The following is a 144,179-nucleotide window of genomic DNA, read 5'->3' as shown; positions in this document are numbered from 1 at the left end:
CGGAGACCTGGATATCAAGCAGTGATTAGAGGGCGAAAAATAAATAGCTTGTGAGATGCTTTTGAATAATAGAGAAGGACGCTGCCCACTCACGGGCTGCTTCAAGCAGAGGGAGCAGGGAGCATTGCCAAGGTCTCCCACTGCCTGTGTGCGACATCCAGCACTTCTCTGGGTGCTGCTAGATGTTTTTGTCAGCTCACGGAGAAGCCATGGTGGCTGCTCAGACCTTGCATCAGGGCTCAAATTTTTGGTCACTGCCAACTCCCACGTGGCACCTGAACAAAATCCCTCGGGCTACAGGTCCTGCAGGTCCCTGTCCTCTCCCCCGAACCCTTCACACCCTTCACACCATGGCTCCGAGTCTTCAGCAGACATTTGGCCAGGGAGGTCAGTGTCTCCTTGCTGTGCTCACCACAAACAGCCAGGTCAGCTCTCCACTCGTGTGTCAGCTTAATACTTTCCACATCAACCTCCACAGCCCCGGAGAGGTCAGGGCTCAGCGTGAGTCACACGGTGCTGGCTGGTGCCATCGCTTCAGGTTGGAAATGGTGTTTAGTTTCTTGAGCTGAGACACGAATATTTCGGTCGCAGAATATGCAAGATGCAGGGGTTGTTTCCCGGCTCACCACTCGGGCTGGAGCACACCTCACCATGCCTTCACCCCAGGCTTTCCCTCCTCTAGGATAACCCAGAGCCTTGGTGTGCTACCCCAATCCTACCTGTCACATCTGTGAGGCTACAGAGAGCTTAGATCCTTTGTCTTGCCTTCATCTTCTATTTCTTAAACCATCTCCACACCCATCTTTTTTCCTAGACGCTCTCTGGTGCTGCTGGGTACCTCTGAGGCTGCCCTCTCCCCTTCCATATTCTTCCTCGAGTCCTCCTCAGGCCAGAAGCTCACCAAAAGCCTCAGCAGCGGTTTGGCAGCTGCTGTGCTGCCCAGATACCCAGGCTTGTTTCCACGTGGTCTTCCCAGAGAGCTTTCTGAGATGCTTTGCCTCCAGCCCAGCTGGTCCTGCTGGCAAGAAGATGTGGCAAAAAAAAAAAAAAAAAAAATCTGAAAACCCATTTTGATTTCATTTTGAAAAAAAAAACAAACACACACCACAAAAGCATTCAGAGCATTTCACTTGACATTTCAAACACGGCATGTTCCTTTTTTCCTGTTTTAGATTCAGGCTGACTCCTCATTTCAAAATGTTCTGGAGTTTGGTTATTGCAGAGTCCAGCGGGAAACATTTGTGTCCAGCGCCAAGCTGCCTCTTTTTAACTTCGAAAATCTCTGACAAACAAAATTACTCATTCATGTTTACAGAATTGTCAGCAAACGGAAAACTCATTTGCTCCTGTGCTCCCTTGCCTGGCCTGTCCGTGCTCACTCACTCCTTTCGCTGGCAGCTCTCAGTGCTCTTGGAGCAGACGCACCACCGAGTGCCACGGAGCCTCTCTCATTACTGCGGCCCTTTGGGCACTGCTGCCTTACAATAACAATATTAAAGGGCTTGATCCACTTCCCTCTGAAGTCAGTGGACACTCAGTGTAGGGTTTATCTCTCTTTCAGGTCTCCAAAATCCTCTTTTCCGGGGCTTTATCCACCTGTGCTACGCGGCGGGGCAGCGGACAGCTTGTTAGCAGCCACCAGCAGAGATGGATGCTGACCGTGGAAAAGGCTGAGCGCCAACCTGTCAGATGGAAATGGTTTCCAATAATTCTCCGGAGGGCATTTTCTGGGAGCATGCAGTCATTTACCTGGTGGTACAGTCATTTCAGCCCAGATCTGGAACAGTACATTACCCTACCAAATCTTGCTACTGGCTCCTCTGCGCCGAGGGGAATTTCTTCTTTAGCACTTACTAAAGAGCGAATCTAGCAAGCTGGAGCTCTGAAGCTGAGTGAAAAAGAAAACAAGAAGCTTTCCTAGAGCCAGGGTAGCAGAAATGATCCCTTTCCACCACAAAGCACTGTTCCCCCAGCTCGGTTTTGCTGTGACTGTGCAGGCCGGGTGGGATGGGAACACGGCACCGTGCCGTCTGCTGAGGGCACGTTGCTCATGGTAGGGGAAGCATTTTCCTTCTCCCTCTCTGAATGTTCTCCCCCAGCAGCAACCAGCCCCTCACGAGTGATTTTTATGTGAAAACACAGGGGATGTGTTTATTCGCCTGCAGAGTTACAAATCTGCGACTTAATCAGGCTTCGGTTTCTTTCATTGCCCAAGGAAAGCTGCAAGCCGTAAATAGCTTTTCTGGCCTTGCTCCTTACATTCTGGAGGGGATTTTTGCAAATCTCTGCTTTGGTGGGCAGGTCGGTTCGGGCTGCAGTATTGCCAGCTATTGCTGCTATGGTGAAGGATCAATAGCATTTTCCACTGTGAACTATTCCCCTTTTCCTTCCCTGCTCCTCCATCCTTTTGGCTTTGGGGGCTTTGGCTGCAAGGCAGACACTTTGCCTGGGGAAGCAGAGTCTTCTCCCACATAGGAAATTAGTTTAGCCTGGGATTTTCAGTGCAGTCTATAGGTGCACAAATTAATTGATATGAATCCTAAAAACAGCTTTGAAAAATCTCTGTCAGTGTTCCTTTTATTAGTGCAAAAGCAAAATAATTTGGGGATGACTTCAGATGCCTCATTGAATATCTAGAATAATGTAGTTCCTTGTTATTTATTTATTTATTTACTTATTTATTTATTTATTTAATTATTTGAAATGTATTTTGGTGGGCTGGATAGATGTCTCAGTAACAACTGGGTTAACCGCTTGCTCTGCCAAGATGGTGCCAACAGGATTCAGCCTTGGGTTGGTGTTCAGAGCACAGCCCGAGGAGTTGGTGGCACTGAAGCTGAAACAGCCGCCTGGGGCTGAAAAGCAAAGCTGGGGAGAGCAGGCAGGGTATCACCTGCTTCTCCTTTGCATCGCCGTGCCTGCAGATGGGCAGGAGTCGTGTCAGAGGCTGGCACTGCCCTGCTGTGGCTGCACACAGCCTGGGGCAGCTCAGAGCTCCGCCAGGGCACATCGGGGCTCCCGTGGGCCGGGTCGGATGCAGAGGTGCAAAGCCACAGGAGATGTTCAAGGCAAGGGCTGAGGCATAGAAGCTTATTATGTGGGTACGGCCAGATAGAGGCAAGGACGAGCTTTACAGCTTCTGACAAGGGTGTTTTGACAGCTGTGGGAGTTGGGAACTGGCAGAGCAGGTAGAACTGTGCCGGAGCTCGGGGCCACAGCGCTGGTACTGCGCAGGGCTGAGCCAGCTCCTGCTGCCGGGAGCTCTGCCCAAAGCCACCTCCTGCCCAAACCTCCTGGCCTCACCCCATGCCTTCCACCTTCTCGTCCATAAATGCTGCATGCAAAGGGCAGGGGTGCAAGGGCATAGTTGGTGGGAGGCTCCGGAGCAGGAGCGGTCTGGATTGTATTGAACAGGTAACGCTGGTGGTGGTGTGGCACAAAGAGGTTTGCTACAGGCAAGTCACAAGGTGATGTGTGTTCGGGTTAGATTTCTCAGCGTGGAAAAAGAGGAAAAGCTAAAATTGAACATAAAGCATAAGAAATGACAAGCATGGATGTAATGTTGAGTCAAAGACTGAGTCAAGGAGGAAGGCATGGCTAGGACTGGTAGAGAAGGGGGTTCAATATTTTCTGAAAAAAAAATATATGAGAAGAGAAAGTTTGGGGTAAGAGATGAACATCCATGGCTGTATGGCATCAGAGGACAGCTGTCCTCTGCTTTGTGTGCTCCCCAGCAAGGAGCCCTGCTCTGCCTGGGAAAATCTGCCACTATCAGTCCCACAGGGCCCAGGCTTTTGGAGCAGCTCAGAAAGTTATTGAGGAGCCAGTGTTTCCCAAGGGACTCTCACAACACTCTCGCACTCACCAAATTCTCCCACACACAACACCAGGTGAGGAGTGCACATAGTGATATATTTTTCAGAAGGCAACTGAGGAAAGGTGAGTTGTTCCAGTGGGGATTTGCCGTCTTTCACCCGGTTCTACAGCAACAACAGGAACTGAATCAGTCCCATCCTGCTTTCAAAGATGGGCCCTGGGAACGGGAACAGGGACAATTCCAGACTAGAAATCATTACAGTTCCAGGTTGCATGCGTATGGTTTTAAGAAGGCATTCAGGTCAGCCTCCACCCTGCAGGGAACCAAGCACACGCTGTACTGGGAAGGGAAAAGTCTGAGCCAACTATGTAATCATTCTCCACCTTAGCATTGCCCCAACATGACTAATGAGCTAGGGACAGTCTGGAGGGAATGAGGCACATGGAAGCAGCGGGGAAAAAAAAAAAAAAGGGAAAAAAAAGTAGGTGTTTGCAACACCTCTTGTTCTGAACAAGTGCACTGGAATAATGCAGCAGTCCTGCCTGCAAAGCAGAGGGAATAGCTCTGGGTTAAGCTCTAGCTCATTTTTTAATTTCTCCCCCAAAATGAACAGTTTTCTTCCAGTCTTTCGGTTGAGGTGGGGAGTAGAGGAGCTGTTATTTTATGTTTCATTTTTGATCTGATCTTCCTGTCTCGTGCCTTCATTTCAGTTTTTGTGGCAGACCCCAGAAGTCAGAATGAACTCCATTTTATAAGCACAGCTGCTGGTTACATGCATCATGTGCTTAATACATACCCATGGCCCAGATGCTTAGTGCCTTGAAGACCAGGTCTGAACGAGGTAGATTTGTGTGAGCAGTCTGCAAGCCGGGGACGTGCTCTGCCTGCCAGGCATCAGTGCTCCTTCAGCGCTCCTCGTCTTTCTTCTCAAGTGGTGGATCCCACAGGTCAGGGGTGAAGATCCTCCTCGCCGGTTATTTATAAAGTGCCTATTGACAGAGCCGGGAGGGAGGGAGAGCTGGGCTGTATTGTCAGTGACCAGAGCGAAAAAAGCCCTTGCTTTCAGGAACACTAAATTAACTGCAAAATAAATAAATAAAATGAAGAGCTCTCTCTTGTTATTGTGCTGCAGGCATCATTTATTAGATGCTGCTCTACTGCGGAGTCCTTATCTCTCCCTCCAGATAAAGTAAATCAGAACTCCCGTAGCTGACACCCTGGGAGTGTTCTCATCTGTCAGAGATTTAGCTGCCCTTTTCTTGTATGTTTTCCCAGAGAGTGATTTTTTATTTTTACTTTAACCCTCAGCATACTCATCATTCATGGCTTACACACTCAGGAAATAAAGGGCCAAGGAGGGATGCTCCAAGGTCTTTTGTTGCCGTTGATGAACGTTTCTTTCCATCCTCAGTGAGAGGATCTCTGTCAAAGGCGGATGCTTTTGCCATGCTAAATATGCGGTGCCTTGTGCAGCTCAGCCAGGGCTGCCAGGCTGCCTGCCTTCTCCCTTCTCTTCCCCATCCACCTGCAGCAGCCAGGCTTCACCCTCTGCACTCTGCCTTAGATTTGATTCGTTTAACAGGCTTAATGATTTTTTGTGCTTCTGAAACATGAATCAGATATACAAATTTCTCTTGGAGGTACTCAGGAAAAGCTGTCAGTTTTTAACTTCTGTGACTTCTCGTGAGAATCGCGGGTACCTTGGCTAGAGACGAGGAACACACCCCATGTAGAGGGGTTATCCACCTCAGCCAGCAGTAGGTTTAGTGATTCATCACCTAGTTTAAATACGTTTTCCATTATCCCTGATGACTTACTGTGGAGATTGGGCCAGAAAAATCTACTTCAAATTAGTCAGTAGCACTCAGACTAGAGTCGGACACTAGGAAATTGGTTTTCCTCTCTGCCCAGTGGATGCCTCCCTGACAGTAAGGGACTTTGTGCAAAAACGGCCCTTATGGAAAGCATGGACTTCATGGAGTAACTCTGCTTTTTGGTAATAGTACTTAAATACTTCGATGACCTTTCCCATCCTCCTTCCCTTGTGACTCTCTTATCTGTGCTCCTCTTGGCCTTATTGAAATCGATGTCTTTCTCCAAAGCTGCTCCCTTACCCATCGTGCTTATGTCTTTCACAGCCTCTCTGTGAAAAGTGGCATGGAAATAGTTGAGTTTGTGAAAAAAAAAAAAAAAGAAAAAAACAAGAAAAAAAAAAAAAGTGCCTTGTTATACATAGAGTTACTTTTGTGAGTAGAAAAAAAAACATATTTTGGTTGCCATGATAACCTGGTTTTAGCCTGATTCTTTCTTTCAGCCAAGGTTTTGAGTAAACCAAATAGTTGTGTCTATTTTTACCCATTTTTTAAATCTGTTTGTGAAATGGGGATGTCCCCAGGTTCTTATGCTTAATCAGAAGACTGGAAAGATCTCAAACAAAAATGCACAAAGATCTCAAGCAAATTAAATTAATGTAATGTGTCGAGAAACAATCTGAGTTCTGGTATAGACATTTAAAAGTGTAAATTAATGATATGTGTTTGGGTTGGTGATCAAGGACTAAGAAAAATTAAATGGTGCCTAGCTCTACAACAAGTGTTATGACAGCTAAATGACATACATGAATGCAAAAAGAAGGTTTGTTTGTATACACTGTGTATACATTTATATATACACACATATCACTTTAAATATGAGTAGCAGTGTGTATTTCGTGTATGCGCTCTGGACTGAGATATTCTGCTCCAATTTTAGTGCAACTGAACAGTGTCAAAAAGGCTGGTTTTCATTCCGGAATCGTTCAGAGACAGAGACTGCTGTTTTGTGCCCAGAAAATATTAGTCTCAGGAAATGGAGAGTCACAAAATCCAACTCCCTTTTATGGTGATTTTGATGCAGCTGTATTTAGCTTTCAGAGTTCCTTAACAATCCAAACAAAGCACCCATCACTTCAGGAGAACTTCAGAAAGCAGCTCCGAAGCCTCCTAGCAACAACCGCTCAATTATCTCTGCAGGTCGGTGTTCTCGTTTCAAGCACGGGTAAAACAATCTGTCACCAGCCTGATCGCTCCGTGCTGCAACTCCTGGGGCAGGAGCTGACTGCTGCAACCCGTTTGGAAACAGAGAGCAGCCTGGCTTGAAGGTCTACAGAACCTGGGTTGTATTTCAGCCCACAGCCTACGGCACTAGATGACTCTGGGGCAAGCCACATACACCTCAGGAACGCTGCCAGAATTAAGTCAAGGCTGCACAAGAAGTAAGCCAGTGGGTTTTTAACTGACCTGAGAGGTCAAATCTACCATTTTTACTATCCTGAAGAACCACCTATTAGGATGCCCAACAATAACAGTGGAAAGATAGCTTATTATTTCAGGTGATAGCAGAGGACACCCAAATTGCTCTGCTACAGATCTATTGGGTGAATGTATCCCAGTCAACTGGGCTGAGGTGCTAGAAGATGTTTAGGTGCTTGATTGCTGTTGATATCAAGGCAAATTAGATGCCCAGTTCTTGTTTAGATGCCCAACTTAGTCTGCCCTCACTCCTACTCAACAAATGTGTTCTACTCTATTTCCTTGCTCATAGGATGCCACAGATAAAAGAGGTACCTGTTTCAGTGGTGCATACCACTATTTAGCACTATTATATACCACTAGTATGCATACCTCTATTTAGAAGATGTGTCTACTTTCTCTGATAAGTATGAAGTGATGTAGGAGGACACCACAAAAACACAGGTTAGATTGGACTAGCTTATAGCAGATTAGGAGGTAGCTACTTCTTCCTTTTATTGTCTTGTGCTGTTTAATTTTCTTTATTTTTTTTTCTTTTAAAATTATGCTCTTAATGCTATGATTAAAAGATTATTTTCAGAATGCAGATTAATTTCACGCAGTGCCATGAGCCTGGGACACCAACCTCAGGGATGGTGCAAGTGCACTGCAAGAGGGGACCTGCCTTTACCATACAGAATTGTGCTGATGCTGAAGCTCAGCAAAAGTGTACGTAAACCTGTCAGCATGGTCTGGCTTGGATAATTAAGTACTAGTTGGTGAGTGCTGCTGTCACCTTGTTTAACATCAACAGCTACTAATTGTTCGTTTCCACAGATTGTTGCATTAACTATATTCTGCAGCTGAATACATGGATAGAAGCAGAGGAATGTTTCAGATGCAAAAAGTCAGCAGAGTCAGCTGGCTTTACCATAACCTGGAAACACAATACAGCTCAAAAATGGGACTGTGTGGCCCAGAGGATAAAGATAGAATCTTTTATCTGTTAGATATAGGCTAGAGCAGCAAAGTTCACCTATAGTTTTCATCAGTGATCTAGTTCAGTATTATCCAGCAGGAATCTGACCCAACAAAAAAAAAAAAAAAAGGTCTGTTTGAGGGATTTTGGAGATCTGCTTTTCTTGCACGCTTCCACGCACGTTAGATCAAGGTCCACCAGTGTAAAGTGCAGAACTGGGTGTGGAGCCACCACCATCCATGGAACTGGAGACATAAATGGGAAAACCACAAAGAGCATCTTCTGCCGCTTTAGTAAGTGGACTTCAGATTGCAGCAATGGAAGTCTCAGTTCCGTTGCTGAAATATCTCAGTTACTTATTGTATTTATTTTTATTGTGAGTGGCTTTAGGGCCCCCATATTTTGTGCAGTACTTTACAAATGCAGAGGAAGAAATGGTCTACAGAAAGCAGACGGGAGAGAAGGGTCAGAATGAGCTGAAAGTTCCTCCAAGGCAGAGAGAGGACATCAAGGTGAGGAGGACACGTACTGCTGCAAGGGGACTGTGATCCCAAGCTCTGGGACTCCAGACACCAGACATTTCACATTTCTGATACTTTTGGTGCTTCTCTCCCTTTATGTGCCTCACCTGCCATTTGTTTTTCAGAATTTCAGCTGTAAGCTTCAAATTCTCTTCATCCTGCCTTTACTTTATGAACGTCTAGGAGATTCTGCACTTCTCTGAGGGCTGCCGTGCCCTGGTTTAAACTGGAGCTGCCCTGAGGATGATTTTATATTTAGTCGCTTCTTATGCACTGCTGTCATCTGAAGCAGCCCAGAATGCCCGATCCACTATTTGCTGTGGAAATCCCTCTCTTGCTTTTCCCTGTTGAAACGTAAGGAAAAGGCTGACCTTGAGAAGGGGCCAGTGCTTTACCCAAAGTCTGCCTGGGTAGCAGAGCCTTGCAGGACACCATTTCTAGCCTCTTTATGCCATCAGAGTAGCCCATGAGTTTTGGAGTGAGGGATAAAATTCTGTTCCACAAAATCTGGTGCCAGGAGAGCATGGCTATCAGTTGGTGTCACTTAGAATATATAGGCATAAAAGGCCTGATTACATGCAACCTGTTTTCTCCCCTCACATGTATTTTCTTGCATTTATTGCAAGTGAGGTATATTGATTTGGAGGACTTAAGAGTTCTTCCACAGGAATGATAGAAATGCAAAATCACCTGGCTTCTGCCATCCCTGGGGCTCAGCATTTTAACAGGGAGCTTTCAGGAATTCCCTTCTCAGCTTCTTATACATTTTTTAGTATCCAAGTGCTCTGAGATGACCACTGCTCCACACGCCAAGTCCTTGAGATGGTGACGGGGGGAAGCTCTACCCCCCAGCTTTCCTCTTTTTAACAGGAAGGTCGGTGGTGAAAGTTCAAGGGACAGCAAAGGACAAACACCCTCCCCAGCCCTCACAACCCGCTGGGCTCCATGCCCCAGCAAATGAGCTGGACCCTTATAAAACCATCCTTATTTCAAGCCTGTGATGCTTTTAAATCTGACAGCATGTGGGTGGGCAGCGGTGTATCAGATGGAGCACAGTCTCACTCCCAGCTTTGTGAGCCTGCAGAATAAAGCAATGGCTCGACGTTGTTTCGGTGGAGAGCAGCCTTTCCTGGAACATTTGAGCAAGGCAGCAAGGTGTTAACACAGACTGGTGCCTCTAGACTGGGTTCCTGGAAAAGCCGCTCAATTATTGATAAGGGTCGTACTGACATCACCCAAAGACAATGGGGCTCTTGCTTCCCTTCAATAATTTCTTACTCAGCAGATCTTCAGCTTACAGCTCAGCAGAATCAGCACTGCAGGCACATCAGCCGAAATACAATATGCATGCTGGAACAGCAGACAGGCGACTGCCCAGCTCTTTTATTTGCACACTGGAAAGGGATACGGACACGGCAGGCCAGGCCGATTCTGCTCTGCGAAAGCCTAAATGCCATTATGGGGTTGGCACTGCCAGGCTTTCTTTTCTGCTGATAACATTTGGTCCTTGTGCTTTGTTCAGAGCTGCTCTTGACTTCCTCCTCCCCCACTTATCACACAGGCTGGAAATGAGGATTTCCCAATAAAGGTAAAGAGAAGAGGCTGATACTAATGCTCCAGATCTAATTCAATTTAACAAGCACTATTCTAGCTCATAAAGCTGCTGCTGTTTTGTTCAAAGTATAGTGCTGACAGCTTATGCAGGGAGGAGCATTAACCCCATCCGTTCCTTGTGCTAGGCCTAGTATTCCAGGAAAACTTATGCTGGAGAGAAAGCTCTAAGCCTAGGTGTCCCTTTGGGATGTGGGACCGATGTGAACATGGCCCTACAGCATCAGCTCCAAGCCTGAAGCAAGGTGAAGTTTCAGAGGGCCTTCATGAGGTTCTGGCACTCATAAACCTGAACCCATAGCGAGCTTGGACCAGAAGCTGAACTGCCACCAAAAATAAATGCATACAAAGAGTGTCTTTTGTAACATTTGCATTTTTCAGTGACATTTCTGAGTCTTCTGCTGGCAGCTGCTATTCACCCAGCTAATGGGATCGCTAGCCGCCTGTGATGTAAGGAGCCTAATGATTGAGGCTCATTAGCAAATGGAATAGATACGCTCTCTTATCAGCAGATCTGGATGTCAGGCAGGGCTTCCCATCAGTGCGAGAACAGGAGACCTGTTACTTGCCGGAAATTTCACCCAGTGCTGCAATATCAAAACCGCACACCGGTGCCATGCCTGGGGAAGGGGCAGCCTGGCGATGGAGCTTTACTTCTGCTCTTCCATTTCATCCGAGGTGCGTGAAGCCTCAGAAGCTCTCAACCCACCTGCTTTGCCACTTCCATTCCGTTTTCACAGCAAGTGCTCTGTGTGTGCTTAAGCAACCTGCTCACCGTGCAAAGGTAAACAGCCAGGTTCCATTTCCACAATTAGTCCTGTGTTAGAGGGAGACGCAAACATTGGGTTGCCAGCACTACTGCGTCACAGATGCAAACAATTTTCATCGGGGTGAAAGCCCGGATGATACCACCATGGCAACCAATTTTACATAGAAACAATAGGCTGGCTCCTTCGCTGAGATAAAGGCACAGGACCACGGGATCTGGGTCCATGGTTGTACAACATACAGTGCAATTTCTGAGCATTCCTATTTTTTGTGCCTTTGTCGCTTCTTTCTTCGGAGGATCTCAGTCTGCTGCTTTCAATTCACATGCAGTAAGTACTGAAGAAACGGAGCCATCACTGCGTGGCTTGCAGCAGTCAGAAAAAAGCACAGTGGATAAAGGAAGCTCTTGCCAACATCTTTATCCTTCCAGCTACAGAACCTTTAAGCCCCATGCAGAGTAGTTAGTCCAGCTTTCCCTTGAAAATCTCCAAAAAGTGCTGCATCATGCCTCCCACGCTTCAAAACTCGTGTTCCACTGAGCCTAATTATTTCACACTCGCTACATAAATCTTTGAGCAGCCTCTTCCAAGAATATTCGTGGTGATGGCTGAAACAGAAAGTTCTGACGAGGAGTCTAACATTGGGACAATAGTTCTGGTCAAGCTTCACTGGAACCTAACGATGACTTATCTCATAGGAATGGGATTTTATTTGGCACCAAACAACTTCGAGCAAACTTCAAATGGCAGCGAGAACAGTGCAGTTAATGTGCAGCTGACTGGGTGTACAGAAACCGCAGGAAAATGTTGAACATATTTTAAAGCATTTTAGCCTTTTTAGTTGGTGTATCTGAAATGGGGTGGAAATAGGCAGAATTCCACCAGATCTCCCTCTCTTGTTGCAGTCAACATGCCCTGACCAGAGCAGAGTCAGTGGATGTAGAAATAGGAATCTACCTTCTGCTGTTGCACGGTTATTGGGGACGGGGAGCTACTTATTTATTTTTTTCCCCCTAATGATCACTAACCTACAGCAAATTCAGGCAGGGCATGTATCAGGTACTCCACAGCCCTTAATTCCGAGAAGGAACTTCAGTGCTCTGCTATTGTTTTCCCATGTGCCATTTTAACCTGACGAGTAGTATCACTTCCAGCAACGATGTGGCTTTATTCTGTACTTTGTATTGCAATACAAATGGAGCTGAATGCTTGTCATAGTCCTCTGGGCAGGGCTCCTTACTGCTGCAGAGTTTAATATTGAGATTGGCAGCGCTGAGTTAGCTGATGTAATCCCTTCCATTACAGATATTTACGGCACGCCATATTACAATACAAAGGCAGAGCTTTAGACACTGGAAAGATGTGACAAGCCAAAAAAGCCAACCCATTCAGAACTGAGGCTGACACCATAGGGGCCTATTCCCCTCACTGTACATTCACAAAAAAAATTCCTTTTAATGCCATTAAGAGTATACATGAAGCAAAATTCAGGTCAGGCATAAGCAAACGGAAACTCCACTAAAACTCCACTAAAGTCACTGTTATCCACGCCACATCTGACCTTAGATCTGTCTTTAACATTAGCTGGTGACTCATGATCACCGGCATGTATTGTCCAAAGTCACTCCTAGGTTTCCCCATTCTTTGGCCAAACATCACAAGCCCTGGCTGTATTGCAATGCTGGGGGAAGGAGCAGCAGAGAGAAACGTTTGTTCCTCTTTCTAGCAGCCTCGCTATGCTCCTGCAGTAGCCCAGGAGCTGACACAGTGATCGGTGAGCTATTAGAAGTCAGGAGACTATGCGCAGCTGATTTATACTTTCAGAGCCCTGGGTATTTCCTTCTTGCTTGCCGTCAGCCCCCAGCTGAAAGCAAGGCTCGTCAAGCAGCTCTTTTAGAGTTGAGGGTAGAGGCTGAGTGACTCCCATCTGCTTAAGAGGCCGTTTCTTTCCTGCAGCACTCCGGCAGGAGCTGGGGCACGTTGTGCAGAATTGCCACTTGCCTTGGTTTCAGTGGAGCCTCTTTGTGTGGAAGACACTGGAGAGGCTTTGCACGTAGCTGAGGAGTTTCTATTACAGACCGTCGAGGAGATATACCCCACGGTGCCTGCTGCTTGTAATTGGAAGGGAAAAAAAAAAAATCTGATAACGTGGTTTGAGAGCAGTGCTGTGTTTCAGATGCAGATGAGCCCAACGTGGGTGCATCTTTGCATCTTTCCATGAATTTTTTGAAGCTAAAGGGAGGTCGGAGCCAAATCGATTAGATGAACAGTATCACTTGGTGTTTACTTTTATTTGTGAAGGGAGTGGTAAAAAATTGGCTGTATGAAACAAATGTTGTTTGCTATACCATTAAATCAATTTCTTGCCTTTTGCAAGGGCTTCTAAGTGCTGTTGGTAAAATAATGTTGCTTTTCCAGTATATCATATAAAGTGATTTCAGCTGCAGTTCTTCCATTCTTGACCTCTGCACTGCTTGTATTTCAGACAGTTTTATACATTTATTGATTACCTGATGTACTATTCTAATTTCTAGGAAGTAAGAACATAGCTCTTAAATCATCCAGACTCTTTGAAATGCTTTAATTTCCTCAAGTAAATAGAGCATATTTTGCCAGGAGCCTTAAATGTATGATGCATGGATCTGATTCCACTTTTACACAGGGCTTATACTTGCATAACTCCCTTCACTTCAGTGAAATTACTCCCGATTAGCATTCAGAATCAGGTCTGAAGTATGGGGAGGAGGGTGGTTAATGCCATTTTTTCCTGACATTGAGTGCTTTAAAAGCACTCTGAGACTGTAAACCATTACCATTTCTCTGCAAGTGCCCTCTGAGAGGATTGGGAAGGATTGAGGGGGTTTTAAACCAACAAGTCACTCCAGGTCTTTTGGAGAACAGTAGAGATGTAATTTCTCGATACTGGCTATCTGGTGATTGTGGTAAGCTGGTGGTCTCACCAGGTCCAAGTGGACAAGTGTCCACACCAACCACAGCTCTTGAATTAGGTCCCTTGCTGGCCGTCTGGAAAGAGGGTGGTGAATGGGGCACGGGGTTGGTTCTTTTCCCAGCCTTTGCAAGTTTTCCTGTCAACCATATGGAAAGCATTCTATAAAAATGCTTTACGAAATTGCATTATTTGCCTCCTGCAGAATTGTCATGCTCCAGCAGCTAAATACACAGGCTGATATTCTCTCAGAACCCCGTCAAACTCCCACACTGTGGATGACTGCTGGAAGTTATAAGCACTCCCAAAATAGGGCTGGATTTTCACAGTGATAATTGAGAGCCATAACTTTCCACCAGGCAGGCTCTGTAGGTGGAAGCAGCAGCAGAGACAGCAGTATCAACGCAGCCAGGGCTTTTTACCAGGATGTTATCTAACTTTATTACAGTACATATGCCACAATCCTATCAACATATAGCCTTTCTTTACTGGATGTCTCCTGTACGTGTTCATGGGCCCACCTTTTGCCAGTGTCAAAAGTCTTGGGGAGCTGAGAAAAAGACTTTGTCCTTACAGCTGCCCTAAGCTCTGGTTCAGAAAAATGTTCTTATTCAGGACAGCACTTAAGCTTTATGGACATTGCTAAATCCTCTTGGCCTCAGTGAACTGATGACTAGAAAAATAATGTTCCTGCCGGGTTTTGTTTTCCTTCCAAAGAACTGAAAATGTTAGTGCTGAAACCACCACCAACCAACCGCTCATTAGCTCAGATCTGATGTAAATATCAGAGTATTTAAAATGCAAGTTAAATAACAAGAAGCCAAGCAGAGCAATATCCTCAGTCACCATAAGCAATATCTGTTGTTCTTTTGGGACTACACGGCTAGGAAGATTGAATCAAAGAACACTTATGGGTCACATTTTTATCTGCTACACCGCTGTCTCAATCAAATAACACCAGAGCTGCGTGGTGGTAGCTGCTGTGGAGATCAGAAACTGCATATAGATATTCTGTCTATCAAGGTCTGAAAGTGCTGTGATATTTCAAGTCAAAGAGCAAAGAAAGAGAGAATAAATAACACAATTTATTGCTGCAGATTATTTTTATGCCTGGGTGCTCCATTTAAAAGAATAATCTGTAAATGACTTATTATCAAGAAAAGTTATTTGTTTGCACTAATCAAGCCTTAAACTTGAAGGCATAATATGGATCTAATTATTTTTAACTAACTAATCAACATGTTTCATTCATAAGTTGGGATTTATCAATATAGCACATGAAAGGGGAGAACATATTATTATTTCAATTTAGATAATATGCAAAAAGCTCTGTGTTTGTAATGACCTGCTTTCACTGAATATAATCAAGCTCCAAAGCTCTATTACAGGCTGGAAATAGCAGCAGCTTACTTTAATGAGATTTCTGGCTCTGGGCCCCAGCTGTTCTACGCAAGGCTCTCCCTTTGCTCTATGACCTACCAATATGTGCTGTCACCAGTAATGAGACAGGACCTATTTCCTAACATGGGGAAAGACTGGAAAGCATGAGTTCATTCTGCTGTCGGTGGAAACACACCCTCTTTCCCCTGCAAGGCAGAAGGAGGGGAACACTGCAGATGCGATGTCCCCCCTCCCTTGCCAGGAGAATATAACGTGAAACCCATAAGGTAGAGAACTCAAAGTTGAGACTGAAACTCTCCTCTTAACTCATCGCCCTCGCACACAGCACCAGCATTCATTAGATACACACAGAATCTGTCTCTCCCCTGTGAAGTACCCCAGCAGAGGACTCCATCTGCGAGGGGAAGGGGGAACGGTAGCGGCCTCAGACTCTGAATTTTATGGATTTTGTGGAATTATGCTCATCTCAGAGCTGCATTGGGAATGTGCCAGGAGCCGAAGAGCTGCACTTAATTTGCCTAAAATGGAGCAGATTACCACTGCTCTCCTTTTCAATAATGGAGCTGCAGCCTGGAGACTCCAGATTTCAGCCAGCAGCGCTGCACAGCGAACTGGGCGGCCGGGCCAGGTCCTGCGGGGCTGCCTTACGCTGTGCTGTGGCTCCAGGGGGAAAAGAGTTTGCATCTGGGTCCCCTTGGGACCCCTTGCATTTGGGTCACTCCAGGTTGGACTCTTAATATTGTTTTCCTTACTCTTTTTATTACAACAGCCCCCACTTTTCAGAAGTGGGGGAAAATTCAGTTCCTGAAAGTGTTTGATTAGTTACCATTTGTATTATTAGTGCTATTTTTATCCTTAAGCTGTCACTTGCAATCATTACCACTTCACACGTGAATCTCTGCTTTTTAGGACAAAAAGACACTTTTTTTTTTCCTTCATTTTTCCCTGAATAGCATTGTTAAGTATTTCAGGAATCAGAAATCCACAAACTATTTCTGTGCCCTGGATACAAACCTCTTTGGAAAAAGCTGATGAACATTTTAGTCAGAAAATTGGAAAGTGTGTGCTTAATGCACTTTGAAATTAAATGATTTGGTGCTTTTCAATTTGTCTTTTTGCCCTTCCCAAATACCCAAAGGCACTAGCCCACTTTGTAAATGAATAGGCTATGAAATCTTATTTTGAGAAATGAAGGTGTCACCGAGTTGCTGTAAAAATTACACTCAGCACCAGTGCACTTTGTAAGCCCTGACTAATTGGCCCTTGCAACTACCCTAATGCATTCCTCCTTTATTAATAGGAATTAAGTAGCCAGTTATTTTATTTTAGAAGTGGGAAAAAAAAAAAAAAAAAGAAAAACAACAAAGAGATTAGAAGCTGCCTCCTTCATACAAACAGCTCCTTTCCCAGTAAAGCTACTGCTCTGCTCCTGCCACCAGAAAACCTCTCCCACTCCCATAAATTTGGGAAAGGGCCCCCTGGCTGTGCCCAGGGCCCTGCCTGTGGGCTGGTGGTGGTAGATGGCAGCCTGGCCGGTCTTGAAAGGGGCTTGGGGCAGCCCTTGGTGTGCAGACCGGGCACCAGAGAGGTGTCTGCCTCTTGCTTCCCCCTGGGCTCAATGCCGGGATGCAGTTGTGATTAACATTTAGGAACTTTCAGCTTCAGAAATCCCATTTTAGTACCATGATATCAAAGGGCTCTGCAAAAGCCTATGGTGAGCAGACGGATACCCTCGCCTCCTTTTATTCCTCCTACAATTTCATAAAGAAAATTAGCTTTCAGATTTGCATTGTAAACCTCTCTTCCTGTAGCAAACTCTTTTGTCCAGCTTAAGGGAGTGGTGTTCCCAAGCGAAAAGAAAAAAAAAAAAGGAATTTTCAAAGGCCACATCACCAGATGCTGAAGTACAGCAATAAGAACACCACTGCTGTCACAACACTATTTCCTCTTTTAAATTATTTATGTATTTATTGTATTTTACATGAGTTGTGGAGGCTAGAGGCATTTTTGCAGAGTCAGGTCATTCTAAAGTACATTCCATACAAAGAATAGGGCTGGAAAGTACAGTTGTACATAATATTGTTCATTAATATTACATAATTACCGCACACAGAATAGTTCTCTGGGCAGTGATAAGGATTTTCTTCATAAAGAATAAAGACTCCAAGGCAATGTATGCCATTAAGGGGTTGCTTAATGTATGAGGCTATATCAGTAGTATACGTGGTACCTTCATCCAGATGCAGAAATATGACAAAGCCAGCTTAGCCAAATGAAGCTATTAGCATGTATAATGTGTTTTACACAAGACTTAAATGGTTTACTGGGTTTATAAAATCATACTTTGATATTGCAGTGACCAAGCTGAGATATGATCTAGCAAACAGCAGTTGCAGCTGCATCAGCACAAAAATGAGCAGTTGGATTTTCTCTGAGGCCTAGAGAACACTTTCCGCAGTCTTTGAAAATTGCCCTGAAATAAAAATTTTCTTTATGTGCAGGCTAATATTAGCTACTGACAGCTTGCTTGAGTTTGTAGCTCAGCCTTTCTGGAGCGATTGTTGAGGATAAAGTGTTGATGCAGCTTTTTGGGCCTGTTGGTTATCTTTATTACCATTGAACATGAGCAAGTTCTGTGTCTTGTGTGATACATAGACCTAAGGTAATGTGGAGGAACACCTGCGTGACTAATAATACCATAAATGATTCCTCTACATTTTTTTACAGTGCAGTGCACTCATCCTAAAGTCCTTATTTTCTAAGTGTAGTGTTAATTTTGAATTTTGATTTAATTTAGTAAATTGTCTCCCTGTGCTGTAGAGTGTTGTATGGACATGACACGCCAACGTATATTAAAATAGAACTGGAGACTTGGACATCCTGAGAGGGCTTTTGGCATTCAAGAAAACATCAGGCCTTGATACAGCTTTTGCTGCACAAGACCCAGTTGATAATTCTGTTCCTAGAAAAACGACTCTTTCTTTTTTTTTTTTTTTGCTTTTTTTTTTTGTTTGTTTGTTTTTTAATGTAGAAGATGACTTTAAATTTACAGCATTGAGATTTGAATTCTGTTTCCCCACCAGCAGCGTTCAGTAGGTGCCTCAGCCTGATGTTGCTGTAATGGGCAGTGTGTGCAGTGCGAACGCCTGAAGTTCACATGTTGAGTCACTGCGGGTTCACCTTTCTTTCCAGATGACACCATGACAGCTGCAATCAGCAGATGCATGAGAGTTGACACTCCTTTGATTTAAAAAAAAAAAAAAAAAAAAAAAAAGAGCTTTGCTGGCAAGGCGTTTTCCATAAGGAGTTCCTTCTAAGCTCTGCAACTCATTTCTCTCAGCTCAATAGAGCCCTGATTTGCTAACACTGGCGTGTATCACACACTGCACATCTGTTCTCCCAGAGTCTCCCACGGAGAGCATTCTTGTTGGGGAATCCTCTTTTTCAGGTTTAGTTTATCTTTGAGCTAATTCTATGAAATTATCGCTAATGATTCCACTTGTTATGGGTCATATGATCTTTCCAAGGCTGTGCAGCCCAGCTGACAAAGTTGTTCTGTTGTGCACTGAAGATATTTACCCTTTGCTGTGTTTTATTGTGAATAATACTGAAAATTCAGATGGGCACTGTATTAGATCCAAGCAAACCATAGATATCATTCTTGTTTCTGACTAAAAGTGAGCAAATAGATTTTTCTACACCAATTCTGCCATCCTCAATTTTTGCTGCGACCTAAATCCCAATTGAACGTTTATCAGGTGATGTGTTACAGTCAGAATAAAAGTGGACAAAGAAATATGATCTTTGGCAGAGACCTGTATGTTCCCACTTGTAAGGTAGTCTCCCAGGGGCTTTGGGATCCTGGAGATTGGTTCTGGTAGGAGCTTGCGTGGTGCCCCTTTAGCAATCATCAGCCACAAATGCCTGATGATGCCATAGTGGCCTGGGAATCCTCTGCTGTAAGGTCACTGGAAGAGTTGTGTTGCTTCCAGAAATGAATCCATTACGTGTTGCTTGAGATTAGTGTGAGTTACCATAACGACTAAAAGTACTGCAAAGGTAAGTCAGTTTGAAAACCCTTGGAGGTGAGAGGTGTACAATACACGGCAGCCAAACTGCAGGGGTCTACTTGGAAGATGTGGCAGTAAATCTGGATACTGAATTTAAGTTGTACATGAGCAATGGCTGCTAGAAAAACTTTACCCCTTTACTCCTTTCTTTTGAGAACATTTTTATTGTTGAGGTAAAGGGAAACTCAATATAATTATTATTATTTTGTTTTAATTATTTAGTTGGCCAAGATTTTTATTTTTTATTTTTAAATTATGGATCTTATGTTTAAAGTTTCACCCGAAAGTTAGGCAGAGAAGAGCAACCAAGCTCGCATGAGGAGCAGCTGGGGAACTGGAGTTGTTTACTCTGAAGAGGAAGCAGAGAGAAGCCTTCATTGCTCTCTGCAGCTCCTTGAAAGGAGGTTTTAGTGTGGAGAGTGTCAGTCTCTTTTCTTCGTTAGTCTCCTTCCTTCTTAGAATAGAAGGAAATGGTTCCAAGATATGCTAGAGGGGGCTTAGATTGGATTTTAGGGACATTTTATTCATGGAGAAGGTGGTCAAGCATTGGAACAGGCTGCCCAGGGAAGTGGTGGAGTTTAGTGACGGGACCTGGTAGGTCAGGTTGATGGTTGGACTCGATGATGTTGAAGGTCTTTTCTAACCTAAGTGATTCTATGATAAGTTACAGGAAAATCAGTATGTCACCTACTAAATGAGAAAGGATCAATCTGACTGCAAAATTTGAGCATATGGTTTGAGATTAAAAATACAAAACAACAACAACAAAAAACAACATAAACAACAGCTTCCGCTTTTAGCTATATATTGAAGTATAGCAAGAAGGAAGTTTTTAGGAATGCTTGCCACTATTTTAGTGTGTCTATAACAAAAAACAACAATAATAATATCTCCGTTACACCATGGAAACTAGCTTGGTTTTGCAGTTAGGCAGCTATGAAAGACTCTCCCCTCCAAAAGAAGGTGGCAACTGAAATTCTAATGCTATTAATAATAAAGAATCTTAAAATGTTTGACAATTTTGTAAGCTAATCATGTAGCTGACTTGATGATTAGCTTCTGCAAGACTTATGTGGCAATTCAAAAAAGACCTTTTGGTTTTCATGCATTCCAAAAAAAACTCACGCATTATTTGAGACTCTCATTACATCATCAATTCATCAAAGTAGCAACTTTCTCACAGGTTGTTAAATGCAGTTATTTATAGACACTACTCATTTTCTTTAGTGATTTATTCTTTGCAACTAAATGTGGTGACTGCAATCCCTTTATATTGTTCATTTTGTTGGCATTTTTTCGTCAAAGAGGTTGAATAAAATGACACAAATCCTGCTGGCAGCTGATACCATCAAAATGTCAGCTGTTAAGAAACCTCCCATGTTTTCAGCAAACCATGTTTGTCAAGTGAAGTGATTAAAGTCAGATTTTGGAAGTTCTGCTCCTATCACTCCAAGGGATCTGCATCTACCCTAATGCATTGCAAGGGTGTGCCTGAAATTAAGGCCATCCACTCAGTCTTTCCCAAACTATTCATGTAATAGCACTGTACTCCTGGAGCCAGGTTCATAGCTTCTTGACACAAGTGCTTGTTAAGTCTCAACCTGATGATGATGATAATAACAACACTATGACTAGAAAAGTACAGAAGAAAATAGTACTTATTTATACATGGGTTCACATAGGTTGCAAACAGTAAACAAAAGGGGAAGTTATAACCCAGTAATTATGCATTCACAATGATGTTTTCATGGTATGTAAAGAAGGCCATTTTCACATGTGGAAACAAGGTATAAATGACTGCAAAGAAAAAATATCATTAAAAAAAATGCTTGAGATGTACTGGGTTTGGTAAAAATGTCTGTACCATCCAAACTCACAAGCAGGTGACTGCTCAAGTTGGAAGGAGTCTTGGAGAAAGTGGTAGTGAGCACCTCCACTACTAAATGAAAAATTTTCAGGACTGTTTCTATTCTATGTTGATTTTTCTACTGGTATTATCTACATTAGGCTATTTTAATTTGTAGATGTGCAAAAAGGGCACCCATCTTTAGAAATGAGCTATTTTGCAGAACTGATATGCAGTAGACAAAAGTTTTGATGTCTGTGCTTGAATAATCCCCATTCCTGTACAAGAATTAATTTTAAAGAAAACAAGTGCATGTCAGTTTTGGACCTACGATTGTGCCCATGGAAGCCAATCAGATGTGCAATAGATGGTGTTATCCCTATGGTAACCACAGTTGAAAACTGGAATGTTCTTGGCAGGCAGAAACAACCAAGACCATTGCTTTTATACAGATTTGCTAAGCAAGGTGAAATAATAATCACTGACTATTTAGTAAATACCATAGCTGTATAAAATACACGCCGAATTGATATTTCAGACTGCACAGCTTGCTGTAAGCTTTTTCAAGCATTAGAAAAGGCCTAGGAAAGTAGTACGATCCTCATCCCTAGGGGTATTTAAGAGACGTGTGGCCATGGCACTCAGGGATGTGCTTTTGTGATGGGACTCAATAGGTCAGGTTGATGGGTGGACCTGATGATGTGAAGGTCTTTTCCAGCCTAAATGATTCTGTGATTCTATGAATACTTTCAGCACAAAACCTTTTAAAGTATATCATACTCAGCCCAGTGTTGAGGAGTGTGACAAAGGGGCTTCTCTGCAGGCCCCATGCCATGCCTTCTCCTCACCTGCCTTACACTGACATGTCTTCCTTTGGCTTCCTTCTGGCACGGTGTTGTTGTCTGTCTGTAAGGCACTTGCCTTCAGTGAGAATAGTGAATATTTAAAAGCTATCTACCCACCTTCGATATAAGCTTGTTCAGGGATAACTCCAATTTATTGTGTAATTTGCTTCTGTACATATCTTTCACTAGTCTTTTGCCTCTTTTAAAATACAACTTTACTGGAAAATCCTTTACGATACGTGAGATAGAGTTTGAAAACAGACTTTTAGATAGACCATGTCAGAAAAAAAATAAAATATATATTTTCCACGTATTTTTATTGTAACTCTTTGTATCCTATTTGCATGTTTCAAAACCTAAGATAACAAGTAGAAGTCAGGTTCTGTGGTATTCTCCAGGTCAGTAGCTCTGGATGCTTATTTGATTATTGATTATTTTACTGGCTTTCCCTTCCACCTGGGAGATGGCTTGGAGGCAGCAGCTAGGGCAGGGCAGTATAGGGAGGGCAAGGTCTAGTTGAGGGGACTCGGATCTTAATTGTTAAAAACAGGCAGCATTTCGGATGTGATTTAATGCTTAGATATTAGACGTGATAACAGAGGAGGAAGCAGCGTCAGCGGATATCGGAATGGCCCGGCCGGGCCCTCTCCGCTCCAGTCCTGCAGCAGGGAGGACACCGTGCCCTCCACAAAGATGGCCGCACGGGCACGGCAACCTCGCTCAGCCCAAGATGGCCGCCGCGCCACCACCCACCGCCTCAACCCGCCCGCAACAAAGATGGCTGCTCGAGCCGCGGCGGTGGGCGGAGACGGAGGGGAGAGGGGAGAGGGGAGGGGGCAGCGCCCTTACCCAAAATGGCGCCGCGAAGCCGGGCAGGGGCGGGGTCGGGGCGGGGAGGCGGGGTCGGGGCGGGGCGGGGGCAGCGCCCGGCGGCGGAGCGGAAGTGGCGCGGTGCCTCCTCCAGCTGGTTGTCATTTCGTGCGGCGGCTCGCTCCTGAGGAGACCGGGCTCGGCGGCGGCCGGGCGGGGAGCGGCGGCGGCAGAAGAAGAACGAGAAGAAGGAGAAGGAGAAAAGAAGGAGAAAGGAGGAGGAGAAAGGAGGAAGGAGGGAGGCACCGGCTGCGGCACCGAGGCAGGAAGCGGCTTGGGGGGGGGGGGGGAGGGAGGGGAAGGGAAGGAGAAAAAAGGGGAGGAGAGGGGGTTTGAGGAGAGAAAAAAAAATAATAATAATCATAATAAGCAGCACGGCGAGGCGAGCGGCAGCCCGGGACCCGTCGCGGCCAGGCTCGCCGGCTGCTGGAGCGCTGCTGTGGGTGCGTGGGGCGCTGCCCTGCTGCCGCCGCCTTCCCCCCCCCTCCCCTCAGGAGGCAGCGTCCCCCCGCCCGGAGCCCGGCTGGTTTACATGAGGGGGAAGGAAGCCCGCCTGGAGCCCAGAAGACGCTCAGCAGGGGAAGGACTGCTCCCAGGAGCCGCCACCGCCGCCTCCTCCGCTCCCCGAGCCCCGGTTAGTCCGCACGGCTCCCCCCTCCGCGGCAAGACCTGCGGGAGAGCCGCTTAAACGCCTTCCATGGGGGAGAGAGGAGCCCGGCCCCCCGCCGCCTGCACCTTCCCCTCCTCGCCGGAGGCTGCTCCTCTGCTGAGGTAAAAGAAACAAAAAGGAAAAAAAAAAAAAAAAAAGAAAAAAAAAGGCTACCCCCACTGCAGGACACTCGTGAGGGTGGGGGGGGACACCGCGGGGGGAACCCCACAGTGAGCCGGGGCCTGGAGAGCCCAGCCTGCCTGCACCCAGCCCAGCCTGCCCGGCTGGATGAGGAGACCCTGAAGGGGGGAAAAAAAAATAAAATCACCACGTCCACGCACATCCAGCCTGCCCGGAGGGAACCCACGGATCCGGCACCAGGAGCACCCTCCCAGCTGCAGAGAGAGAGAGAGCAAAGAAAATCGCCTTCCCCTTCCTCCCGCACAGCTCGCTGTCCCCTCCCTTCCCTTTTCCCGAACGCTGAATGCTGATTTCTGAGATGAAAATCTTCCTCCGCGGACGGCCAGGGCTCATGTGAAGGACACGCAAATATTGGATCATAAATAAGAAGCGAGTCTGGCGAGCTCAGAAACCCAGCCCAAAAGGAGCAGCATCAAGAATCCACCCTTCTCCTGCACAACTCACTCCCCACCCAACACACACAGAATACTAATTTCCTGAGATAAGATCTTACCCCTTCTAAACAACCACACGCTCACACACACACACGGAGTGTATATTATTGCTACACATAATAGGTTAAACACAGCAGCACGGTAAAAAGCCTCCTCTGCAACTCACGCCTCTTTTTCACCCCTCTGAATGCTGAAATCCTGAGGTAAATTTTTTTCTTACCCACAGCAAAGACTCTTTTTGAACAGGACAAATATATATTAGATTATAGAGATGTATTAAATTATTCCAGATTTAAATCTATTTTTTTGCTGCCAAGGGGTCGGGGGACCAGACGTCATTGTATATTTTTTTTTCCTCTTAACTCATTTATGGGCGAGTCAAGGCTGCTGAGGAGGAAAAAAACAGGATAGTTAGAATCTCTTTATCCTTATTCCCCAGAAGCTTTTTCTCTCATTGCTGTGCGTTTCGTTTAGAAAAAGGAAACCTCTTATTTTGTGAACCAAAGATTTATTTTTCCCTTTCTCCTGGCTGAAAGGAGGAAACGGGCACCAATTGACACATTTAAATAGTTGAAGAAATCTATCTTTTGCAGAAACAGAAATCTATATCCAAATCTGAAATAAATAGCGTGGAGGGAGAAACTGGAATATCTAGCTAAAACCAGGATACTTAATAATCTCTCCTCGGAAGAGGAAGAGGTAAACACTAAACATTGACTTGTTCTTACACAGAGGATTCAAACCCTAAATATAATAAATGGGGGATTACGGGTTTGGAGTGTTAGTGCAAAACAACACTGGAAATAAGTCAGCTTTTCCAGTCAGATTTCATCCACATCTGCAGCCTCCACACCATCATCAAAATGCAACCCCCAGCCCTGCTGCTTTTATAAATAATAACACAGCTGCCAATGGCAGTAGTGCTGGGTCAGCTTGGCTCTTTCCTGCTCCAGCTGCCCATAATATTCAGGATGAGATTCTGGGGTCAGAAAAATCTAAAACTCAGCAACAGGAAAAGCAAGAGTCCCTAGAAAAACAGCAGCTTTCCCCTAGTCAAAGTCAGGAAGCAGGCATGCTCTCTGAACCTGAGAAAGCTAAAACTGAAGAAAATCAGGGTGATAATTCTTCGGAGAACGGCAATGGAAAGGAGAAAATAAGAATAGAGTCGCCGGTGTTAACAGGATTTGATTATCAAGAGGCTTCGGGGCTAGGCACTTCGACACAGCCCTTGACATCCACTGCATCTTCTCTGACTGGTTTTAGTAACTGGTCTGCAGCTATCGCTCCTTCTTCCTCTACAATAATCAATGAAGATGCAAGTTTTTTTCACCAGGGAGGGGTCCCTACTGCCTCGGCTAATAATGGTGCTCTGCTGTTTCAGAATTTTCCACATCACGTCAGCCCTGGCTTTGGTGGTAGCTTTTCCCCTCAAATTGGACCCCTCTCTCAGCACCACCCTCATCACCCCCATTTTCAGCATCATCACAATCAGCATCAGCAACAGAGGAGGTCTCCTGCAAGCCCTCATCCGCCTCCATTTACACACAGAAATGCTGCTTTTAATCAGTTGCCTCATTTGGCTAATAATCTAAACAAGCCGCCTTCTCCATGGAGCAGCTACCAAAGCCCATCGCCGACACCATCTTCATGGAGCCCCGGGGGCGGTGGATATGGTGGGTGGGGTGGGTCCCAAGGTCGAGACCACCGCCGGGGACTGAACGGAGGGATAACGCCCCTGAACTCCATCTCGCCCCTAAAGAAGAATTTTGCAAGTAATCATATCCAGTTGCAGAAATATGCTCGACCCAGCTCGACCTTTGCTCCGAAATCGTGGATGGAAGACAGCCTGAATAGAGCTGACAACATTTTTCCTTTTCAGGTGAGTATTCTCTGTTATATCCATAATAAAAGTAACAGGAGTGCATTAAAATGCCATAGAGGGGGTGGGACGGGGATTTGAAGTCATGGTGTGATTGTATGACTTCTGTGTTTGCAACTAAAAAAAGCCACACGGCTAACTTGAAATGTCATAGTAATTACACTCGGAGCTGTGAATCATGTGTTTCTTGTTTTTTTTAATAGTAGTGGTCATATAAATATCTATATCCCACCAGGCATCTATAATTAGCCCGTTTCTTTCAGCTTAATATTTATTCACATGAAGAAATAACCAAAGAACAAATGTAGTTGCAAGTAGCAAGTACACCTACAAAAAGGAATAAGGAAAAAAGTGCTGCCTGATGAAGTGTGAGAGATCTGAGGCCTTCTGAAGTATTTGAAAACACACCACATCTGAGAAAAGTATTAACCGATTGTATTTTGCTTTGCAGTACCATATGGACTTGTAGTGCAACAGAATTTTTGTAGCATTTTTTGGAAACTGTTTTTTTTTTTTTTTTATATGGTGGTAATCAAAACATTTTGCTTTCCTTAGCAATGGCAGCAAATTCTGGGTACAGGCCATTAAATCACAACCAGAAATAGATCTGGACGAATGTCAGATGGTGGTCTCCTGTGTTTTCATATGGCCTCATCCTGATAGGGGATAGCTTGTCTGACATTTTGCTCTTTCCTTCTAGGCTAACTTTTTAGGAATCTGAAAAGAACTGTATACTGCTGATCCTCACTTGCAGTAAAAATTAAAACTCTTCACCTGACCATTAGTTAAAACTTGTTTTTTGTGTGTGTATGACTTCTGTGAAGTCCTTTAATGTGGATTCATAAGCCCAAGAATTCTTTGACATTTAGTGTTTTGTTTTTTTTTTTTTTTTAAACATCTTCAAATGAGGGCAAAAGTGAAAATTTCAAAATGACTGCAGTATTTCTAGCCATGGTGTAAGAAGCAGGGTGACCTACTTTAAAATAATTTGAGAGATCAGGAGATAAGAACTGTGCAATATGCCTCATGTTATCAACCACCCTAGAGAAATATAAATATGTGTAAGAATGGCACGATGGATTCGGACGTAGGAAAGGTTTAGTTCTCCTGAGTGTAACCTGTTCAGTTTCTGCTGGGTTTGCAGGGCCAGCATATGCAGCCTTCAGACACCAGGGCAGCTGCTGGCACTAACTTTCCATTAGAGACCTTTTTTTCCTACTGCAGAGCTGCTAGCTGGTTTGGTATCAGGTAGAGCCCATGCAAATTCACAATGCATCGCATAATTGATGTTAATATGGGGATTTCTAATTAATATAACGAACCTGTGTCCAGCAAACCAAATTTATTCACTGAAACCAGTCGAAAAAGGGACACAGCTGGAGTCAGTCTTTTTTCAGCCTCACTGCAGCAATACTTGGCTCGCAGTTTAATTCATTCTGTACCCTGACACGTAGCTGATGTACAGAGTGACAGAATGAGATCGAGCATGTTCTTGCTGCTGTGTGTAAGGCCCAAATGTATGTGCTCCAATAGAAACGTGCTTGGTCCGATATCAAGGAAATCTCAGGAAATCGACAACGTCAACCTTGGCTTTTGGGTTGTGTTCCAAACATAAAACATCAGACACGCTTATTTTGGTCGTGGTAAAGAAATAATTTTTGTGTAGCATGTTGGTATCTGTTTACTTAAACGCTGAGATGAAGCTGTACATGTCAAGACCAAGTCTGACACTTCTTCATGCCAAGAAAAGGAAAGTGTTGGAGTGAAGTGCTTTCCAGTCTGTTACTATCACTTCTGTGAAGAAAAGGGCAGGGCAGCAAAACAGGACTTCAGCACTGCAGACCTAGAAAGATGCTGATTAATTTTGAAGCCATCTTGGATGACTGCTTTTTATAACTTTTGTTTTTTTTTTTAAATCTCCTTTGGTTACTTGGTCCTTTGTATTTGGAAAGCGTACTGGATTTTTGAATCACTGGAAACAAATGATGTAAAATTTGACCATTGATGTATTTTTTATTTTTTTCTTGATTATGCTGATTATATTCCTGATTCAAAGCAGAAATAAGGAGTTTTGCTTATTGTATTTTTGTGTTTATGCATATATATGTATATATTACATGCACTGTCCTCCTTGATACAATCATGTGCTGGACAAGGCTATTTTGTTACTGGAATCTTCTTAGATTCCTATTTAGGAAATAACTGAAAGCTGTCTTTGCTGCAGCAACATAATGGGGTAATTTGATACAACTATCCCTTTCATGCAATATTTATGTTTTGCTGCTTAAATCATTAACAAGTGTTGCTGCAGTCTAGTGAAAATTAGTACCTTTATAAAGCAAGATGTAAACCAGTAATTGCAGATATTTGGGGATCGCTTTTTTTTTTTCTTTTTTTCCCCCAAAGGTTATCTTTACTCTAAAGCCTGGTGAAACAGAAGTCTGTGTTTTGATGGAAATCTTAGGGTAACCAAGCGTAAGTGCTAATTTCCTCTTTGGAGAGGACAACATTGCATAATGTCCCCATGAGCCACTAATGGGAACTGCTGCTCACTTCAAATACTTCTGCCCCTGGCCCTGGGACGCTTGAGACGAAATGGGCATTCCAAACGGCGCAGATAAAAGGAAAATGCTGCCTTGAGATGCTTGATAATCTTACAATTTGGTGGTGGCCTGGCTGGTATTTGAGAGCTTCATGCAAAACACTGTGGTGTTTGTCACAACTATTTTTCATTTGGAATTCGGTCTCGTAACACTTCAGAAGCAGCACATCGGTAGGATCCTCACGTTGCAGAGATGGAACTTGAGGCGAGGTCAGGGAAGACTATTACCAAATCTGTTAATGAAATTAAGTTTCGATACTGTGTTTTAACCACTCACTGGGCAGCCTTCCCCCTTCAAAGATATTTTGAAAAGAGAAAAGCCATTGTTCTTTGTGTATTCATTTTAAAAGGAAATGGTCTCCAAATGAAAGAATGGTTCCTGAATAAAAATTTAAAAAAATAATAATGTGTTTTTGGATACAACAGCCTTCCCTGGGAGTTAATAAAAGGAAATATCTTGACTGTGACTGTTACATCTTACAAAGCTACAGATTTTTAAAATTATTCCTTCTATTCCCTCCTTGCAGCACTGGCAAACTGAGTCTTCAGTAATTGCATTTTACTGCAGCGTTGCCCTCAAGATTGTTTTGGCTTTCCTTTTGCTATGTACTTGCACTTCCTCATGAGAGTGGAACATCCTGCCTGTTATGCAATGCATAAATCTTGCTTTGATAGGCATTTCCAGGTTTCCAGATCTCATCTTCACATGCGTGGTGCTGTTTTTTAAATCGGTCTTTTGAAGGCACTAGCAGATTAAGCAATAGTGTTCAGCTTTCTGTAAAAATAATTCAAAATAATTTGCGTTTCTTCCTGGAATCAAGCTTGACAATAACTGCTCATTTCAAAGAATTTTGTACTGGAGAGCAGTTCATTATATCCACTTGTTCAAAAATGTTTTTTCCTTTCTTCTTCAGTGGCTAGCTTCCAGGTATATAACCCCTTCCAAATCCACCGAGGGGCTGTGCCAGAGGGACTTTCTCTCCCTCAGGCAGATATGGAAGGTTTGAGAAAACACATCCATGATTACAGACTGTGTTTTAATTCTGAGCTATACGTCATGATTTGTTTGCCCATAGAAATGGGCTGATTTAATAAGTATGTTAAAACAAACAAATTCCCAGGAATTTGGAATTAAAAAAAAGCCCTCTTGAGTGCATTTGCCAAGCTTTCCTCTTGGAGGAATTTTGCAAGGAAATTTCTTTACCATGCCTTTTCATTTTAATATTTGTTCTTTGTTGCTGAGGAGCCTTCCCATAAGGCTGGTTGCAGAAAGCGAGGCTGCTGCTTTTGCAGAAAGTTTTGCGGGCTTTTCTTCTCCTTTCTAGCCGCAGCAACCGTGCCGAGAAATTTCAAGCTATCGTTTTAGAGTAAATATTCGAAGCTGGGTTTTTAAATGTCTGTTCACCCCTTTTTTCTATGACTCCATCAGCTGTGCAGTAATTAGTGTTTTGTGTGCTGTTCCCCACAGCTATTGGCCTGTGGAATTAGGAGCACTCTAATGTGGTATGACATGCACAAGTTAAGTACTGTGGAAGTTAACACTGTTCTTGTTTTATAAACTTACTACTGACGTTAATACGCCGGCTTTGGCCCTCCTGTGCGTTTTTGACCTCAGGGTTTCTTTTTAAAGGGAGCTTTTGTGAAAAGCTATTTGAATTATGTTTGTATTTTCCAAAGATTAAAAGGAGTACTCTTATTAAGCATTTTGCTTTGAAAATGAATTGCATACTTAGCAGCCCAGCACAAAGACCGAGAACACAAGATACTGTGGAACATAATTTATAGAAGGTACATAAAAAAACTTAATATGTGGCTAAAATAGAATCAGGCATGTTACTGGAAATTTTTATGGAGGTCTGTAATTTCTAACACTTAAAAAAACTTCAAGTTTGACAAAAGCAGAAGTGCTCCCTCCCAAAAAAGCTCCTGTGTCATCCATCCGCCACTTAACTTTTCCAGCTTTTTCATATTGTTCCCTGGTGAAGCTGTAAGAGATGCTCAGGGCAGCATCCAGCAACATCCTTTCAGGAAAAACCTGTTTACTCCAAGCCTTTAATTCACTGCAGACTGGATGGGAAGCTGGAACAGGGCCTTTGCAAGGCGGTGGGAAGGAGGAGAAGCCTACCCAGAAGTATAATCAAGTCCAAATTTGCTTTGCAATTAATAGAAAGATGTCAAACTGCTGTTAGTGCCTACAATCTACCTCTCCCAGCACGCTGTACTTTGCCTGAGACATCAGGCTCTTTAATTGTGGGAAATGGGTACGAGGTTTCCAAAAGTTTCAGGCTTCCTGGGCTGTAATAAGGGTAGCAAATGCAGCTGTCAGTTTTCTACTTTTCACAGGTATTCTGATTTGACAAAGATTTAAATAAATAAAGCAAGCCCTGGTTTTCTAATTACACCTGCTTCGTAAATCCTGCTTAATCACCTTCAATAAATTGCCTAACTCAGTGGCAGACTTTGTGTTATTATTGATTCTTCAGTCTTCAGAGAAACCAGATTTCCGAAGGTTAGGTACAGCCTCAGCTACCAGCAGGTGCTCATACCTCGCCAGGCTTTACTTTTTGTGCCGTTTGGGATTTTAGCATTGGTGGGCTCATCTTGGGAAACACTCAATAGAAACTCTGAACTTCTTGAATCTTAATTGCTCAGGTGATGATAATGCCATGGGTGCAGATTAAATACAATGGGTCTGCACTTTAATTACTAAATTTAGACCTATGTTTTTTTCTGATGTATAGGAGACCTCAGGTATGGGATTTCTGAGTGTCAAGCATGATCTTCCTGGTCATCAAAAATCATTTTTAATATCTTTTTTATAGCAGCACATCCTATACACTTGTACGTGCTTGGTACCACATGACTTTTTTTTGGAACAAAATGTCTTTGAACTTTGAAAAATATAAATGGAATAGCAATTAAAATTCCTATTTACAAGTGGCTCCATTTTTCACAAGACCTCTAAAGGTAAAATAACCTGTCTGGATGTCAGTGGGGAAAAGCCTGTGGTCAGTGAGGTGGTGTGGTTTGCCCATACTGCATGAATCCCATGATGGAGTTGTGGCTCTGAAGTCCTGGGTTCTACAGACTGTGCTTTAACATGGAGATTGCACTGTCATGAGCACTCTTCTAGTTATAAATGCTTTCTAGCCACTAGAAGAATCAGGATATTTTTGCTTTTTCTGTAGACAAAGCTGGAGAGGGTTTAGTTCGAAATTGGCATGTTTGCTGCTGTAGAATATTGACCATTTCGATGCTCTCCCTTAACCAGATCTGCTAGCTGCCACCTTGTATATTTTGTGAAAACAATGCCACTTTTTCAAAATGGTATTTAACGAATGTCTTGTAAAATATTGGATGACATTTTAAATGTAGTCATGTGTTAAGACTGCAGATTATTTTTTTTCTTGGTCTTGCATTCAGCCTGATGTCTTTCTACCTCTCTTCCAATTTCCCAAGGGTAAATGTGAGTGCCCTTTGAGCTCTCTGATAAAACAAACTTTTAGATATAGTAAAACACACTGTTGCAAAGCTAAGGTTTTGTGATCAATCTGTGTAAATAACATCAGATTGTAGTTAACTTACTTTGTTACTGGAGTTTATACACTTTGCTTTCTTCGAGGCTAGTCATTATCCCTCTATCTTTTCCTTACAAATAAGTAAGTAAATAAGAGTACAGTAAGCAGTCCAGCTCCAAGGAAAGCATTGTGACTTCGTGAATCAATCCATTAAAAACATCATTACACTGTTATTAATTTTCTTTACAAGAAGTATCTTGAAGAAAACATCACTTTTTTCTACTGAGCACAGCGTGACTCACTTGCTTTATAACTTGTAATTAATGTGTATCTGAGAATAGCTCTTTCCCAGATTTAGATATCAGCCAGTGATCAATATTTTGATTGTTGCAGCTTTTTGATGTCATGGAATTAAATGCAGAGTTATACATGTATCCAGTAGTACAGCCACCACCGCTAACACGGCTTCAGTCCTTAAATATATTCAGCCCTTAGATATATTGTGTGTAAGTTACATGTGTATTTCGATATATGTGTAAATACTGATAGAATGTGCTGATCATCTTGGAAATTAAGATTGGCAAAACTCACACTACTCTTTTCAAAGCAGTCTCAGAATAAAATGTATTTAAATTTTACAAAAAAATCTAAAACAATACTACCAATGCTGACTTTCCCTAGTAGCATGGATCCTTTCAGTAGCTTGGTAGGTAGTCAGCTAAATTAGTGGAGTTCTTTTATAATAAGAAGTGTGCAAACTGCTGATTTCATTTTGGCTAGTTTTTATTTAGGTCATTTATAAGAGAGACATCTTTTCATGGGATAATGTGTACAGGTTTACTTATATGCCAAGTTCTTGAAATTATTCTGCATTCCCAGAGAGGTGGAGCACTGCATTCATTTCAGGAACATACCCAAACTCAGTTTAACAGTTCATAGTGGTTCCTAGTGTTGTGTTTAATGTGGCTTGCTATCTAATCAATGAGTGGAGACACGGAGGAGCAAACTGTTTCAAACAGCTGAGGAATGAGACTCATCTTCCCACAAAATAGTACTGGATCAGCATCTCGAGAGTGCTCTAGCCTGTGACAGCTTTGTTGGTTACTGTGACAGGTTGCTGGGACCACTGGAGAGGGGGAATTTGAATGCAGGCTGTATTTCAGGCGTGTTCCCTAGCCAGTCTCTTTTTTTATGTCATTGTTAATGGCTGCAGGTAGGAATGCAACCAATTAATCTTTGTGTTGGTGCACAGCGCCATGTTTTAAAGTGTCTGCAGTATGGTTAGAAGCGTATGGACTTTATGCTAAAAGGGGAAATCTGTAACCTCCTCACCACGCTGCTTCCATTGGAGAATATGGTGTTCCTATCAGCTAACCACTTCGATTCCATTTTACTTTTTCCTCCTCAAATGTTTAAGCTCTATTCTCAATGTTAAATACTACCTACTGCAGCAAAACCCTCTGTTTGTTACTATAGCTCAATCCAGCATAACACAGATATTTTAGAGACCGGAGACTGTCTTAGGGCTCATGCAGTGCAGCACATATGCAGCACAGTACATCAGAAGTCATTTGGCTTTGGTTTTACCCTTCGTTTCTCTCAGACAACTGAAATGCTAAGTGCCACAAATTCAGCAGAGACCTGAGACTGCTCAGTTTCCGCACCCCGTATGAATTTTACAGCTGTTCATAGGTTGGAGATGAAGTTAATTCCACACAAAGGAACACAAGGCAATATGAAAGGCAGAATGGCAGAAAGGAAGCAAAAGAGGACCTTCTGAAGCATGTTGGGTTTTCAGAAAATGTTCCCATCTGTGTCTTAGGCTATTTTTGTCACTTTAGGAAGATTGCTGAAAATGTAGAGACTCTTCCAGTATCCATTCCCCAGTTATAGAGCTGCTGGATCCCAGTGGGTCCAGCATGCAGACCACAGGACCCACTTCTCCTCGGGTATTTTAGTGTAACTGAAGTTCGAAATATTCCGGAACTAGTAATGTATAAACCAAAACCATAAACTAAATGTTAGCAGAATATTGCCATATTACTAAGAAACCAGTAGGAAACTTGTGAAACTAAAGAATCCAAATGCTTGCAATAGTTTCTCTAAGATGCATCAATGTAATGTAGATGACCAAGGAAATAAGCGCTGTGGGGAGACAGGGGCACACTATGGTTTTCATAGCAAATTTAATTTTGGTCTAGACTAATAAAGCAAATGGTTCCCAACTCTGATCTTTCTGATGCTGTTTGAAATTCAGCACATCCGGGTAGAAATGCTTTGCCGGTCCTGCGTCAGTAATACACTGTTCCAAGGAAAGGAAAACTGTCCGAAAATTTAGTTAGAAAACAGGATTTTTTAGCAGTTGGAATGTAACTTACAAATTTGAAAATGGATCAGGACTCTACTAGCTAGTGGATTCCTGCTCTTAAATTACTATTAAGTGGTTAAAGTCCAAGGTGACTGATCATTGTCTGATATAAAGAATGCCTCTCACAGCACTGCCATCCATACTGCTTTAGCACTCCATTACTGGCAGTAGGGGCATTGTGTTCAGCTGTATATCAGAGGGGCATTCCCTTTCTGAATTCACTAGTTTGAAGCATGATCAAATCTGGATCTGTTTGCTTTGGAGAAGTTTCAGCTTCACAGCTAGAGTTAAGGACAAGAAATGCATTTTCACTGCATTAATAATGGTGGTTGCAGAGAAGCAGGTTAGACCAAATAATGTTGTAATCTCCTGCCTCCTTATGTCAACAGATACTTTCCATGCTTGATTTCAGTTCGGAGTTGAATCTCTTAAAAGATGCATGAAATAAAACCTTTGGAAACAATATTGGAGTCCTTGGACTCAGGAAAATTAAATGTGAGGTTGATTAATATACAAAATTCCAGCCGACTGTTTCCGCAAATCTCTAAATCAATAAATAAATGGATAACAGGGATAAGTGAATAATTCCATGAATGGGGGATTTTTTGTTTCCGTTAGCGACCTTTGGTGATAGTGTAAAGATTTCAAAGTTTGGTTATCCTGAATTTACTAATTAAAATGCAGAGCCAGGATATTTTGTGTTATGTCAATGTAACATCAGATTTGCGAGATGCGGAATGTGTTGTTTTAGTTGGGAAAACCTGAGACATGTCTGTGTCTTTGGTTAATATGAAGAAATATGTGGTAAATACAGTTCAAATGGATTGATATAAGAAAATGGTTAGGCACGTTAGACATCTTGCCTCATATTTTCTGAAGCCTTCAGTTTGAGTAATGCTTGGAATATCAAACTTGTGAATTCAGGGAATTAAAAACCAGAGGTAACTTGGTCAAGTAGACCGGTTTACTAGGTGGCACTACTCCTTGTGTGAAATACTTTATAATTATGCAGAATTTGATTTGACTGTGCAGAATTAGATTATTTAATTTTATGGGGTAGTAGTTTAGGTGAAGGTAAAGCTATGTGTTTCTGGAATTCAGATTTTCTCTAGTTCAGGCTGAAATGCCTGTTTTATGACTTCTCTTTGCAATTCTCTCTCCAAGGATCTATCTTCGCCTCCTACCAGTGAACTTAAATTATTTTTTAACAAAGTTGAACTGCAGAACAAAAAAAAAAAAAAAAAAAAAAAAAAAAATTAAATATTGAATTGGGGTTTATTAAAGAAATAATTGGTTATGATAAATATGGATTGGATTTATATTCAGAATATTCTAATTTTTTGTATTTGACTTCAGGGGCATATAAGCATGTGCTTTAGCTTAAGTCTGTTGTAGTGATATAGAAAAAATCTGAAGTTTTTATGTTTTGGGTAGTTTTTGTTGTTGTTTTTGTTTTTTTAACACTGTGTTTCCTAAACTGTGTTTGTTTTTATTTGCTTGCAGGATCGTACAAGGACTTTCGACATGCATTCACTGGAGAATTCACTAATTGACATAATGAGAGCTGAAAATGATTCACTGAAAGGTAAATTTAGCAAGAGACTATTTCCTGCAGTAAATAATTGGGAAGACATGCTTACTTAGGATAAGAAACTTCAGTTTTGGTTAGGAAAAATAAAGTTATAATGTGCACCAAGTGCATGTGGGTCAGCTCGGATAGGCCTCCTTTTTGCAGTTGTCCCTAGATGAAGCGATTGCAGCACATGAGCACTGGAGTGTGTTTTGTCTTTATGTAAAACAATGCGAAACACAAACATAAGCTGATCTTTTGTGTAAGTTGCCAGTGTTGTTTTTAATAGATACAATGTGTGCAGCCTGTAAAAATGATCAGCTTCAGGATCTTAAGCAGATCAGCGAGACATAACTTTCTGCTTTGTAGTGCTTTCTTGCTTGAAGTCATAGTTCTTTCAGTCCTGGGGAAGAGTGAGTTTTAAGTACGTTATTTTGAGAACGCCGAGCATTTCTGACTTTTTAATCCCTTTGCCTTTCTTTTCATTTTTGCCACCTTGAATTCAGAATTCTTTTTGACATTGGGAAAGAAAGGGGGGTGTGTTAAACTGACTTGCAGTTGTGACTTACCTTTTTTTTTTTAGCAAAGGTAGTATTTCTTTGAAAATACCTCAACTTACAAAATACTCAAAGTAATGTCTACATCCTTATCTAAACCTGAGTAGAAACTACTTACGGGTTAAAATTCAGAAGTTTGGTTTCTTATTCTGTAAAATGAGGAATCTACATCAGTTTGAGGGTTAATTGTGTAAGTGAAAGTAGTCAAACTCTTATTTCTACTCATTTGTACTCCAGTGATTCAGTTTTGTTACCAGTCATGAGACCACTAAAAAACAAAGCTGGACTTGTGGTTTCTGAAAGTAAATTTCTTTTGATGTCAAGGCCTGTGGTGTTAATGAAATCTGGCATGTTCTAATAGTGGCTCTTACTCAGAAGACTGACCTTTGATTAATTGGCAATAACTTGTTTGTTGCATTCTCTTTGGTCTGAAATGCAGTTTGTGTTTCACATCCCCAGTACTGTGCAGTAATACAGGGTTGATTATTAATCCAGTATGAGAAATACCAAGAAATACTTTGCTATGGAAATGACAAGGGGAGCTCAATGTGTACAGAAAGCAATGCTGGATGAACTAAAAATTAAAAAAAATAAAATAAAATCCCTATTTATGTGGTTGGGGTCAGGCTTTCATTAATGACAAGTAGTAAAGGCTTTTGTCTGTTTTATGTTCTGCCTGGAAATGGCATTATCCTATGCCCCAGCACTGTGCACTGAACCAAAAGTCAGGTGCCCTTCCTTGACTGCAGCACCTGGGATTTGCTCTGACACCTTCTGTTCAACTGTCGGACAGGCCCAACCAAGGTTTTAGCTACTCAAATCTAGCAAGGTAGCAACCCAAGGTGACAAATAAAATCTCCCTTAAAATTTGAATTTAACAAAGTCAGATTGATACGTATCTATATTCAGCACCTAAACCAGGGTAGTGTGATTTTTAGATTAAATGCTTTGAAAAGATTCTTTGCAATTTCAATCTTTTATTTTTTTGAGTGCTTTCAGTGTTTTAAGGATGATGGAGTAAGTGTATCAGCAAAGAACACATAGTTCTGATAGACGTTAATTTCCTGCTTGAGCTTGGTTGTTAATCCCCTCTGCAGAGTCATCTGTGCTTTGTCTCGGGTTTTGTGGGCATTGCGTCGTACTGATGGGAACACAGTGATACCAGTCTGGTTTTGTTATTGGTATTATTTCTTGAGTTCTTTACACATCTTTCTGTTTCATGCTTAGTTGTTATAAAACACTAAGATGAAAAATTTAAGTGCCTACGTGAAGTACTTCATTGTTGAGAAGTCTTTTCATTTTTCGAGGGTCTCCTCAGCAAAAGCATTAAGTTTGCTTGTGGTGAAACATGCAGTACACTGAATTGGACTGCTGCTTATCTGGCATAGCAGACTTAATGCAGTAATGTATTTGCTGTAATGCAGTTAGGAATGGATCTTTATTCAAGCTCTCATCTCCTGTGTTGTGGTAATGCTGCAGTGATCCTCTGTAGGTAAGGCAGGATTTGAAAGGAGAAGAAATACCTTTAGTTAAACCAACTGATACAGCTGGGAAAAAAATTGAAACTTGCTGGTACAAAACGTATTTCAAGTCACGTCTGAAGAAGGGCTCGTGTGACCACAAACCTTTTGGTGTTGCCTTTTTTTCCCATCAACATCAGTTGGTGTAAGATTATATCTTAACAGATTCTGTCTATTCTGTTTTCTCTCTTTGTCTTGCATCACCTTTATTTAAACTGATTGAAAGGAATCTTTTGAAACTTTTGATCTAAAACTCTTAAAATATCACAAATTATGACTGTCAGTTCAAAATCTTACTTTCCATTTCAAACACCTGCAGTTAGATAAGCAGATTCATATGAAGTTTTTTGTTCTGTGTTTTAACTAGGTTAATCTGTGCATATAATGCTTTTAAACTGAAGTTGGCTACTCTCATAAGGGAAAAGCTGCTGGGTTTGAGACTTTAAAAATAGCCTGGGCAAGACACTAATAAAGCATGCTGTAGAGAGCAATCTCAGAATGGCATGGAAATAATTTAGATGATCTAATAGGTCTCACTGCTATCTTCCAAGTCCTTGAGAGGCTTTAATATTGACTTAATATGAGTTTAGTATATAGCACTAACACCATCCCTTTTGTGCTGTAGTGGACTTCAAGAGAAAAAGGTACTGTGTTAAAATACACCTTCAAAACAAGAGTGTGGACAAGGTCACAGTTTGAAATCCGCTGGCTTTTAGACCTTTAAAGAAATCATTTTTATCTTTAATTGCTATGTTCAGAGTAGCAGGTTTGGGATAATGTAAAAATTATAAGTAGAAATTCTTAAAAATTCCATTCACAGTGTGTACCTCTTGACTGAGGTGATTAGCTGTCCTGGCCTTGGGTTTATTTAGGAGCCTAATAATTATGGTCTTGTGTTATCTTGCTATATGAAATAGTGTTTCCTGCTTGAGGTTCGAAGATAAATATTAATTACCATTGATGTACTATACTCAATATTACCATTTAGCACTTATGATAGGTGTTTTACCATTTTTTCCTCGTTCTAATGTATATTTTTACCCCTGCGCGAATCCTTTTCCTTTGCGGAGCAGCTGCCATTTCAATATGTTATTTTTATCCACACGAGCAAGTGTGCTGCATTCTGCATAGCCAATGACAATCTGCAGAAGCCCTTCCCTGGAGACTAATTGCATCTTCTTCACAATGTATTCGGCCTTCGTGAGCTGAGCCCGGGATCCAGAGACTGATTTTTGAATCTGGGTCTTCCAGATGGCAATTTGAGCATTACTTTAATAGTAGTAGGTTGGCTAAATATTTCCTTGTTAAATGACACTGAAATGTCTTTAAATACTTTATGGCAGCAGACTGCTTTATTACTGAAATATCCTATAGTTCAGTTCAGGATATAAGGTTGTTGCCTGGAAATTGTGCAAAATGAAATGGATTGAACCAGACCAGCAAATCCGCTTCTAGCACTGCGAAGCGCTCTAAAATTGGGGTGTGAATAGCTCAGTATCTGTCTGAAAGCTGTGTGGTGAAAAATGAGGCTAAGGATTCTCATGCACAAAAAGAGAGGCTTTAGAGGTAGCGTAAGGTCAGAATATACATGCAGACACTGGTAGAGCAAGCCAAACAGCAGCTCTACATTTTAGAGATGAGAAAGCCAGAACGATGAGAACTGACACCCTTCAGGATTTTTCTGAGTGACATGACATCTACCTAACTGTATATTTTAAGCAATCATCAGCCCCTTCATGTTGATTTTGAAAGCTATTTCAGATGTGAAGAAAGTAGGTGAGGATTCCACAATGAACCTTATGAAGTGTTCTTTGATCAAAGGGATGAAAACTGTTTTGACGGCATTTTCAGAGTATTGGGGAAGAAAGTGAACTAGTTGTTTCTTTTCTTGTTCTATGGATTATGCAACATGTTTGTATTAATTGAGTAAAATAGGCCATTTGGTTTCCTAAATGACCCAGAAAATCAGTGAGACTGGTGAGAATATGGCCCAATTTTTTCCAGGGTTCTCAATAACAAAGGCTACGATTCTATTTAGGTAAATGGTCCTCTATGTTCGCACAGAACAAACTGAGCTATTTTACAAGTTAAAACAATACATTTTGAGGTTCTGTTTTGTTTCCAAACCATCTTTATGTTTTCATAGCAATGAGGAAAGCTTTAAGTTGGCAGCTGAGATGAATGTTTCTTCCCTACGGTTGTTCTGTGCGAAGAGGTACGCCATCTGTTTATTGAGTCCTGCAAGGCAGAGGCCTCTGGCAGATCTGTGCATCCACGGCCCGACGCTGCAGGTGTCTTTATGGCCTCTGCTGCCCCTTGTATGGGAGCGGGTTCCACACAGGACCTGTGGTGGCCTCACCTCAGACCACGCAAACAGAATCACAGTTGGTCTCGTTTGTGTGCCTTGCCTCAACAGTCTTAGCTAAGGATTACTCACCTGCAACTTGGACATATCCACCTTACTGTAAAATGTGCAGAAACTTTCACTCGACGGCACTGAACGCCAACAGGGTTTGCTGCAATTGTCTTTGGGATGACTTACTGGATCAGGTGTTTCTTGCTCAGGGTCTTGCTGAATTTTGCTGGCTACATTAGTAACCAGGAAAGGCTAATGGGATTTTCAGGCTGGAGTGCATATGAATGAAGAGTAAAACCAATTGTAGCATTATCTCAGAGTGCTGCTGAACTGGATCTGGAAGCAATAGCTTCCAACCCTTGCTAACGGGGCTGTGATAGGGGAAAGAATCTGGGTGAGTTTTATTTGTAATCAGCAGCTCCCAACTGTGTAATAATCCACTTTCAGTTGGGTTAGAATGGAAACTCTAGCATTGCTATTAAATAGGGGTGTGCTTTCTTTCCACATATACCAAATACTCATAATTTGGGGGCAATATTTTCATTTTTAAGTCTTTTGCTATGCTTTTTTTTTCCAGTTCCTCTGCTGGTAGCTGAAGTGTATGTTGATTTAGGCCAGCCTTTCCAATGATGGGACTTTACCAGAGCCTTCACTTACAAACACCCAGCGAGGCGGTAGGGAGGTGAAATCCCCAGGGCATCCAGAATTAGCAGAAATCTTCCATTAGTAAATATCGAGGTCAGGCCATAGACTGGCCTCTAACCTTGCGCAGCAGCGGTCACGATGTCCGTAAGGCTCTGGTTTTATATTTGCTGCCTATTCCCAATCTTCCAACGGTCTCATTTACGAGGTTTGTTTTTGTGCCCTGAACCAAATGCCCCTCTGTAAGAGAGGCTGAATCTGGTGGGATTTAGGAAGGGAAAACTTGATTTGGGAGGCAGAGCAGTGCCTCAAGCTGCCAACTCTGGTCAGGCTGTGGGCCCAGAGGTGGCCCTTAGCAGGACCCAAGGTTTAGCGGTCGTTCTATGGGCTGGGGGCTGCCACCGGCTGGGGCCTGGATGGCTTCTGGCAGCCCCCTTCTGACAGCCCCCTTTTGCCAGCCCCCTTCTGGAGGATTCCTGAGGTGGCCGAGTCCTGGGTCAGTAAGGGGAGTGGGTTGGGGGGCACCGGGTGCTTCGGCCCCTCTGCTGAAGTGTTGAAATGGCGCTTGAGTGGGAGCAGGCATTGGGTTTGGTGTCTGCAGTGAGCCAACGGGGCAGTGCCTGTAGGGTTTCTAATTTATGGTACTCTGAAATTGGCAGCGTTGAGGCTGATGGAAATGCAACCACAGCCTGCCCTTCCCTTGGCAGCCCCGTGCAGGTGTTGCAGCCTGCCCCAAGGCTGCACCGTGTCATCGGGGTCAAGGTGTTTGGGATTTTGCCTTGATTATTCCTTGGTTCTGGCACCTTAATTCTCTGCTATCAACGGCAAAAAGCCAAGCACCATTCTATTCTTCCTGAAAATACTGTACATTGCCTAATAAATAATTTACACCATATCCATGTGCCATGATGCCTATGATTTAAGGGATAAAGCAGTAGGCAGGTTACTGCTGCTTTCCTTTCTGCCTGCTATGAATCTTCATCCTACTGTGAACACTGCAAAAATCCCAGGACAGGGACGCAGTATTTAAGATGTTATAATAAATGGCTTTGCAGTCATCCAGAATTATTTGGGAAATGTACTGAAATGTGCTGGATTATTATTTGTTTTCAATTACAGAACATAACTGTTGGAAGAGGTGAATTACTGTTTATAATAAATTAATTCCCCTGGATTTATTGACACTCTCAATTGTGTGTATCTCAAAAGTCGTATGTAGCTTATGGTGCTGCTCAGAGCTCGGGGATTTTTTCAGAATTTATTTGCTAGTGATAACATCTGCATTTCTACAGAAGTATAGATCTTGATGATGCAGGTGGCAAAGAATTAGATGTTTATACATCAGTCCTTCAGGATTTCAAGGTAAGGTATTAATTCAGCTAAGCGAAAGTAACACCTCGATTTCTGCTGTCAAAAAGTGAGGCATTGAGCAATGAGCTAGAGGGTATTAATGTAACCACCCTTTGAGGCCAGGAAATTCCTTCCCCTGCCACCACAGAGCAGTACAAATATCCCAGGGTTTTCTGATCCTGGTCCAGCTTTGAAATCAATGTGAAGATTCCTGTTAACTTTCATTAGAGTATGAGGCCTATGTTGTTTTTATCCAATCTTGAAAAACATTTCTCATAGGCCCCTTGCCATGCCATCCCACCTCTGGGGTCTGCATGGAAAATTAAACACCTTTCATATTCCTTAAGCAAGATGTTTCCTAGAAATGTATGTCCTGCAAGTAGTGGGGCAGTTACTGATTTTTAAAACACTACAAAACGTCAAAAATATTGCCAAAAGTTACAATATCTAAATCAGTGATTTCATCTTGAAAAGCGTTAAAGCCAACAGAGTTGTGCTGAATACCATATCAGCAGCCTTGCTAATCTGAGTAAAATCTTTTCTAAGGTTTCCTTGGTTTCTTTTTTATATTTTTGTCATCTTTTAGAGTTTAATCTTCTGTCTTGTTCAATATTGCTGTCCAGCAAATGCTTTTTTTTTTTCTTTTTCATTTTGAATTCTTTGATAGTCTCTGGCCGTTCTGCATCATCTTCAGAGGAAGCCTTTAATTTGGAACTGTATTTCATGAGTAGTTTCTGTGCCTTGTTTTAGAAGACAGAGATCTCGCCCTGCCTCTCTCCCCAAACTGCTGCAACTACCTGTCTTTGGTCTTTTTGCTTTGTTCACTTTTTTTCCTTGATGTTGAATTGTTAGCTCTTGGAGTCCTTTGTTAGCCATGTTTTGCATACTCTCTACCATCATGTTTATCAAGTTAGAAATGGCATGAAAGGAGCAGAATGAAAAGCCCGATGTGCTTTTCCTAAATGTGAAGATAAAGAAGAAATGGGAGACATAATGAAAAGGGAGATGGGTTTTAAAGAAAGCAAGCAACAAATGAGGCATAAGTATAAATGGGAACAAGACGGTAACAGCACCACACTTCAATTTCTGTGGTCTGTTACATGCACTCTTCTAGAGAAGAAAGTCAGCTAACACCGGTTAGATATATGGTTGTCTTTTGGGACAGGCTCTTCTGAAAGTATCTTTGCTGTTACAGAAGATGATCAGAGCATGCGAGATCACTTGGATTACATGCTAAAGGCTTGCAAACTCTGTGAAACATTTTTATTTGCAAAGCAGCAAAATTTCTGTGATACAGCTTCTTCCTTGCAGCTACTAGTATGTCAGTGGTTTTCTGTTAGTGGTTTTCTGGCTAGGGTTCTGCATACCTGCAACAAATAAAATTTGGTTTCTTTGTCTTGAAAGCCTGGGTGATATATAATCATATATATATAATATAATGAAGGAGTTGATTCTTGAATACTTGAATACAGAAGACTTCAGCTTGCCTGAAATATTGGCTGCGATAGTGGGGTGTGCTTGTCTAGGAAGAGCAAATGAAAAGTGCACATACAAACAAGTACAGCATTTCACACATTTGGGACGTCTGGTTGTGTTTCTTAAGCATTCTGAAATGCTTTTTATTGGAGGATTAAAGAGGAAAAGGTAAAACTAAGTTTTAAATGTGTTTTATTTTTCTGGGAATAGAAATAGTGATTCAGATAAACCCATGCTTAACTTTTGTGTCTAGATTTTGCTTTTTGAAGAGATATTAAGAGCCCATAAGACTTATTTTTCACATTTTTGTTTGGAATTCAAAACAAATTATCTAATTCTTTTAGGATTTATATTGTGTGTCCTAAAACCACCAGCTGCTCTACCTAAAAAATAAATTCAAAATATTTCAATTAATTTTAGTAGCCTCCTAGGAATATCATAGTAAATCATGTAATCCAGAAGCATTTTTTCATAGTGGGCAGTCTCTGCATATACATGAATGACAATCCAGCAGACTGAAATCTGGTTACTTAAGATATTTTGAGAGACAATCGTGATGTATATAGATTTGTGTATTGTTTATTTACTTTAGTACTTAAGCATTAGGTATAACAGTAAGAACTTCTGGAGAGGGGAATCTGAAAATACATCTTACAGTAGATTTATCCTTACTTATCCTAATTTATTTATTATTTGTTGGAGCTGTGATGCTAGGAGGTTTGGGGTTTGCTTTCATTATATAAAACAGTTGGATTTTCAGATGAGTGGCTCAGTCATTTGCATATTTCTAGATAAGCAAGAGGTGAGTGTCCTCACAGGCACGCAGAGCCAAGTTCTTTCGCTTTTACTTTCTTAGGAATCCTGTAAACAGGGATCCCAGCTCTGCAGTCAGATTGCATATAGGTGGGAGAAAAGGATGAATTTGGCCTGTGGCATGTGGGGACACTTGTGGTAGACAAAGTATATATCATTATTCATAATAAATTAATTACTTTGAAGTTTTTTATAGTAATGTTACATAATAATATTTATCTTGGCACTTGTGTTAGTGCACAAATGGCTAGGGAGATGGAGTCAACTTTCTGAAAGCATTCTAAAAATGCCTTGGTTCTTCACATGTGATTTTAAATTGTCGTAATAAATAGTATTGCTGTCCAGTCCTGTATACCATATTGAATCTAGACGGAGGAAATAAAGTGCTGACACATTTCAAAATGCAGTTTTCTGTTAATTTTCCCATTAGGAGTGGGGAAGTGTGTAGTACAGGTTTTTTTTCAAATATATTCCTGGAAAAATCAGTGTCTTGTTTACACTGCTATTGTGAAAACAAAAACTGGGGAAATGGTTTGTTGCAGAGCCTTGAGCGTGCGTGATAGGGACTTGCTTGTGTTACCATTTCCTTATTGTTTGGGAGTGAAGTAAGAGGATGCTTAAAAAAGGAACAAAGCCGTCACGTTGCATTCCAGGCTGCCTTGTGATCATTCCTTCCACAGACAAAAATAAGTTGCTTTGAACTTCTTATTGTACTTAAGGAACTCTGGTTTTAAATCTTGCAGCATGTTAGCATATGCCAATGTAAATTGAGCTCTTGAGAGTCACATGCAGGAATTGCATTTCAAGTTATTCATTAAAGCCTGGGCATAATTCAGCCTGTTCTTTTACATAAATTGTTAGGCTGATGGTATAGGCAGATACCAGCATCTCTTGAGGGTATGCTATATATAAAGCATCCAGGAACAGTGCCTGTGAACCAAGACCACAAATGGAAGGTTTGTGAACTTTCTGCATCTTTTCCGTGTTTCGATAAATTCAGTAATAAGTTGTTAGAGGCTACCAATCATTTGTTATTGTCGCTTAGTAAATAAATCCTGCCTACCAATTTTTAGCATACGGCATCCTATTGTTTCCTTCCTGCTGTCAGAAAGCCCATCATTAGTATATATTTTGGGCCCTGCAGGAAGTCACATTTGAAGTAGTTCTGTAGCGGAGAACTTGATTTGCTCTTTACTGGCGAAGTTGTGGCATGCTTCTCCTTCTCCCAGCTGTAAACTCTACCTTTAACTTTTTATTTTTGAAACGAATACAGTAATAACTTACATGTTCAAAAGATAAATGCTGCCAATTATTTCATATCGTAAACGGGGAGAGGTAGCGAGGGAGAAGATTGGATGTTTTTGTAACTTCTTATCTATTCCCTGGAAGTCATACATGAATATAAAATAAAGCTTAGCGCCAGCAGCAGTAGGGCGGCTGTTTTTCTGAAATACACGTATAATTCAAACTAACATCCATTTTGCAGCAGGGGGTTCTGCCTCATGATTTGCTTTTCTGCTTTTGATTTTTTATCTCTGACCCTGCGGGGGTTCCTGGAGGGAAGGGAAGAAATACATTCAGATATGAGTGATATTTATGGGTTCCATCCGGATTGATCCCAGTGTAGTAGAATGGGAATTATGGAGAAATATCGGTACCTTATAGACAAAGTTGTAGCTACGTGCAGGGTTTAAAGCAAGTCTGTTTTGGAAAAGATGTCTCTGTGTTATTCCGTTTGGTGGCAAAAAAACTTCAAAGTTACCTTTGAAGCTTCTGTATTTTTGAGATGAGCGAGACTCGGTTTGTCACCTTTCATGAGGAGTTAAGTTGCTGTTGAAATGTGTGAAAGATCATCTTTTGAGGTTCAGCCCGCGTGGCACTGTGTTAGTCTGGCAGACTACCTGAGAGCATCAGCTCTAAAAGGATAATAATGGTGGTGGTTTTTAAAGCTCTCACACAAACCTAATCCTGGCATTTTAATAGTTACCTTTTTTTTTTTTTCTCTTTATTTTTTATTTTTTTTTCTGAACCACGTCTAGGACTTTCTCTCCCTGTTGCCCAGCCTGGGAATTAGCTTGAGCTTCTCCTGGAGGTGGATTTGCATGCGTGTTGGGCTGGGCTGGCTGCTGGGGAAGCCTCTCGTCCTGCCTGGTGCAGTGGCAGCGACTCCTGGTACCTCTGCAGCTTCTGTCCCAAATGTAACTGCACAGACCCCTCGGAAAGGTAGTTCTGCTTAGGGATGTTAAAGCCCCAGATGCTTGGAGTGTATGGGACAGGTCTTGGGAACAGTAGCTTTGACTCCAGTCTTTCTCAGCTTCTCCCCCTGCTGCCCTCCCCATTATTTGGTGCCTAAAGTTGCCTACAACCAACGCATTCAGTTATTATGCTGATACTCCGTGCTATGCAGCCAGGTGCTGCCTTTTTGCATCGTAAACCCAATCAATTCAACATTAGCACAGGTGAATCGTTACGATCAGAAGAGCCAGCACTAGAAGGTTTTATAGCTGGCTTCTCTTTAAGGTTTGGGAATAAACGGAATGTGTCCAGCTTTTGTGTGTTGGCTGTGTTTTGTGTCAGTGACCTGGAATTGAAAATGAAGGATTCTTGTCAGACTTGTATTCTAGTGCTACCAAACACCAGCGACTTCATTTCATTAGTGGTCTCGGCAGAAGTAATGGGTAAATATTTGTCTTCAAGCATCTGGTTTTACTTGAAATAAAGCGTAATACTTGCCTCTACCATAGTACTCTTGTTTTTCAGCATTTGCTTGGTCAGTTTGGATATAAAGTAAAGCTACATTTCTCATCGTGTTTTATATATATATATATTAAAATACATAGTGTCTTAAAAAGTAAATAACATTTTTTCTTCTATTTTTTTTTGGCATCTCTGCTGCTTAATTTTGCAGATCTGCATCCAAAGTGCTTTCTTGATTTTACAGTGCACCCAAATGTAATCTGCTTTTCTGTTTTCATGCTGACTTTGACCCTGCTATAAGTGTGACAGATATGCATTCTCCAGATAAATAGGGGTGTTTTAATTTTTCTAAGGTTATCTTAGGTAAAGAAAATACCGTTTGAATGTGTTTCATGCTTTGATGTTTAGTAGTGTTTGAAATCTACATCATTTGGAATCTCTCTTATGTCCCTTTTTAGTACCTTGCTTTTGACAAAAGTTTTTAGAACAGGGATCACATCTGACAATATGATAAAGATGTCTGTGACTGTAAGGTGCAAAGTTCTGATACCGAACAAATTCACTGTCAGCTTAGACTTGCTAAAAAAAAAAAAAAAAACAACTGCTCATTATATTCTGCATTGACAGAGCTTAGATCATGCATCCATCATCTGTTTTGTTCTACAGCCAACATAAACTATATCATGTCCTCTGGATGATTTGACAGAAGTGAGATTATGTGCTTGAACTGAGTAAAAATTTTTTGCTCATATGCATGTCTTATGTCATGGAAGCATGGCCTAATTATTTTTTCCTTAACGTTGTAGAACTAAAATCAAGGACTGCATAACAAGCAGTACTTTTACTTGACTTGACAGTCATGCAACACTTTATGACTCTATCCACTTTCTGTTGAACTGTGATCAACCCCGGCTGCCCACAGGGAGTAGTAGGGAAAAAAGATAATAAACTACCCTAGCTTGTATTTAACGGTCTTGTTCGTAGCACTGTCAAGCTTGCTACAATTTCAAAATATAGTTCAGTACAGAATGTTTTAGAAATAAGTCTGTGCTGTCGAAATGTCAAAAACGATACAGGCATAATTTAGCTTTGAGCATTCAGTTGGGCTGCTCATTCCAGGGTATTGTTATGTTTATTAATACTAATTAGGGATGCTTTGTTTGGATGCTTGCTTGGTTCTCATGGTCGTGGTGTGGCCTTAGCAAGTTGGGATGAGACACAAGATCCAGAGCCTCCTGCTTGCTGATCCCTTTGCTTGAAGCAGTCTGCCTCCTGAGCTGGCCTTTTTGTGTAAATCCTGCACAATTAATGGAACAAAATCCACCTGCAAGGGCTCCCAATCTGCAGGGTGGAAGGCAGCTAGAGCCTGTAGAGCAGTAGGTGCTCAGCCTGGGCACACATGTTGCAGGACAAGCTTGTAGTAAGTTTGGGGTTCAAGTGACTTAGGGCTCCTGCATGCATCCATGCTTCCTCAGCAGGATGTCTTTGCCACCAGGAATGCTGTACTTCATGCAGAATTGCACCTCTGGTTACTCACAACATGCTGGCAGTCTTGCTGGTGCTTCCTATAGAGAGAAAAAGCTGAACACATTTATTCAGCACATTTGTTAGGTACAAAAAATTGTTATTTTAAGAGAGACGGAGAGGGAGATGGTCAGGAACCCATGAAGCGTCTCAGGTGAAGAGACAAAAATTTGAGAGGGTTGCTTATTCATTAAGTTTTTTATATAAAAGGCTGTAGAAGCAACAGATTTTTGCAAAAATATCAGAGGCTTTTTTCTTAGAAGAAAGAAAGAAGTGTGGCAAGGAGTGCTGAGGTGGCAGAATATATGTAGCAGCTGCTAATAGCATTTCAGATTTGAGACTGATTTTACTCCATAGGTTATTAATAAACAGTTGAACTAGTTGCATAAACACTTTATCTTTTTTAGGTTTATAAAGTAATTCTTGCTCAAATATCCTGTGAGTTTAATAAATCTGTCATAGACCCTTGATGCATTTATCTGAAATGCTAAAGAAATTGAGAAAAAAGATAGATTTGAGGAATCCAGCATTGCAGTTGTCTCATTTCTCAGCATGGGATGCTGAACATTAAATCTTTTTCTCCTGTTGGTAAAGTTACCTTAAGGCTTCATTTGTGTTGCAGCTAGCTGGGGTAAGATGTCTCTTAATATGCAATTATGAAAGCCAGAAACAGAACTGGTAAATCACAGTTAGCTGCCTCCCTGCGCTGCCAAGAGAGCATTCTTTTCTTTCAGTGCTGTATTACATTGTGCAAAATTAGTGGCATGTGATGAGCTCTCAATTCAATGAGCAGGGAAAGTTTGTATCTGTCGTGCACTGGGGTAGTTTGTAAGCTGTGGCTCCTGAGAGATGCTTTGAAATGTCAGATGTTGGGATTTGTGGGCTAGATGAAGCAAATGCAGAAAATAAGGAAATTAAGAAAAACAAAACAAAACAAAAATGTTAGTACTTAGTTCTCAAAATCTCTTCAGTAGTATTTGGCACTGGAAATACTTCATAGCTGGTGAAGAGCTTTTTTTTTTTTTGTTTTCCATGCTGGGAAAGGAGAACAAAATCCTATTGTCTCGAGTGACACAGGTGGCAAAGCAGCGAGGAGCCCGCTGACCTAAATTGTGGTCACAGATCCGCAGCGAGAATCGCGGCTGTGCCGAATGCTTTGCTGCCAAGAGTGGGTGTTCCAAGTGAGGGAGATGTGCGGTTTTGTTAGTAATTTAGAAACCACAGGCAAGATTTTTATGGCTTTATGGGCAGGGCTGTTTTTGAAAGTGCTTGACGTTTTCTAAAACGTGCAAATGCTTCTGAGCTCTGTCAGAAAAGCTGGAAGGTTGCTGATTGCTTTCCACGAAAGACGAGTTTCTTCAAACTTTCTACTTTGAGGACTGAATGAATGTCTTGGATCCCTAAATTAGAAATTACTGTGGAAAAACTATGCTTGTAAAGCCCTTAAAACTTCCCCACGAAGCTAGTATCTGTGTGAACACTCGAGGGTATGCTCCAGTCTGAAGACTAAGGCTTCGTTATTTTTGATTCTTGATGTTAATTGCGAGCTTATCAGCAAGACATCAGAGACGTAAATGATCTTACAGATGCTAAATAATCATGAAGTAAATTAGATTGATATGATTTTTATTTTGAAAGAGGAAACTGCTCGTGTTTTGTTGTGGTTTACAAATATTTAAATGCTTAAACTAATTGTCAGCCTCAATTTTGAATGAGGAAGCAAAATAAAATGTGCGATGTGCTCAGAGTTGCTCGTAGTACTTGCCAGCAGAATCCAAGTTCTGAAAACAGTTGGCCTCCTTTCAGATATGGATTTTAATGAGATTGAAACAGAAAGAATGTGCAAGTTTGATTACAAAGTTTAACCATGCTCTGACAACAGGTACTGGAAGCCAGCACAGAAAAAATGCTGTATTTACTGGTGGTAGAATTGATTTGTTTTGGAAAATGAAAAGTAGGAAGCAGTGGGGAGCTGTTGCATAATTCCAGTGAAGTACGAAGTTAGTAGGAGAGATTCTGTACCAGGCTCTTGTACCAGGCTGCGGGAGGTCTGACAGGCAGCTTTAGTGGCCCGGACGTTTTTGCCTTGACTTTAGGTTTTTCAGCTGCCAGTAATAATTTCAGCCAAGGATTCAGTGGGTTGTACAAAACATTTGTTGCAACCTACTTTCAAAACAGAAATAAACACAATTGTCTTCCACGTTCCTTGTGTCAGGGCTTTTCCTGGAGTTCAGATGAAGATCAGTGTTAGACTATGCTTGATCTTGGCCAGGCACGGAGCATGGGGCGTTGCAGGATGAATGTCAGCAGACCTGGTGCATAAGGAAAGATCAGTTTACTTACATCCAGCACAGGAGGAAGGAATAGATACTACAAGAAATGTGCAAATTGAGAACTAAAATTGTTTTCAGAAAGTCTCCTTGAGTATATTTTGTCAGCTTCAAATCAACATGCTTCACCAAGAAGTAAGAGAGGTGGTGCAAGGAAGGCATGGTATTATGGGTGGGATGGGAGGCCAGCTTGTGAGCACCATCTGAAATGACCAGGCTTGAGAATCACTGAGTTAGTATAAAACGAGGTCTTTTGGTCCTTATAACAATGTTTGATAGGCTGTTTTCTTTCTCATTTAACATGCAGCAAGGACATATGGGAGAAGGCGAGGTAACAATATTCCTATTTAATTTTCTAATGTTGACAATGTCTCATGGGAGAAAAACATTAAGTTGTTACTAGAAGGCAAACTCCAAAATATAAGATTATAAACCATCAGTTTCACATACGTTTATGTAGTTTGCATGCCGTAAATAAACATTTTTACTGAATTAGGCAGTACTCCACAGCAGTGCTATGGGGGCTGAAATGATCACAGTCCTTTCAGTGGACATCATCCATATGATTTGTTACACTGCAGAGCTATGTTGCTGTTTGTGTGTATGCTATGAATGCTGGAGAAGCTTATTTTGGTTCTTTGGGTGCTGATGGTTTTCTCGACACAGCATAGACTATAGCAAATATTTGTCCTGGCCTGTTAGCTTGAAGAACCAGATGCTGCAAGCATGCACGTTGAGTTATCTCACAGCAGTGGGAATGCTAATGAACCTAAAAAAAGATATGTTTAGGTATGGAGAACTGCTCCCTTCCAACAATGCCTGCAGGACTGGGGTCTTAAGAGATGAAACAAATGGCATATGCATCAGTTCATTAGGGGAAAACAAAATAGCATTGAAGTCTATATTCCAACATCGTTATCATAATCCAAAGCCTGGTTTGCCTAGTTGCACAAGTAGGCCTTATAGATGACTGCTATTTTAATCAAAGGTGTAAAAAGATTCCTGAAATTTCCAATAAAGAAAGCTGACTAAGTCTTTCATATTTTTATTCGTATAAATTCTGTGGACTGTTGATTTTATTTTATTTTTGCTTTCAACCTGTGAGCTGTTTGATTTTTGCATGGAAAATGTCTGGATATTGGAACCGGTCAAATTTTCAGTTTTCAAGATGTTTTTTCATTTTAAAAAATGAAGTACATGATAGTAATTTATTTTCAAAGAAAGGAAACAGAGCAGTATAAATTAACCTTAGTGTAATACACTACTGTGATAGATTGTAATGAACTCTGAAAAAGCAGACATACCATAGCATAGCATAGGCTATGTAAGAAAATCTACCCTAAAACTTGTAGCACACCTCATTTATTGCTTACTTGATGTATATTTATTCCTAAAAAGCTCATTAAATGAGTAAAAATCTGTTCAATTTGTTGTCCAGCTATTGAATAGTGTAACTAAAGAGAGAATTCATGGATGAGATCAGTTTGTGTGCTCTATTTATGATATTACATAGTTGCATTTATAAATTAGAGTATCTTATTAAAAGGTAATATTATTAATGAAATCTATGATAAAGGATTATCACAGAAGAATATTGGAGGGGAAGCATGCTTACAACATTTTCTGTTAGAGTGAGTCCATTAACGAAACTCTTTTGTAACATCTGAGTAAACTTCCTTCTTGGAATGGCACAGTATTGCCTAGCTTTCAGTCTTCACTTGTGGTAAATTACACTGGCCCTTCCTGTTCTTATCAGGATATTTTAGTTATTTACAAGTGGGTGGCTTAGGATATGTTTTGTTATCAGGTGATTTACATGTGTAATATATCTAGCTGGTAGAAGTCTTGTTTTCCCATCTGCACCATGAAATTTTATCTGTTCCTTGTAAGAAGCTGTCCATTGGGAAATGATATATATGGCTTAGGTTTTAGTGTCTGCTAGTGGGAAACTCCCTAAAAAGGGCTTATATTCTCTTCTGTTTTGAAATCTTTTTAAAAGGAATCTAATTCGGAATGTGGAATTCATGGAAAATAGTCCATCTGAGCATCCATTCCAAATACCTTTTTGTTTCAAATTTTCATTAGTTATAGTGCAGTTATGAAGAAGGTAGTGACCTTTTTCTCTGAAATAGTACATTTGAGTTACTAAATGATACTGAAATCTAGAAGGGTCATGTAAAATTGAGAACATAACTGCTCATTAAAAGGGAAGATTGCAAACAGTTCTATTGCGAATGCAGCAACTAGTGCATATTTATTTTTTTTATTCAAACAGTGTGTGCTTTGTTCTGTTAGTATGTTTGTTTTCTTTCTTTTTTCTTTAACCTCCCCCTATTCAGGTCAGTCTTCACTGTTTCCAATGGAAGATGGGTTCTTGGATGATGGACGTGGGGATCAGACTCTTCACAGTGGTTTAGGATCACCTCACTGCTTCTCCCATCAGAATGGAGAGAGAGTGGAACGGTATTCCCGTAAAGTCTTTGTTGGCGGACTGCCACCAGATATTGATGAAGGTATGCTCAGAAAGTCTTATTCAGAAAAGCTCCTTTTGGCTTAATGACAAAAATGTGGTGTGAAAACTTTTGTCTGTTAACTACTGAATGATTGTTTTTCGAACTCTACAGAAAAGCTTTGATGTGTAAATGGATCTTTGTATACCACCACTTTCAGTTCATGGCAAATGTGAGATAATTCAAACTAGTTTTAGCTATAGCAGTGTTTTGCTGCTGAAGAACAAAAGTACATGTTATCACACATTTATCTGACTTTTACAGTATAAATGTTACAAGGAGGAGGTGCAAAAGTAAACAAGTAAATATCTCCTGTTGAAACTCACAAATACATTGCAAACATTTTATAGTGACCAGAAGCTATTAGTAGGAAAAGTATCGCTAGTAGATTTATAAAGTTTATACAAACCAGTAATTCATGTTTGTAGGTTTATGTGTAGTTTCTTAGATGTGATTTTTAGCAGTGATCACATCCTGTGTCAGTTTCTAATGGATGCATGATGAAGGCCACATTTATGAAGCTTCTTTTCACCAGAAAGTTCTGTATTTTTTATCTGTCAAGTATGGTGGGATAATGGTTAAAAGAACTACAACAACTGTAAATCTGCAAAGCTGCTTTTCCTTAATTACAGAATTGTTTTAATACCCACTTTTTACATCAGGGAGAGTGACTGTGATACGCTGCAGCGTATATTCCTGCAACATGACAGCCTGACTTTCATGTCAAGCATAAGCATTACTTTTATGCTGTTTACCATAGTTTATGCTTTCAGCACTTAAAAGGTCAAATATAACACAGTGTTTACAAGATGGAAAATCTTATTACATTTTTTGGGTGGTGGTGGTTGTTTTTGTTTATCACCTTTGTTCTTTCAAAAGCAGATGAGCACAAGAGTAGTTTTGTCTGTGCGGACCCTAGTTATTGAAATTTAAGACTTAATAAACTTCATAAACATTGAAACATAAGACTTCATTATAACATTGCTAAACCTGTGCTAGGAGGGTAGCTTGAATTTTTCAGAGTTGCTTCTGTCAGCACTTTTGTTAAATGCACAAGTGCGAATCACTTACATGTATAATGGCTATGTAATAAGGTTTTTCTGAAAGTATTTCTAGAAAGCATTTTATGTATGTGTTTTACCATGAAATTTGTTTAAAGAGCTGTTCTAAATGAAGGGTTATGTTCAGAGGTGTGTAGTAAGTATTGTTTTCCTTGGTTTAGATCCTCATCAGCGTGTAACCTTGACACACCGCCACTGCTGGGTACATTCCTGATGATCTGTAGTGCACAAAGTGGCTGTCAGTACAGTGGCTTGTCAGTTGCTGTTTCATTAGCAATGTCGTCAGAGAGTGTAAACAGACTGAGAAGAACATAACCAGTAGCGCTTTCTCAAATTTCGATCTCAGAGTCAGAGGATGGAAAAATTCTTGAAATTGTTTATTGGGAACCCCCATTGGAGAAGGCCCTTGTAGTACCTGAAGCAGAACGCAGCTAAGCAGTGTTCAATTTAGGTGATGCTACAGCAAGGGGAAGTTTGTTCATTTTGTTTCCATATTTAATGAAAAATTCCTGTTAGGAGAACTTTTAACTAGTGGTGGTTGAAATGTTTTTGTGGAGAAGGGCATAATCACTTAATTTCAACAAGAACAGAATTATATCTAGTGGACTTCTATGGGACTAGGATATAAAAATGTTTACCAGCAATTTTAGGTGACAGGCAGTTTTGAAATGGATACAAAAATTGCTTCTTGAAATAGTAATACATTACTTGCCATGTCTCCTATAGCATTACATAACGATGTCATGTAAGTTTACTCTGTGTTAGTTGGAGGTCAGCCTCAGATAGTATTTGCTGATGTGGCACTGGCATGTGACATGAACAGGCGTGGCTGAGTCCTGTGATAGTCCCTTCGTTTTTCTCTAGTCTTTCTGCAATTATAAGACATATTGGGAGAGCTGATTGCTTACTAGCAAGTCAGCAAGTTGTCTTTCTGCTCTTTGTGGAAGAATAGTTGAACAGGGGTTATAATTGCTGTGTAGATGCAGTGATTCGATTTTTCTGAATTAGTGGGTTACAAACTTTTGTATATAATCATCAGTAAACAAAAGCTTGATCTTTGAACTGTTTTGTTTTCTAACATTTATTCTGATTTGTCATAAAGATTTCCCATCAGCAATGAACATTGCTCTGAATTGGTAAACTGTTAAGAGTCATAGAATATTTATTTGTAGGATGAAGCTACCTGAAGTCTGTGTTCTTCAAGTGTCTTGCATTCGATTGATATTAATTTCAGTTGATGCTTTTTTTATACTTTCATTATAGATGAGATCACTGCTAGTTTTCGTCGCTTTGGACCTTTGATTGTAGACTGGCCGCACAAGGCAGAAAGCAAATCTTATTTTCCTCCTAAGGGTAAATATCTGATAATTAATATCACATGAGAATTCTAGAATTCATTTTCCTTAAAAAGTTTCCACGTTAAGCTTTTTTTTTCTTTTTTTTTTTCTTGTGATGATGACCCAGTGTTTGGGGGAAAAACAGTTGAATCCTTGGGATTATAAACTGATGGATTTTAGAATGTGGCTTTGCAATTATTCTCCACTAAAATGATTCTTCCGTAACTTCCTGTTTTGACTTTATTTGGTCCCCCCCCCCTTTTTTTTTGGTGTGTTGTTACTTGTTCTGCTTTACTCATTTTTATAAGAATAGACAAAGCTAGTCCTCTGTAAAGGGGCTAAATGCTGTCCACAGAAGCCAGGGAAGACTTATACTTTGTATTAACAACTGTTGTGGGAAGTGTGCCTCTGCAGCTGTGGCTTTTGTTCAGTTCTTACTACTGGCTTATCCTTCTCAAAGGAAATGGGGAGAGGATATGCCGATCAGCAATCTCCCTGCTTTCCGTCATGACTGCAGAGGGCTTGTATATGGTAGCATGATGACATGGTGCCAAGCATAATTTTGGGTTAAATTACTGTGCTATAGGTGAATAGAAAAAATAAATTGTGTTTGTTTTCCTTTTGTAGGATATGCATTTTTGCTGTTCCAAGATGAAAGCTCTGTACAGGCACTGATTGATGCATGTATTGAAGAAGATGGAAAGCTCTATCTTTGTGTTTCCAGCCCCACTATCAAAGACAAACCGGTAGGTAGAATTTTCAGGGCCTGCACAATTCCTGTATGATAACCAGAAATCATTCTCTTCAGATGCCTATTTTTCAGTCTTCAGAGTGCTAATGTTTACATTTCCTTAAATCAAATTAAGTTCTCAAAACAAAGATCAAGTTACATATTTTTAAAGTAGGCATCAGCAAGTTTTTACGTCTAGTTACAATTCACACTTCTGTTAAAAAAAGGTTTGCTAAATTTCACCTTTGATATAATAAATATATTTTCAGACAGGTGCTTTAGGCTTATTGAATAAAATGTAGAGTTCATATTGTCTATAGTGTTGTTTGTAACTTGTGTTTACAGAGACAAATCCAAAAAACATAATACGGCATGGAACTACAAGTTGCTAGTACAAACAGTTTTGTGGCCAATGCAAGTCTGTTAATAGTTGCAGAGGCTTCAGCTATATTCCTGTGCTTCAAATTTGGCCAGCTGTAAGCAAATGTACAGCAGCTAGTTTTGCATAGTAAATAAACATACAACTTTGCACATTGGAGCCTGTTCCATTGAGATAACGGTAGTCTAGTGCTTACACTTGGCTAGACCAACACAAATAGTCTAGATATGTATGCAGTAGTGTGGTTCGTACAGCACAGTTCAGTCATGATTAAGTAAGTGCGTAAGTAGAGGGTGAGTTTCTTCCCAGAAATTTGGGTAACAGGGAAGTGGTGAAATTTGGTACGATCAAGTAGTCTGTCTTTAACAGAGCTTATTGCCATTTCATTCTGAGAAACGATTGCTGAACAAGTAGAAAGCAAGTTAAAAAAAATAGTGTGAATTAAGAGGTTTTCTTCTGTGTAGGATACTGTTCTAATTTATATTACTAAGATACTTTGAATTGTGAATGGTTAAAAAAAAAAGGCTTTTTGTCCATAGGTTCAGATCCGGCCTTGGAACCTTAGTGATAGTGATTTTGTTATGGATGGTTCACAGCCTCTTGACCCACGAAAAACCATTTTTGTTGGTGGTGTTCCTCGGCCTTTACGAGCAGGTACACTGAGTGTTCCGCAGCACTGGGCATGTTGAATATGCAGTCTGATATGGGGAGCAAGGGGGGAGAGAAGTTGGTTCAGCAAAGGAACTATTACATGTTCTTGATGCTCACAGTGGGGAACATGAATACAAATGGACTGTTGTATTTGATGCTTTTTAAAGTGGAGAAAATTTTACCAAGTCTACACTGTTTCATTTTCCTTTCTGGTTTAGTGGAACTTGCAATGATAATGGATCGGCTCTATGGAGGGGTGTGCTATGCTGGAATTGACACAGACCCTGAGCTGAAGTACCCAAAAGGAGCTGGGCGGGTTGCGTTTTCTAATCAACAGAGTTACATAGCTGCTATCAGTGCTCGCTTTGTTCAGCTGCAGCATGGAGAGATAGATAAACGGGTAAGGTCTTCAAGCATATTCTATTTTTGTTCAGTGCCTTCTCTAGAAATGGTTTTCCATGTAAATGTGTGTCATTGTGAAGACTGTAAATGTTATATCAGATTCATTGCATATTTAGGGCTAGATTGTGCCACTTAGATACAACACAGAATAAAAATGAAGGAGTGGTGCAAAGCTATTGCTTCTGGAACGTGGGAGGCAACTGTGAAGCAGACTTTCTCAAATTGCTTAGCATAATGGGAAGCATGTCAGCTGCCTTCCCCTTTTATAAGAATATTGCATTCGTCATATACTCCCACTGCAAGTATTTGTACTTGTAGTATTTGTAGAACGTTAGGGAGGAAAGTATCTGCCAAGGGTGGAGCAATTCTTACTCCTGTTCTGCATCTTTTTAGAGAGAGGGCAGAATCTAACCCTAGTGTTACACATTGTGTGCTGAATGTTCCTAAAGAACACCATGGTAATGCATTGTGAACTCCTTACCGTGCATTACAGCTTCACAGCCATCCTGCACAGCTTATGTAAAGACTGTGCTCAGTTAATTGTTTCAATGATAATCTACTATAATTATTTCTTGCTTGATTTTATTAATTTGTTAATATAAATTAATGGGATATGCCAAATATATCTGCCATTTGCTTGCATCTGCCCTCCCATCTATATAAAATGTGACTATGCCAATTACAGGGATCTTTGGGCCACAATTTTGATAAATTGGGATCCTTACATCTAGCGTTCTTTCTAACTCACATGCTTGGTCTTTGGATTTTCCTTACCTGACTCATTATTGATTTTAATTTGATTATTACTACAAAGGAACCCCCCCACACACACTTTGCTGGTGATCTGATTATCATTTCACTTCTCCTTTGGCTATAAAGCTTGGGTAGAAGAATTATAACAACAGTTTGACTCAGGGCCTGCGAATTGGAATGTCTTTGTTCCAGTCTTGGCTCTGAAATAACTTCTGTATGGCTTTGAACAAATAATTTGCGCCGCCCTTGTGCAACTTCTGCTTGCATAAGAAGACACTTGGGTGAATAGGTCCATTGAAGCTGTTGGGACTAGAAATTGAAGTAAGTACTTGTGAACTCTGACAAAGATTTTGCAATCTGTTTCCTCTTCCTTCTTGCCTCCCACTCCTTATTTCCCCATTCTGTTTGTAGTTCAGAAGAAATGTGGGGAGATAAGAGCTTAGAGGGTTCATTATAAGAGTAGTTGGTTGCATAAAACATAAAAATGCAACAGTTGCAATGCTACTTTTTACTAAGATGCTATTTATTAAGTTTTTTCTAATAAAGTTTTTTTTTTGTAGAAATAAAAATGAAAGTAGTAACAAGAAGGGATTTCCTGTAAATTTAGGCAAGGAAATGCTGCTAGAGGGTATGCTCTTCAAAGAGGTAATGCAAGCTAAACACTCAGTGGCCTGCAGCACCCACCACTACAGAGCTTCTGATGCATGCCACCATCCTAACAGTGCCGGATGAAGTTGCTGTAATTTAAGCTACTTCTTGGGAAGCCTCCATATACATAGCACAGGTGACAGTTGCAGGCCGTATTGTGAATACGCACTTCAGCACACACCGACTGAATGTTTTGAAGACTCTGACTAATACCCATGCTTTGTAAACTTGCACAGAAAACAGTGGTGTAGTAACAGGCTAAAGCAAGCAGAGATGTAATTTAATTACCTGTGCTGTAGTTTGGCCTTTAGGTTACAGCCTAGACCAGCCTCTGAATACACAGGTACAGATGTAATGAAGTTGCCATGTTAAGGAGGCCTGCGCAGCGTAGCTGTAGTTTCTCCTCTTAGCACTTGGAGAAGATGCTCGTCATTGAGTACCTGACCTCAAACTGCTTAGCAAACTAGGTGATGAAGAGAGAAAGTGGTAAGATATTCAGAATATTTGCCTCTGCTCTTTTCCATATTCATTCTCCTGAGCTGGCACAGAGGGGTGTTTGAGAAACAGAATTCTAGCAATGGAATAGGGAGAGGAAGGCTGCTTTATTGTCTCCAAGCAGTTTGTTTGTACTGTTAGCACAAATGCCATCAAACTACTGCAGTGCCCTGCCTGGATTGTGATAAAACTGGGTAAGTTTAAAAATATGGGAGCTTGTGAATGCCCTTACTTGAATGAGCTGGCACGCCACTGAGATCTGTGAGATGTAGAAGGGCCCATTCCTAAGCCAGATGCAGAAGTAGCAGGATAACATAGAGACACCAGTCACAGTCTGTATATTTGAACATGGTTGTGAAAATACCTAATGGCACAAGCTTCAGAGAAGGTTCACAGGCACTTCTAGGACAGGAACTTGTATGTATGCTTTTTTAAGGGCAGGTTTTGTGTTGCGCTTCTGAAATGTCACATAGACCTCTCATAGTCCTAGGGAGCAGAGGAGTGGGAGTGCAGGTGATTACTGGTTATGAGGTGAAACGGAGCCTTTAGGGGATGGCAGTGCTGCAGCTGTGATTTAAACACGTAGGCATGTCTAAACGAGCTGTGCTCTAGCCAGCTTGTATACCGAGAGCAGCGAGCATTGCCTTCCTGTCACACAGTAAGCATTCTGGAGTGCTGTGGGCAGGGTTTTGTAGCCCACAGTACAGCAGGCTTGTTTTTGGTATGCAAATGTCTAGATTAAAAGCTAGTAGCCTGCAGATGTTGCAGCGTGGATGTATCCTTGGAGCACCAGCTGGTAAGTTCCTGTGAGTCATTATCAGTTAAGAACTTGAAGAAATTTTTCTTCCCCTTTTTCTTTTGCTGTGCTGAATTACTTCTGCTCATCTGGCTCTTAATGCCAACTGCATTAGGTAGTCATCAGTCCCATTTTAAGCTTCATATTTGACACCAGCGAGATTAGATGGGTCTCTTTTTGCTGAGTGGACTAAGCCACAGAAAAAAAAAAAAAACCAGAAAAATATGTTAATGATTTATTTTTTCTAAGTTGAGAATTCAGGCATCGCAATTTGCAGACTATATGCATATTTAATCTGTAGTTACAGTGTTGTGTAAACAGTTTACATTCCTACCTGAATGGGTAGGAGCTTAACTGTGCATCACCATACTCAACAATAAACCCCCAGAATTTTCCAGTAGTTTGATGTGAATCTGTATATATCAGCTCTGTAACAACACGTTTGTTGTTCCTTTCTGTAAATAAATGACAACATGTGTGAAACTGATGCTAAGCATTGGTTTCTGTTGTTTTTTTTATCAAGGAAGATGGTGGGAGCAGGATCATTCTCAAGTTAAGTGCCCAGAGTTTTTGGTGATTAAGGGCTATGATCAAGTGTAATGAGGAGGATAATTCTCGTCTGTGTTTTTCCCCACTAGAGGACTATGATTGCAATCCTGCTAGAATACAGACAGTATGTGTTGTGGAACTGTCATCATCTACATTGTAATTAAGAATTGTAAAACTTTCTTCTCATTTTCTGTATACAGGTGGAAGTTAAGCCATATGTCTTGGATGATCAGCTTTGTGATGAATGTCAGGGGGCCCGTTGCGGTGGAAAATTTGCTCCATTTTTCTGTGCTAATGTTACCTGTCTGCAGTATTACTGTGAATATTGCTGGGCTGCTATCCATTCACGCGCTGGCAGGGAATTCCACAAGCCCCTGGTGAAGGAGGGAGGAGATCGCCCAAGACATATTTCATTCCGCTGGAACTAAATGATCACTGCAGTGCTCATATGCAGGCCTCAAATTAAGTGCACTCTTCTGTTATCCTGATTATCCCTACCCCACCCTGCCCTTTCTCTTATTCAAGATAGCATGTCCTTTTGTAGTAGTCTGTAATTTAACAATAGTATAATGAAAGAATGACCTATAATATGGGTATTTTGTAGAATCTTGTCATTGAAAACTGTATTGGGAACTCCTTTTCGTATTGATAACATGTTGCAAGTGAGTTGCATTCTCTTGTCTTTACTATGGAGAGAACACTTAATTTCATGCAACATTTTCTTAGAGGAGAGAAAAATATTAAGAAAAGAGAATTGAAACAATAGAGTATTTTGTTTTTTTAATTAAATTATTGTTAATAAAGAACATAAGAATACTTTTATTAAAATAACAATGTAACAATAACACTATCAGTCTGTTCTGACACTTTCCCCCAGGGAAGCCTGTTTTTGCCTCTCTTTTTGTTTTGACTTCACATTTTTCCAGCAACAGATGAAGTTAACATTTACCTATCAACAGGAAAGAGCATGTTTAAAGCAACAAAAATGCATGAGCAAAGTTGAAGCAGCATTATAGTAATGTGTTTTTTTTTCTTTCTTTCTTCCTCTTTCTTTCTCTTTTTCTTTTTTTTTTTTTCTCTTTTTTTTTTTTTTTTTGGTGTAAATCTTTTAAGGGTTTTGAGGCTGAAATTTTTGCTCGGTATATATCCGACCTTGCCTCTGACTACCACCCACATCCAAATTAGTGATGAGATAGGCAGAGCTTATTATATTCTCATCAAAATTATTACATTTTAAGAATTCCTGAATGTAAAAGTTGAGTAACGTTACTACTGAGGGGGGGGGGAGTGCACTTTTTTTTTCCTTTAAGAGAATTCAATTGTCTGGTTACAGCCCTAGAAATCCTACCAAAGCTAGAGTAATGACAACTAGTTAACTGGCATTTCCTCTCCTGAAGGATAAATATATAGATTTTATTTTTGATGGCTATATATAACATAACTCTATATCCTAATATGCTAACATTCATCAGGGGCCAGCCTTTGCTCTCCATTTTGACATGAAAAAGTAGAAAACCTAAAGATACCTCAAGGATATCGCTGATTTTTACTGAAGTTTTGATATTCAGATGTCACGCAAAGTAAAATTGGCTGCTTATTGGTTTCCCATCTTGGATGTAAAGTTAGTTTTAAATACCCTCTAACTTAGTTGTAACAGAAGGCATGAACCTAAGTAGTTTCCAAGCTTTGTTTTGCACTGTTTTCTGAATTATTGCATGAAACGGTGCGAGCATGCATATGCCTTTCTTACTCTTCCTGTAGAAAGAATTCCAGCTAAGGTTCCTCCTCTTCAGAACTTAATATGGAGAAATAAAGAAACACAGGTATTTGAAGTGCCAAGATTGCTAAGTTAATGCCTGCTTTATTATAAATAAGTTCTACCTTGAGAAGCATTAACACAGTACATGTTAATTGAATGATAAAGAGTGGGTGCAGGGGTTTAGTTTGAAATAGTTGAATGAAGGAGTAGTTCTGAAAATTATTTTTATTACTTTTGAACTAATGCCCTGGCCAACTTCTGAACTGATTATTTAGCAGTGTGCAAACAAATTCAGTGGCAATCTTCTAAGCTGCCTGACCGGCATGGTACCATCCTAGATTCTCTCAGACCAAAGACTTGCCTCAGCACTGCTCGGAAAACATCTGCTCCGTTGAAAGCCTTTGTCAGCCCCCTCGTCCTGTTCCCCCAGCCCAGATTATCTTTATGAGAAGTAGTTTTTATTTTCAATACAGGCTTTAATGAACTATACCTTATCGAGTTCCAAAGGTCAAAATGGAGACATTTGCTGTCTACTAGTCAAGTATAGAAAGGGAGCTGCTTTTAATGAAATCCCTGAAAATATTGACAACAGTAATGCAAATGCAGAGTGCTCTTGTGTAGATTGTCAGGGACTTTTTTTTCTCTGAAGTACATAATTATAGTTGGAATGTTCCTTTAATTTTTTTAATGCTTGTAGGTGGCTTGGGGTGTGCTATTGTGCCGATCCTACCCAGTAAACAGGTGAGATGGGTTACCATTACAAGAAATAACACTGTTTGAGAACTAGCTTTGAATAATAATTTTCCCTTTGTACATGACCTGCTGAATTTCGGTACAGTGTTTTTGTAGCTAACTTATTTTGTCATGCACATAATGTATATTTGTTATGCACTACTTTTGTATATCTTGTTTTTCCAACAGTGAGCATTTTTAGGCACACTTTTCACTGACGGGATATCTCTTTATGCAATACCTCAATTTTTCATATTGCAAAGAGTAGCTTTTTGTACTTTTATTACTGAGAGATCTTCATATACTTCATTTTTTAATATAAATAATTTTAATAAATTTTATTTTCTTATATTCTGCTTTTTATACATTTCAGTGCTCTGCATACATTTTGAATTATGGATGTTGTGCACTGGCAATGCTATTTTAGAATCTGCAGAGAAAAGAAAGCATGTTGCTTAAACATCTTAGCCCAGCACCAGGTATTTGGTGTACATATAATTTAAGAAATAGTATATGTAAAGTTGAGAATTAAAGAAGAAAAGCATGAAAGTGACAAATGACACTGTCTTTAGACCCTGAAATTTAAATGCATAAATATAGTGTAGAATTTAAAAGTAAAGAAACATCAGAATTGTCTACCGCTTCTTACTAAGTTTTTAAAAATTATACACAAATGCAGACGTTTTTGGTGAATGTTTAGCCATTTTTAATATTAATAAAAAATTGATGTTAGGTGTTTGATGCAGAAATGTGTCTGCTCTTTTAAATTATATTTAAAGAATAAAAGAGAGCCTGCTAGGTGGCAGGCATGTAATGTTAGTATGCATGACTAATGTAAGAAATTGTTATTCTACTAATATTCACTTGTGATTGTGTGACAAGCGTGTTTACAGATTATTTGGTTACACTTCGATTTACAGGGCATAAACAATTATATACATTACTCTGTACTTAAATAGTGATTACATGTCCTTCTGATTACATGGGATTTGTAGTTGGGGTTACCATGTAGCTCCAAACATAATTAACATGTAATTAGTTTACCAGTCTTAGGGTATCACTTCAATTTGCAAAGGGGTTAATAATAAGCATGTAGTTTTATCACACTAGCATGGCACTGGCCATGTATTTACAATGTAGTTACAGAGTAATTACATGGTTATTTTTGCAATGTAAAATAAAGTGTTTCTGATTATTTTATATGTAAAGGAACCCCACTGCCCTGTGCTTTTTGGTATAGTATATACTTCTCCATACACAGACCTCTGCAGAATGCAAATTTAAAACTTGCAGTGAATGAATTTAGCGTTTTATAAGGATGCTGTTGGAAAGACTTGATAATTCACCCCTTTTGTTTTTAGAAGAGTTAAAACCTTCTGTTATAAGGTGATTTAAAACTTGAATGTGATGAATTGTGGCAAGTTAACTTCAAGTTATGTGCAATACCTATTTCAGACTTCTGGAAGATCTTTGCAGTGTAATTCTTTGTTTTTAATTGCAGACATTTAAAAATGTCATTTTCTACTGTTCTAGTAAATCCTCTTTCTTGCTGGTGTTTCTAAAGAAAAGAATCAGAAATCAATCTTTCTACTAATGTAAATTTGAGATTATTTTTAAAAAAAATGGAATAAAAGGTTTTGGTCATTTGCTTTATTTTATTATCTTATTTTAAAGCTACTGTGATAGCATTGTAAGAATTGGGACAATATTGTATTCAACTGTTTTATTTTTTATATTTTTAAATTTTAAAGTATAATTAGTTTTTATAATTTTCATCAGATTTTTTTGTTATATTTTTTGGAAGTGAAACTTTTAGCAAGTGGGTGTCTAGTTTTTACTAATCCCTAATATGTTTTTCCCCCAATGTATTGCTCATATTATCAGAAGGAAAAGTTATTTAAGTATGTCAGTTAATTGTACTACTTGGCTGAATTTCCATATAGTTTTTACTGTGTATGGGGAGGTTGTAGTATTTATTATAGCATTTTAAATAAGGGTAATTCATTTTTTATTAAAGTCATTTTCACGTTTAAGTTCATATTTTTGTATGTTCTACTCTAAGTTATATAACACAAGTTACTTTTTTTAAAGAGTTCATTTGTTGAAGTGCTAGTGAAAAATTAATGTTATTAAATAGTTTGCAAATGACTATTTATACCAGTATGCATATAATTTTTAAATATTTGTAATGTGAGATGTTGAATGAATAAAACTTTTAACTCAATGCTTCTTCTTAACCTTTTTTATTTTAAGCTTCTTGTAGATACATGTTCCTTTGTGGCTGAAGCTCATGGGCCTTGGGAAGTGATTTTGATGAAGTGTATGGCATACGATATGCGATGTGTAAAGTGCCTAAGGCTGAGCTCCGTGGCCCTGTTCTGGTCAAAACCTAGGGCATGGTTTTGTAGCAGACGTGTGAGGGAGGTTGTAACCACTTGAGAGATGTCGAGTGCCCTGTACACTGCATTAAATTGCCACAAAAATAAATGTGCAGTGCTGCAGAACTGGAAAGGGCGATGTCTAGAGGACTGTAGAACTGTTGTCTGTTGAATCAGGCCGTAAGAAACATCTTTACTGCTTAGGTCCAGATGTCTTTAGGGAATGTTGAACCCTATCTACTTAATTTTGTGAATTTGGTGCTTGTTGAGAAATCTTTGTGAAGCTCTGGAAAAGCCTTTCAGCAGTTTCAGCACTGCTGTTTCTGTTTTTTCCTCTGCCTCTGAAGTGTATCGGCCTAGCCAAGAATTATAGTTTGATCAATTTCTACTACTCTGTGCTCTCTGCTGCTAATTCATAGGGACAAAGATGAAAACCACTACACAGCAAAGAAGTCAAGCTAACTGGGCAGGTGACGTATTTAATGAGAAGAATACCACCGAGGCACATGCAATGCATGATTTGACGTAAGTCAGAAACCATTGTGCAGCTGGGACAAAAAGATAACTAAGCCAGAGCCCATGAAGGCCAAGCATGGCATGGACAGACAAGGATTCTTTTTTACTTGTCTTGCAGTTGTAATCTGATACTCCCAGAAGGAAGAAGTCTGGAATTTTCAAGAATGCTCTTAGATGAGCTTGCTGGTGGCAGCCTTTCATTTAAGGTATCTCATCTTGAAATGTCTGATGTGTCTTGTGAAGTGTTGCCACCTTATGGATTTGCCCTTTGGGGACTATTCAAAAGAGTTTTTCATCCTCAGTGTCTGCCAATTCCCCCAATATATTTATATATTTTTTTTTCAGTTTCCATATTTTGGTACAAATAGCTAAGCTTCAGTGTAGCATAATTTTGATTGGTCTGGTAGCTGCTCCGAGTGGAACTGTGAGTTGAAACGTGCACGTGTACCTTGTGAGACAAACTCCTGCCCCATATACAATACTGGAGTCAAAATTGGTATATTGCTGCAGTGGCCAGCACTTTGTTATTGGCATCTGAGCTACTAATCTCTTGTGCCATCATGTGAGGCATAGTGTTGTAAATGTTTGATAGATGTTGAGTATAATTCTTTTCCATGGGTGCTTCAGGAAATGCAGATCTTACAGAATTGAGCTATAATGGGATTAGTTCTGCAAGATGGTAATCACTTGAATTCCCATTGGCTTCAGATGATGTAAACTTAGAAGCTAATGACTTTTTAACAAGAATCAAAAAACTGCTGGAGAATCCATGCATAGATTCTCAGTCCCTTGAAATGGCTATTTAAAAATAAGCATAAAATGCTGGTAAGCTTTGGATCAAAAATGTAAGAGGCTAGATATGGGATGTCTGCCTAGCAAATAATGACAATATATAGACTGTACTGACCAGTTACTTGGCTGGTAATTGAAGTCTTCTCTCTATATTCTTTGTGTTGGCATTGTTAGGAAATAGTTGTAGTTTGGCCTCTCTCAGAGTGATAACAAGTTCTTGATATTACTTTCAAGTGCAGAGTGGTCTTTCAGAAAGCATGTGCTCATCAGCGTTTTATCTGATAATGGTTTCTAACAAATACGATAGGCCTGAAATTTGTCTCATTGGTATCAGCTTTTCCCTGATGGTGGCACAGTGATGTCTTCCACAAACAAGGCACTCCCAGAGTGATTTTAGTTCACAAATGATATAAACTGAGAGGTGTTTATCAGGATAAATCATCTGATTTACATCCGGGGGTGTGTAAACTGATGCTAAACTTTTTCCCGTCTGAAGACTGCAAAATACTTTGTGAATGTTTAATAAATGAAATCTCATTACACAGGCAGAGTCTAAAAAATTCACCTCAGAAAAGGTGAAATAACACAAGTCTGGAGCGTTCAAAACTGAAAATAACCACACTTTGTAGTGAGGGCTTCAGCCGATTCTGAATTGCTGAGGAGTAACTTTCTAGGAAAGCTGATATATCGAATCCCTTTTGGGTTTCAGTTTGTCCAGAAACTATAAATAAATGCTAGGGGCAGACTCCAGAAGGTGGAGATATGCCTGCGGGGTAGAATTTCAGAATTTCCACAGTACATGAATCTCAACTATTTTCTTTCAGCACAAACTGCTCGCTGAGCACAGTCAGCCACCAGCTTTCTCTTGGGTGCTACTTTCACTAAATGAACTGCTACATTCCACATCAGTGAAGAAACTCAGTTTGGGTGGAGATGGATAAAACCCATCTAGTACGGAGTTAAAGGCGAAGGTATATTTTAAAGAGAGTCTCTTAGCTGTCAAGTTGTTGTTGGACAGTTTCTACTGTCTGTCCTGATTCTCCAGCTGCTGTTTATTCAGTGCTATGAAAGCCTGCTCAGGCGCAGTCCAAAATGCACATTGCTTGCCTACAGGAAATCTAAGACAAATAATAGCCTCAGAAAGGACAGATGAGGAAAAAACACTGACATCTCTTCCTCTGTATAAAATAAGCTGATTCAGTCCGCCGGCATGAAAAACAGCCTCTGGGATAAGAATATACTTGCAGCTGTCTTCCCAGTCATAGAAATTGAAGGGGGTAGAGGGGCTGAATCGGTGCTCTAAATACGTTACTGAGCTCCCTGTTTAAGATGGAGAGTCTTTCCGAAACGTGATGCTCTTGTTAGTGCTATCAGATACCACCTGCTTTCATGACGCCCAAACTATAATTCGCTGACTTTTTGTAGGTCTTGTCGGAGAGAGGCTTTTGAATTGTAAAAAGTAATTTATTTGAATGTAGCTATTATTAAGGAAAGCCCCCTCACTCATCTTGTTTACTGAGCTTGGGAAACCAGTGTATTACTACTCTGTTCAGGTTCCTTTCCAAAAATTTGCTAGTCAAAAGTTCTCAGTTCTCTTTGTGTACATAAAATATGGAAATATATAAAGTTTGTGTTTGATTGTTTTTTTCTTCCTGAAATTTAATTTTAGTGAGTCATGAAAGCTGAGACTAAATCCTCTGAACACAACACAGGTACCAGGGAACTGTGAGAACAGGTTTTTGATTTTGCATGAATGTTGATGTTTAAAATGGACTTAGTTTTGTTCTCTTGGTGATGTGGCATTTTTTTGATTCCAAATCTGCATAGCAGAGTGAGTTGGTTTGCTTTTCATGTGAGCAAAGAACATTGGTTTCACTTAAATGGCAGACTGATGGTGTAGATGCAGTTCTCACATGCTGTGTGCCTTAGTAACTCTTAACACAATTTTGCAATCTGTGGGGGATATCAATTCACACATAGAGCAAAACATTAAAAAAAAAAAAAGTCCGCCAACCTTCTCCAACCTAATGTTTGAGAAATTGTTTGCTTGATCTAAATCGCCATCTCACACTGCTGCTGACTCATGAACCAAGATCAGTTTGCTTAGTGATTGTTTTTGCCTTGCTATGCATGTGAAAGCATTAAGTTGTCAGTTTAGCAAAGTGCCATTTTTCAAGACAGTGCTTGTCGCTTTAAGCACTTTCCTGGTATTGGTTTGTGTGTGGAGTACATTCTGAATTTTCTTTCAGCGAGTTAAATGTGATTTTTAGGTTTTTGAAGAACATTCTCATCGTAAGCAGCAGGCAGTAGCCCCCAGCTTTGCTTCAGCAGGCCAGCTGTTCACAGGCAGATGCTGCTCTGTACACACTGGCAGAATCAACTCAGTTCTTCAGTCAGTAGTGAGGAAATTTGCTCAAGGGTTGCTTTCACAGGAGGATGTGTTTGGAGGAATTTAATGGCAGAACAAAGCAGGGACTGCTTCAATTTTCTCTGCAGAACTGGCAATCCCCGGAGACAGAAGCCCTGCTCTGTTCCTTTCCTGGCAGCATCCTTTTGTCTCTGGAGTTAGGGAAGGGAATGAATGTTCGGGGACTGGAACAGTTGTGCTCAGGCCCCAGTGCCATCACAGAGTGCACCCGCTGCTGAGGAACGAGTATGTTCAGTGCTATTTATATTGTACTTACACAGAACTGTCTCTCTTACGCAGACAGGTGCATTGGTGGTTACATATTCTTCCACACTTTGAGAAGACAATCTGGAGTTTTATCTCAGGTAGGCCTGACCTTCTCCATCTGCTTGTTCATGGAAGGTCTGAGTACACATTTCCCAGAATTACAATAGTAACAGTCTAACTTTTGAAAGAGACAAGGTAAAGTATTCTTATCACCGACTTGGAAACAAAAGGTGTCACCATTAAATAAAAGCAGTTTGCACATTGCCATGGAAAAGATAAATCAGAGAAACTGAAGTCCTTACCTGACTTTTGTGATATTCCCATGACGAGTTTTTTTCCAGTAAGACAGTTGTTGTACTATGGAATTACTGCAGTGATCATTTTGCCTTTTTGAGTCACTCTATAGTTTATATTTCAGATTGGGAATCTCTATTTAAATACCTTAACATGAAGTTCTTCCAAACCAAGGGTTTCAGTCTCATTGACTTGGGTTTTAGTTATAAAGTCCATGGTTCTTCCCAGTGACTTGAAAATCTCTCAAGGGGGTGCTCAGGCTTTTGTGTAACAAACTTGGTTTATAATGTGCTAAATATTTTTATGTGCAGCATGGATAAATGGGAAAATATGCCTCTCCTTATGAGTGGTGCGGATGAAGTGATTCCCACATGCATGGTTTGTAAGGCAATCTGAGATATGCAGGTTCATTAATATGAAATGCAGGTGTGTTAAAATGGCAGCTGGCCATTTTATGCCTCTGCTGCACTGTGTTGTTGCTTACATAATTAACTGAGATCTATTGTAAATTATGAAATGTTACAAGTAAGCAAAAACTGAAGGCATAATGCATTGCTTAGATTTACCAGAAGTGGTGGGTTTTGTTTTCATAATGATTCCTAGTTATACTAATAAATGGTCTCCAGTGTGTTCTGTAAAGTAACCACCTTCTAATAAAATACCTCACTCCAGCGACTCTTATTAAGTCTTCTTTGAGGACGGCAGATACCGTAATTGTTTGTCCTACTGGTGAGGATATAATTAACAAGGTTTGTCTGTAGCTGTTCTCAGAATTAGCATACTTTTTACATTAAAATCTTGGTTAAGAGTGTTAAAATTCATATTTTAGATGGATTCACAATTTGAACTTGATAATGATAATGTAGTATTTAATAAGCAATCTGCCTTGCCAGTATTATGTTGAGTAATTCTTTGCAGTCCACAGCAAACAATCCTCACAGAGAAACAAATCTCAAACGAGAATGGGTTTCCTTTTTGCTGGGGAGTGACATGAGATAAATCACCAAATGTGCATGCAGCAGTGGCCTGTTGGCTCTTTCCTTCCTCCTTGGCATAAATTGTAGGCATGCTACCACCAAACCTTTGTTATTTTAAAATGGTATTTGAGGTTAGCAGAAGATGATGCATACTTGACCAAGTAAAACTGAAACAAGAGAATGCGGGAAACAATGCACGTTCTGAGCTGGAGAAGCTGACATCTGAATACAAAACAAACTATGACGAGGTGCAGACTGAAAGCTACAGTCGGGTGTATTTTTAACTAGACAGTTGAAGATGTGGTGAAAAGCTGAGAGGTTTGTTCAAAGTAACAAACACAGAAGTAGCTGGTAATCAGTTCACATGTGGAAAGGAGCATGAAGAAGTGTCCAGTTCTGCAGATTTCTCAGAGACTTTTTTTTTTTTTTTTTGTTAGCAGTAACAGATTTTACATGGGATCTGAGATGAATTTGCTTTTGGAATCAAAGTCCTGGCAATGTGCTATTGAGGAACGTAGACAAAATGCATCACAAAAGGGATGTGTATTTGTATTGCAAAACACAAATTGTGTGGAAGAATATGCCATAAATACAGGTGCTGAGAAAACCCACTGATGTGGCAGCCCCGATGCCCTGAAAGGGCCACAGGACAGGAGCAGCCAGGTGGCAAAGCGAACTCCTGGTCAGGATCATGCAGCAGCAAGTGGTCATGTAAAGTGTGAAGAGTCAGGTACTGAAAATGGGTGCTGTTTAGATTTATGTGTGTGGATATGTTCTCTAGGTGGTTGTGGACTGAGACCTGTGTATTTCAGCAAAAGAAGCACTTTCTTAACCAAGGCTTTGTGATTAATGGACATGACAAACTTTGTACGCTGGGATCAGTTTTTAATGAAGTTATTTGTTTGTTTCCCTCTGAGCTTCATTCCCCCAAGCTGAACACACTGGCTACCTCTCTAGGCCAAGCTGTCAGCTCAGGTCTTTGAAAAGGAAGGAGTGAGACATGAGGCTCTGGTGCCTTCTTTTTCTCTCTCTCTCTCTTTTTTTTTTTTTTTTTCCTGTGTGTGTGTGTGGCGGGGGGCGGGGGTTGGGGGGGGGGGACGGGACGGGGGACAACACACACACAGTCTCGGTGGTTATATTATATAACCTACAACCTCCTTTTCATTCCATGTGCTTTGGATCCTGCAGTAGATGTCCTTTTATCATTGGGACATAACAAATTACTCTGGCAAACTGTCAGGCTGAGCTTCTGGAAGTTATTTCCCTCTTTTTCAACTGCATACACAAGATGCCTTTTTCCGACAGTGTATAAAATAACTGAAAATCCTGGGATACTTCGCAGAAGAGTGCTGTGGGTTTTTCCTTCCCCTTGGCTCCCCTGCCTACATCTCAGGTTCCTGCGGGGACACGGGAGGCTCTTGTTTGGTAGGTAAGGCTGCCATCTCGTGGGGTCCTTCTGCACAGCACCCTGCCTTGCCAAGGGGACAAGGGGACAGCAGCTCTGGAGACCTTGAGGGCTCTCAGCATTATGGTCTCTGAAAGCTGGGGAAGATTCCAGGGTGACAAGTTGCTGGTGCCATTCACGTGCTCCTGTTGGTGAGTCAGAACAAGTCTTCTCACGGACTTTAATTTGTAATGCTTTCCCTCCTGAGAGCTAAGGGTGCTGAAAAATAATACAGAGCAGTATTTCAATGCTAAAGCAAAAATCAATGAGAGGTGTGCTGTTGTTTGAGAAAACCTGCTCGTCACTAACAATACGTCCTAACCACGGTGCTGCAGTGGGACTCATCTCGTTAGAGCCTGACAAGGAATGTAGTTGCTCTAGTGGTGTCACACAATGCTCATCAGCTGTTGCTAGAAGGACAAAATGACAACAGATTCCATAATTAAGATTCCATAAATGCTGGTGGCTGGAAACCCACCCACCCGTGACCCGTGCACTGGCAGGTAGGCTGTTAGTTTGGGATATACTGGTGTGAAAACTCACAGTATTAACACAGGACCATAGAACGGCCCACATGAAAGGCGTGCCAATTATTATTCTTCTGGAAATTGCACCAAAGATGGATTGCCTTCAGCCTGGATTGTCAATAATTTGCATCAAATACATCAATATATGACTTCAGGCTGTGTCCTTTGTGCTAAACCTTTACTGAAAGAAGGTAGATTGAGATTAGACATAAAGAAATTCTCTACTCTGAGGGTGGTGAGGCAGTGGACCGGGTTGCCCAGAGAAGCTGTGAATGCCTCATCCCTGGACATGTTCAGGGACAGGTTGGATGGGGCCCTGAGCAACCTGATCTAATGGAAGGTAACCCTGCCCATGGCAGCAAGGTTGGACAAAATAATCCTTAAGGTTTCTGCCAATCCAAACCACTCTGTGATTCTATAACGGTGGCCAAAGGCATCCCTGTGGAATAGGTTGCTATCTCATCTGAGGAGTGAGTTATAACCAGCTCGTAGTGGGCTCATCAAACCAGGGGGATGCTTCCTGGACAGCTGGAATTTTGTGAGAAACCATTTTTCTGTGTGCGTGACAGGAGGGGTGCTCTGCCGGGCCCCCACACCATGCCCATGTACCCCACAGCGCAGCGGCTGGGCACCCACTCCCTCAGCCCCCGCCTCCCCAGGCTCTCCTCAGCGCCCTCCCGGCCTGTCCGCCAAAGATGGAGCCTGGCTGCAGCCAGGGGAGGCCGCTTGTGCCACACATTTATGTCAACAGCTTCGGCTCCCACCGCTGCGGTTCCCTCATCCGCTGTGGCAGGGGCTACAAGTGGGCTGATGCGGGCCAGTCTAGGATCCTGCTTTCCCAGCAGAACCCCATGGACAGGAGAAGGGGGCAGAGGGCAGCCAAGGCGCGTGGGGACAAGGCTGACCCCAAGCCATCAGGCGCTGCTGGCAGGGCGCAGGCGGTGGAGAGCTGTGGTGGGGTGAAGGACACCAGCCTGTGCCGTGGTACGTGTTGCTGGGCCTGGGGGCCTCCATGCCTTGTGAGAGCATGGGGCTGAGGTCAGGCCCTTGCCATGTCTTTCTCTTCTCAGGGGACACCATTTCTGTGTGGTGCTTTGGGCTGGCGCGTTGTCCCAGTCAGACTGTGCATGCTAGGAGGTGAATGTGGCACAAAGTTTTTTTGACGTGCTGTAGACAGGTAGACTGCGTATTTAGGGAGGGATTGGATCGTGGTATTAAACTCAACATGAGTGAAAAATTCAGTCTTTTTGCCCCAAACTCTTACTCTGTTGAGCTGCAGTGTCTCCAGCCTGCAAGGTGAGGTGGCTGCAATGCAGCACAGCCCACCTTGTCCTTTCCTGGGATGAGGCCAAAAATAACAAGCATCTGTGGAGCTGCTTTGTTACGCCTTGTAGTTCTGTCTTTGTAGTACGCCTTGTAGTTCTGCCCTTTCTGCCTTTTCTGAGGAGATTCCCCTCTAACCAGTGTGTCACTGTACTGCTTGCTCCTTCCTTGCTGTAACAGACTAAAGATGTTTCTTAATTTTCTTTCTTTGTGGCTGGGACCAAAGAAAGTTGGGATGGGCATGGGTGTGGGTGCCTTTTATTTATTTAAAGCACACAAGAAAGATTAGGCAGTTTCCCACTGTTTGCAGTCTGTTATGAAACATAGCTCTGCTGCACAAGATGAAATGGAGAGAAAATGGAGAGCGTGACCTGGCCTCTGGAGAAGAATCCAGGGCTGGGGGTTGGAAATGCTGGGTGACAGAGATAGGGTGGTCCTGAGTGTTGTTAACTTGTTGATCTTCAGATGTTTTATTTTCTTTCCTTTTTTTTTTTTTTCTTTTCCTTTTTTTTCTTTTCCTCTCCTTTTTAAAAGCCGTTTTTCTGAAGATGACAAAGGGAGATGCTATATTAGGCTGTCATTAATAGCACCAATTCTGCTGTTTTTTTATCTGAGTGATGGCAACCAGTGGCTCGGAGACAGCCTGTGACTACTGGCAATTGGAAGTCCTACTGCAATGATGTGACTGGCAATGGGGCTGTGGTGGCCTGGAGAATGCTGGTTTACCCTAAAGCCATGCTGCAGGAGGGGATGAGCCCGCAGCTGTGACTGTGTTCAACAACCCCACATGGATGCACCCTTTCACTCATCTGCACGCCTCGCCTGCCTGTCCAGCAGCTCCTGGGAAGCCTGCTGTCCTCACCCTGCTGGGAACTCATCCCAGTCCTTCCTCCTTGTGGCTGTGTGTCTCAACTCCAAGAGCCCAGCCTTGCTTCTCCTTGCTTCTGTTTTTTTAGCACTAGCAGAGGTGATTATTGTGATTTCTTGCCTCAGTGTACTCACCATTTCCTCCTTCAGCTGAAACTTTTGTAGCTGCCATACTGAGGAGATAAAAAGGGAATTAAAAGCTAGTTGTATTGCCCAGAAACATGTTGTCTTCATTTGTGGTTGCTGTACTGTTTTGAAATCTGTTTTGTGAAGTTTGTGAGACACCCACTTGCCACATGGTTATAATGTAAAAATGGGCAAGATGATGGCATGATGTGAGGACTGATGTTCTGTAACCTACTGGGACCAGAAATAAGCACCTCTGGAAGGATGGGATGCTACAGCTTCCTCAAGAATTTACTGTAAACACTCAGGATATACTATCTAAACTCTCTTCTTAGATGACCTTCAAAAGGAGAAGCCTGACACCTTTGACTTTCCCTGCCCATCAAGAAAAGTTGAAAAAGTAATTAAACGAAAGAAGAAAAAGGTATGAAATGTGGGAGCTGATTAGCTGCCTTTGCATTTGAGAAAATAGCTTCCTGCTTGCTCCATATATGTCTATGTGAGAGCATAAGGGAGATTAAAAGATTGAATTGGTAGTCTGTTTCTGAAAGCCTTACTCACAGAAAAGAAAAATGGAATTATTTTCTCTCTTTCAGGGCTTTAAAATTCTGGCTCTCATTCAATAAAGCTTTTAAGTATGTGCTTACCTTGAAGAATGAGAGTATTCTGTTGACTTGAAGCATGTACTGAAATGCTTTCTTGGATTGGGGCCAGGGTGCTGTACACCTTGCTTGGTGAAACCTGGCAGGAAAAAACTTCTGCACCTTCTCTTCCTCTTTTGTTTTAAGCAAAGAAATTCCACAGGTTACAAAAAAAAAAAAAAAAAAAAAAAAAAAAGTTGAGAACAATAGGTACTAATACTATAATAGTAACAATATGAAATTACTTTCTGTTTCACAGATGTATTTCTGTTCCTGTTCAGTAGTTCAACAAATGCTTGAAATTTAAAAAGGCACATTTATTAAAACAGTAACCCATTATGAGATTTTGTAATGTGTGAGGTACAAGTAATCAGCTAGACTATAATATAGTAATGTCACAGATACTTGATTTAAAACCAGAAAAATACTACTGACTTCAGAGGAACAGCTAATAACATACTATAATATCACTCTTCTAGTACATTAAATAGTCTTCAAAAAGAATGAGGAAAATGTATTATGTTTTAGCAATAAACGTCCATGAGAAAGGAATTATCTTTAGATTTAAACTAGTTTCACGGATGGGGTCCAGCAAAAGTCATAACGTTAGCATGTTAACAGCCATTTATATTTCTTAGTCTGTTTCTCTTTCTGAATGCCATTGTCAACAGTTCCAGTTTAATATTCTTAATGCACATTTGAAATATGCCCACTATAGCTGGAGTTTTATGCCTCTAAAATAAAGGTCATCAACATCTATAAAACAGATAAATACTGACTTGATATCAAATAGTCCAGGCCATTGCTATGCTGGGATCTGGCATGGGGTCTGAATTATGCCGTTGCTGAGGGATTAAGCAGAAAAGCTTTTTGCCCTGGTAAAAATGAGCAATCTTTTCTTATTCTCTCCCTCTCTCTCTCTCTCTCTTTTTTTTTTTTTTTTTCCTTCCCATTTTGGATGACTTTGAAGATAATTTAATGGCTCTGTGCAAGTTTCCATAAGTTCTTCTTATCTAGAAATCCGCAAGTCCTGGATAAACAAGAGTGCTAGGCCAGAAAGTAGGGTGATATCTCATGTGGAAAAATTATGGTATAATTCAAAGGTTTTTTTACTTTTAAATAAGAGATGACTTCCAGTATATCCCATGTATATACCTTCCGCCACTCCTTGACACCCTCACCTCTAATCCTCTGACTTCGTAGTCATGCTGGAGAAGTCTGCCATATAGGAGATGTTTTGACACAAACTTTTTATATGCTTCATCGAGAAAAAATCAATTTTGTCTTTCAGTACAAAGTCTGGATTAAAGTCTGGAAAGTAATTTCAAAAATGCTTGAAGAAAATGAAAAGTTCAGAAGTCGACTGTCTGCTTGTAGTCAGTTTAATGGAGAAGGTAGGTAATGAACTGAGTGTATTTGCTATCCTAGAGAAAACAAGTTAATAATGCAAGTCCTCGAGGTTTAAGATCTTGAGGTTTAAGGTCCACTAAGCTGTTTGTTTTGTAATATGCTTTACAACTCAGAAATTACAGAATTCATTGCATACTTCATGCTCTTCTAGCCATATTTGAACAACTCTTATTTTTCATTGAGGGCCTTATAAAAAGTGTATTACTTGGGAGGAAGGACATCAGAAGTGTTTTCTGCAGTCTTTAACATTAAAAATATGAACATAAAATATGTGCAAGTTTTCCTGAACATGTTAAGTATATACATGTAATTAAACTGTTATTCACAGACAGGTCTAAGGCTGCACTTGGATGAATAATAATTTATTCCTTCACATTGGAAAACTGGAAAATAGTGGTTGGTTTCATACTGACAATAAATAAATTAGATGCTCCCCAAAGGTAACTGTAATACAATTTAACATAACCATCAAACATGTCCTCACACTGTGCCCTGAATGCAGCTATTTCATTACTGGAAAATGACTAGGGAATTAAAAGTGGTGCTCTGTACTGAGACAACTTCAATTAGAGACATTGTAGTTGCTGCACAATTTGAGATAATACAGTGTATGCTTACAAATGTAATCGGAATTTCTGGCCTCACAGTCTGATGAGTTTTTAGGAAAGAGAATATACTAATCTGTGAAGAGTTACCAGGTAAGTTAAAAATGGCATATTCATGTGCAGTGCTTCTGCTTAGTTTACATTCATGTTGACAGAAGTTTTCCACATATACATATTAAGTTATATACCAAAATGTACATCCATTGTTGCCAATATTTTATGTTCATAATGTATTATGTTTTGTACTGGTTACATTTACACATACATAATAAGAAAATACTCCTTCAAATTTCTTCTTCATGAGAACAAAAGAAGTGCAATTTTGGTTCAGAATAGAAATACATATACCCCAGTGGCCTGTTCTCTGCAACCTACCGTGTATGTAATTGAAACAGTAGTAGAAATTTGACAGCATGTCACAACATATTCTGTGACTGTTCTGTGAATGTTCTGCATTATGTGGAAAAGCACTGCTGTTTACTTTAAAATCATTTTCTGATTAATTTTGGTATAACAAGATACTGAACATTAATTTTATGGTATTTACATTCTTTATACCAATCATGATTCCAATGGCCTTTGCCATATTTCTACATAGCTCTCTCTCAAGCTGAGAAAGTCAAGACTACTAAATCTCTCCTCATATGGAAACTTTTTCTTAGCTCTGATAATCTTTACTCTCTTATCTTGGTCATCAATTGAAATGCTGTCTCTGCTTCTCTACGTGCTGCATAGTTTATCCATATTGCTCATTTGTTTGTGGTGATAAGAGACAGCAATTATTGGCAAGCCTAAAACTGTGTCTGACTTATGCCTGTACAAGTAAATACCTGTGATATCTAGGAACTCCACAGGGTCAGGCATAGGTACCCTTCCTGCTGAACTCAACCATTCCTGCTAGCCAGGAGAGGTGTTCCTGGGCAAGGTGGGTGTCTTTCACATCAGAAGTGTCTTAAGATTTTCTCTCTCTCTAAACCTGTTGCAGAAGTCATTATAAAACTGTGCTTTACTACCTAACTTGAAGGTTTAGTCATTAATGTCTATGTGACACTTAGCAGTCAGTGAAGAAAAAACGTCTTCTAGGATTTTTGTTTGCCTGCTTTAAGAAAAAGGAGAGTGGGAGACATGGATAAAGGACTAGAAGTCTTTTAGAAAGAAACTAGAAACCAAACCATATAACGTGTGATTGCCTCCAAAATTTCAAGTTATTGTAAAAAAAAAAAAAAAAAAAAAAAAAAAGGTCAAGATTTCTGCTGGTACAAGATCTCCTAGGTGGATTTACCATCTCAACATAATGGTTCCTAATCTGTTTTTCTGTTTGTTATGGATACGCAAAGTACTGCTTTGTCTAGCTTGTATTTATCTTGGCATTGGATAGACAAGGCCCATTCCCTTTTCAGATACTTACTTCTTGTTGTCATCAGGAGAGAAATCATTAGCTATATATGCAATTTCCACTGATTCTTTTCTTAAAAAAGAAACAAGCAAGCAAGCAAGCAAACAAAAAACAGCCAACCATGCAACCACCACCACCAAAAAACAGCCAAATACCTATTCTATCTTTAACTGTAATTGTACCTCATTTTTCAGGAGCTTTAATTGAGAATCTACTATTAAGCCCTATTTAGCTGAAAACCATCAATTCTAATACCTTCTTGCTAATTAGCAGATTTTACACAACACCAAATCAAGGAGATAAGTCTGCTATTGATCTGAATTTTTCATTAAACAAGAAGAAAATGGAATAATTCTGGAAGACATTTAGATATGGATCAACAAATCTGAATAAACTTGCTTCATTTTCTAATTTTTTTACTACATTAATAGAGCTAGAAAACTAATGCTGCATTTTATTGCCTCTATAAATAGTTCTATTGAGAGAAAAAATGTATGTGAATTCTAATGCTACCTATTTAATCCTTGAAATGCTGCATGATTAGATTCAGTGTGACTGAAAATGGTGATGATTCTCCCACAGGCAATGATATGAAGCAAAGTTCACAGAATGAGACATTCTCCCTGGACAGGGTATGTATATAGTTCATTAATTACCAAGCAAGCTTAAAATGATAAACAAAATAATTAAATTAAAAAGATGCACTGATACTCTTTAATGTTATTAATATGTGCCAGTCTTACACTTCAGTATTACTGATGTTGGGCTCAAATATTTTCAAGATTGTAGTCATGTTTGGGAAGCAGAAGGGTCTGTTCTTAGCAGGAAGCGTTGTATGCGTTCCCAGCACAGGGAAGTGGATTTTGCCTTCACAAAGGCATAGTCCCTGTTCCCTCACTTCAGTTCTTCATGTGTGTGTAGTAATGACTGTTCTTGCCTGTTCTGACCCAATTCTACTCTAGGGCTGGTTCCCTGATCTCTGTAGCTCATTAAAGGCTTTCTCACTGGAGTGAGGAAATGTTTCATCACATACGTTCCCTCCTTTAACCCCAAAAGATTACTAAATGTCTAAAAACTTGAGTCAGTGTACATAAAATATACTGAAGTGTGCTATCAACTTACATTGCTTTGCACAGCAAGTATTAGAGGGGAGATGCTCAGTCTGTAGAGCACAGAAAAGTACAGCAGGTAGAAATGGTTTAATTTGTAAACTGTATGGTCATGTGAACTCATTTTTTTTTTAGCTCTATGGATGCAAAACATTCTTCTGTGATCCAGTGAGCAGTGCTGGTTGTTGGCGTTAATAACGCTACTTTCTCATCAGAAATACATGTAGGTCCGTTCTGGGAAGTGAGAGCATAGCAGCTTGGAGAAATAGCAAAGCTTAAGGCTACTTAGATACTATGGAAGCTTCCCATGAGCTCTAACTGTCCATGCATGTAGGTAAGTGGCCTATGTCCAGGCTGCCTACATGTGCAATGTGTGCCTTAATAAACAAAATCTTCATGTGATGAAGTACAATCTGAAGAGAGTCTATTTGTTATGCTTTGTATATGACTTTTTTTTCTGTTAATGTAATGTACCACTTCACTTTTGTTGTCTCTTTTTCTTTAGGAAGAGTCCATCTTCGGTTGGGTATAGCAAGAAAATAAAGGAAGATTCAATCCAAAAGGAAATATAAAAGTAGTGAAGTTGTTTGTTATGATCTAGTTCTTACTGAAATTGGTGGCAAGACTACAAGTGGTTTCACTGAACACTGTTTTTCTGTTGTTTGTTTGGCATATGTGTTTCTACTGTTCAAGAGGTTTGTTTTTAGAGTGGCTTAAACAGCTCTGTTGTGAAATATTTATTTGAAGTCATTAAGTCTAGTGTTTCACTTAGTTATTAGATTTGAAAGCTTTTTAATGAGCATAATATTGTGACAGTTTGCTTGCAAAAGAATAGAGACACACATTTAGTGTTGACTGTGTATATTTATTGGTTCTTTTTGTAGCTTGTCAGAATCATAAACAAACATAAATTCAGTAAAGCAGAACTCCACACAAGATATATAGAAACACTTTTGTTCCTAGTGATTTGAATAATTTTGATTTTATTATATTAAAATAACACATAATTACCCTTCTGTTCATTCATCCATTTATACATGAACCTCAGCAAGTATTTTGAATATGAAACCAGGTGAATGTTTTCTGCCTTACTGTTCATCACAAAGCACGTAATAATATCATCATAATCAGAAGGTGCTGTTTATCTAGCTGACTTCAATAACACAATATAATTTTCTTCTGTTATGGAGTTTTATAGTTGGAATCTTGATTGACTGTTAAAACCTTTTAAACTAGCAAATTGTGTAAATGGAACATGAAGACTGCATAAAAGTAGTATGTATACAGATTTCATCTCTATAGCTAAAACATTCACCTGTCACAATTAGACATCTTTGGTTTCAATAAAAGGATGGTTTTCTCATTGCATAATGTCTTAGTGTTTGCAGATATAATGACTGGAATGTCAGAGTGTTGAGCTTTAATAGTATGCCAGTGATTGTGTCATTAAGCAGCAAAGCATTTGGAAGGGTTTAATCTTTGTTTACTTAATAGTAAAACTGCAAATATGGAACTAGAATGTGCCTTTCTGATGACAGTTTGGGCATCAAGTTTTTTTTCTGATTTGTGGCTGAGTAATATTCTGATTTTACTTGAAATAGTTGACATTTCAGCTTGGAAAAGGAAGTGAGAAAGCAAAGTATTCAGTCAAGATGTGATCATTTTTCTGGCAGAAGAAAAATGTCATAGTTCTTTGGTATTTTCAAAATTCTTGTTTGGAGTCACACATTTATTTATTTATTTTCAATAAAGGAGATAGTCCTCCTCATCCCCCACAGTTGTATCAATGAATTGTTGGCGTGAAGAGTAGCTATTTTATAATCCCAGACTGTAAATTGTAGAGCTGCTGCTCTAATGTTTCTTTTCTAGTGAACTGCAGCTTCAGTTGGTACCTTTATTAGCACAGTCTTAAGTGGCCCTGGAAATGAAGCTTTTGTGTTTCTGCTGTGCTGCTACTTTTTCATCCAGGTGCGATGGCGATTTGAGGGGAGGGCCCATGCAGCATCAACCTTGCCATGTAACTTTATAGTTGTTAACATGCAGCTGATCAAGAGAAAGAAATGTCTACTGCCTTCCTTATTAATCCCAGCAATCTGTGTTCTTACCTGCTTGTCTTAGTCCTCGTCCAACATGCCTGCGTTCTGCCTTTGCCTTGTTTCCACCTCACTCAAGAATGCAGCTCATGCCCAGAGCAGAAGGTGGTGAGCATCAGTCCTTCTCAGCCTGTGAGGTGTGTGAAAGTGCAAGGAAGGGATCAGCAGGCCCTTCCCCCAGAAACCCTGTGGTGGTGGCAATATAATTAATTGGTTGGGATCTACTAATAGAAAAGAATCTCTGATTGGCAGCACTCTGAAAGGGATCTTACATTTGAAATCACTTTGGGTTAGATCTCCTAATGTAGCAGGGCAAAAAGATACATGGTGATTTAAGTTCAACTTCTAACTCTCTGTGTAATTTCTAACTTTTCTAGGTTCAGTTTCTAACTCTGTGCCTAGCTTTCTACTCTAGTGACCAGATTTCAAAGGTACTGTTATGAATAAGGGTAGTTAGAGTAGTTAAGCTACCAAAAAAAAGAAAAAAAGAAAAAAAATTGGAGAAGATCAAGCTCAGGATGTACAAAGTAGCCCAGCTGACATGCATACGATCATCATCCACTCAGATCCCTGCTGCATTTTTTTTTCCTTCATAAGACCAGTTAATTATAAACTGCAGAAGACAAAGTAAATGTTGTGTTGCATTAAAATATTAATATATAATCCAAGTAAGTAGCATCTTCAACATGAAAAAAGGGAGTTTGTACAGGAAGAACTTTATTTAAACCCTCTTTCTTAAAAGAAATCAGAAATAAATAGGGGAGCCTCAGGGCACTAGATCATACACTTGAGATTCAGAAAACAACTGACCTTCCTCTGAAGTCCTTAATCATCACTGCAGAAGCAAAACCAAGGGTCATACTGTCCTGCTGTGGTTCCTGGGTAGTGGTGTTGTTCTTTCACATTCTTCAAAATGCATATCAGTTACCTGAAGTTTTTAATAACAAATCTCACTTGGAGTGTGAACTGAAGCAGATGTGCGAATATAGAGGTCATGATTTGTCTTTGCTTTGCAGCCTTTTTTCTCAGTACCTATATTACCTTTCTAAGCAGTACAAAAATTCTAGTGAATTCTAGAAGTTCAAGAACAATTTTTAAGCTCAACCCTGTGAACATATTGCAGGAGATCTGAAGAGGTACGTTGCGGTACAGAGGTGGGAGGGAGCAGCCAGGGCTTACAGAGTAGCTGAAGGCGCTGCTGCTGAATTCCTCTGATCAGTAAATGCTAGAGTCAGCCACTTGCCTCAAGTTCTTAGAGTTGGTCTGAATAAGTATTCTTTTGTAGCACATTTTTATAAATACAGATGACTCTATAGGAAGCTAAGTAATGCAGAGTAAGGCATTCAGTTATGAATTTACTGGTAAAACAAAGTTTAACTGGAAATAGCACATCTGCTGGGTCTGAAATGTTTTGATTGAAAGTTTTCCCAGATGGTGAGTTCTTGCCAAATGAGGTCCCCTGGCTCCTGGAACACTTCTTGGCAGGTCAGCCCAGGATACGCTGCCTCTTCTGTCTGCCCAGTGACACGAAGGAGTGTCCAGGGCTTGGGGGCTTGAAACTCCAGCCCTTGGTGTTAGGCTACCGCTTCCAAGCTTATGTAAAGCTGTAAAAATCATGAAAATCCATATCTGGAAGTGCTAAGAGGCTTGGCTGGAGGCAGGACCGCTGGAGCTCCTGCACTCCCTGACACGGAGCTGTGAGTTTGGGCAGGCTTCCCGGGACGGACCTCAGCGACAAGGCTTCGCCAGAGCCAGAGGGTCCTGGGAGGTCCCCCAGCTACTGCGCTGAGCTGGTGTTTGCAGATGCTGCCCTACTGCCAGACACAATGTCACTGATCAGCTGAGGCTTGGTAACTCAGGGAATTGTGTTCTGGAAGTGTTTTGATGTTTCTGAAGTGACCTTTCTGGGAATTTCCACTTTGCAGGCATTTTCAAAAGAGTTTGTTTCCTGCCTGATTTGGACCGAAGCCATGATTCAGATAAAAACCCATTTCCTGCAAACTGGCGGCTTGGCTTGCCAGGCAGCTAGCTCTTTCAGCTCATGACCCATCTGCTCTGGTGCTGAGATGAATCAGATTCCTCTGCCCTAATCCTGTGGCCTGCGAGGTTATAACTTGGCCATTACAATCACCAAAGCTAATAATGTTTCACCATTGATTCATTCCATAAAAAGATTTCAGCTTTTAAGAAAACTTGGGAGCAGGATGTGGAGTTTCTCCCGTGATCAGATTTCAGGAAAGTATAAGGTGACCTTTGTCTTCACTGGATGTTTACATCAAGTAAATGTCTTTGTCTTTAGGGCCCTTGCTAGTAGTCAATGTTCATGTTTTAACTTCAAAGCTCCTAATACAATTTTGCATGGCCTCTGACTAAAGAATAGCCTTCAGCAGGCAGTTCAGTTCTATTTTTTTTATCTTTTGGGAAGTGACTTAAAGCAAGTTTTGGGCATATGTGACATTTTATGTATGTGTGCAATAGGTCTTTATGTATGAAACAAAACATGATGCAACTTTGATTTATAGCTCTTGTAAATAATTCTTGGTGACTTAGGCAGGTTTGTGTAATATGTATATTTTCATTGCATAAGCACTTATATAACTACAACAACAGGAATTTCCATAAAACCCAAAGCACCCATACTTCAATGAGTTTAATATTATAGGCTTTTCTGCAAATGGAAGTAGCAGGGGAACCTATCATATGAAGCGTATATTAAGGCCACAGTGAATTTTAATAAATGCTTATAGGAAGCTACCCACTCATTAGTGACAGCATCACAGAAATCTGATCTGATGGAAAAAAAAATCCTGATTGAAAGTTTTTCTGCTTGCTTTGTCACTGGTGAAAATCGAGGTGTGTAGCTGCAGATTCATTTTGTTAGAAGTAAAAGATATGGAGGCCCCTGAGCAAGAAGGGAGCATGCCTTGATGCAGAGAGAGGCCAAATGCAGCTGGATGATGCTGCGTACTTTCATGTCCTGTTGTTTGTGGCCCCTCTTAGAACAGGCTGCGTCGCATCTTCTGTGCTCCATGTACAGGGCATATTAATGAGAGCATCTCTTCTTCTTGTTCTAAATTGTGAACTCACAGGTGCGTCTCATTTAAGAGATTTTGCTGAATTGCAAACATTGCTGGGCTGCTTACGAGTATATGTCTGATTTGTGTAGTCTTCCCAGAGATCATGACAAGAACATGTTCATGCTGTGAATGTGTGAAATTTATTGCATGCCTGGCATTCCTGCACAGATGAGGAATGGAGGCAGATTAAAAGAGCTGTGCAGGAGGGTTCACTAAGGCACTGACAAATGCTTTCTCTCCTCCAGAATCTTTGTAAACTCTTGTATTTTGAAATTAATAATAGATTAACATGGCTTTTTATTTTATTTATTTTTTTCTTTTTTCTTTTTTCCTCCTGTTCCGCTATATGCTTATTTTCTTGTTCCTAATGTGTGTGTGACAGGACATCAGCAGCGCTGATGTGATTTCACATAATGGATGATCTCCTCCATAGCAAAGGCTACAAGTAGTTAACCCCAACTTAAAATATACATGATCAGTTTTTACACCCCTTTGTATTTTAAATTTCTTTAACTCCATGTAGGATAGAAATTCTTGGCTATGATACTAATTTATCTGTGGCGTGATCTCCAAAGGCAAAGAACAGAAATGCACTCCTCGCTCAACTCTGTCATCCCAGACTGAGCAAACCAGCAGGGGATGTGCAGTGAGGAGCAGTTCAGAGCATGGGCAGGGCACAGGAACTTGCCCTTTTCTAACTTCCACAAGTCTGCGGCTCATGCAGGCAGGCATTTTAGTGGGAACAGTTCCATGCTCTGGGTTTAGGTTGAGGATGTGGTGAGATCCCTTCCTGTATTGATGTGCTCTGTCTAAATGTTGCTTTCTGTCACATCATGGTGTCTTTTACAGGAAAGCACAGATGTGAATTTGTGACATACGGTATTTGTTAAGTTAGAGGGCTCAGATCAGGGCTGGGTTTGGCTTGAACTGTCACCTGAACTGTGTTCCTCACTGCTTGTCACTATTCTATTAGACTCATTTTGAAATGAATTAATGGGAATGTCTGAGAGACAAACCCGATCTTTCATGAGATGAGTCTGAGGTGGCTGATGTTCTTCCTAGGCTCACCCTGCCTTAACTGGTCTGATTTCCTGAGACTTTGTCCTTACTGTGTGTTTTCAAGTTCTGCAGTTTCTCCTCTTAGTAATTTCTACCATCTGTCCACATGCTTTCAAGTACTTTTATTGAGAGCCCAATGTCAGTTTTTCAATGTGTGAGAAGAGATAAAAATAATATGTTACTTACAATAATGTACAAGATCACTATAGGGAAAGTGCATGGTGTGCAGGAAATATGTTTTATGAAGAGCCGTAATGGGCGTAAGGAATTTGTAGATCATGGAGCAAGTAAGGAAAATAATATTCATGAACACTGAAGTGCAGTTGATTTATATGTTCAGGCATGGAGTGGGTAGAAGTTGGACTATTTTGAGTGACATTTTGTTTACGATTTGCAGAATTCACAATACAGTGAAATGTTATACCCAAGCCCTGTTACAAATATCAAGCCTCTTAAAGACAGCCAATAATCTTCAGTGTAAACTGATAATGTAAAAAGTAATTCTACTCTGATTTGTTTAACTGGAAATAGAAAATAATACATCATGTGAGTCTTATTAAATGAAGAAGGAGAGGCATATATTTTTGTTGACAGGAGACATACATTGTTTACTCCTCTGGAGTCTCATGTTGCTCGTACTGCTGCTTTGTCTTATTGCCAGTCACAGATCTGCTCTGTGTGGGTGGAAATGTCAGAGTTTGTATTCTCTCCATAAGAAAAGCTGTACGTTACTCTTTGCTTTGTTGTATTCACTTGGGTTTGCTTTAATGCTGTCTCCAGAGAAGGTTTGCTTTTAGGATCTTGCTGGCAACTTTAAGCATCCTTTTTTTTTTTTTCCATAAAGCATTCTGCTCTGTAAACTCACTGCTGGTAGTTGGTGTCTGTCTGCGAAACCGGTATTTTGCAAAGAGGTATTTTCAAACTGAAATGGAGCATATGACCTGAAACGGTTACAGGGCTAGTTTGGTCTCATGGAGGAAATAAAGGAAAGTTACTGGATGTAATGCCAATGACAGCTTAGAGGGAGACAGTATCTCTCTGCACATCTCCATCTGCCATGCTGCCAGAATTCTCAGATGGTGCCATTGAGACATTGCTTAAAATGTGCTTCTGTTCTGAAAAGTCGTAAGGTAAAAGCCGCATCTGCTCACTTATCGCAGGTTCTCGCTGCTAGTACTCACAACTAAAAGCCTTCCAGTGACAAAGTGGCTCTAACTGCCAGTGCTCAAGTGCTGGCAGCATTGCTCTGTGCTCTCTGGGTTATACAGAATATCCCCAGCAGGGTTCAGTTCTGTTTAGTTATCGGTAGATTCACAGATTTGTATTTAACAGCAGAAGTAATGCACAAGAAGGTATGGGACTCACCTCATTGCTCCTTAGCTATGTTACTGTGAAGAGTATTCAGCTAGAGCCAACAAAGGTTAATGTATTAAACTCTGTAAGTCAGCCTGCAATGTCAGTGTGTTTATGTGAGTAGACATACTGAACAAGCAGGTGCCATGTTTGCGACTTTATTTTTCATGGTATAACCACGCTTACCATGGATTTGCACAAGTGATTCTGGAGCTTTAACATGAATGTGTATTTGGAAAGTGTTGCTTAAGACATTCTCTTAAGTAAGAGGATCTATCGACTTATTGCTAAGATTGTATTTTGGCTAGCAGAATATGCATTACTGATGTTGATGTGCATGAAAGTGATTTGGCTTAATTATCACACAATGTATTTGCAAGCTTTGCTTTTCAACAAAGCACTCTCATAGCACTTTATAATTCCCAGATAAAGGTAGAAGACCACTATGGCATTTCTATGAAGTTACAATGCAGTTGTTTCTTTTGGATTTTTTTTTTTAATAGTATTTCCCAGTTCCTCAATTGAAAATAGCCATTTTGCTGAGCGAGGAGCTAGAGCAGTTCAAAAGTGTATGTTCAGGAAAAGATAACAATGGAGTCTGTTAGTCTCTTTGGATAGTCAAATCATATGATATAATCTGTAATATATTGAAAGTTGGGGAAAGAGTTGCTGCAATTGCTTTTTTTATTATTATTATTTATTTATTTTTTATTTTTTCACTTAGAGCATTTGCCATATGGGGAGAGGCAGAGAGAGTCAGGATTGCAGGATTGTTCAGCCTGGAGACAGCTCAGATCAGAGCCAGAATCTTCTCACTGTGGGCAGGCCAAGGGGCAATGAGCACAAGCTGAAACAGGGACAATTTCTTTCAAAAAAAAAAAAAAAAGTTTTTTTTTTTAGATTTTTGGATTTTGTACTTTTAGATTTCCTTACAACCTCTGCATTTTGAAGGTCCTCAAACTGAGCCAAATTATCAATGCTGCATTCATCTCTGTGCAGAGCATGAGAAGGCAGGTTTTGCAGGGTTTATAACTTGCTATATATTTGCACAGATCCTAGTCCAGATGGGCATTGATGGTTGATTTCTGGTTACACTGCAATATTAAGTTATTACATGTAGTAATTTAATCAATTGTCTTTAATGAGTGGGTTTATGCTCCTCTTAAGAGGCACATTCTCCCATCTCTTAGGGATGCAGTCTGCTGGCTTTCTTTGTAGTATCTGTTCCTGGGCAGACTGCAGCAGCCTGGAGTTGTAGTTACAGGGAAAATCTTGTCGAGTTGAGCTGAACATGGCTAACGGATGGATCTGGGGAGGATTCTGCTACTGAGCTTAAGACGTTTTTTCAGAGCAGCATGGATATGAACTCCCCAAACCTTGCGCTGTGGTCAAATGTAGCAGATGATTCTGAGCACATCGAAAAGCTACCTGGTGACAAATTATAACATGCTGAATAAGAGTGACTCCAAGTAAAGGCTCACACATGGCAGAACCTTACTGTTAAAAATGGAAACTCCATTGGATGGGATTTTCTATGGAAGTTCAGCCTTATGCAGAAATGTGGCACAGCAAATTCCAACCCAAGCATTAAAAGCTGGCAAAGACAGATTCTTTAAAGGACCGTGCCAGGTGATGGTGGCAGTGTAGCAGTGCATATTTTCAGCTGTCCCACCTCTCCTGCCTTCCTGGGACCCTTCTTACCCTAAAACTGCAGCACCACGAGCAAGCTCCTACCAGCACCTTGAGCGCTAGGCCTTGCTCTGCCAAGCCTGGCTTTAAACACATTTTCACCATTCTATTATGGGAACAGCTCCCGCCTTTTAGGGCTATATTTAGGGCTCGAAAAGATGCCAAACCGCCAGCCCGGGAGGCAAACGCTCTGCTTACAAACCCATCAGGCTCCAGCCTCGCCCTGCAAGGGGACTGGGTCAAGAGGGATGGATTGTGAACCCCCACCCCTTCGGCCCAGCGACCCCCCCCAAAAACCCTTCCCGACCCCTTTTTGGTGCCCGCAGGGGGCGCCGGGGCGCGCGGCCGTGCGCGGCGGGGACGCCAGGGGGTGCCCGAGGCCGCGCAGCGGGTGCGCGCCCGGCGGGGGGGGAGGGTGGGGGGGCTGAGGGGAAAAGAAGGGGAGGGGGCCAGGACGGGAGGAGGAGGAGGGGAGTGAGGAAGGGAGGAGAAGCAGGGGGTGAGGGAAGGGAGGGAGGTGTTTGGGGGGGGGGGGGAGCCGCCCCGCCCTCAGTCGCCGTTGCGGAGCCGAGCGCCGCGCAGCGCTGTCCCTTCAGCACCGCCGTCGGCACGCGGCGGCCGCCCTTAATTACAGCGAATCGAATAAATTAACCGAAAATTTCCGCCCGCCCCGCCTCCCCGCCGAGATCCCCCCCCCTCCTCCCCTCCCCCGGCCCCGCAGCAGCGCCCGGGCCGAGCCGCCGCCAGTGACCGCGTGGTTTGCAGTAAGTAAAGGCTGGGGGGAGGCGGGAGGGGTCCCCGCAGCCCACCCCCCCCACCCCCCACTCAGCACCCCCACATCGCGGGGAGACCCCCGGGGGACCCCTTCAAGGCGGCCGCAAAAAATTTGGGGAGGTGTGGGGGGGGTGAAATGCACCTGGGGCCGGGAGATGCGCCCGGTGCCCGGGGTGGTGGGTGCCGGTGGGTGCTGCTGGTCGTGGTGCTGGTGCCGGGGGGTGATGCTGGTTGGGGTGCTGGTGTTGGTTGGGGTGCTGGTGCCGGTTGTGGTGCTGGTTGGGGTGCTGGTGCCGGTGGGTGATGCTGTTGGTGGTGCTGGTGCCGGTTGTGATGCTGTGCTGGGGCTTGCAGCGGATGGGGGGGTTAAGGGGTGTTTGTGGGGTGGCTGTGTAAGGCGAGGAGCAATGCATGTGTGAAGTCAGCCTTGGCGTGGCATGCTGTGCGGCTAGAAACCTGGGTATAAAACCCAGGAAACCAATCCGCCAAGGCAAAGTGAGCCGGGCAAGGCAGAAATCCTCTTCCCGCTACCCTTGTGACATCGATCGTCTCGCTGGTTTTAGGTCTGGAAAGCAAGGTCCGAGAATGGTGAAGCTGGGGAGTAATTTGAACGACAAGAACAGCAAACCACCATCCGGCGAAGATGGTTTTCAGACAGTTCCTTTGATCACGCCTTTGGAAGTAAATCACCTGCAGTTCCCGGCTCCGGAAAAGGTAAAACAAAATCCAACGGCACCCCTGCATGCTTGTACACACATACGTGCCCCTTGGTTTCCCTGCCCTTATCCATTAGTGGTATTTGATGATATGGGCTGTGGCATAGTGTCTATACAATAAAGAAACAGGGGATGTCTTTCTTAGTTATTTATCTGCTTGTACATGGCAACTGAGCACACAACTGTCCCCCAGCTCCTTCCCTCCTCAAAAAATACCTAAATATTCCTTCGTATATACAACTGGAAAAGGCTTAGTGTGTTTCTCTTATAAATGCTGGAGAAATTGAGGAGCAGTTTACAATGCATAATTATTATCAGTAAGATTAGTTGTCTGCATTGAGAGTAATGCAAGAACTCTTCCAAAATAAGCAGCTATTTTAATTATCCCACTTAAGGTTTATTTTCTTCTCTGTGGCTATGCAAAGCTCATTCGGGCATTCACGATGCTGATTTCTCTGAAGAGAGCGACTCAATTCCCCCATGCACTGGGTGGTGATGGAGCAAGCCCGGGTTTTGTTCCCCCGATTGGCTCCTGCCAGGGGACAGCTTTCTCCCCTGCCCACTCTCAGCACTGAATGCAGCACTAAGATGTCCAGAAATGTGCCTCAGCGATTGGCTGAGGTTTGGTGGTTGGGGTTTTTTAGATGCAGGATGTGGTTGGAAATCTTTTGTCTATAGCATTGCAGTGACGGTGCATATCAAAATAACCCGGTGAGGACATGATGAGATCGTGAAAATCTGTATGCCCCAACGGTCCTTACAAAAACAAAGGCTGTCTGCAGTGTAGTTCCCAGATACCACAGAGATGGAGCCAACTCACCCGAAAGTACAAGACAGAATGATTAGATCTCACAGGATAATGGAATAATAGTAAAATTAACACTGATGATTATTGAACATACATCCTGTTTTTACTGTAGTACAAAATGAAGTTTCTCTAAATACATTAGGAGAACACGATGATGGATGTGATAAAACTGTCAAGATAGACAAACTGAGTTTATTTTATGATAGATAGAGCTGAGTCAACTGCCTTGACATCCTGGGAACCAGCCGTGCCAGACAAAGGACCTAGGTTCATTCCCCATGGGCCTCATGGCAATCAGGAGCAACTTCACTGCATTCAGGAGTTACGCTTCCATGAATCGTTGTGAATGAGGATAAACCGGCCCGTATCTGTGACTCTGATAAATAAGGTTAAGCAAAATAACTTGGGCAAAGCAATATGATTTATGACAAATGTCTGAGAAGCTCAGAGGAAGGTATGGATGTGTGAAAATAACTCATATGATCCTAGACAAATGGCTTATTGATACCACACACACGCATTGACACATGATGTGAAATGTAACTGGCTTGTGTATCAGGTGAGACATGGAAAACCTAACAAAAATCCTTTCAAGCTAATAAGGTGGTAATGAGTGTTCTCAAGACCACCACGTTCCAATTGCCTGTTGGTGAACAAACATTGGAGTGTATTGGTCTAGTGTGATTCCTTGCTGATTTTCCTGTTTAAACACGCCTGCATCAATAATTCACATGTTGTTAGGTTACATTACCTTCATTAACATACATTACTGTCAATGCATCTACTGACATCCATATTTCTCTTTGCTGGAAGAGTGGGATGTTTCTCCAGGAGTGCTAAGCGTGATTCAGAACTCATTACAGTCAATGGTATTGATTTCTGCAGGCTGTGGTTCAACTCCTGTGTGCAGTAGGCCTGGAGTTAACGGCGACAGAAGATTTGTTACACGGAGAGGTTATTTACGATAAAACCAAAATAATTCACAATCTGTTTCTTTTGCTCTTTGTAGAACAGATTCGGTTGGGCTGAGTTCACCCTGGGGCAGAGTAAAGACCTGCTAATAAGGAGAGGGGCCTCAGGTGAAGAGCTTGGGTGAAGGTTAAGTGGTGGGGGAAACTTCAGCTTTGTACTTGGTAAAGCAAAGCTGCAACTGAAATCAGCAATACTGTGAGCCTGAGGAAGAGTAAACATAGATTTCAAGTCATTCAGAGTGGATTTTTGTTTGGACTTGCCTTCGTGTCAGGAGGCAGGGTTAAAAAAAAATATCTAAAATCAATTTTACTTTTTTTTTTCTGTGTATTCCCCAAACCTGCCAGCAGTAGATTTCAGCTTGTAAGAGTGGAAACAAAAGCCAGGGCACTTTCTGTGCCTCTTGCATGGGATGTCGCATAAATCCCCAGAGACAAAACCGGTTTGGTATGGGGGTCTGCGTGTATGAGCTCAGAAGGGCTTTGCTCTCTTTTTCCTAAATGCAAATCAATTGCTGCTTGCTTTTAACCACAAGGAGGCAATGCTCCCAGCCTCCACGCTCCCATCAGGGAATCACAACGCCTATGCTACTGCAACAAAGAGCTGGTGCACCCTGGCATTTTCCTGTGATTGAAATCTAGAAGAAGAAAAACAGGGGGGGCAGGAGAAAAGAAAACCTGCTTAAATGCTCCCTTTTCTGGGTTTATCTTGACCATTAGAGGGTATCGTCATTTAAGACACTGTGAGCTCTTAACTCATATCTAACCTGGATTGTCCAGGGGCACTCCAACGTGCATCAAAACGAGAGCAAGGCTCTGTGTATTTGCTCTAGCTTCAGTTTGGCTGGTAATTTGGAGTGGTACAGGCTTTGGCTTGTGATTCAAGAGGAGGCTAGGTCTGTGCTGGGCAGCCCTACTGCTGTTGTTCTCAGTGTGCAATAATGCCGTCACTTGGTGCATGTATCTCGCATGGCAAAGGTTTGCAAGCACTGTCCATTTATAGGCACCTAGGTTTTTTTTCCAGTTGAGTCTTGGACACCTGCATGCATGTGGAAGAAAACCAGACCTGTTGTTTCTCAGCATACTTGCCTTTGCATCTCCTTGAAAGCCACCCACAAAGCCCATGGAATCTGCAGACTGAAAATAATTTTTAAGGGCTTAAACTATCAATTTTTTTCTTTGTTTTAAGGTTATTATTATAACTGGATCACTAGAGAATACCTCTAAGTGACTCTTAACATTGACCTCTATAGGTGTTTTACCATAGCTGATCTCTTTCAAGGCATTTTTTGTTCAGCTCCACTTTCAAAGGATACACAGAAAGACTATCAAAATGAAGCTTTTGCTCATGTGATGTAATTCCTGAAGCCCATCTCTTTTCAGACAGCTCCTTGATTATAGGAAATCATTTGGTGAGGGGGAGAACTTCTTAAATTCATAAACGTATTAGCTGTCCTTTTGGGGATGCTTTACTAATAGGTTTGCTTTTTGAAGTGCTGTGAGCTTTGCAGCTCCCTCTGACATCCACCTTGATACTGTTGGAAGTGAGGATGTCTCCTGCAAAGGCTCATGTTATTCCTCCTGCAGCATCAACATTCTGGTGGATCTGTCAGCGATTGTACGGCTGCAAGGGGAGAAATGTACCCAGGATGGTAATTTCTCCCCTAGGGTGTTAAGCCTGCTGTGTATTTATATTTATTGACTGTCTTCAAGCTTCAAGTTTTTTTCCCTTGGTCCTGTCCCCACCGCTGCCCCCCTTCTCTTGATGGGGAGCATTTGCAGAAGGCAGAGAGATGCTCTTAAATCATTTTTGCGTGGCTGTTTTGCTGAAATCCACCCATGTAGCAGGAATAATAACAGTCACTGGTGACAAGCCCTTGACCTGGCTTTTTATGTTTCTGAATTTAATTTCTTTTGTATTCAAAAAAAAATAAAATGTATTTTTCTCTCAGGAGCAGGGAAGAAAAGGCTAGCTGTTCACTTGTTTTCCTGGGCGTAGACAAAGTGCTTTAGCTGTAATTGTTATGTGCGTCTGCAATAATAATGCTAAAAAATACGCAACTTTTCACAGACCATACTGTTTCACTGAAATTTTAAATGAGACCAACAACTGGGGACCCCTTGGTCTCATAGGCTCGCTTCAGCAAAATCCAGCAGGAAATGCCTCTGTTCTGGCAGTAAAAATCTTAATTTTACATAATACACAAGTGCATGAAAGCTATTGTCAGGGCTGAAAAAAACATCCGGCATGTCTTTTGTGGGGAAAGCTGCAGAGGGCTTATCATGTGGTCCATTGTTCTTTATTTTGAATGCATCTGGAGGCTTAAGAAATAATTTCTCTGGTGACAAATTCCTGCCATCAACCCAAGAAAGAAAAAAAAATAGATGTAAATGCTCCCTTCAAATACTTTTCCCACCCCATCCTCTGTATAGTCTGTGGCCGCACCCTGCTCTGAGTGCCCCAGACCATGCTTTTTTATACAGTGTAATCGAGAAATCCTGGAAATCAGGAGTGTCCCTTGAGCTCACAGCCTGTCCCTCTTGGTTTAGTAGAAAATAATGTTTTGTCCTGGCCAGCTGAGTAGGCATAATTAATAGTACGCTGGATGAGTGCTCTGGTACCTAGGGGACTACTTGCAGCTCTGTCCTGAAACACCACTGTCAGCCTGCCCTCTGCCCTAGCAGTGTGCTGCAGCTCCGGGCAGCCTCAATGCATGCAGCCAGGGCAGCTTGGAGCAGGTTTTGGGGTGCAGTAGGGTACAAAGGGAAAAGAAAGCACGAATAAAAGAAATTTTCTTTCTTTTACTGCAACTATGAAGGAATGGGCAAGCTGTCCTGCCCCATCCTTTCCTTTATCCACCTGGGAAATGCTGCCTAATCCCCACAAATACCAAGTCTGAGCCTTCCTCTCCAGTGACATTTGTCCTCTAAATGCATGTTTGGATGTAAACACCACCTCTGCTCATTAAGCCACAATAAATATTTGCAGCAACGCTCACCCTGACAGTGCAGTGTTTTTGGGGTAACCTTTCTGATTTTGTTTGCGTGCCTCAGACAGCCCTGCTGGAGGTTCTTGGCAGTTTGTGCTCCTCTTCTTCAGATGCTCTTCTGATGGCTTTGCCCTCGCCCTAACATCCTGAACAACGCTGGTTACCTGTGTCCACTCCTGGCAGGGCTGTGCTGCAACCCGAGCGTGTGCTCGCAGCCTGCGCAGACACCCGGGGTAGCATTCAGCTACCTCACTTGCATACAGATAGCACGCTGCTGCTGCTGCTGCTGCTGCAGCTCCTGAGTACGGAACGGCTCAGGATTTTTGTAGCCTGTGCAGAAATTTCTCTCCTTAACTGCAACGCTACCAGAGCCTGAATTAGGTGGTTTAAAGCTAGCTCATGCCTGTTTATGTGAGCTCCATTGCCTCTCTTAAGCCCAGTTATGCCTGCTCTGTGTTTCTTACAGCTACATTCTGCAGAAACAGCTGAAATGGACACAGGAGAAATGTGTTTGGGTATGGCTGTTTGGCTAAGCCTGTTGAAATCCATTCTTTATTTCAACATGAAATGCCATTGCTGCAGGTGGAAGTTATTTCAGCAAGACTGTGGACTTAACCCCACATCCCAGTTGCTTACTGGTCTGTGAAGTAAGTCTGGGAAGGATTCTTGATTAGTGTAAATCTGTCATTTGGATGAAATCAATGGAGCTCTGCTAATTTACCCTGGCCAATTTACCATCACTATTGCTGTGTGATTGATTCTTTTGTCTGCTTTGCTGTACCCTTCCCTGGCTGAACCTACTAAAATCAGTTTTTACACCCTTTCACAGCCTCCCATGGGCTCCTGCTGGTTATGGGCACCTGGAGATTTGTAGTGAGACTTAACTGAATAATTTTCAAGCTGTCTTTGTGTTTGTGAGCTACGCTTTTCCCTTCTCAGCTGCTTTCAGCTCCCGATGCAGCTTCTGCATTCTGTGCTGCCTTTCATCGGTGGTGCCAGGGCTGATTATATTTGCTGTCTTTGTCCTTTTGTGATTTTCCTTATGCCTGGAATATCCTCCTGGCACTGATTCAAGAGACCACTTTTTTCTACCACCCTCTGTGAAGCTCATTTCTAGTACAACACCCATTAGATGAGCTGATACAGGAAAAATACAAAAAGCAGACTGTTTCCACTGGCTGGGGCTTTCTTCATTGACTATGGAGACTATGGATTTGATCCCAGGACATCCTTTTCCCTTTTTTTTTTTTTTTTTTTCTTTCTTTTTTTCTTCTCTTGTTCATTGATACTTCAGACATTTCATGCATTCAAATAATGAGTAGGGTGTCCTGGGGACTACCAGTACATACATCCTAAATGCCAATTTTCTTATTAATCTCCGGGAAGTCTGCCTGCTGAGATATGTTCATCCTGTAGATTGGGAAGCACTGCCACCTCTCCCATGGGATGTGATGTAGTTTTAATTATAGGTCTTCAAAAACATATCCAAATTTGTCTTAAAATCTTGGAATCTGCCACAGGTAGCCTGATTACTGATCTGTCCAGTCTGATATGTCCTGTTTCTAGCAGGAGCCAGTGCAAGACTCAGGAGGAGGTACAGGCAGTAGACAAGGAGTTGCTCTGGTCCATGAATGTTTCATCCAAAGCCTGTAAAGAAAGAGATTGTTATAAGCTCTGAAACCTGATTTTTCCATCTCTTTTCCTACACTCTCTTACTGCTAAATATTTTAACTTCAGCTGCTCTTGGCAATGTGCACAGCTCATTTGCCCTTAGAGGCTGGCTGCATGTGAGGATTAGAGCTCGGAGGTCACTGGAGATTTTTGTGTGGGAGCAGGTGGTGAATTTTAGCCATTCCTTGGCATGTATCACATAAGCATAGAAACTGTCTCAGTCACAGCAGATTTAGTGCCAAGGCTGAGGGTCACCATTTTGCTATCATCGGTAACCTGGACAGCATGCTGCAGCTGGGACTTGGTCGAAGGTCTTTTTCAGATACTGATGCTCAGTTGGGTAATGATGGCAAAAGAAACCACGATGTCAACGGCAGTGTGAAGCTTTATTTTCTCTTCTCTCTTTGCAAGGAATGAAGAAAGGCATGTCTTTGGAAGCTGAGAGTCTCATTTTCACTTAAAAGTGAGCATGACTAATCCAAACGGAAAGTGATGGGTGTGTTACAACCATTTTGTGGGACTACAAAGGCCAGCTTTGAACCTGGAAGAAACCTTTCTCCTTGGTAGGAGAAGCGCATTTTGTTTATCTCTTCTGTCAATCTGAAAGCCACTCTGAGTGAGAGACTCTTCATTATTAATAATCCCGGGAAGTAGTATTTTAAATTTTTATGGTCTGCACTTTGCAGCACCTGAACCACAATATATTACATGCACTGTGGCAGTGAAGTGGGAATTACAGCAGGGCTGCATGTCCTTTTCCAGATGAATAATTTAAAGTTTTCACAATGCCAGTTATGTTAAATATTATTACTCATTTCTTCATGGAAAACCATTGAGCTCAAACGCAAATATAAAGTGGCAATAAATGATGTTACATTTAGCCAGCCTGAGACAAGACTCAGAATTCATATCAGTTCATTTTCTGAAACACTTACTTCATCCCATTGCAGGAAAATCCTTTTTAAGTTTCCATGCTTAATGTGATATTTTTCCATTTGTCACATTTCACGTCTGCGCTGCTCCTTCTCCCTGAAAGCAAATGCTTTCAACGTGGTCCATTTGGTGAAAAGTTGCCTTTCTTTCTTTCAGCATCCAAAAATCTCTAGATTTCCCAGCACTCTCCTACTGTTTACTTTCTCAAGGTTGTCAGTGATGGATTTCCTGCTGGTACATGCAGCCTCTGAGCTGTTGTTTCTCACCTCAGCATACCTATAATTTTCCAAAGTATCACTACAGAGAAGGTGTCTGGTCCTGCATTCATTATTTGAAAAGGAAATGTTTCCTGTTAGCTCCAGTGGTCACTAGTGTTAAGCCTAGAATAGTAAGTACATGTAAGTTTAGTACTTAATAAATGCAAACAGCATCATTAGAAAAATCTTGCTTGTATGGACCAGCATGATAGATATGTCTTGTCCTGTGTTTGGGATTTTATAACTTTTACAGGCTTCTGTGTAGACCACTACTGAGGTCTTGTAGAAGGGCATTTGAGGGATTGGAATGAAGAAGATGCAAGAAAGTAGATAGAAAGTAAAAACCTTTAAAGAGTTGGAGTGTGTAATCGCATCTGCTAACCTAGAGTAATTGAGGACAACAATTCTGCAGAGAGCTGCCATTTTCCATTGAGCATCTGACTTTCAACCCAGCCCAGCCATATCACTTGCCAGCCCCTAATCCCAAGAATGTTTTATTTATATGGAGCTATTACTGATGCTCAGTTAATGAAAACCTGAGCAAAGAGGATGCACTGTAAGTAGCAGCCACAAGTTGCTGGTGTGACTCAGCACATTACTCTGCATTTATTTATTTATTTATTTTTCCTTGCTCTTCCTTCTCTAACATGGGGATACTTGGCCCATGCTGCTCTGAGTGGTCTCGCCGAAGAATGCCAGAGGAGCCCTAAGACTTTTTATTATAACTGGCTGTGGGAAGGTGACTGAAACAGGGTTAAGCTCTGATCTGGCCAAAACACTTAAATGCACACTTAACTTTAAATATCCAACTAATCCTGCTGATGTTAATAAGATGTTTTGCAAGCTTGAAAGCTTCACTGAATTGGAATTTGGTAAGTTCAACTGCTAGATAAACTTAGTTTGGGAGGAAGCTGCAAGGACTGGGAGTGTGGATTCTCCTAATTAAAAGTGTCTTTTTGCTGCTCCATGAAAGCCCTTTACTCTCATCTTGTGTTCTTGTAATCTGCAAACTTCATCTGAGAAGCAACTTTCAAAGAACAGTTTTATCTCAGGTGTAAAATGAAAAAAGTCCCACATCATTTATTTGTGTCCTCTTTATTTTCCCTCTCATAAACTATACAGTGTCCCTGCAGTTAAAGGTGGAGTGTCTCTGGGAAACAGTGTGAAAACTTTAAGAACAGGTTATAGCAGCAACCTAATTTGCAGGGAGATCCCCTGAGATGGTATTCATCTAAACTCCATCCACGGTACAGGCTTCAAAGGTCTGCAGCTGGGCTGTACTGAGCTGGCAGGGAGTCTGCTCTCTGGTGGACAATCACAAGGCACTAAGTGAAGCACAGGCATAAGCTGGTGCTGGATCAGGGCCTAGATAAAGGAACGGAAAGGCTGACAGGTGTCCAAAAAAGTTCAAAGGGTATTCATCCAGCAATCACAAAGTCTCAGTTAATCCAAAAAGCTGATTGATGGGACTGTTCTTGCTTTTTAATATTCATTTGCAGGTGTGCAGGTTGTTTCGTGACATGAATAAAAATAATAATAATTCACTGCCCCAGCAAGCTCACAGAGGTGAGGATAGTGACCCAAAACAGCCAGACCCTCCTCACTGTGAGGAGTGTGAGTTAAGGCAAGGCTTAGGGAGTGTGCAGGAGGGAGGTGAGAGCTCAAGGAGGCAAGGGCAGAGAATAGGTAGAGCGATGTTGCTGTGTTAGGGATGGCAAGGAGGCTAATTGTCTATTCTGAGATTATTCAAGAGACTTCTTGGCCATTTAAACACTGATTTGATTGTTTTGCATTTATGTTCTGTACTCATGAGGCCAGAGCACAGCCATGCTGTGCTGCTGGCTCTGGTATTTACCCCCTTCCTGCAGTCCGTTTCCACCATAACAGCATTGCAGAGGAGGGAATGAGGAGATGGCCATTTCTCCCACTTCAGTTTGCTTTGAATTGCAACCTACACAGGACCCCAATTTCATACTCCCTTTCACCGGTTTCAATCAAGAACAAGTGTACTGGAGTCAGCAAAGCTGCAAAAGGTACAAGAAGAGGGAATCGGGATCAGTGTGATTGCTGTGGTTTGTAATAAACGCCAGTACCTCTCTGAAGGAACCTGCCACGGAGCGAGATGAATGTACCCTGTTTGCACAGGAACAGTAGGATCCTGGTCTCTGAAGGAACTGCTCCTGGGCAGCTGGTGATAAATGAGCTCTGATCAGCGTGCTGGCTGTGGAGGCAGTGGGGTTTTTGTTACAGCACATCCAACAGCAATTTGGTTAGAATTTCTGGAAGAGTGAACTACCCCTGTTTTTTCCTTGGTAACAAAATGGAAAGAAAAGGTAAAAAAGCAGCAAAGGCAGGGAACAGGGGCAAGGCAAATCTCCTTGCCCACCCTAACAATCCCAATCAGAAAGCTGGAAAGCGAAAACAGAAATAACCAAAACAGCAACAAACAATGACGCTAAAAATATAGCAAAGATTTCTTTATGAGATTCGTTATTCTTTGTGTGTGTGTCTGTGTGTGGGTATCATCTGACTGTGTTCGCTCCTCTTTCCGGATGCTGCCGAGGTAGCCCATGCTGGGGTGTTCTCGCTAGTGCAGGAGGCACGAACAGTTTGATGAACACAACTCAATTTCCAGAAGCCTTTGCGTGGGTGTCCTGATGGCAGCTTGTTGGATGGAGGGGGTGAATGTTGCTGCAAAAGTGGGATCTGTACTCAGGCTTATTTATTTAGGCTGTAGGCGACTGAACAAGAGGTAGGTCTTTTCTTCTAAATGTGCACCCAGTGCCCTCAGCAAAATTGCATTTTTATCCTTTCTGCCAGAATATTGAGTGATACCCTCACACTACAGGTTTTCAGTTTTCTGTTTGTCCTTTGTCATTTTATTTCCGTGCTCTGCTTTTAAAGAGGAGACCTTACTGACTGCCCTGTCTTTCTTCTGCTGAGTAATTCCAGCAGGTGTCTGACAAAGATACTTCTAGAGAGCAGCTATTTAGCTTTTGCAATGCCAAAAGGCATTTAGCAAAGGTATGTCTTAGCTCCTCTACTAAAGCCTGCAAATTTTTCTGCAAAACACTGACCAGCAGGATGGCTGTGGCTCTATACACAGACATTTCACTGCTGGCACAGTCAGTGAATTGGGTTTCAAGTAGCTTCTGATCTGGCTGGGGACTGATCTTATTTATTTATTCACAGATATGATAGACGTTGCTACTGGACTTGAAGGCGATGCCTTGTGCACAGTTGGGTGGGTTTATTTTCAGTTTCATGGATATATGGAGACACATTTCAAATGTCCTACTTGTAGGGTATTGAATGAATGAAATGACAGTTAAAAAATACCAGTAAGAAAGCTGTGGTTAATGACAAAGAGTGGAAGAAAATGTCAACTATATATAGAAACAAGTAAGACTTAGGTTTTTTTTTTCTTTTGTTTTCTGGTTTCATGGTCCTTCATTAAGACCTAATATTAGAGCTCACGGGAAAACCCTCTTATGTATATTTAAAGATTTAATTGGTGATGACTTTGTGTATCAAGCAGGAGATATGGATTTGTGACAATTGGATATTGTGGCTGGTAACTTTGAAACCAAAATGAATGCAGTTTCTGAACTGTGGTTGGCAGGTGTTGATGGCTTACACTATAATTAACTGCACTGAGTTTACAAGAGGCCAGCGAGGAGACTGGAAAGCTAGGGCCCAGCTGTGTGTAGTCCTTGCACACCTGGTTTCTTTTGAGCAAGACAATGAGGTTGTTATTTGTTCACGTCAGCACTAACTTGGATGAGCTTGTCCTGATTGGAGACGGAACTTTGTGTCATTTGGTCCAAAGTTTGCTGCATTTTAGAGCATGGTAGAAGTCAGTTCATTAGTAGGGTATTAGTAGTGTTAGGTTTCATCCCAAATCTGCTGAAGAAAGCTTGTCCATGTGTCACATACCAACATCTGTGTCGTGTCATCAGAAATCCCAGGTTCCAAAATGCTAACATGAATACGTTTAAGTGTTTTTTTATCTTGTTCTTCCGAAGTCTTAATGTTGCAAATACTACTGTAATAAGTGTTATTGAGAGGGATTCACTGAAGGATGTAAATATTCATCAGTCTTTAATGATTTGCATTTGAATCCAGAAAATTGGCTTATGACTCCATGCTGATTTTCTCTCACTCTGATTTTCACATGGCATTAAGTGCAGGAGAATTAAATACTTAGGGTTTTCTCTGCTCCAAGCCAGACTTTACTGTCTTCATTTGGATATAAATTCTTCATTAGCCAATAACTCAATCTTGTACATCACTTTATAATCTTCCTACAAACCTTCAAAACTTTGTTTCTAACAAAGATCTTTAGGATCAGTCTTGCCACACCCATATGAACTCCTGGAGTATTTTATTTTCACCTTGGCAAAGCTGACAAATGCATAGTCTTGCAGTTCAGAATGGGAGGCCAAAAAGTGGAAGCGTTGGCCCTGGGATGGAGATTTTCAATGTGCTTTCTGTTCTTTTGTGCTTAACCTCTCTGAACCTTGAAAGTCACTCCAAACGGTTGTATGTCTTGTGGATGCCAGCTGATTTGGGAATCACAGCCACAACCCCAACTCTCCAGGGATGAGCTCCAGCTCATTGCCAGTGCTGAGGACAAGGCCATTTTGCCTTCTCTGCCATTTCGCAGCTAGATTTAGACAGGGCAGCTATATTAGCATGCTCTCACATTGGTTACCTGCATAGGCACATGGGTGGGTAGTCCTTTAGGATTCTCATGTATAATGGGATGGACACGCTCACACCTCAGAAGGGATATTAGTTTCAGAACACATTCCTTTTGCTAGTCCCATCTGGGAGTTGGTATTAAGTGTTATATTTTCCATGCTTATGGTGGGTGGGTTTTACCCAAAATAGTTTACATATATATTCAATGTAGATTGAAAACGTATTTTTGGTAATTTGTCCAAACCCTTTAAAAGCCACTCACAGGCTTTTCCATTGGTGTAAGCTGCCTCACTTTTATAAGATTAGTAGGAGCTGGATTAGTTAGCAAATGGCACCGAGATCTCCTGAGAAAAACCCAAGGTAATAGTATGAGATTAATATTAATAAACTGGAGCCTGAATAAATGAGAGGCCAAATGGCCTAAATTTAAATTGGCTTCAGTGGAACTTTTTAGGATGGGGCTTTTAATAAGTGAGGATCTTCTGATGGATGGGCTGTTTGTTATTCTACATGTTTTGCCCATTGAATGTGATACAAAAAATTGCATGTCTAGCCTTAAACAAAGGTGTGTGTTGAACATTTTGCTGTCAGCTACCTTAAGACTCAATGTGATAAACTCATTATCCTAGGTCTGTATTATCTGCTTGCCTATTTATCTGTCTCTTCTAGTTCCTGAGGGTATGACGAGTTTGTGTTAATTTATGGTTAGAAGATACTTCTGTAGGTTCAGGGGAAGGTTAGAATAGAAAAGCAGGGGCTTAGATAACAAAAAAAGTGCTTGCTGTGTGCAGGAACCTTAAAAGTGTTGATGTTTTCCAGGTAATTGTGAAAACAAGAACAGAGTATCAGCCTGACCAGAAGAACAAAGGAAAACTCAGAGTGCCCAAAATTGCTGAATTCACAGTCAGTTTCACTGATGGTGTAACAGAAAGACTAAAGGTAAGAAATGGTTATTTTGGTGCCTTCTGATGCAAATGCCATTCATTTTAAAGTAACTGAATCAAAGTGATGGTAAAGACACACCAAATTTAACACTCCAGTCATCACTAAGGTCAAAGAGATATTTATCTGCATGAGTATGAAGCTCTTTTATGTTACTTGGTTTTTGTTTTGAACAGATACGAATATACATTCATAACAAGATATACAGCAGGAAATGATTTTCTTCTCCCAGGAAAAGTTATGAAAATGTTTTCCAGCCCAAAATGGAAGTGAAAAAAAGTTTGAATCTCTTTTTTTCCTCTCGAACATTTGTGTTTAAAAAGAAAAAAAAAAAAAGCAGTGAAAATTGATGGAAACAGTTTGTCATCTTTCACATCTTTCAAAAATTCTTTTTTTTTTTTTTGTGTAGTCAAGCAACCTTTTTAATATTTAAAATATTTTATTGTTATATAATTATTTTATTATAGATGAAAAGTCATTTCAAACTGGATAAAAGAAGATATATTAGAACGTGTCCAAGCATATCCTGTTCTGTAAGCAGTTTTGGTTCACAGGAATTGAAATTTTCTGATGAAAAGTGGTTCCTTGAGAAATTTTCAACAGGCTCTACTGAAACATGGAACGAAACTCATGAATTATTGAGTGCTCTCAGTTCCTGTTGACTGCAGCAAATTAGAATGGCTCAGTTCCTCCTAAAATTAGACTCCAAACATGTAGCAGCTAGTATTTTCTCCCTTTTCATTGAAAAGATGATACTTTCACTAAACCACAGAGCATGTAAGTTGAAAAAATACAAGATCTGATTTCACATTTCCAAAGTCAGAGGGAATATCAATGATGTAAGTAGAAAAAGTAGAGACTAGGCAGCGCCTAATTAATAGCCCTGCTACTTGAAAAGCTGGGATTAGGTTTATAAATTTTTACAGAAGGGTATCATCCTCAAGAATTACCAGGAATTGATCCAAGTAACTGAATAATTGACTCAAGTAACTTCAATTTGGCCCAGTTGTTCTTAATCTTGCAAGACATAGAAAAGTTTATTATAATTAGTTTCTGACAACTTAGAAGAAAACTAGTACTTTGTAATGTGATCCAGGAAAAAATGTTATCATTCTTTCTTTCTTGGAAGATGAGTCTTTAAGACCCAAATCTTCAGGACCCAAACTTCAGGATGAGTCTTGTTCAACTTACTGAAAGGAGAAATTTTCAGCTACTCTTTTCTGAAATACTACAGAATGGTACTGTTTCTGTTTTTTCCAGAAACTCGTTAATATATTTCACAAAGACAATTCTGTTGCTTTCAACCAGGGTATTTAAAGCCATGATTTATTCTTAAGATGTCTGTAAATAAATGTTTGTAGCTTTTTTTTTTTCTTTTTTTTTTTTTTTAATGCGGATCATATATGTTGATCTAAATTACTTAGCAGGATCTTACATGATGCTGATTTTGGTTTAAATTCTTCCCTGATCTTATTGCATGCATAGTACCTATTTACCATCAATAGTGACGTTTTACTGGTACCACTAGTAAAGTAAACAGCTAATTAGCCAAATTTAAATCCCTGGCTTGGAAACCACAACAGACATTTTCTAGTACGAACAACGTACAAATCAGAGCCAGACACAATGTGCCTGAGAAACAACAGTAAAATGTAGAGTCTCCAGGAAGTGATGTGTTGGGTTGTGACCCACAGTAAATGACATTATTACATTGTTGTTGATATTGCAAATGACAGTGCATCACTGGGTATTTAAAAGTTCTAGCCCTGTAATCTCATCCTTACACACTGTGTACTCTGGAGGCACAGAAGTTAGAGACGTAGCTCATCAACTGCAAAGGATAAATTTCCTTTAATCATCTCCATCTATGTTTCTTATTTTTCCCATTCTTCAATCCCCCTCCCCCCCCAACTTGCTCTTGCATTCAAACTCCTCTTTTTGATATATTTTTCCTTCTTCCCCTCCTATTTTCTGTACTGTTCTGTCATTGTTTTTGTCCATGTGAGGACTGACACAGCAGCAGTCACAGATTTGGAGGTTTAAGCACTGCCATCCCCTTTGCTGCATGGTGGGGATGGCTGTGGGAGCTGTGCCTCTTCTAACACAGCCTGGCAGCATGACAGTTTCATTTTTAAGCTATTTCCTTTCCCTAAAGTCCATATGATTTTCATTCTGTGCTCTTCAATGTCAACTTATTAATCACTCAGCCTCTAGCCTAATGCTGGATAAGATGATAAGCCTCTCCCTGCCTGCTTTTCATAAGGCTTCCATGTATCGTATTAAGTTTGTAGTATTATTTCCTGACAAAAATGAGCTGAGATAATAGGTAATATTTCATTACCTTTTGTACTTTTTTTTATTGCACCACGTTTTTATACCAGTGCATATTTTTAGTGAAATTATTAAAAATACTGCCCTCTGGTTATAAGCAGGGCTGTTATCTGGTACTGATGAAATCATTATACATTTGTTTTTTGTAAGAGGAAATCACAGTAAATACTTAACTTTTATTATCTCAGTTTTGATACAATTTTACAAGCTTAAAAAATAATATAAATGAGATCATCGTATTTTCTGTTGCTGGCTTGTTGCTTTGTATAGCTTTCCAGTATATGGTGTGTTGGAAATATCATCCACACTTTCTTGCTAATGTTCTGATTAAAGTGTTCATCTATACTTGAGCCAGGCTATTAGCTTAGTGCACTCCAAATATGTGAGTTCTGTATCCAGTAATGTGTATGGGCATGAATGTTATTCTGCAGAATGTACAGCTAGTGTTAGTCCACAGTAATGCTTAAATTCAAAGGTTCTGATAGGGAACCATTTTGATACTACAGTTCTACTAACCTGTGTATGAGGAGTGAGTGTCTCAGCAGCTGGTATCTGTATGCTGGGGAAACAAATACAACAGAGAGAAGAAATAGCCAAGAAATCCTCTTCTATCTGCCATTACACTACTTTGGCATCTTGGAGAATACAAAGTGAGATGTCTTGTAGTTTATTTTTTCACCCAAAGGATAAAATTGTCATCAGTTCAAACAAAAGTATGGTAAAGCAAATCTCTGTCATTAAAAAGTGTGTGTAGCAAAATGCTGCTGGGACTCCATATTTACAACTGTGCTGCCCACCCACCAGTATCTCTCTGGAGCAATTCTTAACATCTTTCCCGTTTCAATCTATGAAGTACGTTTTTTTTTTTTTTCCACTCTTCTGGTCACTTGATATGGGAACATACCCAAGGTAGAAGGAAAAACTTTTCCCAAGTTCTTTTTCTGTGCGCTGTAGCTGCATCCCAAAGAAGAGCTAGATCTCTTTGGAAAGCAGGGGACCTTACGAACATGGCAGTCAAATCCACAGATGCCCTTTATTCTGCCTTTTGGATATCTTTTATTGAAGAGGCTAATAAATTATTAGACAACTTTCTAGCATGAGCAAGCCAAAGCCAGAATCTAAGCTTATGCATGCATATTTTTCATCCATCCAGAACAGTACAGATCTGAGCTCTTTAATTACTGTAAAGAAGAGACTGTCCCTAGGCAACGGTTCTTATTTCACACTACCTCTTCCAAGAATTTTAGATAGCTTCTGCAACTTGTCACATCTCCTAATAGATGAGCGTATGATTCTCTATAGCTCAGCACACAGTGTCCTGGAAGTTTGACCAATTAGGCTTATTCTTCAGCTGGATGAGTCACCCCATACATACTTTATAACAAATGTTTAAATAGTTGTGTGTAGATGGGTTACAAGAAAGTGATGTTAAAATAGCGTTGTGGTTGAGCCATCCATATATAAAAGACATTTCTTTTATCGTTTGACTCCTCCACAGAGAAGCAATGACAACAGCTTTTCTAAGCTGACTGGCAGTGATTTGTAGATGTTGCCTCCTCCAGACTGTTTATACTTTTGGAGTGTGTCCCACTAGGAAGTTTTTGAACTGCAAAGATCTTATTTTGCAGTAATGATGTATACCAAGGTTTCTCAGTATGAAGGGGAATAGTTTCTGGTGTTTGCTTTCCATTTTGCATGTTTTCAAGGTAGTGCATCTTGCCATGCTTTACTGTCCAGTAGTGACACCAAGGTGGACTAGAAAGGGTCTGAAAATATGATGAGTCTCTTGTGTTCCTTTGTGGAACAGTGCATCTAGAGCTATGCAGTTGAGGTAGGTTTTACTGCTTCTTTTTGCCAATGATACCCTACGTTACAGTTTTGAGAACAATCTCTCATGCAAGTAACATTATTTCAGTGAGTTTCAGCCCTTATTTCTTTTTATCAGTGTTGAAATGAGATTAAATGCGCCTTTGGTTTTGAAGCAGATCATCCATTGAATCAGAAGTCTTGTTACTTCTGGAGGACAAGGTTTCCAGTCACTCCCTTTGTCTTCCAACCAGTCAGGATAACACAGAAACCAGTCAGAAGCACTGAGGTGAGGAGTGGGTTTCTACCTATTTCCTTGACTGTGACTTAGGTGGTGCTTGGCTTCAAGACATCAACATCCTGTTTTAGAGGATGTTGATGAAAAGGTTTCTCTTTTCTAGAGAAACAAGCTGGAGAATGGTTGCTGGTGGATTTTTGCACTTGACCTAGTCAGACCTCCGGAGTGTCAGTAGGCCTGTGCTCGCCCTGGGTTTGCCCAGATGTATCTGTCTCCTAGTAGCACCAAGGTCTGGGCTCAAGGGGCCTTTCAGCACGGGGTTATTAGAGCTTACAACACAGAGAATTGGGCTGACACATGCAACTGCTTGCCAGCTGCTTGTTTGTGCAAATGACACTTGTGAAGTTCGTGTGTAACCAGTTTGACCTCTGTTATTGCTAAATGCCACAAGAGTTATCCTGTACAGCCCTTTCAGGGAGACAATGCTTTAATGACCATTAGCTGGGTGGTAGTTACCTGCCATAGTTTTATGACTTATCAAGTCTTCCACAGGTGTTTCCTTTTTATGGATTTTTTTTTTTTTTTTTTAAGAAAACAAGTTATCAGCCCCTCTGAGCTGGAATAATTAAACCATGTACTTTCTTCAGCAGATCAAGTTGGTAGTGGGTGTATGGGGGAGAAATTGAGATATTTAAGAAGACATTTTCTTGTGAGCAATTTATCTACCTGGAAAAAATCAGCTGCAAATATTGATGCCTGCTTCACCGAAGAAGACTGGAAACTTCACTCTTTTTGCTGCAAGTTGGCAAGATTCATTTTCAGAATCACTGACTGTGTAATCTGTTCCTGTTGAGTATGCAATGACAATATATTTCTTATCTCTAGATCAACCCTCTCCCCTCCCTCCACCCTGAAACTGCTCTAACACATACAGATCCAATATCCAGTGGATGTAATGATTCAACAGACTTTTCATCAGGTTCTTAAAATATAGTGGAACCCATTCAAATGTTTCTGTTATTGAAATACTCATACTGAAGCAATTATTTTCCTCTGACCTAATGTGAAAGATGTAGAACAAAATCTGTTTGTCTCCAGCCACACCCTACAAAACTGTGATGCAAGAACTGTTCATTATCAAAAACAAGCCAGTATCTGAAACACTTGGCTCCTAATTAAGAAAGATTTTTCTGGCCTAGGGCCAGGGCTTGATTTCCTGTTGGTAACAGCTTTGCTGGAATGGAAGATGCTTTCCGTGCTTGCACCACTAGATTGTGACCCAAAGAATCCCCAAGGGTATTCAGCTGCATCTTGTAGCTGGAGGATCCTCTTGTGGCAAGCACTGAAATTCAGAGGGAAAGGAAGGTCCTGGGCTTGTATGCCTGTGGAGGAAAGTGGTGAGTTTTACTCCTGAGCAGGAGCAGGTCTCGATCACTTTATTTTTGTAGGTAGGATCTGCTGAGCCCTGAGCACTAGCTGTCTTTTACAATGTGGTGCAGAGAATTGCTGTGCGGCCTCTGCAGATGTTCTGCCAAATGACTTCACCTTGAGCATCGCTTTGAGAAATGCATCATTTCCCTGAATGCATATATTTATCTACCTGTCCATCCTGCCCTTAGTTTTAAAGGGCATATCATCATTGCAGATGGATAGATGATAATTCTTCCTTGCTCTGCTGCTCTCTCTGAAAATGTTGCATTCCTCTTTTTCTGCTTCCCCCCGCTGTTTCCCAAACTCCCTTTCCAGCCTGGTCCTGCAGATTTCTCCACAGGATGTTCTGCTTCCACTTGTAGGCTACTGCATTATGCTCACAATTCTTCCTCTAACCTGCAAAGGAATGAATCCTAGGAAAATAGCATGGGGCATTTCATCGTGCCCATTCAATAGCTAAATAAAATTAAAGGTTTCTTCAATTGTTAAGTTACCACAGGGCAGGAATAACTCATGGAGAAAGGGCTTCTCTGAATGTGAGCAGGACAATTTTCCTTACTGCTTTTTAATACTAACAAAACCATGTTACCATGGTGACTGCCACATCACATCAGTAGTTGGGAAGATGCGGAGTGGCTGCTGAAAGATCCCGTTACACTGACTAATGTGAGTGGTGCTTGAGGGAGGGAACACGCTCTTAACACACAGAGATTTTTCTTACTTTAGTGATAATTGCTAATGTGGCTGAGATCTTTCCAGGTTGCGCAGCTCTCAGATGTGCTCTGTGATCCTGGAGAGCAAGGGACAAAGTGCAGGAAAATTGGAAAGGGGGCAGTTACAGAAGAGCACATGAGCACTAACAGTAGCATTTGGGAGTCTTATTGCATTGGCACCAGGGGATGCTGTAGTGGGTTCCTGTTGAGCCTCGTATTCAAAGAGGGGCTTGTGGAAGACTTCACTTAAGTCTTCTCCAGACAGTGATGGAGTGACTTATCTCTGGAGCTTGAGCTTTGGGGTGGCTTTGGAGGTTGAATATTTTTCACTGCAATGCAGAGGCTCGCAGTTTCTCGTTATTCACAAATCCACTGCCTGGCCTTGTGTCTACTTTTGCCTGATGCAAACTAGCACCTGCATGGATTCAGACCCTCACTTGTGTGTATAAAAAGAAATGAGAAATGTTGCTCATCATCTTTGTGCCTCAGCTCAGCAATCATTCTTCTCCTCCTCTGGCTGTAATAGGAAGAGAAGAGGATAGGTCATATCTGTCCTAGCTGGCCTCACAGCTTGCATGGAGATAGATTGATGGAGCCATTTGTGATCATCAGTGACAATTCAGAGCTGTGAGGATGAGCTGAGTGTGGATTTGTGGCTCAGCTGCTAGAAAACAGATATTTCTGATCACATTCTAGGTATAGTACCATAAACCCTGCAAGCTTTCCATTTTCCAGTCTGGGTAAAAGTCTGAGATTTTTATGAAAGTTTCTAGCTAAGACCTAGCTTTCTGATAGAGGTTAGGTCTGAAGAAAAGCTAGGAAGAGTTTCCTCTGAAACACACAAAAGACAAGTATATTTTGATTTAACTAGAGTGTTCTGTAAGAGCAGGCTGGGAACTACCAACAAAATGAAGAAAAAACAAAAAAAGACATGTTCTTTGTATGAAATGGATCATTCCTTAATGTATGTTATTGTTTTGTATTCTTTGTTAGGCACACACGCTCGCTCTTTTGCAAAGTTAGAAAAAACACCTGAAATATATTTTATTTTGCCACCTGTGAGCACTGACAGAATAATCAGCTGAAGAGAATTTTTCAGGGTTATTTTTTTTTTTCTTTAATTGATTTTTTGGAGAGAAGAAAAAAAAAAAAGCTAATTGCTATGCAGAAAATGTCTAAAAATGGAAGTCACAGAGAGTATTCACATGACTAAAAGCTTGTGAGGTAGACCTGCTGAATCTGGATTTTCTAAACCGTGTTATATTGGAGGAAAAAAGGAGTTTTAGAGAAAAGAAAGAGAAACCTCAACTGACCCTTTGCTTTGGAACAAAATGCATCACAAAGATTTTCATAAGGGACTGCAGGGAGTAATTCTGCTAATTACAAAAAGAAATTGCAGCTTCCATTTAATTCAAATCATTTCTTACATTGCATCTTTGTCTTCAACAACACAATGCCATGGTACCTTCTGGTATCTCTGCTGCCCCACAGTAAACCCTATTTGTTAGGTAATTTTCTTGTCAGCATTTGAAATGGAATGAAAGATGCTTAACGCTAGTTTGGCTATTGTAGCAAAAGAGGATGGAATGGAGAGGGAAGAGATTTCAGCTGACTGAATCCAAGGCAAAGTTTATTGACTGTTGTGAAGTGCATTTGGAGTGTTGCAGCCAAACCACAGAATGCTAAAAAAAAAATAATCAGGGAAGTGAAATGCTTCACTCATATATTTTTTTCCATGTAATGTTTTCATTCTCTCTATTTATAAAGCAGCATGGGCTGCTGATTGAATGTTAAACAGACCTGAGCTCCCTCTTGTTAGTACTTGCAGATGTATTAAGCCTGTTGGGCCACATCCACAGTTAATGGAACTGGCCTCATGCCTTTGAAGGGATCATAATCAGCAAGATTATTCATTTTTGTTGTTTGTTTTTAAAGGAGTAGCTTTTATAAGTCATTTGCAGCAATAAAGCTTCACATTTCTAATTTAGAATAGAAAGGCTTTTAATTCATAAGTTACCTAGGGAACACTTAGCTCTCCAAGTCCTCACTTTGTCCTTGTCTGAAGCACCCACATAATAGGAATAAGTTTTTTAAGATAAATGGGTGTACTGGACCATGAATGCTGCCATATTATTAGCTTTATTTCCTGACCCATGATGATAGACATAGATGCTGAAGTGCATGTGATTATTTTGACCTTTTTGAAGGAACAAACTTTCAATTGATTTTTTTTTAACCACAAGGGTGCACTGAATGAATATGTTTCAATATGTGCAAGCTTGACCTTCCGTGGGACTGGGGAGTGGAAGGGGAAAGTTATCTTGTTCCCTGACGTATAAAGAACTTAAACTATTTCAGGCATTTTTAAATCCAGTCTCCTGTCGTGATGGCTAATGTGGAAAATGGTAGTGTCACACGTAAAATCAAAATACAGAAAAAAGATTGGAGAAGCAAATACACGGGAAAATGTGCCTGGAGGAATACCATTTTGTGCCTTAGCCTTAATACGTCAATACTGAAAGGTTTGCTTTAAGAATTGTCCTCTTTGTCCTGCCCAAAAGGGATATTTTGTAAAGGAAACAGACCTTGGGTTTTCATTAGAGCCTGGCCAATTTTCAGGTCTGGGATGGTGTCAGTGCTTGGGTGATTTTGAAGACAGGGGCCCAGAGAAGGCCAAGGTTTTGGAGGAAAAGATGCTTGCAGCTTTGGGTGGATTTTGTAGAGGGTCTGTGAGTACCAGTGGTACTCCAGCAAGCGCTGGATCTGGACCTGAGTGTGTGCTAGGTCTCACAGAAAGCTGGTAGTGGAACAAGGAACACAAATGACTTTTCCCAGATCTGTTGCCATGTGCTAATCCCTGGACCTGTTTTTACTTGAGCTCCAAGTACTTTCCCTGCGCCAAATCCAGTGGAGGGAAGCAGGGAGAAGGGAAGATTTTGCATGCATGAGACTCTTCAGAGGTTGGGTCTTGGCAGGCAAAGGGTAGGCAAGGAGACATTTTATTGATGACTTGATTTATTTTGTATTCCTGTTAATGCATTTAAAAAGGGCTCTTGATGAGCTGAGGCATCCATTGTCATGTTCTGCTTGCAATGACCGGAGGAAATGTCACAGCCAGGACTTTGCACAATGCAATGGGAAATTGCAGTACGTCACTGAGGAGGGGCTAGCTGTGGAGATGATGTGGCTGGCTACTACAATCCCCTTAACTGGATTAAAAAAGGAAAAAAAAATATCTCAAACTAGTAATCTGAAAGGAAGCCTCTTCCAGAATTGCTCAGATCGTGTTTCCATGAAATGGTGTACCATTTTGTGAATAGGACCATGGGCTTGGGAAGAAAAGCACCATTACAAGCAGTGGTTCACCCCACTTACTTTTGTGTTTGCTTCTTTGTTATGTTCTTCTGAAATACAAATGAGAAGGGAAGGCTCATGTGGTTGAAAAAGGAAAAAAAAAAAAATCTTGTAGAAGGAGGGAAAAAAGACATTTTAACACCTTTATGTTCTGCCCAAAAGACCATGTATTTATTTGGTGTTCCCAAAAGCAATTGTATAGCATCTCAATATACCAGTGTATTCTGATCATAAAGGACTGTGCTTGGAGCCTGCTGTAAGGAGAAAGGCATTACGTTTTAATAGAAAGAGCTCAAAATACGACTTTGTTTGCACTACTGCAGCTCATGAAGAAGTCACGCAGTCTTCTGCACACATAACATGTTTGAATGATAAAAATCTGTGTGTCGTGTAACATGGGACATGTTGGAAAGTTCTTGTTGTTAGCAGGCAAAAAACCCTGTTTGGTTTGTCTTCCAATGAACTTACATTAAGGTAACAGATGTAACGTTTTTAATGGCAGTAAACAGCAGAAAAGAAAAAGCAAAACAAACAGAGCTTTTTATTTACCTAAGTGGAAATTCACTAACATTCAACAGTCAAAGCATCCTCATTGAAAATGGCATTTCAGAGCTTCCATAAGGAACAGGGGCTTGTAAACTGAGCCATGAATTTTCCATTCAAGGGGTTTAACTTGGCACAGAAAGGCATCATGCAGACCGCAGCTGGCACCAGGCACAGTTAAAAAGATCTGAGGCTATTAGTGCCTAAACAGCCACTAGAAATTATATTACATGATGGAGACTGGCTAATATAATTGAGCCAGCTAGTTATTGTGCACATAATTTAATTATTTGACAAATTGCTTAGAAACATGGTGTTCTTGTTCCACACTCATGCTGCACTCGCAGCTTTACAAGGCACAGAGCAGAGGAATTGCTGGTGGGTACCTAGCCATCTCAGCAGATAGATGCTTCTTTTAAAGAGTTGCAAACATGAAGAGATTCCCAGGTGGGGATGTGGTGCAGTGGTGTATGGAAAAATGGGTAGAGCCAAAAGGGACGTGGTGGAGATAGCAAACTGGCTCAGAGATAACTAATGCTTTTTCAAGCAGACATCTTTGGAGCTTAGGGTAGTTGGAGAGATGACCCTCTCTTTTCTTTGTCCCTTTCTTGTAAGTCCTTTGGATTTTGGTTGCTCGGCTCTGTGGGCTAAAGAAAACCTATAAAATAGTGGAACAGATGTGAGATGGTTTTGCACCCCAAGATTGTAACATCCTCATGGCTGGTGTTCAGTGGTCTTAGGAGAATTGGGGCCAAATTGTTTTATGATAATGAATTCTAAGATGCAAGTGTAAAAACCCAAAGCCAAACCTTTAAGCTTCATGTAAAAAGCCATGTAGCATGTAGAAGTATTTTCCCATAGTTTTGAAGATTTAGGTACTTGACAAAGCATCTCCTAAAGGCTACTTGAGAATCTGGACACCATCTGGAATAAAGCTGTGCTGTTATAATGAAGGACAAATCCTACATCTTCTTGAACAGCACCAGGGAAATATGAAGACCCAAATGTGCCACTTTTTTTTTTTTTCCTCCCAGCCTTTCAAAATTCAGAGGCTAAGCTGTTCTCAGAAAATCAGCGAAACCAGCGACTTACTACAAAAAGGTTGTTATAAATCAAGACTGAAATGCCATTTTTGAAGAAGTGCAGCCAAATGAGTTTTACCGGCAGAGCAGATCAGTCTGTATAATGGGGTACAGTGTCCTACACTGCCTTGGCTGAATCTAGACAGTGGAGCAGCTCTTCTTGGGGCGTATTTCAGAGTCCTTGTCTCACTGGTCAGTCCATTTGAGTAACCTGTCATCTGGTGGCTCCCTCTGTGCCTATGTTTTTTTTTTCTTACAGGATTCAGATTTTGGGATGGTTCATATTTGGATTTCATCTAGACTTACAGGTGGGAGGCAGCCAGGATAGACAGCTGAATCTGGAGCTGGGACGTGCTCCAGAGTCTTTCACTTCAGGTGTAGCTTTCATGTCAAGATTTAATGTTGTCAATCTTACATCTCATTATCGGCTGGAAGAAGTTATGGAATGAAGGGAAAAAAGTTGCTCTCCTAAATTTTTCACTGTCAGGCATAAATTGTTATAATGAGATCATGAGCATATGACAGTGTAGTGAGATGCCCTTAGAGCTCAAAAATTTCTACTGAGCAACAGGAGCTCTGGGACCGCCCCAGTGGCAAATTCATTGATGATTTTGTGATTTTATTCTAGGTTGTTAACTAGGTTGTCAATGGGTTGAGAGGTTTCCAGGTGGAACGGCATTAGCATAAACTACTGAAGGAGCCTTGTAGCTTATCCAAGCATAGCTCTTACACCCTTGTATGAAAATGATCTTGATGGAATTTCTGCCGTTTTTGTTTACAACAAATTTTGCTTCATTTGGAGGCAAAATTACTTTACAAAGAAAAAAAATAAAAAACAATAGAATTTATTCAGCTGAATTGCCTATTAAAGGTCATGAAATTTCCCAATACCCAGCAACACTGAATGTATCCTGGAGAACCAGACATGGTATCTGCAGTGGCATCGTTTCTGGACAAACTTGACTGCAAAGAGAGTGAGACTGCAGTGCAGGAATGGACAGAGGCATCTGGCTCCTGAGGTCCCCTATTTCCATCACGGCTGATAAGATTAGGAAAACAGTGGAGAATTTCCAGGGATTTTTCCATGGTAAATAGTCTTTACTCAGGAATTAAGCTCTGATCTTCTTGACTGTAGCACACCCCTCTGTGCACTCAGAGAGCAGTAACTCTTCTCTGGGCGCTGCTTGTCTGGACAGTTCTTCTGTAGATAGAGATGCTTTTCTTGGCTGTGGCATCTTCCTGGCTGCTGTCTTGAGCATATATAAGCATATATATTGAGTGCTCTGAGCAGTGGGAAAGGTAAAAGAGTCAAACAGCTATGCGCCAGGTTTAGAAAAAAACAGATATCATGTTTGATGATACCTAAGTCCCATCCAAGTGAATGAAAAGCTGTGCTCGCTAACATCGTACACCAATTGCATGAGCACTGGAGAGATATTCTACGGTTTTCTTCAGACAGATTGATAGAGATCATATTGTCTCTTTGCATTCTGCTCCATTTTTGTGACAAAAGGAGGTTGGATTTAAACACCTGGGCACCTGAGGCTTGTGCCTGGTTCACAAACAGCAGGAGGTTTTTGCTGAGTTCCTCCAAAGCTGGACTCAGTGCAACTGTTTTCCCCCCAGAGAAATGGCAGCACAGTGATCTTCAAAATGGATTTCAGACAGTGGATGACAAGGCTGCTGCCTGAGTATTGAGCTGTGGTAGGACTGAGCTTTAGTGTTGAAGCATTGGAATTGCAGGGCTGTACTAGATGAGCTGCCCTTCTAAGCTGGAAACCCAGCTTAGTGACCCAGAACCAGAAATGTCAGAATAATGCATGAAAGCCCAGAATGGACCATTTCTTACCCCTCTGAAGACACCTATAGATGGTGCTGAATTACTACCGTAATGTGGAAAAACAAAGGAGATTTAGACATTCGGCTGCTTTTGTGGGTCTCGGTCCGAGTGACTGGTTCAATATATCAAGTTTGGGAATTTGGTGGGGCTGTTCCTTTTGTTGTGTTGAGCCCTAGCTTAAGCCACGTGGAGGATCTCCATATAAATATCTAATCTTTCTGGAATCTTACTGAGCTCCCTCTGTTGACCATATTGCACAGAGCAAATCTTTTAGATTAATGATGACTGTGTTTTTGATTAGAAAAAAACAGACCTTTCCTTCTTCAATAGGACAGTTTTGTAGAACATCATTTTCTGTGTCTCATTGTGAGATGGCTTGCATTTGAGTACCCACGTTCTTTTCTCTCCATACCCAATTTTTCATTTTTTATTTTTTATTTTTTTTACTATCTTTATGCTGAGTCCTCACAGGGTGTAGCACAACTAGCAGAGCCTGTGAAAAATAAATAAATAAATATAAAGGTGGATTGAGAAGCCCTGACACCAGAGCCATGATTATAAGTTATATTCCTCTAGCTGGTAATGCAAGTAATATGTGGCTTATGTGGAAAAAAAACCCACGCCCCCGCAACTCACCAGCACAGGTTGGATGCTGAATACTAACAGAGAGCAGTCTGCATCCAGTCCCCACTGGGAAAAAAAATATTTGTCAACTCAGTTCAAACAGTGCATAAATTTGAGGGAGCTGCCATCTGCTGACAGCCCCTTCCCCCACCTGCACTGCCTGAAAAATGTTCCTTATGAATATCTGCTCTATGCAGTAGTATCCCCATCAGCCTCAGGATCTGCCTTTCTCTGCTTCCTTTTTTTTTTTTTTTTTTTTTTCCCTGGTATTTCCAGAGGATGTAGATTTCCCAGGACTCTAAGGCTCCTTGCTGGTCTGTGTGGCAGTCAGTACCAGCCAAGTGCCAGCGTGCAGCTCTCTGCAGGCTCGGTGGCTCAGCAGGTCACCAGTAGGGCTGGCAAACCCCGCTGTGCAAGTCAAAGCCCTTAAGGCTTGGGTTTTGGAGGGACCTGCTGCTCTCTGGTCTTGTTGATTCCCATAGGGAGTTAAGGGTGCATCCCCTGTGCAAACTAAGGCCACAGAATAGAATGTTGTGTTTTTTTTGGCTAAGAAAAATAAAAATTTGGAAAACAATAAAATAAAAATGTAGAAGGGAAGTGGTTATTAAGGAATGCCCTGCTGCTTGGATGTGGCATTGTTCTCTGGTTTGCTTTTAACTGAGGCTTTTTCACTGCAGCTAGAGAGGGAAAAAGGGAATTTCTGAGGCAAAAAGTAATAATGGGCAGTCACTGAAATCAAAGAGAACAGGAGGGACACTTCAATGGGCAGTGCGAAAAGCCAGGGTGACAGGAACACTGCTAACACCATTGCAATTTATCATCTCACTGGAGCAAAACCTTGTGGCAGCCATGCCCTGTTGCTTGATGAAAATGTGTGTGTTTTTTTTCTTTTTAATCTGTGCTGTTGTGAAAATGCAGTATGTACTTCATCTATGGGAAGGATGGGGAAGAGCCAAGCTAAGTGCGCTCTTCTTGATGGGCAAATGAAATCATCCTTCATCGAAGTCAGGGGCCTTAGATCAAGCCTTTTTCCACGTTTTGTGGTGGATGGGGAGTTCCTCGGTGTGGTAGTGATGTTCTCTCTGCAGCACTCCCTTCCTAAGGGAGCCTTTGGGAGCTGTATATGACTTCGGGGAGGGGATGGGCAAATCCCCCCCTCCAGCTACCCACTCGAGCAGTCACACGTGACAGATTCATGCCTGCGGCACTTCTAGGTTTTATCTGCTCACTAAATTTTATTTCCCCTCTGTGAGTGTTTATATTGCTTAGAGACTGCCAAGGTTCATGTTATTCATAAAAAAAAAAAAAGTGGAGGTTTATTAGGTATTGCAGCCCTGTGATTCTTTGGTGTTTGAATGCTAACGAAGCTTTGTATTCCCTGGAATAGAGGTGGATCTTAGCTCTGGCTTGGCGAAATATCTGGGGGTGGTTTTTTTTTTTCCCTTCCCTTTCCTCTGGGTTTTAACATCTTACATGACATTTCATCCTAGAGCAATTTTACACTATGTATCATCATGTGTAATATTGTGTCACGCTGTAATTTCGCAAGTGCATGAAGCGGCAGGAGGGAGGTGAGAATGGGCTCAATTACACCCGGGAGGGAGGGGAAAGCTCAGCGGAAGGGACCTGCTCCCGGGAGGTAATGAATTGGGTGTCAGCATTTTGCTGGAACAGAGCGCCGGAGCAGAGGGGAATTTATTATTTTTAGGCGCTCAGTGGGCAGACAAGAGGAAAGGAACCGGTCAAATCACATTACTAATGGCCATTTCCATAGGCTGTGCGTGTACAGGGGATTTAACAAAAAAAAAAAAGGGACATTCGTTCTTGCTCCAGACAGCTCAGTTCTTTCCATTTTTCAAGGCTGAAGGAAAAACTTGGCCATTTTATCTGGCTCAGAATGAGAAGCCTTTAAAGCCACTTTGGTGGTAGCTCATGGGGAAGGCAGACAAATTCATTCTGAGTGAGGGAGACATCCCACAGCTGAAGGGATGTTCCTCTTTCACATCATCTTTAGGTGCAGTCAGCCCCATTCTGGAGGAAACTGTGATGCAGAGGAGGAGGAGGAAGGTGCCATGCAGACATTAGGGCAGGAGGAACTGTGTGCAGAGGGTGTGCATCCTGCAGGTGTGCATCTCTTGCTAGCCCTTGTGATGAGGGCTGTATTTTCTAAAGAAAACCAGAGGATGAGCATCTTCTTATTTCTCAGAAAGAAGAGGCACCTTCTCACTGAGTTATGCCCTATGCATTCCTGGGTGGTATTTGGTATAATTTTAGTGCACTTTGTCTCTTCCTTTGATGTGAGCCCAAGTTTGTTCCTCCAGGTTAACCTAAGCAAGATTTCTTCATTCACTGTACGTTGTAATTACAGCAGACCAACCCAACTGGAAAGCTGAGCATTTCTTACTTGCTGAATTTGTAGCCAGGACTGCCCTCTAAACACTGGCTTTGGTAGACCAAGATGTATGTCTTGCTTTTGTGCCTTCAAACTAACCTCAAAGGAGACTTGTGTCATTGTCATCTTTGTATTACTACTTAAACTGTTATGAGAGGAGATACTAGGCCTACCATGCTCCTCTTTTAAATGGAGAAGAGTTGATGGGCGTTTAATTCTACAGAGGGAAATGCTCTTCTACATTGGCCTGCCAGAGCTGGGTCTTTCTGGAGAGGGGTCCTTTTTGCGGCTCTGCTGTTGAATAAGGTAGTGTTGGCATACATAATCCAGGAAGTCTCTCCTTTTGAGTATAATTCTTCAAAGTGCCATCTTTTCATTTCTTTCAGGTGTAGTATGACTTCTCTTGGGGGCAGAAATCATGGAAAATTCTGTTTCCATCTCCTTTGAATCCATCTGAGGCTTCTTCCTCTCAAGTCCTGTGAGAAAGGACATGGCTTCCCTGGGTTGGGAGCACATGGGATACAAAAAAACCTGGTCTGAAATATTTACATTTTAGCTTGCCTGCAAACGTGCTTTGCTGGAGAGGAGGTGGAGCCCTTATTTTCTTGGTCAGACTAGTGAAATTCATACAGCTGTACTTTTTTACCAGCTACTTCTTCAGCACACCAGGACTCTCTTACACGTGTTCTCTGATGGTATCCAGCAGTAAGTGCTTCTCCCTCTACAGCTGCCTTTTGCTTAATTGACCCATTTTGCAGCAGATTAGGCCCCAAGGAGGAGGTTAATAAGAGCAGTCATTCTAAAAGGAGAGTCAGGGCTGCAGTGAACTGGTCACCACTGGAAAAGCCCATTAGTCCCAGTCTTACCCAGTCATCTTACCCTTTTACACTTTTATTCTAAAATATTCTGACTTAACAATGAATTTATGAATTTCTCCTGCTGGATATAATCTTCATACCTCTCTCTCCTGAGTTTTGAACTGTATGTGTTGGGTCAGATTTGACATCATACATGAAGATTTAATTTCATTCTTTTTTTTTTTTTTTTTCTTTTTTTTTTTTTCTAAAAGGGACACCAAAATTGTAGTTCTGGATCTTCCAGCATTGGCTAGGGCTGATTTCACTTCTCTAAGTAATAGTCCCAATGTGCTACATGCTTAGGAATACATCTCACCTGGCAGTGAATCTCTGCAGGATGGATGAGGGAGAGAAGTCCCTTCCTGCACTGCAAGCAATTACAGCAGCCCCTTTGAGTCTGTGCAGGGACTGCATATCTCACAGGTTCTCAGAATTACAGCTATGTCAATGACCAAAGGAGAGAATTTGAGCAAAATTCTGTGAACTAGTATTAAACAATTAATATATTTTATTGATATGTTATATAATACTGTTGTTATATATATAATACTGTTGTTATATTAGTAATATTATACTAATGAATTCTGAGATGTGTCCAGCTTATTATTTATTACCTGCTGTTCCTAACAAGCTTAGTCACTACACTATAGGAATTATCTCTGAATTTCCCCACTTTCTAACATTACCAATCAATCTCCCATACAGCTTTTGCCTGTACCTACTATTGAATTTCCTTGGACACCTGTACAAGAAAATAAAGATAATTGTGACATAATCGTAACAACAGAAAGATGGGGGGACCAGTAACTGAATAACTAGATAGAAATGAAAAAAGTGTGTCTTTTCCTTGCTAGGGAAGTGGGTGATAATGATTGTCTTTCATACAGGAGGATGCAGCTGTGATACTGGGGAGAGGGCGTACTTTGGAGGTCTGTTTTGGTTATGAGGATAAGCAGATACATGGTACGGTGGGAACATGCCTGCAGGCAGGGGTGTTAGCCAGTGGTAAGCAGGCAGTCCTTTCCTCGTACAGCTATTGTGGTTCTCCAAGTGGAACGGTTTTGATGTGACCGGGGAGAATTTGCAGCCCTGGGCTCGGCTCCTGGTGCTGTGGTGCAAAAGTGGGGTTCAGGAGCAAACAGATTGAAGCTAGGGGTAGGCAAAAGCCTCATTAATCCCCATCCATCCTGTAAACCCATGCCTGACCTCAGTATTTTGCTGTGGGAATTTTCTCAGCGCACGGTCTCGCACAGGCTCACAGACACAGGGACACTGCAGCACCTTCTCGGTGCAGGCAAACCTCCTGTATGATCCCGGCTGCTGGTGTGCAGTGCCTGGGAGCCGGGGGAAGCTGCTGAGCTGCCTCTGCTCCCTGCCCACGCTGCTGGCTGTGCAGCAGTCCTAAGTGATCCTCTATTGCTGTTCCCACCCTCATCATCTCAGTAAGTGAGTTCATTTGATTATGAGCCCCAGTTTGCATGGTAACACTGAAGCCCCAGGGATTATGATTTTTTCATGCCAATCCAGATCAGTGTGAGACAGCAGACTCAACAGGATGGGTTGCTGTAATTTAAGCAGTAAAAGTCCAGAGCCGTTTACATGGCATTTGATGAATTACCAGCTGGGACCAAGAAAGCTTTGAGGAAGGGAAGAATGGAGGTGGAGCTGGTGCTTATCCAGGTGTTTAAACTAAAATATATACCCAGTGCAACTTCTCTGATGGGATGATTGTGAACTTGAACCTCTTCCTAGATGAACGAGAGTGCATTTGGGACTCTTGCTCAGTCCTTAGGGAGGACACAAGTTTTAGCACAGCTACAATCAAGGGTCAGGGCTTCAATCCAGACATCTGAATGGGGATAGCAAACTTGCTGTTAAATGAACAATCTAAGTGGGACCTGGAAGAGCTGGAAGAAGAGAGCTGCAGCAAAGAAACAGAATGGTGCAGCCTGCTTGGGAATGAGGAGAGGGAGTATTTGGGCCTGTCTGTGTCCAGTAACTCCAGCACTGACATCTGGAATGCTTACAGAGACCGCAGTCACGATGCCTGCCTGCTCTTGGATATATGGTGGGACGTACATGCTGGCCTTTGTCAGTGGCTGGCTGTTCTCCCCTTATAACTTTGATAGATTGAGAAGGATTCCCTTCTGCAAGCTACTTGAGGCGCAATTTAGCCTTAAAGCATCACTCAGAAAGCACAAAGGGTCATGTTCTACAGAGGCTTCATTCTTCCTAGCTTCATCTGCTATCAGAAAAGCATTTCTTGCCATGGCTGTAAAGCAGCTTATTGCACAGATCAGGCCCTAAATGTGGAGTCTCTGGCTGCTGGTGAATCCTGCTGGGCCAGCAGAGGTCTCGGTTGAGAGCATGGGAACACAAAGTCTCGGAGAAGACCAAATGCCTTAGGAGAATCTATTGCAATGGGTTAAACACAGGAACGTGCACTTCCGAAGGTCTCTAGGGGGATAGAAATGATGTGACAATTCGGGGCTATTAGATCTAGCATTCATTCAATTACCATGCTTAGTTAAGTACTGCACAGTGGAGTGAAGACTGCAGTCTGTTAGGATGGATGTTACTATAAGTCATTTAATTATGAGGTTGCTCATATGCCATTTTAACATATGTAGAGTAACATTATCCCTCTTTTGTAGGTCACTATTCTCATAAGTCTGGCTCTTGCATTCCTTGCCTGCATAGTGTTTCTTGTGGTATACAAAGCCTTTACTTACGACCACAGTTGCCCAGATGGATTTGTTTATAAGGTAAGAAACTTCAGATGGATGAATTGCCTGAGATAATGATATACTCTAATTGACTACATGGTTACAGTCTAGTCTGCTTTTTTGACCAGGCCAAACAGAACATTTGGCAAGAATGTGTTGAAATGGGAAAAGTGTTATGGGAAATTTGGACTTGCATCTGCCTCCATCAGCTACTGTTACACTGTAATTGTTGGGATTAGCATTTGGTGAACACTACAGACAGATGTTCAGGAACAATCCCTCATATTTGTGAATGGATTTATTGCAGCTGGAATCCTGCGCTTTCTTCCCACACATTTAAGCGACTGAGGTTTACTGTTGTACATTTTAATGCAAAGCAAACTCCCAGAGTGCTGGCACATGTGTCCTTTGTGAAAGAAATCCAAATTTGCCGATGGGTTCATTTTTTTGGTGTGCTTTTGAGGTCCATCAAGAATGAAACCATGTAACCTACTTGCTAAAAAACCACTGCCCTGTGGTTTTATATCAAATATTTGCAGAGAACTATTTGCCTACTCTGTTGAGATTTAAAAAGAAAAAAAATAAAAAAATAAAAAATAAACTTTGCAAAACAGTTCAATGACACATTTGCTGCAAATAAACTCATAAACATGTAGGAGTCGTGACCACACTGAGGTTATTCTGTGAGCTGGAAAATAGAGTAAGTATGTTTGTGTGTTAGTCGTTGTGAATTATTCTTATATAAAAGTTATATAAAAGTGAAGTTGGGACTCAGACATGAATTTCAGAAACAGATCCAAACCTGAACTTCTGAAAAGATAAAAAGCTTTGAACTCAGATTTCAGCTAGTCACATTGATGTGGGAGTTGAGGAGTCTCATCATTTAATAATAATCATACCTGAGGCCCTTTATGTCATTGGTGCTACTTTGAATCTGGTGAATACCAACCTGTCCGGCATTTTTACTATTTCATTGCTCTTTTACAGCTGTTGCAAAATGAATTATTTTATCTGTACAGTTCTTAGCACACAAGTGTCCTCAGTAGCACAGAGGAGATGCATTGGCAGTGTCTGCACGGACAAGAAGCTCTGACAAGGGCTGGCCAGCTGGGCTGTGCTTCCTACCATCCCCATCCAAGGTGGCTGTCCTACAGGTCAGGGATGACATACAGTAACATAGCAGAACTCTGCCTGTCCTCTGCCTGAATGAGAATTAATTCTAGATGTCACTTGACAGAGCTTTCAGTCCAGCACAGGGAAGGAGCTGCCCCGTGTACTCTGCTAGGACTCCAGCAAGGGGCCTTGATCTCTGTATGTGCCAGTAACGTACCAAACCCCTCAGATCTTTATTTTACAGTCCTCATTTCCAATCCAGCAATGAAATCAGCCTGCAATCAGGGTTGCCAATAGCAACAGGTTTGGAAGGCTGCTGCCCGTGTCTAAACTTTGTGCATTCCCACGTGGCTGGTGAAAGGCAGTAGGGGTTGCACAGCAGATGCTCTCGCTGCAGCATATGACTCAAACATCATACCTGCAAACACCTAACCCAGAGATTTTTAAAGGGAGAACCTCATGCTGGTGGGACCCTGCTTTACTTCTCTTGCTTTCTCCCCTTTTCCAGCATAAGCGGTGCATCCCGGCCTCACTGGACGCGTACTACTCCGCACAGGATTCCAACTCCCGGGGCAGGTTCTACACTGTCATCAGCCACTACAGCATGGCCAAGCAGACCAGCTCCCGGGCTGTATCGCCTTGGCTGTCTTCAGGGTCAGTAAACCATGAAGCCAAGGCTGCCAAGACAGAAGGTCATTAAAGTTAACAAGTGGTGATGGGCAAAGTGGGAGGGTGGGGGGACAACACCATGTCTATACTGCATTGCTCTAGTTGAGAGAGGGTGCTGTGCTAGCAGCACGGTGGGAATAAATAGAACCCAAGTGCGGGAGTCATCTTAATGGATATTTCTTTTCGTGCATTGTTCTCGTTGATTTGTAACCGAGTCGAGCTCTTGTACAAAGGCATGTTTGATGTTGACTGTACCTTACGATGTAAAAATATTTTTAAATCATTGCTTAACTATTTGTTAGAAAAAGAAATTAAAAAACAAAAAAAGCAAATTAGATAAACAGCCAGAGAGGATAAAAGCAGCAAAGAGAATCCCGCAAAGTTTCATCGTTGCTGGATAGCTGTGGCACAGACGTAACATGCTGAAAAATAAGCTGAAATCCTTTTGAGATACAGGATAGAGAGAACCTGTTAGACACTGCAGTGTTGTTTAGCTTGCCAAAGGGGGGATATTTTGCTGTCAAATCAGATCTAGTATCTATGTGCATTTACTGATAAATGCAAGCATCCCCTCCTCCCTCAAACACACACACATGCAAAGACATAGGCACGCAGCCCTGCACAGTGGCCTAAGCAAATCCAGGCAGATCTCGGTATTTGTAGAGAGCTGCACTGTGCTGGTGAGCTTGGCTGGGATCTGAGGCTGAAACCCTGGCTGGAATGTGGATTTGGAGCAGGATGGAAGCTGCTGTAGAGAAATCATGGGTATACTTCTGAGCACAGAGCTAGGAGTCAGGAGATGAGGGCTTCATTTCTGCTTCTGGCTTGGCTTTCCTGAATGACCTTTGGTAAGTTACACGAGGCCTCCCTCAGAGGGTCACCACGAGACAAAGAAATGCCATTGTAATATGTGGAGCCTTTCAAGAGTGGTGATAGTATAAAACAATATTAAACCTCTAACTTCTCGGCCCCTAATTTTCCTCTCACCCATGAAACGGGATGCTCCAGCTTCCCTCCTTCAGCTTCAGATATGTCAATATAGAGTTTCATCCCAGATAATTAGAGAGGGGTGGCCATAGTGTACTCTCAGTACAAGGGTCCCATCAAACCCCTGCTTGCATACACAGACTAGATCCCAAGCTTAGTCCAATTCTGGCCAGCGTGAAACATCCTCTCCTCACAAATGGCATGTACAACTAGAACAGACTGATGGGATTAAAAAATAATAATAACAAAAGGATTCTCTGTTTTTTAGAGCCTCTGCTTGGCCCATTGCTGCAAAGTGGTTCTGCTGCTCAGTAATGCAGGCAGGGAAAGGCTGAGCAACAGGATCAGAGCACACATGGAGGGCAATATTCACTTGTTACTAAGGCTGCTTTTTCAGATTTGTGGCTAGACTGGGATGGAAATTAGGAACTGACCCCTTCTTCCCCCGCATTGGGCAGTTTTGTCCTTCATTTTGCATACATAGACACTAGAGGGTGTAAATGAGGGCAGAACTCCTCAGTTCTTACAGGCATCATGATAAATAACTGTATAGCATAGCTAAAAATGTAGTGCCAAATGCCATTGTCTGATTTCCTACCCTTCCTTCTCCTTCCACCTGTAAATTCATTTCTCACCCAAAATGTACAAACCACTCCCTCCACCAAAAATCAGAACTCCAGCAAACCACTGAACAGTTTATAATTTTGTGGTGTATTTTTTGTCAGTAGGTAGCAGAGACTGAAGTATTTTTTGGTGTAATTCTTGAACTTTTCTGACGGGATTAAAATAAAGCTAGATGTGACCGAGTGTCTCTGTGGCTTGGGCAGGTTTCTTTGGCGACGTGCGGGGATGTGGCGGTGGCGGGTGAGTGTCTGGAGCTGCAGAATGTGGCTGCAGCAGAGACTGCGCCTTTGCGTGGGGCATGTGGTGGCTCTGGCTTTCAGGAGCCATTTTCAGAGCTTTCTGTTTTCTGCTTTAATCACTGGGGGTTATTCTGTACACTCCTGCCCAATTTTTAATTGGAAACAGAAAAATTGCACTTAAAACCAAGCTGATCTTCAAAGCAGGCAGAGCACAGAGCGTGTTGCCTGACCACAACTCCTGGATCCATGACTCTATTAGAAGCCTATTTTGCTTTTCCCTAACGTTTTAACAAGAAAACTAGGCAAAAAATACTTTTCTTCAGCTTGCATCATGATGTTCTATTTTGTGTTATTCCTATCACAATGCCAGCACTCACTTGGAAATGTGGCAGTGCAGGAGGGGTGATGGAGAAGAAATGTAATGGTTGCAAAAATGGTTCTCCATGGGTCCTTCTGGAACAGGGCACTTTTCTGGACTGTCCTGTGACCTCGAAAAAAGACCAGATGGGTTCTGATGGCCTCAGAGTAAGGATGCAGTCAAGGCATAATCTTGGCTTAAGAGCAACTTCAATCTTTTCTCCAGCATCCTCTCAAACACGGTGATAAAACTGCTGAAAATAAGGGCTAATGCTTTCGATTGGTGATTCTTGGCTTTATGGAGGGACCTCTCCTCCTCTCCTATTTTAAGGCCAGTGACTGATTGATAGAAATTTTGGCTAGCAGCAATGTCTCCTTTGTCATCTACTCCTGAAGCAAGTGTCCTGTCCTGCTGGAGCAGGCTTAGAAAGGAGGGCTGACACAAAAAGAGTGCTGCAGTACAGCTGACAAACCAAGAGCTGCTGCTGAACTTTGGAAAAGTTGAGCTCTGTATCCAAACTCTGCAGCTTGGTTTCTAATGAAACCACAACTGTATTCATCTCACATTGTTCAGAAAGCAGATTGTGTTTCCTCAAATCCTTCAGCTCTTTGAAATGGAATGATACCCTGGCATTAAATTGGCTCATTCCCGAGGGCTAAAGCATGTTTTATAAAAATCTTTGGATGGCTTTCCTTTAAAAAAAAAAAAAAAAAAGTGTATTCAGAGTTGTGAAATTGAGCTACTGCAGGAGAGAAACCACTCTGGTGTTAGAGGTCACTACTGAGTACTTGTGAAATGTATTAAAAAGGATTCAGTGTGCTCTGCAGAATTGAGTCACAAGATAATTTGACCGTGGTATTTCTATTGCCACTCTCCCAGTAATACCCTAACCGTATGTTTACTTTAATAAAAATAATAATAAAAAAAACACTCAAAGGAATCAAATCATTTGAATTAAAAGGGTCTAGCTATTATTAGATAAGTGAGTCAGTGGGGATAGCTATTTCTATTTAATAAAGGAAAGATCAAAATCTATATGGAGCATAGTGGAAAAAAAAACCACAAAAAAACAAGGAAGACTCATGGGAGAGCGAAAGAAAACAAACAACTCCAGCTGCAAGTTCCATGACTGCAAATGTTATTATGGTTTTTGTACAATCTGCTGTAGAGCTTCCAAGATCAACCATGGACTTTAATCACAGTAACTGAGACAGAGAGATGTTAAATTGAAATCATAGCACATCTTTTACTTATTTCAGTCTTTAAAAGCCTCCTTCAGGGTTGATCATGTGTTTTCAGTGCTGATTAAAGTTGCGTATTGGTGATAGTGCAACCTCATCTGGCTGTCATCTCTCTGTGAAGTCTGAAGCTCCTGACTGACTCTACAGAGCCACTTTTTTGCAGGCTACTGCCTGGGCTGGGGCTCCATCTCAGCTCTTAATGGAGCAAACTAGGGAGAAACTTTGCTGTGCTTCTCCCAACATTTATGTGGTGGCCAAGTCAAGTCATCTCCTGATTCATTTGGGCAATCCCCTCCCTTATACCAGATTGCTGCAGTGAACTCAGTTCCTCAAAACATCCTGTAGAGTCTTCTCTATAGATGTTCCCCGGTTGCCTCTGGCTTGTGGGAGGCTTCTTTTTTTTTATTTATTTTATGGAGACCACCAAAATATATGTTTGGGTCAGTGGGAGTGGGAGAGTTGATTTCTCTTCTGAGAGAGGAGATGGGTGCCAGGACTCTGTCCTAACCAGAGTGTTAGGAAGAGATGAACGAGATGTGTCAGCACAAGTGCGCTCCTCTGGAGAGACAACAGCATCCTGAGCAGGCTGCCATCCTGTAGAATTACTGGCAGAACATGTAGGAAAAAATAGCATAACTAAAGGTGTGGGGATGCCACCATGGGAATTCAGCTGCTCTCAGCCCATGCTCAGGAGGGGAAGGAAGAAAATTGTGGCTGTTTGAGCCTGAGAAAGATTGAGAGCAAGAGAAAAAGGGATTGCTACCAGCTAAGACATGGAAGTCAGCGTTGCTTTTCTATTGTAACCTGATGACCCTAAAGCACTATATCCTGCTTGACTAATACAGATTGTCTTGTTTTGGAAAAGCTGCCCATTGTTGTTATGAACATCTGCTGACTGCAGCATACCCCGCGGGGAATAACTCCACCGCTACAGCAAATCCTCTTGGACTGCCTGGAAAAACAGTGTCAGAAAGACAGGGGTGGGCGCAGGACCCTGCTGGCTGGTGGGGGCACCCCTTCCAAAAACACAAGCGTCTATCAGGGGTCTTGGAGGTGACTTCACACTGTGGATCTGCGTTAGACAGACAGCCCAAGGTGCTGGCAGTGCCTCGCTCTGAGATCAGAAAAGGAACAGTTCGTGTCCCTTCGTGTGTGCATTTTTTTCCCCTTTATTCTCCTCCTCAGTGCTTGCCAGCTGTTTCTGGTTTGTAATAATACCTCAAGTGATAAGTGTAAGGGTCGTGCACTGAACTGTCTACAATCACATTTTATACGATTAGTCAGGGTTTTTTTAAAGCACCCTAATTATTACAGTCAAACCGGATTAAGCTATTGCTCTAATAGATTTCCAGTTCCTGTAAAATAGGCCAAGAGGATGACTTACGGGAGAGGATGGGGGAAGGGAGGCCCTTTCCTGCTGTCTCTTTTGCCTTGTCTGCTTTTTAAAAAATGCTGTCCAGTACTGGGATCCCACTGGGAGCACCAGGTGACTGCCCAGCAAAGTCAGGGGGCTCTCAGGTACCCTTCTGACCTGGGCTGGTGCCCTTCTGGGACAAAAAAAAAAAAAAGTAAAAATCCTTTTGATTGAGACTCTTACTTTACTCAGGAGGGTGTCTGGCAAGTCATTTGATCAATTTGGGGTTGCTCCATCATGGAAAATAATCTGCAGCAAGCTGAAGTACAGGAAGGTGACAAACGCAGTGGCATTATGTCTGAACCACTCTTCACCAGGAAAGGCTGAACAGGATCAGTGCTGAAGAGGCTTTTGTCCCGCAGTAGGCAGACTATGGATGCTAAAAGCAGAGCAGGAGGAAATGGAAAAGCCTCTTAACAGCAGGTTACACAGTTGATCTTGGCACGGCTGGTGCCCTGCTCTGCTCTGACCTGACGGAATTGCCTGAGCCCGCGGCAGGAGCTGGCTGCTGTGGCTGTGTATCACCTCCCTTGCTGCTGCTGACAGCCCCTTACGAGCACAGGGGCATGGGTGGGAAATGAGACACCCCACGGTGTCCCTTGCTGATAGCACAGGGTATGAGCAGCGACGAAAATGCTGAAAGCTGAGCTAGCCATTTATAAAGTATTTACACCTCACGGGCAGTGGTGTTTTAGATGAATCTTGTGCTGAGGATTCCCCGAGGGAATTGGGAATTGATGACTTTATTTACCTCTCCACTGCCCTTCTCCATCAGCGTGCTTGTTGTAGACCAACATTTGCAAATGGTAAAGGAGACTCCAACAGGCCTGGGGGTTAAAAAGAGCAGAGCTCATGCTACATGGGGAGGGAAGTGACAGCAAGCCTGGGTCTCCCTTAAGAGTCAGCAGGTTGTGAGCTTGCTTTTTGGATGTCCTTCAGCCTCGTGAAAGCTCTCCTGGGCTGGTGGTGGTGCCCTGGGGCAGTACATCCTCAGCGTTCATCTCCATTTGTACAGCACCAAGTGCAGCTGTGTAGGAGTGTGCTTTGAGCAGCAGCAGGGTGCCAGGCCATGGGATGTACTGTGTGCTGTGGCAAGAGGAACGATGCCCAGCAGCAATGCCAGCATCTCACCAAACACTGCTGGAAAGCTCTGGTGGCACCAGATCTCTGCTTGTTCCAGTGCTGGGGCCTTCACCAGTACCTTCCTCCCTGCTGGATGAGTGCACACCTAGAGGTGGCCTTCAGATAACCCCAAAACCCAAGCTCCTGAGCTCTCAGCAAGCTGCCTTGGAAGCCTATGGGTGAACCCTGCTCGGTTGGCCAACAGCCAGAGCAGGTAATTAGCTCGCCCTGTCACTCAGATGGAAGCAGCACCACAGCACTGCGTGGGTTTCTGCTGAACACTCGCTTGCTCTCAACCCCTCCAGCCGTGGCTACATTTCAATGGCGGGTAAATTGATTTCTGTGTATATTTTGTATGCCAGGTTATTACAATTACTCTTCAGGATCCTTTGGGATGAAAGGCTATTACAGAGATGAAAGCTCATTAACAATAAATATAAAGGGTCAAAACTCCCCATAAAAATGTATTAGAAACAGATTCTAGTTTGGAAATGTAAATATAGCATTTGGCAGAGGTCCGGACTGGCTAGTCTGGTGAGTAAGACAGCTTAATCCACTGGGAAGATGTGGCTATTTTAATAGCAGCACGCAGAATTACTGTGTGAATTATGGAGTTTTGCCTCACTGGAAAGACAACTCCTCCCTGCCAGAAAGAAGAAAAGAAATTGTTTTGTGGTGGTGGAGTAAGATCAAAAAATAAAAAGAAAGGTGAAGGGAATTTTTAAATGATAGATAGGAATGAAAATACCTAAAGGTGACCCCCACCCTTTTTTTTTTTTTTTTTTAAGATTTCTTTTCAGAAATTTGTAAATGAAGGGGAACCTGAACTTCTCTGTGGCTCACCAGTATTCTCCAGCTCCCCTAGACACAGCAGGATGTGACTGAGCCCACATCACACCAGGTTGTGGCCCCACCCTACACCAAGAAACCTATTGTAGGTGCCAGTTTGGTTTGCAGAGTCTCAGCTGTTACTGTGGAGGAGCCATGGTTGTATCCATGATCCTATAACGAAAGGAGGATGCAAGCAAACACTCATGGCATGATGGGGAGATAGAGATGGCTCCATGCATTTAAGCAGAACCAGTGTTTCAAACACAAGCTCACGAGCTGTCAGAAGATCTAGCAGAATGCCTAAGAAGAGGTCGCAGGTTGCACGAGCTCGTTTGAGTCGAGTTTTGGTTTGATGCTGCGAGTAAGGGTTTTTTCACAGGAGCCATTTTTCTCAATCTGATCCTCAGGCTGAAGGTCTAGAAGAGAATAACAGGGCAAGAGCAGTGGGTTTGTGATTTCTGTTGAAGAAGGGGCGGCAGCAGCAGCAGCGGGCTCCTGCTCTGGCACTGCTCAGCAGGAGCTGGCCCAGCCTCAGTGCAGGGAGGTGTCGCGGTCACCTCCCCTTTGAGAATGCAGCATCCCTCTTCGCCCCACCTTATCCCCGAGAAGGTATTTTGATGGTGGTTTTGATCAATTGGCATAATCACGGAGAGTTTCAGATGAGGAATTAATGCATTAAAGTCTTTGGATCGTACAAATATCAATTTGTGCATGCTCCATGGGCTGTCACCCCAGATTGCTGCATACCCCATTATTTGCTTATTTCCATGTCTTGATATCGCTTAAAAAAAAAATTACAATTTATTTATTTATTTATTTATTTATTCATTCATTTATTTTAATAATGAGTAAGACTTGTTACTTTAACCTTCTCAAATAAAATAAGCAAAGAAGGGGAGAAAAATCTACTCTGTTTCTCATGCAGCACAATGGTTTTGCTGCTTTTCCCTTGCTGCATTCAATCTGTGTGGCAAAGTGCTGACTGTCTGTAAGGAAGGGATGCCTGGCCCCCTCTTCAGCCCTTCTATTTCCAGTAATATTTTGGCATGTGTATGATGGAAAAGCTGTTGATTTTTGCACAAACCCGTATTAATAACCTGCCTGACAGAGGGAGCACAAGAAAGGTCAGGAGAGTACAGAGAGTAGAAAGAAATAAAACATTCAGGTTCCTGCAACAGCTGACATTTAGGAGGTATCACTGGTTGCTTCTGTGAAAAGTTATTATGAGGCCCATTAAAAATGCAGCAGGACTGGAAGGGTTCAAGCATGCCGTCAGAGTCTGACAGAAGGAAATGAAGTATGAAAGGGCATACCCAGGCTGCTACCCGGCGTCTCTGCCGACGTGTGTGAATGGCATGCATACACCTATCTACGTCTCTGCCTCTCTGTCTAGCTCGATATATACAAGTACTCCCCACAAAAATCCACATACGAGCAAGAAGATTAAACTCTGATAACCCATAAGTTTAAATCATTCAAGAAAACACCTCCTGCCATTACTATTATTACCCCTTTAAGGAACATACATACCGCCATAATCCACCTGCTAGAACTAATTCTGATTCAAGGTGGATTTACTATCATTAAAATGCCATCACCCTTCAAGAAATGGGCCCTATGCTGCTTTCTGAGGGCCACACATATACATTATTGCTTCATAAAATGAGACCTGAAAGTCCTAGGCTAGCTCAGGGTCTTGCAGCTGTCTGAGAGACCCTCCCACCACCCAGCAGAGGTGCACTGCAGGCTGCACCCAGCATCTGCAATTTCTGGCTTATCCAGGGAATCTCAGCAAGGGTTCATCTGTGTGAATCATCTTCTGCACAGTGGTCATTCTGGTGGTCAAGTACTACAAGGAGAAAATAAACTCTGCAGGCACAATAAGCCCTGAATACCTGACTTTGGATGTGTCTGTGGGCAAGCAGAGAACTGAAATGTCAGCTCAGGAAGCAAAGTGTATCCAGGACTGTTCTCCTTGCTCATCACGCCACCAGCAGTGGCTAATCTTCCACCCAATTAAAATCACAGAACAAAGTTATCTGTAACAATTTACTCTTGTTTATTAAAATAAATAAATGAACGGCACTGGATGAGACAGAGCCTCCCACTAACTGGTTGGGGTTGCAGGGAATGGTGAGTAGGTTGCAGCCTGATGACACATTTTAAACATCGAGAATATAATTAATATAGCCACAGACCATGTTGATTCTGGTGCAAAACAAGGTGAAAAACAACTGGGTTTTAAAAAGAAAAGATAAATAAATGGGAACATTTCTTCTTCCTCCCACCAGGCCAAAGAGAGGGAGATGCTAAATGGAGCAATTAATTTATCCTTCTTCTTCCTTTTCTTTCGGGGATGGTGGTGGTCGTGGGGAAATGCTGGGTTGTTTCTTGTACTGGGGCAGGCTGCATGCCCACCACACAGTGCTGGCTGTGATGGGGACAGTCCCACTGCAGCACTGCTCAGGCACCTGCCCCAGCTTCCCACGGGAGGGAAATGGATGAATTGTGCAGGGCTTCAGAAGGAGGATTTGTTCATGGTGGTGAGCCATATGTCAAGGACTGAAACACTGGATGACATTGCTGTGGGCTTTGTGTAATGTCAGTGTGTGCCTCTGGGAAGTAACAAGGAATTAAGGAGCTGCAGGTTTTTAGGAAGCACCGTGTAACCTACAAAGAGACAACAAAGTCCTCCGTAAGCTAAGATCAAACACCTTTTTTCTAAGCTTTTGCACAAACATAGGGTAGAATAGACAGCGCATTTCCCCTAGACTTGTTTCTTCTGAATACTGAATCTGTCCATTGGGAAGTTTTCACTTTATTTCTGCAGGTTCCCCTACTCCCAAGCTGCTGTATCCCCGCACCAGTGAGGGCTCCTGCCAGCAGCGCAGCAGCTGGGCAGAGGCAGGACACGGGGTCAGCCCCCGTGGGACATCCCAGGGCTCTGGCACTGCTGGTGGGGACATCCCCAGACCCTGTGCACGGCCAGGCCACACGTGTTACCCCAAAAAGCAGCAGCAGCCAGGAGCTGTGCCCAAGCTGCACACAGAAAAAAGTCCTTCAAAGAACATCAGAGGCTCCCGGAGCTTTTAATCTCCCAGCTGGAAGTCAGGAGCACTCGGCAGCTCCTCTGTACTTCCAGTATCTATTGACTTCCCATTTGTTCCTCGGGTTATTTAATCCTTTCTGTCCAAGTCTCTGTGAGAGAGGTCTTTATTAGAGATGTGTCACTAGCAGCTAGGGCACTGTGCACGCAGCATTTGCTGAGCTTTGCTGCTGGTTTCGGCAGTGTAGGAGTCGAGAAGCGCTGCAAGTCCCATGGCATCCTAGACCTGTATGGAAATGTATGGGGCTGAGCACACATTCCTGCTTTACCACCAAGCACCACAACCCAGCCATGCACCATCTAGCTCATTAAATAGATTTTCCCCTCCTTCCCTTTAAAGTCTGTGTGTCTATGAAGGAAAGGCACCAAATTCAGCCCCAAAACCCTGTGCCGGCTCCCTGCAATCAGGCCCTCTGGGAGAGCCATACAAGCAAAATGCACAGTCCCGTGGTGGAAAACAGCCTGTTCTGGGACTCTGAATGACAAACTCTACTGAGAGTATTTAAATCTGCATCTAAGCTGCCACGATAATAAAAGTGTTCCTTTGGGAACTCTCTAAAATTGGCACAAGACAGACAAGTGCAGGAGAGTGACTGAAGTTTTGGGACTAGAGCGAGAATAGGAGAATGGCTGGAGAGCAGACAGGGCAGTATGGAGCTTTAAATTTCAGCGGTAGAGGTGTCAGGATGTGCCAGTAAGCGAGGTACCAGCAATGTTACAGAGCAGAGAGTGCACAGCCTTGTGCAGGGACGCAGCCTGAGGGCCCTGCTGGCTGCCAGTGGGGCATGGCTTGGTTCCCCCTGCCCATCAGGACCAGCTGTGCTTGCATTTACCTGTAGGTCTGTTCCCAGCCCTCCTTTGCTTGGCTTCTGCCTGCAGGAAGGGCTCACCCTCTGCATGGACTGGGCATGAACACCTGAGCCCAGAGCCAGGCGTTGGAGGTGGCACCACAGCAGAGCCCCAAAATGTGACCCAGAGAGAGGAAGCAGCACCTGAGCCGTGCCAGCAGTGCTGGTGATCTGACCACCTTTGTCCACGTGGCTCTTTAAATCAGATTCACTTGCTCCCATGAGAATACAGGCATATAAGTGATAGCCTGTTGGGTTTTTTTCCCCCCTTTTTGTTACCGAAAGGCAGCTGTTGTCTTCTGCTCATTCAGAGCTGCCGAGGCAGAGCTGTGCCCTGCAGAGTGGGCAGTGCAGTGCACCCGAGGGCCGCTAGCCCCAGGTTTTAGTGCGTGCCCAAAACTGAAGAGGACAAACAAGCTCTTGAGGCCCCAGCAAGGCAGCTTTTATCCGGGCTGCGTCTGCTGTGAGTAATTCCAGCACTTGCAGGAGCGAGAGCCTCTCTGTAATCACTCGTGCAGGGACTAAACAAGACAACCTAATTACTTTCAGAGAGAGCATTTTGCATCACATAATTGGGCGGAAAGATGAGAGAAAGTTGGTGTGGTTTGGCTGTGGGTCTGGGATCCCTGATTACCTCTTCCTGCGACTCACTTTGTGCTGGGAGCTGCCTGCTGCAAGAAATGAAAACTGTCACCGTCATTTTGGGGCCAGCGCCTGATGCCACGTTCCTTGTCGGTTGATGGAGGAATGATGCCTCGAGGTGAGAGGCTTGTGGGGCCCATAGGGGCTGCTGCTCCTCACTCCTGGGGCCCCTTTGTAATGTGTAGGACCCGTTGGGCTGCAGAGCATCCCCACACTGCGCTGTTAGCTGCTGCGAGCAGGAGCTACAAAATCTCCATTTTATTTCTCTGGACTGTCTTCTTTCCACTGGAAAGAAGAGCATTGTCATTGAGATGAAATGCTGCTCTGATTTTTTTTTTTCCCTCCCTGTACAGCACAGCTTCATGGGCTTCAGCAGAAATCACTTCAACATTGCCCTCCTCTTGCTTCTGTTCTAAAGTCTGTTCTTTATTTCCTTTCCCTGTTTTAAGGGCACAAAGAAAGCAAGGCAAATAGCATGTTTCAAACCCAAACAGAAGGCCTCCCGGTCACCAACTCCTTCAGACACAGAGGGATGAGAAAACACAAGCTCACACCCCGCGGCTGGCTCCTGCAGGCTGAGCTGCCCTGGGGCTTTCCTGCTGCCAGGCCCAGGCTCACTGCTCTTCCCTGCTGAAGACAAAGCGTGATCTAGTGAAGGATCTCACCTAAGGCTGCCTTTAAGGTCCAACTTCACATTTTTAATTCTGTGAGATATGAAATTAGCCTGTGAGGCTGCAGGTTGAGACCACATAAATTATGATGTATTTCCCCGTGTTTCCCTGCCCAGGCAGGCTGCCTGATGCTTTGCTTCAGTTCAGGCACTTGGTAAGGGCTGGAGACCACACTCTCATCACCCATACTCTCTGCTTTCACTAAAAAGCCAAAGTCTCTCTCACTTATCTTCCAGCCCATGACCCAGTCTACTTGCACTAGGAATACTACCACCAGCCATAAGAATGAGGTTAGATTCCACAATTGAAAAACCACATTAAAAAAATTAAAATACTGGCTATAATCTTGTGCCAACTGTGGAGTCTGGCTGGAAGGAGTTAGTGAAGTTTAGGGGAGTTTCATCATTGCTGTAAGACAATGAATGGTGAGGTGTGCTAATGGCTTACTGCTCTGGCTGCATGTTCCTCTGAGATAACAGCAGACATATAGGCATTATCGGATTAATTATCATTGTAATGGGTCTGTACTATAAAAAAACACCTGATACTATATAACCCAGGATAAGTGCAAGCACCTGCTGACAAATGGCTCTACGGAGAAATAAGAGGATGTAAATGTCTGATCCCCTGGAATACAGAGCGTGTCCAGGCTAGCAAATGTATCCTAAACCAACCCTGCCTCCAAATTGTCATAATGGAAAATGGGTGGGTGCAGACTGCCAAGGCATGTAGGAAGGAGAGAAGCGCTGATGCCTGGGGATTTTTGGTGCTAGCCCTTACAGTGGCCACTAGTCAGCTCCTAATTTGAATTCAGGCTGGCAGTTCCCAGGGTTTCCTTTCCAATGTGTAAAAGGCAAGCCCCGCTGGCAGCAGCTTGCTGCCTTGTGCCTGTGGGATCATCGATGGCACCCCCGAGTCCCTGAGCTGGCTGGGGAAGGTGTGCATCCCCTCTGCTGTGACCGGGACTATTCTGGGTATTCATGATGACAACTGGTGAACTGAGAAATAGTGAATTTTCTTCAAGAAATCCCACTATATTTGCAAGCAATTATCCCACATCTATTCTCAGTTTCAAAGTAGGCATCCACGTTTTTGGAAAACTTGAACCACCACGTTTAGACTTGATGCCACTTGGGAACTGGATTCTTTGGAGAAAGCCCTCTGTAGCTCCATCACTGGGGGAAGGTCTCAGCTCCCTGAGGAGCTGTCAGCCACCTCCCACCCTGCCAGGTACCCACCGCCGTGGCTGCTGACTCTGAGCATGTTCCTGGAGGTGCTGAGACAGGCAACACATCTCCCATTGACTGGAAAGCCCCAGATGTTTACTTAGGTAACTTGCAGATATAGAACAGCTATTTTAAAGTAATTCAGGTGTTTCAAATGCTTGTCTCTGAGTCCTGTTCAATGCCAAGAAACCTTGCTTTAGGGTTTAGCAGTAAATAGCACCAACAATATATTTTTAGCCTTCTAAAATAGTTTTCAAACTGCCTTTGGTACAACAAACAATATATATGGTGGAGCAGAGTGGCTTAAGGGAATTTTCAGCTTGTTGTTGTATCAGTCAGAATGATTTAATCCCAGCTTCACCACTACTGAATACTATACTCATCCCAAATTAGAATGAGACAGCTTTTTGTTTCATCGTTTTACTACCTCCGAAATTGTCTAGCTAAATGCACTTACAGTTCTCTATATATTCCAGAGATGCTAAGAACCGCACCAGTTCTTATTAATGGAAGGTCTGTCCCTCTGCTTTTTAATAATTCACACCCCTGTTTTTTTACTCTGTCTGTATTCCTGCAGTCACCTGCAGGTTTTGGAAATTACGACGTAAACCCAGGCAGTTGCTGGGCTGCACCAAGATCTATTTTTCCAATACAGTTCTATCATATCTCTCCTCAATGGTCTGTTTATGCCAGCTATAACTCTCTTTAATAGTCTTGTCCATTTTCAGCAATTTTCCTACTCAGGAGCTAAGCAAACTGAAAGAAATGATTTAATTTAGGGAGGCACAGAATAAAGAGCAACTATTTCAGCTGTTCATTAAAGTTTTTTATTCTTCACTGTCAGCACCTACATTTTGTCAAAACGTACAAGGTACCAGGGTAAACACTTTTATCCCACCTTAATTGCACTAATGTTCAAGATTGAATCTGTAGCACTGCAGAGGGGAGGTGTAGTTAAAGGACTGCTGATGAGACCTGATTCATGACATGTTTCCTTTGACCTTGGTCTGCTTGCTACAGCCATGGGAGTGTCAAACCAACCGTCATCTCCTCTGCTCCCCAGAGAAGATTTCCCAGCATATGGAGTCTTCTCTTCCCAAACTTTGGTACCATGGCAAGTCAGGGGGTGTGGTTTCAGCCCAAGACTCACTGCTTTTGTTGAGAACAACTGTTGCTTTTTTATCATCTGAAGATTTTGTTGGAGATAGTGCGTGAGGAGGAGGTGATGCTGGGAAGGACAAAGTCAGAGGAGGAGCTGGAAATGGAGGATGTTTTGGTGACGCTCCTCTTCATATGATCATTCCCCTCTTTCCCAGTACAGGGAAGTTTGGCACTTCCACCCCTGGGTGGGGAGCTTATGAATAAGAGAAAGATTTTGGTTTTGCCTTTGTTCCAGCCAGCTCTGCCATGCAGACCTTATCAGCATTAATGTCCCCCAGCTGTTAATCAGGGCGATACACACACACAGGATATTAAAAAGCATTTGTGCTACTTGTCATGGCGGGAGGCTCCCCACACATTTGGACCACCATCTCTCCCAGTTAGGCTCTGCTGCAGCTCCCAGCAGCTGGTGGGAACACAGCGACACGCTGCTCTGACAGAGGTCACCTCGACGGCTTGCCTAGGACAGCATAAAGCTTCCTGCCATACTCTGTCTGTCCCTCTGGGGGAGGTGACCTTGTCTGGGGAGGTTGTCCCCCAGCCCGTTGGCATCTGGTGGGATCACCCCCCAAAAGCCACACTGGGCTACAGTGATATTGTGCTTGATCAGGGAGGATGGCAGGGAAAATATACCAGATCCTCCCTTTCATGCTTCAAACAGTGTGAGTCAAATGCAGAGGTTTTCTGTAGGGAACCAAGTGCCTCTGTCGTGTGTGGCTGTGGGAGCAAAAGAAGTGATCCCACCCCCAGGAAGAATCCTGACCCATGCGGTCCTACCTTTGGCTTTTGGTGACTCTGCAAGACAAGGTGATGTACTCTTTTTGGAGTGTACAGTATACCTCTTTATTAACCCAGCTTGCAGCAAAAGCCTGCCATTTTTGTACAAGCACATCTATAATTTAACAGAGTCCTTTTCAAAATAGAGTGTGCAATGGGAAGCCCTGACCCCCAAAGCACTTGGCTGATATTTATAATCCAAACAAAGGATGCACTATCACTGCCCTTTTGTTTACAAATCAGATGTTAGTGCACCTCGCATAGGCTGCTAAATGTGGTTTTGAGGATAAGGCTGCAGTAAATTGTACCAGCCAGCAAAATATGAATTGCTGAGCACGGATTCTCATGATATTGAAGCCTGAGTCTAATAGCTTGGCTAGAGGGAAAAGGAATGGCTGTAAATATGTAGTGTGGCAACATACTTGGGATGAGAGATCCTCCAGTGATGCTGGTCCTGACATTCCCTTTTCAGTCTGTGACATTACCATGACATAACCATGATGATATTGTTATTACCAGTCATTGACTTTTATGGGATCCACAATGGTAGGGCAAGCCACAAGATCCCTTCAAATGCTTTTCTTCTAGATTTCAGACACTGCTGTCAATATAGCTCACAGAAGGGCTTGGTAGATCCAGTTTCTCAGTTGTGATACCTCCTCCTACAAATCCCAGGCCTCTGTGAATAAGTGGTACAATTTTTAGACTTCCCATCTTTTTTACAGTCCTTACCAGGTTACATTCATAGCTGCAGATTTTTATATATATTCTGTTTCCAATGAAATACGCGCACTGAGTGGCAAAGACCACAGTGAAGCATGATCATACTTATGCTTAAGCTAAACTTGCCAGACCTTTAGGAAATACTTTAAGAAAAGCAATGAACAAGAAATTCCATTATTCTTATCTTCTTATTCCCCTATCATTTTGTCAGGCTCGCAGTGGAATATGTATCTCATAGTGGCAGACTGTCCAGTGTTCAGTGCTGCTATTGTCACATTGTGCTTCATCCCTACCTCTGGCTTCCCTTGTACATCCTCCTGTAATACAACTGATACGCCCTGCAGCATGGCTACACATTCAGGATTACATCTTTCTACCTTTTATCTTTTCTTTTGCATATTGGTGCCGACATGACTATACTTGTAGTATCTCCTTTTAATCCAGCTTTGACTAGACTCTCATTTGCCACATTCTTTTCTAACATGATCTTTTCAAAGACAACTATCACCACCTTTTTTTCCCCCAATTCTTTAATTACATATTTCTTGCCATTATCTATCTAATGACTGCCTCAATTACAATGTAGTCCTCATTTAGTTGTGATATTAGAGAACCAGTCAGTCTCATGCCGATGTCTTGCATAGCTTACCATCACATTATATGGTCCTATTCTGCAACACCTGCACACCCTGACCTTCCCATCAGCATAAAACATATCTTTGTACATGTGTAACTTCACAGCTGTGATTTTAAACATTGCTAATTTTTTCCTAATCCCTCTGTTTACCCTGTCCAGTTTACTATTGCATTTAAATATCGTATATATGCTTCTTCCCTTGTCAATGTGTATGTAGAGCTGAACTGAGTTTAACTAACGTTTTAACCCCAATCATTTTTCTTCTTTAATACTACATTTTATTTTACTTCACAGTTGTTTTCCTTTTGAAGAGCTTCTAAATTATTGCAGAAATCAATTCTCTCACTGTCTCTTAATACCCTGTTAAGCGGTCCTATCCTCCATCACATTCATGAAGGTCTTAATACCTCAGAATACCCCCACTTGCTTCATCTCAATACTCTTTCTCTATATTTTTTTTTGGAATTTAAAAAGAAAACGTCTGCAGTTTTAGCCATAAAACTCACATC

At 41.7% G+C, this 144,179-nt stretch overlaps 3 protein-coding genes across 5 annotated transcripts; all 3 read left to right on the top strand.

Annotated features, from left to right (window-relative positions):
* The first annotated feature begins 23,010 nt into the window (after positions 1–23,010).
* CPEB4 (cytoplasmic polyadenylation element binding protein 4) lies at positions 23,011–66,455 on the top strand. 3 transcript variants are annotated; one of them, XM_068698586.1, is made up of 10 exons: positions 23,011–23,205; positions 23,317–26,106; positions 36,098–36,179; positions 51,737–51,760; positions 53,769–53,942; positions 56,264–56,353; positions 56,965–57,083; positions 57,986–58,100; positions 58,316–58,497; positions 61,941–66,455. In XM_068698586.1, exons 2-10 carry the CDS (start codon positions 24,985–24,987, stop codon positions 62,166–62,168), a joined length of 2,136 nt encoding a protein of 711 aa, XP_068554687.1. In that variant the 5' UTR covers positions 23,011–23,205; positions 23,317–24,984; the 3' UTR covers positions 62,169–66,455. The 3 variants fall into 3 exon arrangements, with proteins under 3 accessions (XP_068554687.1, XP_068554686.1, XP_068554688.1); XM_068698585.1 differs by lacking the exon at positions 23,011–23,205 and having other exon boundaries at positions 23,212–26,106; XM_068698587.1 differs by lacking the exons at positions 23,011–23,205; positions 51,737–51,760 and having other exon boundaries at positions 23,212–26,106.
* Positions 66,456–74,528: 8,073 nt separating this feature from the next.
* On the top strand, positions 74,529–89,691 carry C14H5orf47 (chromosome 14 C5orf47 homolog). Its single transcript, XM_068698619.1, has 6 exons — positions 74,529–74,817; positions 75,926–76,123; positions 76,485–76,573; positions 78,082–78,184; positions 80,784–80,833; positions 81,816–89,691. Exons 1-6 carry the CDS (start codon positions 74,529–74,531, stop codon positions 81,840–81,842), a joined length of 756 nt encoding a protein of 251 aa, XP_068554720.1. The 3' UTR covers positions 81,843–89,691.
* Positions 89,692–91,189: 1,498 nt separating this feature from the next.
* NSG2 (neuronal vesicle trafficking associated 2) lies at positions 91,190–128,857 on the top strand. The gene is made up of 5 exons (XM_068698257.1): positions 91,190–91,345; positions 91,919–92,069; positions 105,222–105,341; positions 125,210–125,320; positions 126,903–128,857. Exons 2-5 carry the CDS (start codon positions 91,941–91,943, stop codon positions 127,092–127,094), a joined length of 552 nt encoding a protein of 183 aa, XP_068554358.1. The 5' UTR covers positions 91,190–91,345; positions 91,919–91,940; the 3' UTR covers positions 127,095–128,857.
* Positions 128,858–144,179: the final 15,322 nt, after the last annotated feature.

The sequence above is a fragment of the Anas acuta genome, chromosome 14 (genome assembly GCF_963932015.1).
Source record: "Anas acuta chromosome 14, bAnaAcu1.1, whole genome shotgun sequence".
Lineage (NCBI taxonomy): Eukaryota > Metazoa > Chordata > Aves > Anseriformes > Anatidae > Anas > Anas acuta.
Note: the sequence above shows the minus strand (reverse complement) of the source record. Positions and strands in the feature narration are given on the sequence as shown.

Coding starts and splice junctions, on each gene's coding strand:
- CPEB4 (XM_068698586.1), top strand. CDS start 24,985: ATGGGGGATTACGGGTTTGGAGTGTTAGTGCAAAACAACACTGGAAAT. Junction 56,354..56,964: donor ATCTTATTTTCCTCCTAAGG/GTAAATATCTGA, acceptor TTCCTTTTGTAG/GATATGCATTTTTGCTGTTC. Junction 58,101..58,315: donor TCCTCGGCCTTTACGAGCAG/GTACACTGAGTG, acceptor TTTCTGGTTTAG/TGGAACTTGCAATGATAATG.
- C14H5orf47 (XM_068698619.1), top strand. CDS start 74,529: ATGGAGCCTGGCTGCAGCCAGGGGAGGCCGCTTGTGCCACACATTTAT. Junction 76,124..76,484: donor TTTTTTTAGCACTAGCAGAG/GTGATTATTGTG, acceptor CTCTCTTCTTAG/ATGACCTTCAAAAGGAGAAG. Junction 76,574..78,081: donor TTAAACGAAAGAAGAAAAAG/GTATGAAATGTG, acceptor TTTGTCTTTCAG/TACAAAGTCTGGATTAAAGT.
- NSG2 (XM_068698257.1), top strand. CDS start 91,941: ATGGTGAAGCTGGGGAGTAATTTGAACGACAAGAACAGCAAACCACCA. Junction 105,342..125,209: donor GTGTAACAGAAAGACTAAAG/GTAAGAAATGGT, acceptor CCTCTTTTGTAG/GTCACTATTCTCATAAGTCT. Junction 125,321..126,902: donor CAGATGGATTTGTTTATAAG/GTAAGAAACTTC, acceptor CCCCTTTTCCAG/CATAAGCGGTGCATCCCGGC.